Source organism: Lepidochelys kempii, chromosome 11, assembly GCF_965140285.1.
Source record: "Lepidochelys kempii isolate rLepKem1 chromosome 11, rLepKem1.hap1, whole genome shotgun sequence".
Classification (NCBI taxonomy): Eukaryota; Metazoa; Chordata; order Testudines; family Cheloniidae; genus Lepidochelys; species Lepidochelys kempii.
The window spans coordinates 52515842-52656847 of NC_136390.1; the positions used below are offsets into that span (position 1 = coordinate 52515842).

The 141006-nt window shown below is 41.7% G+C and overlaps 3 protein-coding genes across 6 annotated transcripts; 2 read left to right on the plus strand and 1 right to left on the minus strand.

Annotated features, from left to right (window-relative positions):
* Window positions 1-7613: 7613 nt before the first annotated feature.
* On the plus strand, window positions 7614-13428 carry INPP1 (inositol polyphosphate-1-phosphatase). The gene is given in 6 exon segments (XM_073306952.1): window positions 7614-7631; window positions 8680-8740; window positions 10623-10787; window positions 12109-12283; window positions 13076-13247; window positions 13249-13428. Coding segments are annotated over 6 exon segments (771 nt in total).
* A 15104-nt stretch (window positions 13429-28532) lies between these two features.
* On the plus strand, window positions 28533-69238 carry MFSD6 (major facilitator superfamily domain containing 6). 4 transcript variants are annotated; one of them, XM_073306193.2, is made up of 8 exons: window positions 28533-28624; window positions 42621-44195; window positions 52176-52273; window positions 59379-59540; window positions 60216-60314; window positions 63308-63588; window positions 66695-66713; window positions 66909-66996. In XM_073306193.2, the coding sequence occupies exons 2-8, from the start codon at window positions 42676-42678 to the stop codon at window positions 66917-66919; spliced, it is 2190 nt and encodes a 729-aa protein (XP_073162294.1). In that variant the 5' UTR covers window positions 28533-28624; window positions 42621-42675; the 3' UTR covers window positions 66920-66996. The 4 variants fall into 4 exon arrangements, with proteins under 4 accessions (XP_073162294.1, XP_073162290.1, XP_073162293.1 ...); XM_073306189.2 differs by lacking the exon at window positions 66695-66713 and having other exon boundaries at window positions 66909-69238; XM_073306192.2 differs by lacking the exons at window positions 28533-28624; window positions 66695-66713 and adding an exon at window positions 28871-29016 and having other exon boundaries at window positions 66909-69238.
* A 1144-nt stretch (window positions 69239-70382) lies between these two features.
* NEMP2 (nuclear envelope integral membrane protein 2) lies at window positions 70383-101032 on the minus strand. The gene is made up of 9 exons (XM_073306183.2): window positions 100819-101032; window positions 86140-86255; window positions 84452-84680; window positions 84193-84265; window positions 82656-82749; window positions 81797-81911; window positions 79924-80149; window positions 77392-77568; window positions 70383-74221 (listed from the first exon to the last, which is right to left on the minus strand). The coding sequence occupies exons 1-9, from the start codon at window positions 100895-100897 to the stop codon at window positions 73990-73992; spliced, it is 1341 nt and encodes a 446-aa protein (XP_073162284.1). The 5' UTR covers window positions 100898-101032; the 3' UTR covers window positions 70383-73989.
* Window positions 101033-141006: the final 39974 nt, after the last annotated feature.

Genomic DNA, 141006 nt, shown 5'->3' on the forward strand with positions numbered 1-141006 from the left:
TGCTTTTCCCCTCATAGCTCTAGTGGGGCACTTTGGCAGCCCAGCAGCTATCACTTAGGTTTGTATGCATGACCACTTATGTTGGTATAACATTCAGAGGTGTGAATAAGCCACTCCCCGATCAAGGACCTAAGCACCAGTGTGGACAGGAGAGCTTCTCCCACTGACATAGCTACCGCTTCTCGCGGAGGTGGTTGTATTATGCCAATGGGAGAGCATAGAGCCTCTTCACCAGACATGCTACAGTTGCGCAGCTCCGCCACTGTACTGCTTCAATAGACTAGCCCTTAGAGAAGCTTATCCTTAAGAGGGGCCTTCAGGAATCTAGATAGAAAAATACTGAGTTTATTTTGGAGAGTCTGGGTGAGACAAAATGTATCCCTTTATGTCACCTTTATGTATCCCTTTATGTGATCCGTTGTCACTGTGTGAGATTCAGGGTGATCTCCATATGTGCATATGGAAGGGGAGAAGGTTGCTTGTTTTTGATATATTGTGGATTGGTTATTTATATTACAGAATATCAGTCCTGACATTCTCCTTCACGTATGCCCACTTTACACTTATGTAACTCCACTGGCTTCAGATTTACTGCTGATTTACACTGGCATATGAGAGGTGGAAATCCAGTTCATCAGCTTTACATAGGCTGTTGCCCAAGATTTTGTTGTTGTTGTTTTCCCTAGGATGGAAATGTTTATGCAGTATTGGTATGTGCAAGTAGAATCTGTAAAACTAACAACCAGATTCATGCTGTGAAGTAATATCACAAGACCTTCACCACTTCACAGATAGCACTTCAAAGTCAAAGGGGAAATAGTCTGAGGTAGACTAGACTAGATCTTTTAAAATATCCCAGATGTTGGAATATGTGTGAGCTCAGTTAGGTCCTGATCCAAACCCACTGAAGACAAAGGGAGTTGACTTTAATGAATTTTGGATTAGGTCCTCTGCACCTTCTGGGTCCTCGAGACTTTATAAAGAGTATTAGAGTGTATAGAACAGCATAAGTACATAGTTAATCCTGCTAAGTTCAGCAAATGTTTAGCTTAACACTGAGCAGTTAAATAGAAATACATTTTTTTAAATCTTAGATTAAAGTTTGTACCAAATTGTGAAAAATGTAAGGCACTATTTTACTCTGAAGAAATACCTTTAAAAGATTATATTATTTTTATCACTTATTATAGTTTTTGTTCTTAAAAGACTGATACAAAAAAGAATGCTTTTAGAAACTGATATATTTAAAGCAGTAGAACCGATAGTGTGGATGTGATTATACTGGAATAAAGGTTACTTTATTAGTATAGTTTATTTCTGCATATTTATAGAAATAAACTATACCGATAAGGAACATTTACACGGCATAGCTGCATCCAGACTAAGGGGGTTGTGCTGCTTAAATTATATTGTTTTCTAAACCAATATAGTTAAATCCTCCTACAAAACCCTCCTTAAAATTCTCATTTTCCATGATGCTGACAAATAACTTGACAATGGTTAGGCTGCTAGTGTGCTGAGACCATTGCCTGTCATGCTGACCAGTATAGTCTCATTGTTTTTTAATACTTCCATATCAGTCTGTCTGAATCTATTTGTTGTTTTAGTCTTGGATTGTAAACTCTTTGGGGCAGGGACTGTCTTTTGTTTGCTGTTTATAGAACATGGAGTCCTGGCCCATTACTCGAGCTCCCAAGCTCTACATGAATACAAATACTATATAATAATAAAATGATATGAAAGCTATGTAAACAGCACAAAAATACCTTAAAGCCAGTGTAGCCAGCTATTGGAAGATTCCTCAATGCTAGAGGAATCTTTAGGTGGCATAAAGACTCTGTAATAGCTCCTGTGCCATCTCTTCTTGGCCAATGGAATGTGACCATATCACTTTAGGAGCTGTCAGAAAATATTAAAGAGACACAGTAGGGGGCAAGGCAACAGGTTTATTAAGTGTGTTCATCCCCTTCAGGGGAGTCATTGCCTGCAGCAGTCCCAGTCAGACCAGAAGCAGGTTCTAGATAGAACAGTAAACACAATAACCCTGGGTCAAAAATGGACCACAATAGCCCGGGGTAACAAAGTAAACACAATAGTGGTAGGCCAGACCTACTTTCCTTCAGGGTGGCTCTGGCATCTAGCAGTACTGGTTGTACCGCAACCCCAACCAGGCTATCCTTGAGGAGGCTAACACTAGAGAACTTCTCTTCCTCCTCACTGAGATGGACCTTTTCTTTTAACCATTCCCTCCAAGCCTGACAGCACATGCAGGTGAACCAGGGTGGGACTGATTGAGCTCACAGCAACTCATTACAAGAAGGGATGGCCACGGCTCTCTTATGCCCTGCTGATTTGTGACTGCCATAATGGCTTCTTGGTGCTTTTGGCAACCAGCATACAATAGAGTTGTCTTCAGATTGCTTTAATTTACCCTGGGGACCGCACCAGTACTAACATGGCTCTAGAATAAGGAATGTAAAGCTGTCTTAAAACCCCTCTTTTGCATCCTCCACTCTTGTGCTGCACCAAGCACTCTTCAGGATATATCCCACAACTTAGTTTTGTATGATTTAGACTATAGGGCTGGCAATTCAAATTTTTGTACAAAAAGTGTTTGCAGCCATTGTGATCCATGAAAAAAATGTGTGCAAAGCAGAGAATGTTATCTAGGTTTTCATGAAGCAGCAAATAATTGATAATACACAAGCTTTCAGACATGGATGCTTATGAATTACAAATGATTTGCTGATCCATGAACATCACAGAATACCTTTTGTATACCTTATTTTCTAACAAAGGGCTCCGTTCTGGAAGGTGCTGAGTGCCTTATGCAAGACACTGAGCATCTTCTGTGAGATCTGATGGTGCACACCAGCTTGCAGAATCAGGCGCAATTTAATTTTATCTATATGGGATATATGGCAATCTACAAAATTTTATAATATAAATTTACAATAATGCCTTGAATTTGGTGCACCTCAAATTACTGAGTTCAGTGCATCCCTCTGAACCCAGAATTCAATCAATATTTATATTGTTTGCATACTTTCAAATTATTTTGTCATCTCAGTTTAAGACATTGCATTAACAACATTTTAGGAACAGTGCTTATTTGGAGCAAACACCAAAAGTAACATAACAGGCAAATATTGAGTTCTGGGGCATTTGGCTCTGATAAAGCATACAAAATCTAATGATTAAAAATCTTGTTAAGCTTTATTCTCCATTGCCTTGTACTTTGTGCAGTGATTTATGAAGATGGAAAAATTAGTGGAAAGTGGGTTTTAAATGCTACCAAATTGCAGTGGTTTACACCCACAATAGTAGTATTTTATATCCACTTTGCACAGGTCTTAAAGGCAGTGGAGAATCATGTTCATTAACTTCAATAGGAGCAATATCTGACCCTGCTTTACCACTGTCTGCCTATATTAACGTGAATCGTCTTAAAGGAGGAATGGGAAGAATGAGAGATTTGGAGCAGAATCCTCATAATGCTTATCTGTGATTAATTCCTTCCATTGACTAGCCCAGAAACAAAGGAAATGATGTATAAATCTAATTAACATGTTTGCGTATAATGCAGCAGAAGTATCAATGGATGGGATTCCATTAGCAAAAGTTAAACAAAGAAAGTAGAAACAAGATCTGAAAAGAAACTAATTGCCTTAAGACTTAAAAAAAATCTTTTGAATGACTTTAGTGTTTAATATTTTAAATATATGCCTCTTATAACTATCCATTAATTCACATGTAACTCATAATTATAATCTGCTGGAGTTACAGGCCCACACTGAGGAAAGAGAAATATTCCTAATGTTAAACACATGTAAGTTGACTGACTTCCTTTAGACTATTGCAGATATTTCCCTTTGTCAGTTGTTTTTCTGCAGTATTAAAGGTCTTACTTGTAATTCCATACCACATTTACCACTGGATTAATTCATTTTAAAGGTGTTGTTCATGGCAATCTTTACATACAGAATTTTCAAGCTAAAATTAATCTTACAATATAGCCTTCTCTTGCCAACTACTGTCATTCTGAACTTTTCTTCATATAAAATGAACCAGGACAGGATTGGATGGCTCTGGGGATATATAATGAGCTCCGCAAGCCCAAGTCAGCTGGCATGAACCAGCCATGTGTTTTTCTTTGCTGTATAGACATGCCCTTAGATGCCTAAGGTGCGTGACTCCAGAAGGTTTCCAGCTGTGGATTGCAAGCCGAGCTAAGTACCTCCCTGCAGCCTGGACTTAGGCCTTGCCTACACTACAAAATTAAGTTGACCTAAGTTAGGTCGACATACAGCCATGGCAGTAATTACTGCAGTGGTTCATATAAACACTACGCCCCCTCTGCTGGCAGTGCGCATCCCCACTAGGAGCTCTTCCATCGACTTAACTGTGTTGGGCATTGTGGGGCACTGACAGCTAGAGTCCCCGAACCGCCTCCGACCTGGGGCTGAAAGCCCGAGCTGCCAGCCCCACACAAAGCTCACAGCAACAGGCAATATAAGAAAAGCAGTGTCTATGCTGACACTATGTTGCCCTAACTACATCAACCTCCATAGAGGTGGAGTTATTAGGTCAGTGTAGTGGGCGACTTACACCGGCGGGAGCAATGTTGTAATGTAGATACTTACAGAGTTAGGTTGATGTAAGCTACCTTATGTCAACCTAACTCTGTAGTGAGACCAAGCCTGTGGAACCTAACAGTGAGAGGGGACACTTAGGACACATCCCTCTCCTCAGCATCTCCCATGGGCTAGCTTAAGGGGCTCCCTGTCTAGCATGATGTCTTTTTTTGCAGATCATATTCTTAGATGTCTATCTCTCCCCATGGATTGTATAGGAAATCTAGGCATCTAAATGAGGGTTTGTGGAGCCCAATTATTTTTCTAGGCACCTGGAAGTTAGGCATTGCGACCCTGAGTATTGCAATATCTAAGTCCCTTTGTGGCTCCATGCTGATGTTTTTACTTCAATTGGAGTTCCATGCACCCAGGTGTTAAAAGATTTGGCCCTAGATTATTATTACCTGAAAGCTTTTTCAATTTGATGGTTGTTCGTCGGTGAAATTAGTGGGTGTTCTCAGTCTAGTTCCTAATGAACTGATCACAAAAGTACTGGCAGTAATTAGTATCCTTTTTGATGGTTTCAACAGGTCAAGGATGTAATTAACATAGAAATGGAACAATCCTCTCAGCCCAAGAGATGGTCCTTCTAGATATGGCATGGCAGTTTGGCTAAATTTGGCAATTAACCTTGTAAAGAGAAATTTTCTATATATGTTCAAAATAGGCATTATAAATTTGGCACATTACACAGGTACTAATGTCACTTAAAATATTTCCATTTGGATTAAACAGGAGTCAGTGCTTGGATCTTTTTCAAAGTCTCTTTGCTTTGCTTTTTTCAATTTTAGAGTACAACTGGAACTGTTTCTTCAAAGAATGTTGCTTAAGGGGAAATATCTTGCTAAATGCCACAAATGATGCAAAGGGCAGGGCAGAACAAATTGAAGAATTTAAAAATGATGAAGAAAATAGGTCAGCAGAATAAATAGCACAGTAGAAGCCATTAGAAAGTAAATCTTTACCATCCTTTATCACAGATATCTTCTGTTGTAAGCATAGGGATCAACTGTAGTCATCTCAGCTGTGTGGTAAAAGTAGACAAATGTTGACTTTTTAATGGCAACCACTCCATTTACCAACTGTCCACAACTATGTGTAACATGTAACTAGTAACCTTACGGAAAGGATATTTAATGAATTTTGTTACAGAGGAAAAAGCATTCTGTTTAAGCAACACAACCCCTATAGACCAAATCATAACTTCCTACAATCAAACTAATAGGAGGAGGACAGCTTTGAGAGTTTCTGTTGTATATACTATTCAGGGAGGACAGACTTGGGAGCCATTGAAGAGACAAATAATAAATAAATAGAGGAAGGAACACACGTCTGAGAGTTATGAACACCTGTGTTCTAAGATCAGCTCTGCTGGCCATTCACTGCCTGTGCATAGGAATGTCACTTTACCCCTGTCTTTAGTTTCCACATTTACGATATGGGGAGAAGGATTTCTATCTACATAACAGGGGTGTTGTAAGAATTAATAAGCATTGGTTGAAAGTGTAATGTGCTATGTAAGTGGTTCCAGTTGTCAATTTCATCATGCAAAGTAGGTACCATATTTATTATTGAACTAAAAAGTGAAGTATTGTTATAACACGTACGTTCACAATGGACACAAAGAAAATGTCTATTTCAGTAGATAGTTTCTTTACAGGTGTGACTGGTAACCCCATCTATTATTAAGGTTGCCTAACATTTCCCATTATAAGACTGTTTTCAGTTTTTATAACTGCCAAACTAATAGTTTGGGATGAAATTTCCATGATAGGTATCTGCCTCAGGCTGAGCTGTTTTTTTGCAATTTCAACCAAAACAGTTCAGTCATTTCTTAGAATAAGGCTAAGGGGAAATACATTGTTTTTCAATGTAAAAAAAAAAGAATTCTGTCAATTTTTTTTTTTTGAAAGCTCGTGTGCTCCCATACTTTGGTGCCGGGACTTGAAATTTGGTAGGAAGTTGGTGTTTATGTCAAGGATGTGCCTTTTGCTGTCCCTATGAACATCTGCCCAGATTTGGTCAAATTACGAGCCTCTGAAAAGTCACAGTTTGTACATGCTCAGTAGAGACTTGCTGGACATTCTAGCAGCTAAAATCTCCAAAGATTCCATCCTCACTGAGCATGCTCAAGTGTCAGAGCTCCTTGTGCTGAGCAGACATTTTGAACATGCTCCATCCCATCAAAACTCCTATGTGTGACAGAACTGCATGTATGCTATCCCCACAGAGCAATGGAGCATACACCAGCACAGGCTACAAGGATGAAGCTGTCTTTTTTCCTGTAATGACTGCTCCAAGGCGGGGTAAGGTCAGACACTAGAACTGAGAACAGGGAGCCTGTCTCACCTGTGCCGTCAGTGACACCCTCCCTTTCTCTCTCTCTCCTCCCACTCCACAACGGCACCCAGGCAGCGTGGAGGAGGAAGTCATCCGATTAAAATGCAGAGGGGACAAGTGCCAGACCTAGGCATCGTGGTGGAGGCCTGGGAGTTGACTGGGCCAAGAAGCCTGGGAGGTGGAGACTGGGACTCAAGTCTGGCACGGGGGTGTAGACTTGGATGCGGACTAGCTGGACAAAGAGACTGGGACAAGGAGCCAGAAAAAATGAGGAAACTGAGACTGAATGAGAAGTCCAAGGAACCTTAATTCTGGCATTTTCTAACTTTTAAGTGCTTCACTTTTAACATAGTTTTTTTAGACGTGGTTGGATGTTGGGTTCCAGAGAAGGTGTAAAAACCACATGATGTAGACCTTTACACTATACTGTGATACACTGGGGAAATAGTTTGACCAAACCTAGTATATAAATAATTACAAAACAAACATGTACATAACACTGTTGGGTCATGAGAATGTTTCAAAGGATCATGTGGCAGCTCCGTAGCTCCTGTCTCACAGGGCTGGTTGGGCTTACCTGCCTGCTCCAGGCAATGCAACCTGTGGAGTCCCAGTGCCACTCAGTTTGGCCCAGCCGTCATGATGATGGGAGTCCGAGTAGGCCAGACTTGAGTGAGTAGCACTGCAATCCCATGAGCCAGGCCACAACTCCACTCTCACAAATTTGTCCAGTCAGGAGGGTGGGGCCAAACTTCAGCGGTGCTACAGTCCTGGAGGTTGCAATGCCCAGCCAGACCTGAGAGGTCAGTGCAGCGAGCCCCACAGCACAGGAGTTGCAGGAGCTGCCATTGTGGCTGCCCAGCACTACGTGTGCTGGGCAGGACCCAACTCCTTCGAGGAAGGAGTGGGGCAGGTTCAGGTTCAGACCAAAACAACCCCAGGGCTTCCAACCCCAGACTATTTACTGGGTCACGACAGGCCATAAATATTTTCAAATGGATCCTGAGCCCAGAAAGGTTGAGAACTGCTGGTTTAGATTATTCAGCATTGCTCTTATCTCCTGGACCTCCAGTTCCACTGCAGTGACTATCAGGATGAATGGAACTGGACGGTCTGGTAAACAGACAAAACCAGAAGAGAGGGGGGAAATGGAGGGAACACCCTCTCTGGGTTCTGCTCTTAGATGTTATTAATCACCTACATCTTCTCTCTGAATAGTTGACAGGTGTGTATGACTATCAGCCTGATTCAAAGCCCGTTGAAGTCAATGCCAAGACTTCCACTGATTTCAGTGGACTTTGGATTTTAAACTGTTATCATTCCTAGGACAAGAAACTAATTCTCTGATATGACTAATCACCAACCAAGTTTATGCTTTGTTGGCAAAGTCTGGAGAAGAAAGTTCTGTGGCAGAAAAAAAAGTGGTTACTTTGCTTCCTGATTCATTTTGGTCCCATGGTTCTTTGTCTTGGGAGCCATGAGAAGCAAGTACAGTATAAACCATGAATCTCTGAATTTCTGCAGAGTACAGTACTACATTATTAGTTTTGGACCTGGTCTTCTAAGGTGCTCTGTGTTCTCAGTTCCCACGGGCTTCAATAGAAGTTGAGGACATTTAGCACTTTGCAGAATTGGGCCCTTCAAAGCTAAATTAAAATTTTGTTCAAAACTAAACATATGTTGTTTTTCTTCACACTCAATTTAGTTTCCAGGTTTGGAAAAAAACATTGCTGGGGAGGAATCCAATGAATTCACTAATGAGCTGGGTAAGTATGGGGTTATTATTATCTTCTTCTTGTAACTTTATTCCTGTGTTATTTTGATCCTCATCTTGACACTCTGAAACAAACAGATGTTTTGAAGCTTTCCACTGTAAATACTACAATATGTTAAGTCCCATTACAAATACCTTGTGAACATGGTATATTTTAGGAAACAGGAATGTCAGTGATACAAAATTGCTTTAGAAATGCTGCACACATGAATAATTGATCTCAGATTGGACTGATAGCACTAAAAAGCAAGTATCTCAGGTTTATCATCTATTATTAGTGAATTTAATTTCCAGCTGAAAATGTGAGTAGAGACAAAAATAGTATGGTAAACGTATATTGTAGTATTTATATCAATTATACATAGACTTTCACATTATCAACTCTTGTTATGACTGGCATATGATAGTCTATACATTCTAAGTGTATAGAAATCTTTAATGAGAATAATTAAATATTAATGTTTCTATCCATCTTCAAAGGTTATATAAGCATCGCAATCTGTCCTTACATCTTTACCTGGGATGTTTCTTTAAAACTTGAAGAATAACATGGTGTATTTGGGCCTGATTCTATGCTGATTGAAATTAATGGCAATGCTCCTATTGACTATAATGGTGTAGGATCAAGACAGTATTTCCTAATACAGAGCATGGGGTAGTCTAGGCATGCCCTCATGAGAATGTGTTTCATCAGCGCATCAATGACTTGCCTATTATTTTAATACTAAAATGAAAACTGAATTCAACTTCTAGCGTTGTCCAGATTCTAAAATATTAACACACACAAAATATAGATTACATTAAGGTTAAGATGCTCGCTGCAAAATAAAAGCAAATAAACTCAGGGCTAACTGTTAAAGCTCTGACTTACACTATCTGACTCACTTTTCTGTGTTGAGGAATTATAGGGTCCTAACATCACTGCATGCTGTCATGTATAATGGGGCAAATTCAGCCCTGGTGTAAGGGGGGCATGGCCAAAAAATGAAAAATTTCAGTGCGTATACGTAAGCACCTAAATCCATGTTTGGGCACCTAAATGGCCTGACTTTCAAAGATGCTGAACACCTGCAACTCTTATTCAAGTCACAGAGTTCAGTGAATTCCTATGGAAATCACTCTAAAAAAATGGCTGGGACCAAGATTTTCAAAAGTAGGAGTCTAAAGTTAAGTTCCAAACTCCATATTTAGTCATGTAAGAAACTGGCCTGACTTTCAAAAGTGCTGAGTTCTTAGAAGCTCTGAATGACTTCAGGGAGAGCTACTTGAAAATCAAGCAACACTTTTAAGTATTTGGTGCCTAACGTTAGACTTTCTAATTTGCAAATATTGGTCATTCTTTTTCTTTCACTTTGGTGTTGTCGAATTTCTTTTCAATATTGAATAAAACTGTATTTATTTATCCTCTGACAACAGATGTTAAATTGTGTAAATATGTAATTCTGGACTAATGAAAAGTACTATCTTGTAAGAAATATGCACTTACATGCACAGTAACCTATTGTTTAAACCAAATAACTCAATCTTTTATTTATTTTTTTACGGTGATTTCAGTGGCATTTTGCCTGAGTAAGGAATCTAGGATTTAGACTCCTTTCTTACCGAGGGTCTCCATGGTATGCATGGGGGACATGATCTTCCATACCTTGCATATCCAACTGTCAGTGAAATTGAGTTTGTGAAGTGGACAGGGGAGGGAAATCTAATTAGTATTGAAAGTAAAGAAGCAGAAAGAAGAATCTAGCATTGTTAAAAAATGATTTCTGAGAAGCATTGTTTTATAAGTTTTCCTCTGGTGACAGAAATTCTGTAAACAGTCTCCTTTTATGTTAGTTTTTTGAAGAAAAGATCGAAGTTACAGTTTGCTCAATGAGAGAAAACTGCATAGTTTCTTAGTAAAGTTCTTGCTGGTAACATTCTAGCATCAAAGTTACTAGCTGAAGTAGTTCATTAGGATGTTGCATTTACAGACCCACTGGATACAGTAAAGGAGATAAATATTCCACAAGATATTATGGGTATCTGGGTGGATACTATAGGTAGGGTAACAAAAGGGAAGAACAAATATAACTGAGGAATTTGTACCCTTGCTAGTATACTGTATCACCATGAACACAATCAATTTTTTCCTGTGTAAATAATTGGTATACACTGGACACGCCAGCCTTTTTCCTATTTAATTGATAAAAACCTTCTATTACCCTTGTGCCCCAATGTATGACTAGATTCACCCCTTTTGTTACTACAGGTATAATTGAACCTATACCATTGTGCCAATGGGAGCCACTGTGCCTCAGGGGGATTCACCCCCTGTGAGAGTAGGCAATGGTGACACCACTAATCTCCCAGGGGACTCACCCAGGGAAGGATAGCTTTAATTTCTATCTGGGACTCCATAGAAGTTTTCAGCAGCAGAGGATGCCCCAAACAGCACATATCCTGGATGCTCTAGCCCAGTGTTTCTCAAATGTGGCCTCTGTGGCCACATGCGGCCACCAAGGGATTTTCCTGCAGCCACAACAGCCTCTTGTGTAGAGATGGGGGAGGGGGCAAAGCAGTGGCCCCTCCCTGCAGCACTCAGGGGTGGGCTTCAGCCTCCCCCGCCCAGTTCAGCCAGAGGCGGCTATAGTCCCCCCATCACCTGACTGCAGCCGCAGGACTCTGGCACAGGGCTTCAGCTGTGGGCCTCCTGAGGTGGGCCTCAGCCCCCCCCCCACCACCACCCACTTTCAGGGCTTTGGGTTTCAGTCCCCACATAGTAGCAGGGCTCTGCCTGTGGGCTTGGGGCTTCAGCCCACCCCTGGCTCCAGCCATGGGGCTCTGGCTCTGGGCTTCTGCAAGGCCAGTTTTACCAGGCGCTGTGGTCCAGAAGCAAGAAGTGGGGTGAGCCTGGGGTCCGAGGCCATGGAAGGGAGCCCGAGGCAATGGGGGAGAAGCAATGGGGCCCGGGGAGGTAGTGGAGGTCGGGGCACCAAAATATAACTGTACGTTATTTTTACTATTGAGTTTTTCTAAAGTTAATTAAGTATTTTAGGGAAACAATTGTCAGAGCGGCCACCAGCCAGAGTTGGTGGCCACACTGAGGCTGCCAAAAAATTTGTTGTGAGAACCCTGTTCTAGCCATGCCCCATCGTTGGCCAGTACCACTCCTTTTTGAGGATCCACTGGCTGTCACCATGCCAACAGTGGGGCAGTGGTTGCAGGAGGCCACCTCATGCCACTGCAGCATTCTTCCAGCTGGACTTTCCATCCTTGGGGCCAGAAGTCAGTGTATTCACTACTGATGCAGACCCTTTGTATATATACTTAATCATGATTCTAATTGTGTCTTTAATTGTTATAAAATTATTCCATTTTTAGATTCCACTTCCCAGTAAATAAAAGGTTCTACAGATATCTAGCCAAATCAAGGAGTTTTCCCATCTGGGCTTCAGTGTGTAACTATTTTAACTGGAGCATATGACATACAAACTGAGATGCCTTTGATGTTAGTCATCAATCAACTATTTGCAGCACAAGATCCAAGGACATTCAGGTGAAAAGGAGAAATATTTTTGTGTTAGTTTTTATTCATCTTGCATTTACAGTTCATAACACACAAATTTCAGTTAAGTATAGCCTAAAACACAAAATATGCTTTTATATTTATGAAGTAAACATGTGCTCAATGCTTATTCAGTCCTCACGCTAGCAAAAAATCCTAGTGCAGTCAATAGGAAGTTAGTATGAGAAAACTGATGGTCTGATTCTGATCTTCCATCAGTTTTACAGTGGTTTAACTCACTTGATTTCAGTTGAGTTATTCCTGCACAAGAATAAGTGATACCAGAACCAAGCACTGAGTGAATTCAGCAGGATTTGACCCCATGTAAATTCCATAGAGGTTAAAAATTTTGCTACTCACTAGTGCCACTGTTCTCTTTAAGTCAAATGGAGTTTATTAAACAAAACATATACAAAGATAATACTTCTCTCTGTGTTGTTAGAATGGCTGTGGATGTCAAGGCATTAGATCCATTAGCTTGGCAGTAATGCTGTGTATTGGAGCATGGAAGCTTGGGTGTGAGAGTAACCTTGAATCTCTCTCTTCTTGGCTCAGGAGTACTTGGTACAATGTAGAAGAGATATATACCGGCTTCTGGGGCAGAGAGGTAAAATGATGCTTTTCCATATTCCATGGTTTTATCACCCATTTATAGAGCTGTACTAGTGTGTGGCTCAAAAAGAACTGTTTGCCTAAATTCTCGAGGAAGAGACCCAAGATTGGTCCCATCAGAATAAATCTTAGAAATTAAAATTATAGGGTGAAATGCTGGCCCCACTGAAGTCAATGGGCGTTTTCCCTGGGAAAAGGATTTCACCCATGGTCTCAACATGCAACTGGTTACAAAAGCCTTTGAGTTATACAAGGTTTTATTGATATTTACCTCATTTCAGAAGATTCCATGTTCAAGTGGAACTGCTATGCCCTGCATGCCATGCTGAGATCCTTAGGAGGAGGGAAAAGTAGACTTGAAAGAATGCTTAATGAGAAGACAACAAATAGTGCATGATGTGCCACATTTACTATATAATGTAGAAGTTTAAGGGGCCCCTGAAACAGAAAAATGAGCCAATAAAGGTGGGGTTGCAGCTTACAGATCTGAGAAACATTTGGAAAGCTTTAAGTCTTCTGATTAAAAACCTCTGTTTGATCAATGTGTTACCATAAATGGCAAATCAACCTACTGTAGATGGTAGAGGACTTTTTCTTATTTCATTTGTTTTAAAGAATGAATTAAATTTAGTTTTATGAATAATTGCCTATGTAGCTTCTAAGGCAAAACCAGATCTCTGTATGATACACAGCTGTAGTGAAACTTGCCCCCAAACCAGTTGCTCAGTAGAGGTGGCCTACTAATAAAGGGAAAGCTGAATAGCCCATAGTACACATGAGAATGCTTTGAGGTAACCCTTTAAGACCAGAGGTTGCCTAATATGCATGGTCTCATACAGATTTCACTGCATTCTAATCACATAGTTCTTGCTTTAAAGACCCGATTAATAAAACTTCCATTGATTCGTAGTGGGAGCAATATCAGACACATTAGCTGTGACTCTTTCACCTTGTCTGTTGAACAGAGGAAAATAGAGGAGGAGTTGGTTCCAAAATATCTTGCAATATCTACACACAACAGATCTTGCTTTACAAAGCCAAAATGACTAACAATGATGGGGCATGACTTTGTGAGGGGACAGATCACTTCTGGGGCATATGTAAGAGGTGCTGAGTGCCTCCTGCAAGATGACTAGTTCCCTCACCTGCCCCTGAAGTTAATGGGAGTTGAAGGGGCCAAGCGCCTGGCACAGTGGCTTCCTTCCCTTACTCTTCAGTCATGCCCAACCCTCACACGCCAGTCCTGAGATATGAACAGCTATCAAACATATCCTGAATGGTACAGACAAAAACAAAAAATAATGAACTAAAGAGATGCACCAAAAAACTATTTAATGTGAAATATATCATTCTTACTACATTACCTCTTCAAGAATGTTTGTTTTCTTGAAAAATAAATTTATTAAGTGAAGAACTACTACATCTGAAGAAGTGGTTTTTTACCCATGAAAGCTTATGCCCAAATAAATCTGTTAGTCTTTAAGGTGCCACCGGACTCCTTGTTGTTTTTGTGGATACAGACTAACACGGCTACCCCCTGATACTTTACAATCAAGTGCCCACTCTGGACTTAAAGTACATTTCCCATTAACAAAAACACAAATAATAGACCCAGTGCTACAGTGAATTTCACCCCTAAAGCACAAATAATAGAAAACGTCATCTTAGGCCCTTATCCTGCAATGAATTCTTTATGGGCAGAGACTTGTACCCACGTGGAGCTCCACTGAAGTCAGAGTCTGCCTTCATGAAGCTCATTGCAGGTTCAGGGCCTTAATGCTTTTACAAACAAACAGTAGCTCCTGTCTTAGTGTTCACCCAGTGATACATAAAAGTGCATATGTAAAAATGAAAGGCATATATCCTGTAGTTAGTATTTGTTTTTACACATTGCTTTTCTTTCCCTTTACCAAATGAATTTAATTCTTGTAAAGGTGCCAGATTAAAAGCCTGCTTCTCCACAGAATAGTCACATCAAGGGTAGTGGCATTGTAGGGTTATCTGATTGCCTTATCAGTAGGGAATAATAATTGTCACTCCACTGAGCTGCATTTGACATTGTTTTTGACTCCTCTGTTATTCACCCATGAGGATGTAAACAGCAGAAACCTGCTTATTCATCATATGACTCTTTTTCAGTTCTCGGCCAGGATTTTTCTCTTATTGGTATCAATGTCTTTGTTTCGCTCTTGGAAACATAGTAATTGCATTATGGACCACACTGTCAAATGATCAGAGGAGTAACTGCACATGCAAAATTTATATACACAATTATCTGATTTGTGTGCCTAAAGTAGGCATGCATTTACATTTCTGACATGTTCGAAAATCTGGGCCAATGCTTATAGTACATACTGCACATCTGTGTATTTATTATATCCACACACTTCCAATTTGTACAAAAGACACGTACAGTAAATTTGTAGCAATACAGTAATATTTTCCTCAATAAAATTTACTTTCTCCTGTCCAATGAGTTTATTTTTAAATTAATAATTCATTGTCATGCTAAGTATGTGATATACTCTTATTCTATTTTTTTTAATACTTGTTTTGCATTGTATTGGCCCCAAACAGGAATCAAAACCCTTTGTGGCTAACTACTGAATACGCACATAATGGAAGAGCCCTGCCCTGAAGAGCGTACAATCAAAGTATACAGCAAAAGACAACAGTTGGATGCAACAGATAGACAGGAAGCACAAAGAAACAGTGAGAGGACTATGATTCGTGTAATAAGCATCAGCCCTTGCACTCCTATCCTCTGACTTCATACCCTTCTCCTCTTCACCTAATTAGGGGTTGCTTTTTTCATTTATGTTGCTATATTAATAAGAAACTCTCTTCCAGTTCCTGACAGCCATTTTTTCCTTATTTCTTTCAATGTCTTGAATGCCCTCCAGATTAACACTGGAAACTATGCAAGTTTTGTGTGCTGTGTAGAACACTCTTTGAACATGAGGTATGAGAGCCCTGTTTATGCTGCTTCATACATCAAGAGATAAACCATGTTTCGTAGAATCATAAAAATGTAGAGCTGGAAGGAACCTCAGGAAGTCATCAAGACCCCTGTGCTGAGGCAGGACCAAATAAACCTAGACCAGTGCTTTTCAACCTTTTTTCATTTGCAAACCCCTAAAAAATTTTGAATGGAGGTGCAGATCCCTTTGGACATCTTAGACATAGTCTGTGGATCCCCAGGGGCCCACAGACCGCAGGTTGAAAACCATTGACCTAGACTATCCCTGGCAGACATTTGTCCAACTTGTTCTTTAAACCTCCAGTGATGAGGATTTTAGCATTTTTTTTCTAATATTTAACTTTAATCTCCTTTGCAGCAGATTAAGCCCATTGCTTCTTGTCCTACCTCTAGTGGACATGGATAACAATTGTACATACTCTTCTCTCTTTATAACAGCCCTTAACATATTTGAAAACTGTGTTAACATGTCTCTCCTCAGTCTTCTTTTCTCAAGACTAAATATGCTCAAATTTTTAAAATCTTTTTTCATAAATCAGGTTTTCTAAACCTTTTATCAATGTTGTTGCTCTCCTCTAGACTCTCTCCAATTTGTTCCCCTCTTTCCTAAAGTCTGACATCCAGAACTGGACACAGTACTCCAGCTGAAGTCTTACCAGTGATGAGTAGACCAGGACAATTATCTCCCATATCTTACATTCAACACTTCTGTCAATCCAATATAATTCTGGGGGTGATTTTTCGCAGCTGCATTACATTGTTGACTCATATTTAATTTGTTGTTCACTCTCACAGCCAAATCCTCTTCAGCAGTACTACCACCTAGCCATTTCCCCCCAATTTGTAGTTGTGCATTTAATTTTTCCTTCCTAAGTGAAGTACTTTGCACTTGTCTATATTCAATTTCATCTTGTCAATTTCAGACCAATTTTCCGATTTGTCAAGGTTCTTTTGAATTTAAAGCCTGTCCTCTAAAGTGCTTGCAATTCCTCCTATGTTGGTGTCACCTGCAAATTGTATAAGTATATTCTCCACTACATTATCCAAGTCATTAATAAAAATACTGAATAGAACCGGACACAGGACTGACCCTGTGGAATCCCACTACATAAGTCCCTTTAAATTTAACAATGACCAATTAACAACCACTCTTTGAACTACACCTGCTATCCTTCAACCTGTTGTGCCCCACTTCGAAGTCATTTCATCTAGACCACATTGCCCTGGTTTGTTTATAAGAATATCATGTGGGACTGTCAAAAGCCTTACTAAAATCAAAATATCACATCTGCTGCTCCTCCCCCCCAGCTTACTAGGCCAGTAACTCTGTCAAAGAAGAAAATTAGGTTGGTTTGGCATGATTTATTCATGATAAATCCATGCTGGCTATTCTTTAAAACCCTATTATCTTCTAAGTCCTTACAAATTGATAGTTTAATCATTTATTCCAGTATCTTTCAAGGTATCAAAATTAGTGTGACTGGTGTATAATTCCTCAGGTTCTCTTTGTTCCCCTTTTTAAATATAGGTACTATGTTTGCCCTTCTGTAGTCCTCTGGGACCTCATCCATCCTCCATGAGTTCTCAAAGATAATTGCAACAGTTCTGAGATTCTTTCAGCTAGTTCCCTAAGTACCCTAGGATGAATTTCACTGGACTCTGCTGATTTGAATACATCTAACTTATCTCAATATTCTTTAATCTGTTCTTTCCCTGTTTTGCTTTGCTCTTCTTCCCCCTTGTTGATAATATTAATTGTGTTGAGGATCTGGTCACTATTAAGTTTCTTAATGAAGACAAACACAATATGCAGTAAACTCCTCAGCCTTCTTGATATTGTCAGTTTGCAGAATCCTTTATGTATATAATCAGAACAAGTCACATAGGAGTTACTCAAACTAGTGATACAGTTATCTAAGTTTTCTGTGGAACATACTCAGGGCCGGACTGAAACAGGAGTCTTTCCTTTGATGACCGTATTTTTTGGAGCAGGCCATAATGGCACAAATCTCTCCTTGAACTTTTCTTTCCTATTTGACTGATGTAGTAAGGGCTCTGGTGACTCAGAGTACTGAAGCCACTATATGAAAATAGACTATATTGTATCAGCTGAGAATTTTTGCCTTCAAAGTACAATCTTACAATGTGGAAGCACTGTCAGATAAGGTGGATGTAAGGGAAATTAAGCTGTTTAACTAAGAATCCTGCCACTAGGTGTCTCTCAGCTCTCTTGAAAAATAATCGCAAAGGCAAAGTATAAAAAGTGCATATCATGTATATAATGCCCAATATTTCTTTCCAGAGCAAATGTTGCTCGTATTCCACTAAATGACTTATGGTTTATGTTCAAATTTTTATCCAACTTCTATTCTAGCTAGATGGGGCAGCAGACTCCACTGAGCTCTTTCCCAGCAGGAGCCACATCTTTTAGCACAGTGGGGTGTTCTAGGCAGGCACATACTGCCAGAGCAATAACAGTTTTTTCAAATACCTATCATTATTTTAATATCTGCATTTGGTTACAGTGTATTGAGGATTTTTAAACAGTGAGGGATATGTAGCTATTTATAGGCTACTGGGTAACTTAAAGATGTTGAACACAGCTAATGTTCTTTCTACAATATTTTACTTAGTGATATAGCTGGGAAAATAGTAGGATAATTTAAATCTCTGTAAGTCAAGATGGGCATATCTCCAGCAATCACTCAAAATGTAGTATTGCCATTCCCTAAAATTCTGATTAATAAGTCCACCATCCGTGAAGTAACACTACAATTATAATAATACGGCATTGTATTTCTCAGCAGGATGTCCAGCCCTTGATGTGCAGCAGGACTGAAAGTATTCAGTTCCCAATTTATAGCAATGAAAATGTGTTGCGGTTCAAATACAAGACAGAACAAGGCTTTAAGCAAGCAAGTAGGCTGGTCTGCCAACGGGCTGGTCTGCCTGTCAGCTTTCCACCCTCTCTTTTATTTCTCTCCCTCCTCCTGCGCATTACATACTCCAACAGATAAAAGGAATACACTGGCTTTGTTTAATATTCTTATTTACCAATTTCTATCTACCGCATTCCTTGCTCTTGGGCCTTGAGCCTAGTCCTGGGAGGCTTCCCACGGTTCATGTCATCTGGGCGAGTTTCCAAGATTCATGCCCTTGAGAGGAGCCGTGTGTGCACTGCTCCTACACAACACTCCGGGTGTGCCCTGAAAGTTGCCAAGTGCATGAACCTTGCATGAATGCTACAAAAATGTCAAAGTTGTTTTAAGCACTAGACATTTTTATAAATAAAAAATGGTTAATGTCACAATTCGTTCAAGCACTGCTAAAATTAATCAAACATTTATATATGTAAGAACTTTACAGCTACTTTGAAATGCCCTGATTTCCATTGGCTTCAAGTGGGAGCTTCTCAGTCTTACTCCACATACTCATTGACAAAACAGGGTCTTCCTCTTGGGTTGTTGTTTTTTGTTTATTATATTTCAGATACTAAATTTTGTAGTGATTTAGTGCCTGATCCAAAGCCCATTGAAGTCAATGTGCCACTGATTTCAATGTGCTTTGGATCAAACCCGTACCCATTTCAGGAACAGTGATGAGAATATCTTTTATATTGTCTTAGAGTTTTCGTTAAAAATACTGCAAATGGAATAATTGTAACCATATTCTCTCTTTTTAGAGCTTTTATTTGACTGTAAGTACATAGCTTTCCTGGCATTGCTAATCCTCAGTTCCATGTCTGAAAGAATGGAGGGATCTGCACTCTCAAGGAGGGTGAGGATTTTCAGACATGGGCCATGATCCAGATACTTATTTGTAATATTGCCGAATCCTGCTACCTTTGCTTATGTAAGTAGTCCTTACTGGCTGAAGTCAACAGGATGACTCTATCAGGGCTCAATCTAACTGTCATTGAAGTCAATGGAAATCTTTGCCAAATTCAGTCAGTACTGGTCCAGGTCCTCATGGATGCTATGTAGATTTACTAAGAACCATTCTTTTATATACAGGAAAATAAATCAATATAAATTACTACCTGCTGATCAACATCAACACTCAGTATTCTTCAGCTGTAATTCCACATTCCCATCACAAGCTGTAGCAAACCTCTATATTCACTCTGGCTAACAGATGTTATACAGTTATATAGTTTGCCAAAATTCCTCCATTCACAGAGTGGAGAATATATCCTTTAAGAAATATTCCAGGGATGTCAAAAGAAAGCCATAAAAGAGAGGGATGGTTAAGCCCATCTATTCAAAACCACAGCTCTGAGGAATGGCGTAGCTGGGTCTGCCAGGCGAGGCAGCATGTCAGCATTCTATTTCCACCCTCGGTGGGACTTCCTGCGTTTGCAGTACTGAGCTAATCGAACTACAGTGACAGCTTGGTCTGACAGCTTCAGCCAGTGGAGTCTGAGACGGCAAAGATCAAATTTTTCTTTGTGACCCACGACCACTGACTACAAATGCTTACTGGCCCTGAAAACGTTAGTATAGTCTGACACATGTATCCAGCGCTGGCAGACTGTAAGACAGAGCATTTTAAAACGTACGGCGTTTCCATTATTAAAATAATTTTCAGTCTTTTTTTTTTGCTGTTGAATGTTAATGTCAGAGTTTATAATTGTCCTGTGAAGCCTGTGAGGCCGTAGGAGCCCCATGCTCCTGCTCTCATCTTATATAATTCCTGTGTCCATATCTGAGGAGTTGAAATGGACAGGGGAGGGAGATTTTGAAAGGCAAAAAGAGGAGTGCCCAACTCCATTTGGACATTTGAAAATATTCCACATAGACCAGCAGTTTCATAGGCGTGGGAATAAGGCGTGCGGGGGGTGCTGCAGCACCCCCCGGCTCCCAACTGCCAGCCCCGTGCCCATGGTCTCGGTTGCCAGCTTGTGCCCGGGATCCCGGCTGCTCGCCTCAGCGGGGGCATGGACAGGGGCAAGGGGGCTGGCTTTCAGCACCCCCACTATTAAAAATGTTCCAGTGCCACTGAGCAGTTCTCAACCTATTTACCATTGTGGGCCACATATGCAGCACCCTGTGTGTTATGTGGGGCTCATCCACTCAATATATATACATGCTACCTGTATGGCCCTGAGGATGTCACATGGGCTGCAGCTGTGTGCTGACTGGGCTGCGGGTTGAGAATCACTGCCATTGACAAATGTTAGGTGAGTCCTTCACTGTGTTAAGACATCTCCTTTCTGGAGTTCAGGTTTTGGCCCTTTGCTCTTTAGGGTATGTCTTCACTGCAGAGGTAGCCAGGACTCTTACCTGACGTTGCCCCTAAACCCCGCCTGTTCACACACAAAAATCTCTCACTTGAGTTTAGTAGTGCTTGCAACTCAGCCCAGGCTAGCCGGCCCAGCTGTGGGGTAGAGCCCACGTTCTGCTTTCATTCAGGCTGGTAACCCACCCACTTTGCAGTCAGCACTCGGACTAAATCACTCAAGCTTTGATAGTCCTCCAGTGTGTTCACACAGTTCCACCCTGTGTGCGAAAGGATAGACAGGTTCTCCCACATTTCACTGGAAAAGAATCATCAAGTGGCTCAGCTTACTGCAGCACAAATGTAAGCGGGGAAATTGTTGGGAATTTCCTGGCTTATACGCTACCCTGGTGGAATGGGCTAGTGAAAGGATCTGAGTCCTACTCCGACTCCCTTTACACAGTGGCCTGCCTGACCTTGAGGACTCCCCTTCCACCCTCCTGTGTGGCAGAGTCCTCATGACCCTGAAAAGGGTGGGCTTAGGATTCTTGGGGGGCTTGATCCCCTATGTTGTTGTGGTCCTTTATGACAGAGCTACATTGTCCCCATTCTGGGGTACTCGCTCTGCTCTGGACGCTTCCCTGACCCTCTGATCATTGCATATTGTTCAAGCAAATACAATTTATTAAACAGCAATCAATTGAAAAAAAATAAGGAAAAAATGGGAAAGGTTAAAGGGAAACATGTAACCCCGCTCTGTGGCATGGGGACATCATAAATAGCTGTCACTGGAATGTAAGGGACATTCATAGACTGTTCCTCACATGTGCCAAGTCAGGGATGCCGCAGGTCAGACACTTGCTCTGGCAGTGGCCACATGCTTTCAGGCTCTAGGTGGCAGGACTCTTCTTCCCAGCATCATCTCCCTCCCTGTCAGGCTTGAAAGGCCTCTTGGCTGGAGGCATCTCCCTGTGCTGGGCCCACTGCCCAGGGTTCCCCCCATGCTTCCCAGCCACTCACTGCACCTGGTTCCAGACAGCTCCGGCCCCTGTTCAACTCTGCCTCAGCTCTCCTGCTGCTCCTCAGCCTCCAGCGCAGCTCCCTGGGCTGCTTCTCTGGTCCTTCTGGTTCTGGTTGCTGCAGCTCTGCTCTCAGCACAGCTCTCTGGGCTGCTTCTCTGGCCCCACTGCCTGCTGCTCCTCTGCTCTGCTCAGCTCAGCTCAGCTCAGCTCGGGCTGCTTCTCTGGTTCACTCAGGCTCTGTTCAGCGCAGCTCAGCTCCCTGGCGCAGCTCAGGCTCCGGCTCTCTCCTTAGCTCGGCCCCACTCTGGTAAGGCAGCTTCACCTCACAGGGAGGACAGGACCCTGGCTTCCTGACTCCCTCAGTAGCCTGCCTGCCCTGTCAGTCAGGCTGACCTGGAATGTTGGCTTCTCCCCATTGCCCCTGGGGACTGTCAGTCTCAGGGTCCTGGTTTCCCATTGACCCTTCCGCTTTCTTTGGTACTGGGAAATGGCCAACCAAAACCCCTCACTAAGTTTTAGTAAAGGGCAACCATCCCCTTACATTAAGAACCTTTGGCTGTGCCCACAGAAGCCCTGAGGATGCAGTCAGTGAGTGCACCATAACTCGGGTAGGATTTTGCAGTGTGATTGCTCACACGGGGCAAAGCTAACCCCTGGTGCCAATCATCTGGCTAACTGCAGTAAAGACATACTCTTTGTTCTCTCTCCAATTTATTATTTTTACCGATAACCCTAGTTATCATCTTTACAGTGAGGATACTCTAGTGCACATATGGTGTTAAAACTTTAAATGATTCCACCCTCTCTGTCTACTTTGACTCTGTAAATGTGTAGCTTTCTCTCAACTTCCTTCCTTAATAGGGTGACCATATTTCCCAAAGGGAAAAAGGGACACTGCATGGGGCGGGCCCGAGCCCTCCCCCACACTACAGGGCTGGACCAAGCCACTCGTCAGAGCCCCCGTTCCCTCCCACGGGGCAGGCAGGGCTCAAATGAGCAGCAATGCACATACAAGATAGGGTGACCATATTTCCAAAAGACTGGGGCTGGCATCACAGCTCTCCCAAGTCCTGCCTGTCCCCCATGTGGAGCTGGGACTAGCATCACTGCTCGCTCAAGCCCTGCCTGCCCCCTACCAGAGCCCTGCCCCGCCTTGCGGGGCTAGCATCACTGCTGTCCCCCTGCACGTTCCTCTGCACCCCACTTTTTGGCAAAAGTGGACATTTGTCCTGTTTTCTCTTGGCAACTGATCAAGGAGGACAGTGGAGATGCAACAGTGGTTTAATTTCAGCGTTTTAATAAAAGTGGTATAACTTGTGGCACAGAAACTTGCCAGTATAGTCATACCCTTAGTTTCATTAACTTCCTGTTCCATTCAGGATGTTCTCCCTCAGTCCTGCCTACTACATGAAATCTTATCTTCTCCTGATTGTTTCTTTCCTTTCATCTAGCACTGATCACCTTTCTAGCATTTCAGACAGACTTGCCACTGTTGGAGCCAAGAGCCATCTCCTTTGTAGGTCGTGCCAGGATTCTGATATCTCTTTGCCGCATTGACTTTTGTACTATTTTCAGATCTCGTCTAAAAACTGAGTGTTTCTTCCCTTCCCATGTTTCTTAACTCTTTTGTCTCTGCTTTTATGTATGTCTGTAACAATACTAATTAAAGCAAAATTACGCATTGTAGCATGTAGTTGATAGTACTTACTTCCAAACAGCAGGAAATGCTGTAAAAGTGAGAGAGGTCTGAGGCTTTGGGCTGTCTTGGGCTTTCCGAAGCATTCCAAGAGCATTTCTTTAAACCTAAAAGGCTCAAAATGACAATCCTTGTGGAGGGAAATTTCCCATTGGCTTCAGTGGAATTTTTCTTGAAAATGGACTGCAAGATTGGACTCCAAATTAATTTAATTCTGCATACTGCCATATTCCAGAAAAAAGTATACACACACACACACTGCATTTATTTTCCTGTAATTTCTGATTACTATAAGTTTTGTGCATGGAAAATTTGCCTTTTCTATTCAGCCACGCCATCCAAGTTTGGTTGAGTCATGCTATGATATAATCAACTGTTTGTGACAGCCCAATTGCTACCATGGTGATGAACTGTGATATGCCAGAATAACTCAGGTAAAATCAGATTGAACTTTTGCCAAAAGCTCTTCCCCTTCTGACAGTTAAAGTGGTGCAGCAGCAATGCATATTGTTGCTCCTTAAAAAGTACTGCCCTAGTATTTCCTGATCCTGACTGCGTCCAGCACTTTTCTTAGAACTCCATAGCATTTTATTGTTTTCTTATTTGTATGCCTACTGGCAGAAAGCAGCAGCCTCTGGGCAGAGCTAATTATTTTATTCGGTCAGACCTGTAGCCAAGACTAGCTAGCACAGGTTGTATCAGGTACAGATAGAACCAAAATCCTGAAGACAGAGTATCTGGAGACACACATCATGGAGGCTGGAGAGTCAGGATAACACTTGCAATCTAAAAGATATGGCCAAGACTAAAAGATGCTTAATTTAAGCATAAATGATAGTGAGAGTAAACATTTATTTTGAAGCTCTTATTTCCTTTACTGTCAAAATAGCACAATATAGGTGCCAACTCTGGTCAATTTTTGCTGAACATGGCATACTGGCAGTCCTGAATGATTTGTGGTAGAAAATGTGTGTGAGTGCCAGTAATGGCTAATTAGTGATGAAATGCTATCTGGATGTCACTATTGACTGATTTGTGGAGGATATTATGGCGTTCCCAGTACTGATTTGTGGCAGATTTTGGACAGATGCTGCTACTCGTTGATTAGTGGTTGGATATTACTAGGGCTGTCAATTAATCACAGTTAACTCACGGGATTAACTCAAAAACAAAACAATGTAAAACTTCAGAGCCTACCAGTCCACTCGGTCCTACTTCTTGTTCTGTCAATTGCTAAGACAAACAAGTTTGTTTACATTTACAGCAGATAATGCTGCTCTCTTCTTATTTAAAATGTCACCAGAAAGTGAGAACAGGCATTTGCATGGCACTTTTTTAGCTGGCATTGCAAGGTATTTACATGCCAGATATGCTAAACATTTGTATGCTTCTTCATGCTTCGGCCACCATTCCAGAGGACATGCTTCCATGCTGATGACACTCGTTAAAAAAATAACGTGTTAATTAAATTTGTGACTGGGGTAGAACTCCTTGGGGGAGAATTTTATGTCCCCTGCTCTGTTTTACCTGCATTCTGCCATATATTTCATGTTATAGCAGTCTTGGATGATGACCCAGTACATGTTGTTTGTTTTAAGAACACTTTCATTGCAGATTTGACAAAACACAAAGAAGATACCAATGTGAGATTTCTAAAAATAGCTACAGCACTCAACCCAAGGTTTAAGAATCTGAAGTGCCTTCCAAAATCTGAGAGGGATGAGGTGTGGAGCATGCTTTCAGAAGTCTTACAAGAGCAACACTCCAATGCGGAAACTACAGAACCCAAACCACCAAAAAAGAAAATCAATCTTCTGCTGGTGGCATCTGACTCAGATAGTGAAAATGAACATGCATCGGTCCATACCACTTCGGATTGTTATCAAGCAGAATCCGTCATCAGTGTGGAAGCATGTCCTCTGGAATGGTGGTTGAAGCATGAAGGGACATATGAATGTTTAGCGTATCTGGCATGTAAATATCTTGCAATGCCAGCTACAACAGTGCCATGAGAACACCTGTCCTCACTTTCAGGTGACATTGTAAACAAGAAGTGGGCAGCATTATCTCCTGTAAATGTAAACAAACTTGTCTGTCTGAGCGATTGGCTGAACAAGAAGTAGAACTGAGTGGACTTGCAGGCTCTAAAATTTTACATTGTTTTATTTTTGAATGCAGTTTTTTTGTACATAATTCTACATTTGTAAGTTCAACTTTCATGATAAAGAGATTGCACTAGGGTACTTGTATTAGGTGAATTGAAAAATATTATTTCTTTTGTTTCTTTACAGTGCAAATACTTGTAATCAAAAATAAATATAAAGTGAGCATTGTACACTTTGTATTCTATTTTGTAATTAAAATAAATATATTTGAAAATGTAGAAAACATCCAAAATATTTAAATAAATGGTATTCTATTATTAACAGTGCGATTAATCACATGATTAATCACGATTAAAAAAATTAATCGTGTGATTAAGCGTGATTAATTTTTTTAATCGCTGGACACCCCTAGATATTACATAATGTGCGGGGAACTAGCTGATTAGTTCAACCACTACGGATTGCATGGGGTCCTGGTACTGGCTAATCTGTGGAGGGTATCACACAGGCATCAGTACTAGTTAATACGTGGAGAAGATCACACAGGGTGTTGGTACTGGATGATCAGTGGCCAGAGGTGAAAGTAAGCTGGTACGCCCTGGTGCAGCCCGGCTTCCCCAGGGGGCAATTTAAAGGGCCTGGGGCTCCAGCTGCCACTGCCGCCCCAGTCCTTTAAATAGCCACTGGAGCCCCGTCGCTTTCCCAGGGCTCTGGCGGCTATTTAAAGGACCGGGGCAGTAGAAGCAGGGGAGCCCCGGGCCCTTTAAATAGCCCCCGGGTCCCCAGGCTGCTGCTGCTACCCCGGTGGGGGAGGAAGAGAAGGAAAAGGACGGGGGTCACTTACCTTACAGGGTGGGCAGGGGCTGGCTCTGACCCCCTCAGACCCACCCTTTCCACCCTAGGCCCCGCCCCTTCCAGGGGCCGGAGCTGGCCCCAGTGTACGGGTAAGTCACTTGACTTACTTTCACCCCTGTCAATGGCTGATATCACATTGGTTTAGGGTGACCTGATGTCTTTCACAGGCAGAAAAAGTGTCCCAATTTTTCACACTTATCTGGTCACCTTACATGAATTGTTGGTATTGGATGATCAGTGACACTGGCAGATATCACCTGGGGTATTAGTACAAGGTGATTAAGGGTGGATATCAAGCGGGGTATTGGTACTAGGTGATTGGGGCAGATATCACGTGGAATAATGGTATGGGGTGATCCATGCATGGTATGTTGGTACTGGATAATCCTAGTTAGATATCATATAGGGAGTTGGCACTGTCTGATATGGGCAGATATCCCCCGAGTGTCAGTACTGAGGGATGGGGGCAGATATTACAGTGCCTGTCAGTTCTGGGTGATCAAGGGTGGATATCACATGGGGGTGTCAGTATTGAATGATCAGGGTGGAGATCACTCAGGGTGTTGATATGGGGTGATGAGAGTGGATACACAGGGGGTGTTGGTAGGTAGTGATGAAGGGCATATACCACAGGGAATGTCGGTAGCAATGATGAGGGGCAGAAACCACAGGGTATGTTGGTAGGAGGAGATGAGGGGCAGACACCACAGGGGCTGTCGGTACCAGATGATGAGAGTGGATACCACAGGGGGTGTCGGTAGGGGGTGATGAGGGGCAGATACCACAGGGGGTGTTGGTACCAGATGATGAGGGGCGGACACTACAGGGGCTGTTGGTACCAGATGATGACGGATACCACAGGGGGTGTCGGTACCAGATGATGAGGACGGATACCACAGGGGGTGTCGGTTGAACACCACAGGGGCTGTCAGTACCAAATGATGAGGATGGATACTACAAGGGATGTCGGTACCAGATGATGAGGGTGGATACCACAGGGGGTGTCGGTAGGGGGTGATGAGGGGCAGATACCACAGGGGGTGTTGGTACCAGATGATGAGGGGCGGACACTACAGGGGCTGTCGGTACCAGATGATGAGGATGGCTACTACAAGGGATGTCGGTACCAGATGATGAGGGTGGATACCACAGGGGGTGCTGGGGGTAGGGGATGATGAGGGTGGATACCACAGAGGGTGCTGGGGGTAGGGGATGATGAGGGTGGATACCACAGGGGGTGCTGGGGGTAGGGGATGATGAGGGTGGATACCACAGGGGGTGCTGGTCGGGGATGAGGAGGGACAGATATCACAGGGGGTGTCAGTACCAGATGGTGAGGGCAGACACCACAGGAGGTGTCGGTAGGGGGTGATGAGGGTGGATACCCCAAGGGGTGTCGGTAGGGGGTGATGAAGGCGGAGATCCGAGGCTTTCACCTATACCCCCGCGCCTGGCCGGACCGGGGCAGGGTTAAGGCGGCCCCCGGGCAGGCTGTTACAGGGCAGATGTGCCCAGCTCGCTGCTCCGTGCCCCGGCCCACGCCGCGGGAGGGCGCTCCACGCTGTGCCAGGCCTGCCCCCTGGCGTGCGGGGCGCGGAGCGCCGGGAGGGCGGAGTCCCGGCTGACTCTGGGTCGGGCCCTGCCCTCCGCGCTGTGGCTCCAGCCGGCACCGTGCAGCAGCAGCCGCTGGAGGTCGGGTCGGCTGCTGAGCTCCGCAGCGCTCGTGCGCAGAGGAGCTGGCGGCGGCGGCGGCGGGGGATGGTGCATGGTGCGCGGCCCCCTGCAGCAGCAGCAGCAGCAGCGCGAGGGAAGAGGCTGTGAGGACCCCCCCCCCCCCCGCACGAGGTGAGTCATTGCCCGTCGCCTTCACACGCACTCGGGGGAAAGCAGGGAAATCTGCCCCGGCTTGCTGCGCCTGCCGCTGGCTGAGAACTGGAGGCCCTGGGCAGGCTGGGTGGGGTGCCCGGGGGGGGCTGGCGGGGGGTGCCCGGGGGGGGGCTGGGGGGGGTGCCCGGGGGGGGGCTGGCGGGGGGTGCCCGGGGGGGGCTGGCAGTGACTTGTTTCTGGTGTGACTCCGTTGGTTCCCAGACTCGTGCCGGCAGCTGCTGTTGCCTTATTCCAGAGGATGGTTCGTTTACGTGCGTTTGACCCCATCCCTTTCTCTCCCCGCCCTGGCTGTGGCGGACACGGGGCTTTGCGTGCTGCCCGGTCCACCATTGGAGCCACAGCTCGGGGAGGTGAGACGGAGTAACCCGGTTCGTATTTGTTTTGTAATGTGGAAGCTGCCGCACCGCCCGGGCATGGACTTCCGCAAACGTAACTGCCCTTGCAAACAAAGGCGCTGCGGAGCAGGGTGCCCGGGGGCGGCGTGCGGAGGAGCCATCGTTCCCCCGACCTGCACCTGCCCCTCGGCATGAAAGCCCCCTGCCCAGTCAGCCAGCTCTTGTCTTTGTACATCGACAGAAGTCATCTCTGCACCACTGCCAAGCTGGGTCCGTTTGATGAGCGATACCCCAAACTGAATGAATTACCTAGCAAAATGGAGTGAGATTTACATGTCTCTTTGGAGTATAGTGAAAAGCCTTTATCACAAGGAGGAGGCCTTTCAAATAACCAGAAATGAAGGTGTGGCCCTTCAAATGGGTAAACTGGAAGAAGGGGAGGAGCAGGCATAACTGCTAGGACTAAATGTTTTTGTTAGCAGGCTTTTCTGTGGTGCTGGGCTACTGTAGTATCTGAGTAGTACATCACAAACATTAGTGTGTGTATATATATCCTCACACCCTGTGAGGTAGGGAGGTAAGGCTTTGAGAGAGAATAAGGGTCTTGCCCAAGGTCACTCAGGATGTCTGTGGCTGAGCTAGGAACAAACCCCTCTTTCCTGAGAACTAGTCCAGTTTCTTAAACTCCATTCCATTTCTCTTCTCTGAGGGCCGCAGTGGTGGGATGAAAGATTTTTGATGTCAGGAAGATGGCTCAGGGCTCTTGGATGGAAGGAACAGGGTTTGGAAATTAAGAGGGGTGATAGGGTATTTCCATATAGGGATTGGGTAATTTGGGGGTTCAGTTGAAGTGTTTTTCAGCGGTGTGTGTGTGCAAATTCTTTTTAATTGTACAGGAGGATTTAGTAGTTACAGGGATTGCCTTGAGAGTGTTTCTCACTGTGATAATGGGGACTTGCTTTGCTTCCTTTTTCTGAACACACACCAGTCTTCCAGCCTGCTCTTCCTGCATGTGGGGACCAGTCAGATTTTCTTTCTGTCTAAAAGTATTAAGAGGGTGATAATCATCATACTAGACAAGCTTCTCTCCTAGCTAGTGCAGCCCTCTCTTCTCCCCCTCCCCATAACCTGCAGTGCCTCCCATCTACTTTGAAGACTATCTATATCTGCCACCCCTGTTACTCCAAGTATTTGCTCCCTTCCCTTACACCAGTGGTTCCCAAACTTAACAACCTGTGAACCCCTTTCACTGAAATGTCAAGTCTCGCGAACCCCCTCCTAAAAATTAATATTTCCAGGGATTTTTCTCCTTTACCTGAGTATAAATGATAAAAGCAGTGATTGTGGAAATATAAAATTTGTTTTTATGACATGCTTATTACACGCTATTTATTACTAATTATTATTTATATTACAGTATTTTTTTATATTATGAAAACGGCAACACTCTTCCAAGATCTCACTTTTGTAGCTTGTATCACTTTGAATAAGCCTGTTATAAGACAAGGCTCTTCCGTTTCATCAAGGAGTATCAGATATGAAACAGCATGAAGGTATTTAAAAAGTCAACTCAAAGAGTTCCTCCTACACAAGAATTCAGGTCTTGAGCAGTCCAGGCAAACAACACACGTTACAACAAAGCTTAAACTTGGTCTTCATAATCATTTTAAAAACAATAGTAGCTGCCTATTTAATTTTAAAAACAGCAAAAAATATCCACCTCCCTTTCTATTTATTATAAAGAGTCTTGAAGTTTAAATCTTCTCAGTGTGATAGATATGCTTGCTCTGATCTACTTAGCTCTTGGAAGTCCAGGGGCTCCAGGCTGCTGGCTCCATGCTGCCCAGAGTCCCTAGGGACAGCTCTGTCCACCATTAGGGAATTTTTTCCCGAGAACCCCCTGTAACATTTTGTGAAACCCCAGGGGTTCACAAACCCCAGTTTGGGAACCACTGCCTTACACTGTAGTTGGTATTCTCCTCAGGTTGAATCCTTTCTCATAGCACTTTCCTGGTATCTCTGAGATCTATTCTTCAAATATGTGTGACCTTTCTGATTGACAAACAGGTTTCTGTTTAGCCGATTTTCCCAGGTCCTTTATAAGAACATGAGTGTTTGGGTGGATCGGCGCACATGCTGTTTTTTGAGGAAACTGGTCACATCCAATCTTTCCTCTCAGTTCAAATCTTTGGCATGTGCTGTGGTTAGACTATAACCTCCATAGGACGCTAACCTCGTTCTCTAGAAATTGTAGCAACATAGTATTCAGTGTTGTGGGTGAGGCCTAATTCTCTGTAATTGAGTCATTCCATTCCAAATTAACCAGTGCTTCCCAGTTGAACATCCAGGTTTTGATGGAATATACTGTGTTAATAGTTCACATTTCACTGGAGGCGCTGATCAAATGCCAAGTTTTCTCTAAAACATCTTCAGGAGCATGGTCACTTTTTCTCTTGTGCTGGGGGTGCCTACACATGACACTCCCTCGGGCAGATATTCAATGTATATTTAAAAAAAATTAAGATCTTAGTGAACTAACCACATTCTCAGTAGGAACTTTTTATTTACTACTTTGTTCATACTCTTGCATGCTTCGTTTATCAGCATAGCTATTGGCATATGTAGTATATGAGCTTACCTCACAAATCCAGCAGAAGTTTAATATTTATCTGTGAATAGTGTTTGCTGCCATGTATAGAGTTGAAGACTTAGTTTTGTGTTAGCATCTCATAAGATGTAGCTACTGATAGTTTTAAAATAAAAACTACATATTTAAAATCCATCTGATTTTCACTATCAGATTATAACCTATTAAAGATTGGTTCAATCTTGGATATAAACTGCTTAGTAAAAACCCTTCCATTCTCAGTTGTGTCAAAACAATACTCTTAAGTAAGTGAGTGGAGAAAATTCTAGCAGTAAAAAATCATATTATAGCTGAATAAACTATAATGTCGTTTGGCAAATATTTTTCTGCAGTACTTTGAAATAAGGATAAATAAATATTTCCTAATTAAGCAGATAGTGTAAATAAATGTCGTGTTCCAGAGGAGCTGATAAAGGCTGTGTCTGTTGGAAATACCAGCCTCTCCTGAACTGAGTCTAGTCTGTACTAGGGGTTCTCAAACTTCATTGCACAGCAACCCCTTTCTGACAACAAAAATTACTACATGACCCCAGGAGGGGGGGACTGAAGCCTGAGCCCACCCGAGCCCTACTGTCCCAGGGGTGAGTGGAGGAAAGCCGAAACACAAAGTCTTCATCCTCACGTGGGGGTGGGACCTGTAACCTGAGCTCCACCATCCAGGGAGTGGGGCTCGGGCTTCAGTGCTGGGCGATGGGGTTTGGGCTTTGGCCCTGGGCCCCAGTAAGTCTGTCATCAGCTCTGGTGACCCCATTAATACGGGTTCATGACTCACAGTTTGAGAACCGCTGGTCTATACATATAATAAATGCAGGGTCTGACTGCCCACTATTTTGCATCTTGTATTGTCATTTACATGGGCAAAGTGGGTGTAAAATGTTACCAAACCAGAAGGGTAGCATTTACATCCATTTCGTTTAGGTGTAAATAAATACACAAAGTGCTAGGCAGTGGAGAATTTACTGTTATTTCTTTGTTGTATTGCCTTAATCCCTACAAAGGGATTAGAGGATTTGAACAAATAACAGAGCCAGCCCCTGATCCAGAGGGCTAACAATCACATTCTCTAAATACTAAACAGGTGAATCAACAGAGATGGAGAAGAGGGAGGATAAGACAAGAGCAGAGATTTGGGTGTTTGCATAAGTAAGTAGTCATAGAGGTGTTGGAAGTTTCAGGTGGTCACCAGTGTAACCAATGGTAGTGATTTGTAGGCATCACACCAAAGGACCTTTTAAAATGGATATAAAGGAGGATAAAGTGATGACTTTTGAAGTTCTGATAGTACAGTACTGTGGGCCTGACTCTGTACTCTATAGCAGTGCTTTTGGAATGAAAACTGATGCCAAAGCAATCAGGTTCTGATGGGTATACTCCTAAAAGGCTATATGAAAGGTCCTGCACATCCTGTTTTTGTTTGTAGTGTTAAAACAACAAAGCATAATACAGATATAGAGCACAATCTTATGAAGACTCGCATATGTAATTTTGTTAAAGGGGGTAGTCCCATTGTAGTCAATATGGGACTGCTTGTTAGTTGCTGCAGATTCAGCCCTGTTCTGCTGGTGTTTCAATGGCAAAATATGCAATGGCTTTAGTAGAAACCCCATTTATCCAATAATTCTGCATTTTCTAATATTCTTCTATTCACCCATTCTTTGAAACAGATTGTCTTGTCAGGATGTTTGTGGAGGAAAGTTAGCTCTGTTACCTCTATAGCTCAACACTAGAAACAGAAACACCACTTCCGATGCCTTACATAAGTTCATGCGCTGTTTATTGGCTCTGATGGCTAGCAACGAATGTAAAAAGAAGTGCACAACTTGTAAGCATTGACACAGAAACATCTTCAACTGTAGCACAGGGGTATTTCTAAATTAAACAGTGATTAGCAAGATATCAAGTAAATTTTGTGAAGTATTATTTTAGAGGAATGAGTGGCTGAACACTTGAAAATCTGCTAATAGAAATTTTCTTGTGAAATTTCTCTTGTTTATTGCAAACCTGCTCTACTGGCCAAGTTTAACGAAAATCTGAGAGGGTTAAACAGGAACTTGATACCATATCGGTATGTTGACATGGAAGGCCTCACTGATAAACTCGCATCTGATTTATCAATGCCATGCAGACTACAATCCAATCTGCTTTTTTTGATACAGCTATGGATTTGAAGGCTTTCGTTAATGCTTCCTGTTTTGGATGCTCTCTGATGTATTTGTTTTCTGTGAAATGTAAATATAATTTTGTGCACATATTGTTGAAGATACTTAACTCATCAAAGTCCTTCTGTAAGTGTCTACACTATGTGTATAACAAATTATGGCTTTTGCACTTAATATGCTCATTTTTTGAGGCTCTCTAACTTTATATTGCTTTTTGATTCTTAACTATGCTCAATTTCTTGTTTAAAATCAAATATTTATGCTATATATTTAAGTATTAGCAGTTCCCCCTAAGGGTATCAAACCTAATTGCCTGTTGGTTTCTAGATGGAATTTAAGGTGCTGGTTTTGGCCTATAAAGCCCTACGTGTATGTCTACACTGCAATTAAGCACCCATGGCTGGCAAATAGCTCAGGTCAGCTGGCCTGTATCAGCTGACTCGGGCTCACAGTACTGTAAAATTGCAGTGTAGACACTTGGACTTGGGCTGGAGCCCGAACTCTAGGAACCGTACAAGGTGGGAAGGGTCCCAGAACCTGGGCTCCAACCTGAGCCGAACCATCTACGCTGCAATTTTATAGCCACAAGCCTGAGCCAGTTGACACGGGCCAGCTGACGTGGGCTAGCTGCAAGTATTTAATTGCAGTGTAGACATATCCCAAGTGGCCTGGGATCTGCCTCCCTGGGAGGCTGCTGCTGTGTCCCTGCTGTACTGCTGCACTTGCTGCATGGAGGCAGTTGAGTTGTGTACTCCTTGATTTAAAGGAGATGGGGCTAATGATAGGACGCTTCCTATGAAGGGGGGCCCCTCCATTCTGGCATTCATTCCCCTATCAGATTTGTTGACTTCACAGCAAGCTACAAAGTACACATATTTTCTCAGACTTTTGGGAAGGGTAAGTGCAGGGGGAGAACTGAGCTTTGACGTACTTGATCCTTTCCTTTGATTATAGGGATTGATTTGTAGTGCCAGGTTGGGCTGCCTGGAATAGATTGCCTCTGTGTTTTCCAATTCCTTGTATGATTGTGTTCTTTTAACTATGAGAATGCCTAGAGTCAGTGTGAATAATTACCTTTTGTGAAATTAAAAATAAATAGAAATAAGTGTTTTAATGAGATACTTTAATGTAATAATGTGAAGAGAAATTACTTTGTGTGCAACCTTCTTTATATTACTTTGAGTTTAAAAGCCTGCTATTCTCTGCTTGGCCTCTCCAAAAGATTCTGCCTGTTTCAGGCTTGTATGTGTTGTATGTCACTATATGCAACAGAAAAATTAAATTGTCTCAAGACAGTGGGGTGCCTCAAAAAACACACATAATTTCTATGATTTTTCTACCTGCTTTAGGAACAAATCAGATTGTTTTTTTCTCTTGTAAAGATTTTTATAAATTTATCTTCATTTGATTTTCTAAAATTCATTCTTTAATGTTAAGTATTAAAATAATCTACATAAGATGTCTGGTTAACATATAGTGGGAAATATTGTGACAGCTGGCTCCGGCCAGCCAATTGACTATAAGAAGTCACTGGGGTTTTCTCTTGAGGGTAATATTAGATATTAAAGCTAGCATGAGACACCCACTTCAGCTGTATTCGTTTCTCAGAGTAAAGGGTTGCCTCCCTTTTCTCCCTGCATTTAACAGTTACTGTGGAAGATCATTATTAAAGCTAGATGATCCTTTTGATGATATCTTGGCAAAAAATCAGCCACAAAATGAGTAAAATGGTGTAGATTTGAATGTTTGAAGTAAAACCTAACTAAATACAGCAGAGGTGAAAGAACAGGAACACTGACTTACAACAGAAGGAATTATTTATTTTTCAGATTTCAGAGCAGCAGCTGTGTTAGTCTGTATTCTCAAAAAGAAAAGGAGTACTTGTGACACCCTAGAGACTAACAAATTTATTTGAGCATATGCTTTCGTGAGCTACAGCTCACTTCATCAGATGCAGCAGTGCAGGTGGCTTCCTCTCTCTGCATCTGTAATATATATCCGATGAAGTGAGCTGTAGCTCACGAAAGCTTATGCTCAAATAAATTTGTTAGTCTCTAAGGTGCCACAATTACTCCTTTTATTTTTCAGAGTTTTTCTTGCATATAGCTGATTTCTTTTTAGTTGTGGATAAGGAACGATACACACTCACAAAAGAGAGAGGAAGGATAGGCTTGTAGTTAAAAGGAAGCCAGTGTAAGTTTATGTAAGTAGTCTTAGAGGAAGGGTGGTCTCATAAACTGAGTCTATGCATCTATACTTGGAACAGCCACAGACTTCCTGTGTGATTCTGGGCAGGTGGCTTCCTCTCTCTGCATCTGTAATATGGGAAGAATAATACCTCATAACGGAGAGGAAGTGTTATGAACTTCATGTCGGGGAGGTGTTCAGATATTGGGGACCTACATACATAGTTCTCCCTTATGTCTGTGTGAGTGATTTGGGCACTTTAACTTCTGGGAAGTTTGTTTATTTGCGCTGCATATTGGGGGACAAGATCCCTCTTGGTAGTATCACACAGGCGGATTTGTGCAACATGCTACACCTCACCTCTTTGCAAATGGTTTATTAGGCTGTTCAAAATCTCTCACAGGCAACACTTTAATCAATGCAACTAAATCGGAGCATGCATGATATTTGCTAGTGGCTACTCTTCAGTTTAACCTTGTCACTTAGGTAAATTGGTAAAAAGTGCCTTCAGAACGTATGTTCGTGATTTCTATGATGAGGTCAGAACTCAGTGTTCAGTAGCCCATGGCCAAAACTCCACGCTCCATCACCATGTTCTTCTAAGGCCTTGTCTTCACTAGAGTTTTTTTTTTTGGCTCCTGTAGAATGCCAGTTAACTCCAGATAGTTAATACATTGGTAAGGGATCTAGTCTGGACACTCTCAACATGTTTGTTCCTGGCTACAAATGTTTGTAGTTTGCCCAAGCTGATCCTTAGAACTATAGTCCACACACTGTCCCTTAGGACTACAATTTTGTAGATATGGAAAATGTTTTTACAAAGCAGTAACGTTCATAAAATTTCAGCAGTGATGTTGTAGTTAAACTAACCTTGGATTGGGGAAGTTATAGGCTATTCCTCTCATTTCAAATTATACATAACTTTATAAATATTTTTGCTGCTGCTTAGTTTGATTTCACTGTAGAGCTGCCTAATGTCCAAGCTGTGCTGCCTTTTTGTTATAAGTTGGAAAGCCATCGTTGGAACCATTGTAAGAAATTCCAAAGAATCTATTTGTTAGTTTGTTCATTTCCACTACTCCCCCCACCTTTTCTTTAATTAACACCACATATAAAAAAATGACTCTGCTCAAAATCTGAAAAGTAATCCTGTGAAATTTCTGCTAATGCTGCTACTGTGTCCGATTACTGAAGGGTATATAGTGTATTACTAATGGAAGTCAATGAAATATTTACTTTAAAATGTTTGTTTGATGAAATATTTTTCTATAACATTTTACTAAGAAGTTTATGGACAAAATACAGTGAAAATACAGGTGTTTCTATCACATTACACATATATAACAAATTTAGAAGAAAATGGATACAAGAGCAGATGTAAAAACATATGAGGAAAAGATCCAATAGCTTAATATTTTTAAACCCCAACAATAATAAGCAATTGTAAAATATTAGTTATCAATAAACCTAATAAAATTAACATACTCAAGGAAACATAAATCTGAAACCTATTCCAATTGGAAAGGAAACTGAAAATAAAAAGACAAATTAAGAATCATGTTTGTTGTGTTTAAAAATTCTTTGTACATTGCCACCCACGTATTTTTGGTGCTAAATCAGATAGTTTTGAATCCATATGCATAGGATTAGGAATATAGTGTATTTGTTTTTGTTTTTAATCAAGATTATTGTGGCTTCTCTTGACCTAAGAAGAGCTGATGTCAAACTGCACGACATTGTGCCACTTGATCTTGCAATGTAAGAGAGAACTTGTCTATAATCGAGAGAAACCAAACTCTGACACATTAACTCTTAGCAGCTAGAATTAGCGTGGAGATACTTTTATAGGTTCATAAGGTTAATATGAGGGTAGAGAGTAAGGCCATGGTCCTTCAATTGACTCCTATTAAAGTCAGCGGGGTTCCACCCATGTATAGGGGGCTGCCCACCCACCAGTTGCAGAACCAAGGCAGGCCTAAAAGAAAAAGTGAAGAACTCAAGGGCAAATCTAACGTGGTAATTAGTAGAATTTGTTTTGTGTGTTTTTCAACCAAAAATGAACAATAATAGAAAAAGTCCACTGTAAATGTGCAAAAGAACTTGTCTCAGTGATTCCACCAGTCTAATTAAATTGATTAGTAATAGTATTTAACATACCAGACCTAATGTATACTTCAAAAACTGGTTTTAAGAGATTATCTTGTGATATTAGTGAATAAGAGCAAGAAAAATGATTTTCAAATTTGACAACAGTGTGCATCAGTTATTTAGAAAGCTTCTGCAATTTGCAGTACTGCCAACTCCAAACATTTAAAAATCAAGTTTCAGGCCCCCAAAATTATGACATTGATTTAAAAATCATGAGTCTTAAGAACAAAAAGTCACTTTTTTTTTATTTGTCTTCTGGTTTTAGAGCCTTTAGGATTCTTGTTTTCAACCTTTTCAACTATGAGGGCTAGAACCTTTTTCTGAAATGAAAGAAGAGGTTCTCAGGTAATATTATTCATCAGCTGGGGTTGGTGAGAAAAACACCAAGTATTGCAACATTCATGGTAAAATCCCAGAATTGGCAACACTGAACTTGTTTAAAGATTTCAAATTCTCACAGACAATTTTGTAATAAAAAATGCCTGCAGATAAAATCAATCACAATGCTGGAGTCTAGAGAAGGAGATGAGCTTTCCAGACTAAAATTTAGATTACATTACTGGGCCACTGCAGCTCATTCCACAAACATTAAGAACATAAGAATGGCATACGGGGTCAGACCAATGCTTCATCTAGCCCAGTATCTGTCTTCCAACAGCAGCCAATGCCACCTGCTTCAGAGGGAATGAGCAGGGCAATTCACAAGTGATCCATCCCCTGTTGTCCAGTCCCAGCATCTGGCAGTCAGCGGGTTAGGGACACCCAGAGCATGGGGTTGCACTCCTGACCATCTTGGCTAATAGCTGTTGATGGCCCTATCCTCCATGAACTTACCTAATTCTTTTTTGAACTCTGTTATACTTTTGGCATTCACAACATAGAATCATAGAATATCAGGGTTGGAAGGCACCTCAGGAGGTCATCTAGTCCAACCCCCTGCTCAAAGCAGGACCAATCCCCAATTTTGCCCCAGAGCCCTAAATGGCCCCCTCAAGGATTGAACTCACAACCCTGTGTTTAGCAGGCCAATGCTCCAACCACTGAGCTATCCCTCCCACCAACATCCCATGGCAATGAGTCCCCTCCATTGAGTGTATGTTGTGTGAAGAAGTATTTCCTTTGTTTTAAACATGCTGCCTGTTAATTTCATTGGGTGACCCCTGGTTTTTGTGTTATGTGAAGAAGTAAATAACATTTCCTTATTCACTTTCTCCACACCAGTCAATATTTTACAGACCTCTACCATATCCTTCCTTAGTCATCTCTTTTCCAAGCTGAAAAGTCCCAGTTGTCTTAATCTCTCTTCATATGGAGGCTGTTCCATACCCTTAATCATTTTTGCTGCCCTTCTCTGTACCATTTCTATTTCTAATATACATACTCAAGGTATGGGCATACTGTGGATGTAGATAGTGGTTTTATATTTACTGTAGTCTTATCTGTCCTTTTCCCAATGGTGCCTAACATTCTTTTAGCATTTTTGACTGCTGCTATACATTGAGCAGATGTTTTCAGAGAACTATCCACAATGACTCAAATATTTCTCTTGTGAGTGATCGCAGCTAATTTAAACCCCATCATTTTATATGTATAGTTGGGATTGTGTTTTCCAATGTGTATTACTTTGCATTTATCAACATTGACTTTGATCTCCCATTTTGTTGCCCAGTCATCCAGTTTTGTGAGATTCCCTTTGTGACTCTTCACAGTCTGCTTTGGACTTAACTATCTTGAGTAATTTTGTGGCATCTGCAAATTTTGCCACCTCACAGTTTAACACTTTTTCCAGATTTATGGCTATGTTGAAAAAACACAGGTCCCAATACAGACCCCTGGGGGACACTGCAGTTTACCTCTCACCATTCTTAAAACAGACCATTTATTTCTACCCTTTGTTTCCTGTCTTTTTATCCAGTTACTGATCCATGAGAGGACCTTCCCTCTTATCTATGACCGCTTACTTTGCTTAAAAGCCTTTGGTGAGGCTCCTTGTCAAAAGCTTTCTGAAAATACAAGTACATTATATCTGCTGGGTCACCCTTATTCACATGTTTAATGACCCCCTCAAAGAATTCTAATAGATTGGTTGAAACTATAGTAAAGAACAGAATTATCAGGCACATAAATGAACATGATTTATTGGGGAAGAGTCAACATGGCTTTTGTAAAGGGAAATAATGCCAATTTGCCTAGTACTAAAGTTAGGCTTACCAGCCTTTAATTGCCAGGATCACCTCTTGAGCCTTTTAAAAAAATTGGCGGCATATTAGCTATCCTCCAGTCACCTGATACAGAAGCTGATTCAAATGATGGATTACATACCACATTTAGTAGTGCTATTTCATATTTGAGTTCCTTCGGAATTCTTTGGTGAATACCATGTGGTCCTGGTGACTTATTACTGTTTAATTTATTTGTTCCAAAAGCGCCTCTAATGACATTTCGATTTGGGACAGTTCCTCAGATTTGTCACCTAAAAAGAATGGCTCGGGCATGGGAATCTTCCTTTCGTCCTTTTCAATGAAGACTGATGCAAAGAATTAATTTAGCTTCTCCATAATGGCCTTATCTTCCTAGAGTGCTCCTTTAGCACCTCGATCGTCTGGTGGCCCCACTAATTTGATTGGCAGGCTTCCTACTTCTGATGGTTTTTTTTGTTTTTTTTTTTTTTAAATTAAGTACAACTACCTAATGCACATTGGTTTAATATGGAACAGAACTTAATAAACATCACTGAAATAGAATAATACCTGTGAATACTATTAGATTGGAAAGAAATCTTTTAAACTTACATCCCTGGTCAGTGCCCTTAATGTTTGGGAAAAAATTCTGAACTATAATCAGATTATTTAAAAGGATAATCTCTGCCTATCTCAATCAACAATGAATTAGTAAAAAGGCAAAACTAAGCTTCCAATCTGATTCTAAAATATTAGAAATTGGAATCTTATGAGGGCTTCTCAGCTTTTTGAGACTAGGAAGTTAAGTTCCTTATAGAATCTTAAAGGACTCACTGGAGAAACATGTTCTGTATTTCACAATTTAAATATTATGACATTAATAAATTTAAGTGGAACAGTTTATCAGCAATCCAAAAGAGTTTGAAACCACTATAATTAAAACTTAGACCTTAAAAAATTCTGCTTCGGAACGTAAGTTGATCCAGAGGGAAAAACACAAATATATTGCTTCAGGCAAGAGAGTATCTATTAAATATTTAAGTTAAATTGTTTTGTGGCATCTCTTGACTTATCCAGAAACATGCACTGAAATATTTATTTAGAGTGAAACCTATTTACATTATATAGTTTGTGAATCTAATTTTTTTTCCAGGTTGAGTTTACAAATATTAATGCCACAAAATCTCAAATTAATGCAATATGTCTCCAATCTGGTAGCCAAGAACTAATGGACTGCACTTCTGTGTGGGAGACCGATGTTTTGTTCCCCGTAAGGAAAATACTAATGGCTAACACTATTATTAAGATCTTTTATGAGCACCTTAAGTATGAAAGATGCTCTTAAAAGCAAAATCTAAATCCTGGTGGCTTTTAAAATTGGTTTTTAAATTCATTATTATTTGTAAAAAGGTACAGGACTGACCTTCCTAAAATCCACTGTTTCTCCACAGAATAAGTACAGGGCCTGCAGTGGCAATATGTTTTCTCCTCAGTCCCTCTTGTATTTCTGAACCTTGGAAGGGATAAAAGATCAGTTGAATCCCATGTCTGTTCGATCCTTGCCCCCTGCTACTGAGGCTTCCAACCTAATTGTGAGGATGATTTTTATGATGTAGGTACCTGCCCTCTAGGAACTAGGGGGCCTTACTTTTCTTTTTCCCAGAGATGCTGAGCAACCACAGTCCCACTGACTTCAACTGAAGTTGCAGATGCTCAGCATTTCTCAAAATTGGACTCCAGTTGGAGATCAAATAATTTTTCTTAGGCCTTTAGGTGTAATGGATATGACTGGTGAAGAAGAGCTTCATATCTCATGACTTGTGCCCTGAGTCACCTCATTTTCTGTCCTTCGGTTATTTAAGCAAAACTGTAAATACTGGAGTTAGATTCTTAGGAAAGTAGATGACTTGTAGGGGGAGATTTCAAAGGCACAAATTTCAGTTAGTTGCCTAGCTCCTATTTGTGCCTTTGAAAATCTCTCCTGTAATAAATGTAAAGAATGATTATTGCAAAGAGCTACAGAACTGCTGCTGGAAGATAAATTGCTATAGTAGTGGCAGTGTCAGTCACTAAATCCACTTTTTCATGATTGCCAGTATTGTCTGGCATTATCAAAGTGAATTAACCGTTGAATACGATGTTTTTCTTTCCTCAGCTCCTGAGATATTTATGGGCAGGGCATGTAAGTAATAAAAAGAGGCTCTCTTTCTTTTATTCCTCAGTGCCTGACCTTCCATGATTGCACCCTTCCTTCTCTCTGTTGTGCTTTAACTGTAGTCTATTTTATTTGCCCTACAGGATAGCTGCAGTCATTGTGGAGAGTGTGTTGAGTATCGGATGCTTGTGGTGAGCTATGGCGGCTGATGATAAAGTTGCCATTTTAACTGATGATGAAGAAGAGCAGAAGAGAAAGTATGTGCTTGCTGATCCTTTCAATGGAATTTCCAAGGAACAAGATCTCCAGCCCCAAAATGAAACCCCTTCAACGGAGACCACCACTGTCCCAGATGAGGAGCTAGACTGGTTAGAAAGGCACTGTGTCAAAATAAACAATGATCTTCTGATCTCCAAGGTCTTTTATTTTTTCTTTTATTCTGCATATGGCTCCCTTTACCCATTGCTTCCTGTGTATTATAAGCAGCTGGGCATGTCGCCCAGTCAGAGTGGACTTCTGGTGGGCATTAGGTACTTTATTGAGTTCTGCAGTGCTCCTTTCTGGGGAGTGGTGGCAGATCGCTTTAAAAAAGGGAAAGTTGTCCTTCTCTTTTCGCTTTTATGTTGGATTTTATTTAACCTGGGGATTGGATTTGTTAGACCAGCTACCTTAAGATGTGTACCAAAGGTCCCTCCACCACCACATCCTTCCAATGCCAGCCACCTTTTAACTTCGCTGCCCCAAAATGCCACGATTTCTTCTCTACTAACTACAGCTAGTGCTACATTACAGAAGGGTCGTGGGAAGCGGGGACTGTTAGCTAACAGTCCCCCAACTTTGGAATTGTTTCCATTTTCTGCTCAGACCAGAAATGGAGACCTTGCCTTGGATAACAACAATACAAATTTTATTTCAAAGAATACCACCACTAACCCAGGACTGCCAGAAAATATGACCCACCCTACGCCACCACCTGTTGTCACCACGAAGCCAGTATCTTTTGACCATGTCATGCTGGTTTATGATCATCAAGAAGTAGAAGCTATCTTTCTACTCATTCTCTTGGTTGTCATTATAGGAGAGTTTTTCAGTGCCTCATCTGTTACCATTGTGGACACCGTGACTCTCCAATATCTTGGCAAACACAGGGACCGCTATGGCTTGCAGCGAATGTGGGGCTCTCTGGGCTGGGGACTGGCCATGCTGTCGGTGGGAATTGGTATAGACTATACCCGAATAGAAGTGATCATCGAAGGTCTGGGGTGTAAAGCTCCTGAGTACAAGAATTACAGGATTGTTTTCATAGTCTTTGGTGTACTGATGTCAGTGGCACTTATTGTGGCCACCCAGTTCAGATTCCATTATAACCACTACAAAGAAGATGAAAACAAGAGGAAGGAAGTAGAGATCCCACAGGTGGATGGAAATGCCTCCACTGAATCCTCTGATGACACCCCCAGCAGCATAAGCCAGTCTCAGTCATTCAGTTTTTGGGACCTGATGAAGCTCCTTTGCGGCATACAGTATGGGTCTGTGCTGTTCGTGGCTTGGTTTATGGGGTTTGGGTATGGGTTTGTGTTCACCTTTCTCTACTGGCACTTGGAAGACCTGAATGGTACTACCACCCTCTTTGGAGTCTGTTCTGTCTTGAGCCACGTGTCTGAGCTGACTGCCTACTTCTTTAGCCACAAGTTGATTGAACTGATCGGTCACATCAGGTAAGCAAATGACAATCACTAAAGAACTGTGCACATGTTATTGGAGCTACGTGTCTAGAGTATTAAGTTGAGTTAGCCTCGTGTTTCTCTGTTTTAAATCGTCTCCTCCTGTGAATCTGTTTTTTTTTTTTAACTATATTTGTGCTGCTTATAAATGTGACTTCTTTTAAGTTATGCTCTTCCTGGCTGAGCTGGACCAAGAATGGTTCTGCCTGGAGATGAACAACCTCACTTATCTCTTCATTGTTGGAGAGCACCATCGGTGAAGATATCAGTATTTGCCAGCACCATCCCTAGAAGTATTTCAGGGAGTGATATTGTGTTGGTGCTAGAACACTGAACATCCAGAAATAGTGTAGTCTCTCTGATATACCAGGCAAGGTAGGAGTCCAGTGCAATAGAAACAGAAGAGGTAACATAAAGATCCCTGTAGCATTTACCCAATATTTAAAAAAGAAAAAAAAAGCTAGAAACTGGTGAAAGTTTATTATGAATTTTTTTCTAGCAAGCCTTATTTTTAATATGATCCTTTCCCCCAATTTCTGTCAAATTCCTAATGTGGCACAGTGAATTTGTAATATATTCCAGTGCTATAACTTTATATTACAAAAATATATATAAATACCGTGAATACATTCTCTAGACAATGGGACTAGGTTACAGTCTCTAAATTGGAGAACTCTGTTTACTGTGGATTTAAACAGTGAGGCAACACTTCTCCAAAACCACTCTTGCCCCTTGTTTTAAAGATCTCTGCCTGACCTGCGTACAGTCAGATACGTGACTGCCTGATGAAAGAAATGTCCATTTTAAACATGTATATGATGTAACTTACTCATAACACCCAAAATGTTTTCTCAGCACTTCAGTGATATTTGGCAGTGTAACCTTGAAAGGATTACTTTAAAGTGTATCCCCAATGATTTTGCTTCAAAACTCCATGATTTGTTTGAACAACAATCTATTCTGGGCTTGTTTATCTTGAAGTGTGTAATATTGTCACAACTTACGGTGGTCCCCTAAACAGAGGCAAAGCATATTTTCACAAAACTGTATATGTAGTCTTGTTCCCATACCCTCTCCCAATACACCTGAGGATCCGTTATCTAGATGTCAGTGCATTTTCAACCATATGGGTCGTGCAGTTTTTTCTGCATGTCCTGTTTGTTTTCAGTGAGTTGATCCCACTGTTGTCTCTCTTGACCTCAGCCAAAGGTATGTTTCAAGTGATCTCTCAAGTTACTGTGCCTGGCACTTGGGACATCAAATTTTATACCAAGTAGAGTCTTTAGGCTTTTAATTAATCTAGATCCATTATTTTAAGCAAACCAGTATACATTTTTCTGTGCTGATCACAAGATGTTCTCTCCCTTCCCTTCACTTGTTTTTATTGGTGAAGCAGGAGTTGTCATATTTTCATATCTTCCTTCCATGGAAGTGGATTGCATAATAAGGGTAAATAGCTTTCATAACTTTAAATTTTACACATAATTAGTTAACAAAATTTACTGGCACATCGCAGGCAAAGGAAAAAAGAAGAGTGTAATTTAATAGCAAAAGATACTTTTCATTTTCAGCTCATAGACCATGCTGAAACCTTGAGAAGGTCTCTACACCTGCAGCATGAAAATGTTTTGTTTTTGGCATGTTAAATTTGCTTTCCTCCTCTCATATGAAGTGTATTGAATATTAGCCTTATGTTATGTGACAGGCAGTAGATGGATTGCCGTCTAAAAAGATATGTATTTCTCCTCTGGCATTTAAAGTGTCTGTTGAAAAAGAAACATAAATAAACTGGTGGAGTTATGAGGCACTGTGTTTTGACAAGAGGTCTTGTGCCAGATGTGTGGATGTAGTACTTTCATTACTCTAGATCTAGATGCATTTGGATGGAAAAGGGAAGTGGAAGGAGTGATCATGGAAGGGAAAGCTTCCTTTTTAAGTAAAAGATTAGATTTAAGGATTATTTATTTGACAGTCCACGGCTAAATTCTATATATTGGAGGTTTTGGTAATGACATGGCCCAGGTAAGAGATACGTACGTGCCACCCGATGTCGCCAGAAAGTACCCCTTGATGGAGCTGAAGCCCTGGAATTTACATGTGTATATTGACTTTAAAGGTGTATAAATGAACAAGAGATAATTATTATATCTTGTCTGTTTGTTTGTATGCAATGTAATTGTGGAGATAATCTGGACCTGGGACTTGCTCATGTTAAATGCATAATTTTCTTTTAGGGCACAGTGACATTGAGAAATGTATAATACTCATGGAAAGAACAGTCATTAGCAAATCATAGTCAAAATGGTTTTAAATCTGGGTATGAAGCAATCGATGTTTTGCTGAACAGGAGACTGCCAGTTTTGAAGTATATCTCCTACATGCAAAATTCTTTGGAATCTACAGTTCCATAGCTCCTGGCTGCTTAGAGTACCTTTAAATACTGCTTTTTTTCATTAACCTTTGATGTTCCTAATCTTGATATCAATAGGCATTAGTTTACACAACACCAATTGTAAAGCTTTGTAGTATAATGCTCCTGTTCAACCTTGGGAGTTAAGGTCAACTCTTAATGTGAAACCTAATTTCCCCTCTTAATATTTTTCTTTATACTGCAGTAGAACCCACAATGTGCTAGATATTTTGTACGCACATATATAGGAAGAAATTCCCTGCCCTAAGAACCTTAAAGCCTCTAGAAACATGTACGGAGTGGAGGAGTTAAAATATACAAGCAAAGTGGTCAGGGCAGTCAGTCATAGGGCTACATCAAGATACTTCCATTTCCTGGTGTTTTCAAAATGTACTTGATTATAGTACAAAAACTTAGGTTTAGCCCGTTTTCTTTCATGTGTGGTTTAAGTAGGAAAGAGAAATGGCAGGACTGTGGAAGTAAGAGAGTAAAATAGACAAGAATGGGGTGTAGACCTTGCTGCTTTTTCTCTACATTTTCCATATTAAGGATTTCTTTTTAAAAAGAAATTCCATCTCTTCTAAACTTTGATAGATATTGGGCAGAGTGTATTGCTTCACTTGACCTAAATTGCTTAGATACTAACAGTAGCTAGTGTCAGTTTAACACACGTCCCTTTATAACCACAGCCAGAACAATGAATGTATATTAACTGTTTGTCCTATTCTTTTCATATTTTAGTATTATCTAATACTTATTTATATTTTAGTCATAGCAACTTGCAACTGTCCGCCCCAGATGCTATCTTTCTCCACTAGCTCTTTGAACTTTGCAAAATAACGTAGACTCTTGGTCCACTGCATTAAAGCCCCTCCTCCCAAAAAGTGAAAACTAACTGGCAACGGTGAGGAGTTAATGATCCTGTATGTCAGGGGTTCTCAAACTGGGGGTCGGGACGCCTCAGGGGATCATGAGGTTATTGTATGGGGGGTTGCAAACTGTCAGCCTCCACCCCAAACCCCGCTTCACCTCCAGCGTTTATAATGGTGTTAAATATATAAAAATGTGTTTTTAATTTATACGGGTGGGAGTCGCACTCAGAGGCTTGCTATGTGAAAGGGGTCACCAATACAAAAGTTTGAGAACCACTGCTGTATGTGATCCCCTTTGCATTGCTTTAAACACATTGACTGGTATGACTGCTTTATTTTATTTTACTTTATTTTAAGGTTACTCCACTTACTAATAAAATGAGTAGCATTAGCTTTAAACTACACTAATGCATTAGGGATGTTTAATGTATCTTATGGAAAACAGAGATAACCAGATGAGACCAGGGTTGTATGTTGTACAGCTGTATCCTTTTTTAATGGCCCAAAACAGAATATGAACATAGAGGATTAAGTGTCCTCAGAAACTGTGCTCTAAGGTCTCATATAATAGTGGGAGGGGAAAGGTTCCTCCCACTACACACCCAGCCCTGAAGACTTCCTAGGTCTGTTGTGAGGGAGATGCCTATGACTTTTCTATTATGGTGTAGAAAGGTCACAGCTGAAGTTGTTCTATCTTCCTTTAACCCCTACTACCAGCAAAGAAGTACACTGATGTCTACGTATTCTTCCTTCCATTCTAAAGAATAGAAGCTCTTGCTGTAATTTTTCTGATAGCTTAGCACTAGTTCCTTCACTATCCCTCCTGCCTGACAGGGTGGGGTTAGCAGTAATAAACTAGGAGAAGATGTACATGAATAGAGAGAGGAAGGGGCAGGGAAAAAGAGGTTAGGTGGAATGAAGGTATGGCATTCTTTGAACCGTCTCAATATTTTATGTCCAGATGTATCTAGAAAAGGGGTCCAAATTTCTTCAAATTGAGATAATTGCTCTCTGGCAGTGAGCACTTTTCTTTGGTTGCTAACTCAGACAGTTCTGAATACCACTGCTCTATTCTGGGCATAAGCCTACTCTTCCAGTTGCTTCCTAGTTTTTATATGCTGGCACTTAGCTATTTTGTCTGCATGTCATATGGAGGGTAGGAAGTTTAAAGCATCAGGGCCAGATTTTCAAAATAGCTCTCATTTAGGCACCTAAATTAAGTGGAAAGACTGTCAAAATTGTTTAGCACCCATTGTTCTCCTGGGGAACAGTTGGGTGATGACTAGAGCTGGGCAAAAAAATTCATGTGTATAGTGTATTGAAAAATGAAATTTTAGTTGATCAGAAACTATTAGTAAATTTGACACAAATTTGCCAAATAGTTTTGATCCCCATTTTGTTTTCCAGGCCTTAGATACCATTCACAAAATGGCAGGAGGAGGTGGTGGTGGTGGTGTACTATGAATTGTCACTGTGAATGACAATGAATAGTCATTGGGTCAGGGAAAAAGCATGAGAATGACTCTATAGACTGGTGATTAGGGTCCTCACCTAGGATGTGGGAGGACCCAAATCAAGCCCCTGCTCCACATCAGGCAGAGAGAGCAATTGAACGTGGATCTCCCACATTCCAGATGAGTGCCCTAACCACTGGACTGAAAGTTTTATAAGGAGGGCAGTGGTTTCTCCATGTGTTTTTTGTAAATCTAGCCCCTTACAAGTGCCCAAAATGGATTTTTTTCAATTTGTTGAAATTTTTCAATTTTGGTGAACCTGAACCTTCTTGGATTATTTTTTCATAACTGTCAATGAACAGAAAAATCAGTTATTCGCCCGGCTCTGCTAAACAGCTGTGTCCTAAGATATGAAAGATCATGGAAAGATGAGAAAAATTAAACAAGCAGTTGCTCAGAGATTATGATGAGGGCTCCCCAAGTACTTACTAGCTCCTGAATTCAATGGCTCAGCCCTTCTAAAAGCAGGCTACTTTTAATTGGGTGCTTAAACTTTTGACACTCAAATGTGATCATCTTGGCCATTTTGGGTTCGATTTATAAATATCTAGCTGAACGTTCTGAAAGACAAGTAAACAGGAGAACTCTGTCCGTATTCCTTACTTGATTTTTTGCTTCTGAGCTAATGGAGGCTGGCAGAAAGGAAGTGAAACTGGTGAGAAGGGACGTGAAAAGTGTGCTTACTGCATAGGGCCATTTTTCTCTTTGGGAGGAAGTTGGCAAGAAATTGATTGCACTGGAGTCAATCAAGAAAAATAGGTGAAGTTGTTGGACAGAAAGATGGTAGAGATGAATGGATGAAAGGAACAAATTCGTTGTAGCTCTCGTTCCCTACAGATTTAATCTCCCTACCCTACTTTGCCTGTTGATGTCCAGCCTTGCCATTGCTCCCCATTTTCTGCTCTAAGTGATGCTCCAGTGTTACTATCCTGGCGACACACATCAGCTATCGACCCCCTCTAACGCCATGCCATACCTGTGGAAGCATAGAGTCCGGAGCCAGCTTGTTGGGGTGTCTGGTAAGACTTTCTGCAACAATACATGAATTATTGTAAGGTATAAAATATTAAGAACTTTGCAAATCTGGGCATTATTGCAGAAAGCACAGGCTTACCTGATCCCAGTAGGCTGACTCCAGTGTAGTTACGTTTGAGTAGTGATATCATGAGCAAAGTGGCCTTTGTCTGAGTGGAAGCCAGTAAGACTGAACATCATGGGACCTCTTTAAAAAAAATTTTAAAAATACTGCATTTGTATTCGCACTTTCCATCTTAGATTTTTCAAAGTTTCTTAACATTGATTTAAGCTTCACAATACTTGAGTGAAATAGGAAATCATTAGCCCAGTTTTACACATGGTAAATTGAGGCACGAAGCAATTAAATGGCTTTGCTAAGAGTGCATAGTGAGCTTGAGGTTGTGGAAAAAATAAAGCCCTGATATTCAGAGACTCAGGCCTGTGCCTTAACCTCCAGACCAACTTTTCCTTTTTAATTTTCCTGTGTTTCAATCCTGAGTAGCCCTCATACCTTGGTTATTTAAGAGATGCAGTGCATCATTCTAAGATTAGGGTTTTTTTTAAATATCTGTGGGTCACCTTGAACGTTCTACAGTTGCTCCCACTTGGAACAGGTCCACTAGAAACCTGCAAGTTGAATAACAAGATCTTTTACAAAACACCTGAGTGCAGATCAGTAAATACTGCAGTCTCATCTTTGCCCTGTAGGGAGGTATAATAAGCAGAGTGCTAAAAGAGAGGTTGAAATAAAGAGCCAGAAATAACCTTTAAAAAAAAAAATCAGAAAAGTTATTGTAAAGTTAGGTGAACCTGGTACGTGTCAAATGCAAACCAGGGAGGAAGTTAATGTTGCCCCTCTATGTATGGACGGATGGTAAGGGGGGTTTAGTCACGTTCCTCTTCCTTTCTGATTTTACAGCTTGCATTTCCTGGCAGTAATGGACAACAAGGGAAAGTGACTTGTCGCTAATTTAAACTAATTTAGTCTGTTATCCAAATCTACCTCTTTCCCTGGTCCTGGAAAAGAGATGATTTATCTCCTCCTACTAGAATGTTTCCTTTTTAGAGCCACAGGAAAGATACGATGCATAACAAAGGCTGCTTCTAGGAATGCTAGTTTAGCTTGGTGAGGAAGAAGCAATTGGGTTGAAGCTTGAAGTCAGGAAAGGAGAGGGGATGTTTGGTTAAATAGTATGATGAGAAAATGAACTGGGAAAACTGGACTTGAGCTTTCTGGTCACCAGTTATTTTAAAACCTGACTCGTAACCTCTTGCTTCCAAACTGGATTGTCCTGTTGAAAACTAGACAAGTGACAACAGTAGCATTGTCACTACATGGAGTATGTATTGTTTTTTGTGGAAGAGTACATATTTCAGAGAAGTAGTGAACTGGATGCAACTTCTGGAATGCTAACTTTACATCAGCATGGATGAAATAAATTCCTATAATAATATGGACCTATACTCATCTTAAACTGTACAGCTCTGTTACTAATTATAGGTTTCAGAGGAACAGCCGTGTTAGTCTGTATTCGCAAAAAGAAAAGGAGTACTTGTGGCACCTTAGAGACTAACCAATTTATTTGAGCACGAAAGCTCATGCTCAAATAAATTGGTTAGTCTCTAAGGTGCCACAAGTACTCCTTTTCTTTTTACTAATTATAGGACATGATGATGTCTGAATCGTTGAGGCATTTAAAAAGGCTGGTGTGAGGTTTGATGGAAACCATATTCTCTCTAAAATATAATGCAGTAGGACAGTACATAAAATGAGAATAGACATTACCTAGTCAGAAGCTCAGAGGGTCTATTAACCCTAGACAGAAACATCCCTCTACTTAGGATTAATTTGTTTTCCATTAGTGGTTTGAAAAGAATTCTCCTGGGGTTTTGTTTAAATTTAATCAATCACATTTTTATTTTTAACTTGGAAGAAGGTTAACTGCAGGCCTGCAGAGTGGGAAGAGGTTGCGTTTAGGTGTGGGATCTTTGTAAAGGAAGATTTTTGAGTAAGAAATTGTTACATGTGAGCACACACTTCCTTGTGCTGCATTTCGCATTCTTATTAGGATTTAGAAAGCAATCCAGTATATTTATGGTACTATACAAGACATGGCAGCTGCAAACCTCTACAACTGTGTTTCTTCCTTCCTCCCTTTAGAGTGCTCTATATTGGCCTTGCCTGTAATACAGCTCGCTACATTTATATCTCCTATCTGGAAAATGCCTGGACTGTTCTCCCTATGGAAGTACTTCAAGGTAAGATGATGCAGTTATGATCTTATAGTATAAAGCGAGCCACTTAAATTATTCATGTTGCCATCTGAGCTGTGATTAAGAGAAAGTCCAGTAGCTCTTTGCTTCTGACTATAAATATCCCAAAACACTTTATGGTTTCATAAATTTTGACAGTGGTCGTCATGGAAAAGATTTGACGTCAGGAGGTTGGTTCTGCGGTTGATCTGCACACTGTTCTGTTTGTTGATCCAAACAGATCTGTTTGAGATCAACACGCCCTATAACTAAACAAAGAGACAGGAGCATGAGCTGAATGCACACCTGCATGTGCTGTTTGGTTCCTGGAGTCCTTAAGCTTCTTTATATCTATTACATGCAAAAAATCAACATGATTGAAAGACAACAGTTAAAAAGAATGGATTTATGTTTGTGCTAACCTTTTTTTTTTTTTAAATGCCCTAGCCACCAAAGAAAATGTTCTGGAACATCCTGTCTGTTCAATTTTTCTGCAATTGTTTTTCAGTGGTGTTCTGTGATTTATAGCTTAAGCTATTGTAACCTGACAGGAACTTAGGTTTCAACAAAGCTCTGTATGTGCTTGCAAGACCAGGCAAGCCTTTTAGTTTTACTTTTTATTCAAATCAATTACTTACAGGGCCATTATTTTAAATTAGAGATATTAATGATATATGTGGTCTGTGCAGAAGCATCATTTTGAGTCTTGCTGTCAGATGAAAAATCATATTTTTTAAAAAGACCTTAGCTGTGTTACTAAAAGCATATTAGATTACTGTAATTCAGATTTACTTTCTATATAGATTTACTTTCTACCATTTATACTCTTAATTTACTGTAGCATGCAACACCGTTCAAAAAAAGATCACACCTCACCATATTACCATTTTTGAGGTGGTTCTAATCTGAGATCTAGATTACTTGACTCTCCCATTCAAAGTGAGCAACATCCGATGAGTCACTACAAGTTGTGGTATTAATGAGCCTTCTGTTTTGATCTAGTGCTTCTGGTTTCCAAAAGTTTTTTTTCTAATTATATACATCACATGAGTGCATTTTAATGTAGTAATTCAAAATTTTTGATTTGGTAAGTGTCTTATCACAATATGCTCTAACAGTGTTTCCAATGCCTAATGACTTTTCTGTAGAATTACATATTTAGCAGAACTGATAGAGTAAAATATGGCAAACTTGTGCTGTTTATTACCTAGGGTGGGATTTGGAATTTGTGATTCCTGAAGTTCTCTACGTAAAACTGTTTCATTTATTGGTCTCTGATTGTCAAATCAAAGTAAATGAAATACTTGTATGTAATGGTGGATAAGTTAATTTTAAAGAAGATTAAATGTTTAATTATCATAAAATTAGAAATGTACAATTGAATTTCTAGATAAGAATTCAAGGCCACCACAGGGCATGGAGAGATTTCTAGAAGAGACTGTGCAAACTGCATCTATTGATTTGTAATTTTAACCATACAGCAGTTTTGTTGTTCTCAGTGTATTTCAAGTTCGTGAGAGCTGCTCAAGCACAGCATCTTAAGACAGAAAATGAGAGGAGTTTATTTTACACTTATTTCCTAATGAAAGAGTTTGGAAACCATAAGCCTTGTTTGTTCACAAATGCATGGTTATATGAAAATAAGGGGTTGGATTAACTTGGATTGCTAGAAGTTTCAAGGCTGCCTGCCAAATGAGTGTCTGTGGGGTGTAAATACAATGCTGCATGTTTTCATTCTCCAATCATGCAAAGACATGAATTAATGTAATCTGCCTCCAATTCTTGTCAGGTTACAGTAGAGCATTCAGTAGCTTAAATTATAAATTCAGAAAGTCATTGAAAAATATAACAAAGAAAGGATGTTCCAGAACATTTTCCTTGGTGGCTAGAGCATTTAAAAAAAAAAAAAAAGGTTAAAACAAGCATAAATCCACCCCCCCCTTAACTGTTGTCTTTCAAACGTGTTGACTTTTTGCATTTAATAGATATAAAGAAGCTTAAAAGCCCCATCAATCACTTTTCTGTCTCAATACAGTGACTGTAGTTTTAACACTAAAATACTCAGGCCATGTCGTTTTCAAAACAATGGGCTGAACTCTATTCTGGGAAAGAATTTTTCCCAGTATAAAATTTCCTCATCTGTCTAATAGCAGCCATTCTAAATTGACCAGCTGGGTGATGAGACTAATGACCTGAAAATATCAATTTTAAAGATATGGAGCTGTTACAAAGTGGCAACTGGCTAAAAAGCTCCAGAAATGAGTACCAGGACCAGTCTTGCTTTCCTTTTGCACGTGAAGCTCCAGTTTAAGTTAGCAAAGATGGTTACTTCTGTGGAGTAAATAATGTTGGAGAGGGAGGGATGGTTTATTCACCACAGTTCGATTAGACAGGCTATGATACTAAAATCTTTTCCTTTTACGCTATCAGAATTAGTTTGAAAGCTCTTTATATAGGCGCTGACCAGCTGGTTATATAAAGGTTATAATTTGATTGTGACTCTTCAAGGAGGAGCAATGGACAGTTACGATCTGAGAAACAATGCCAGATTTGTCCCAATAGAATAGTTAACGGACATAAAATGGTACAGTCCTCACAAAGACCAGCCAAGACAGAACAGGTCTCTTCTTGCCTGCTTCATTTGCCTTCTGCTGTAGAGCTTCCTTTGTATGTCAGGATTGTGTAACAGTGGAATGGGGTCCCAGAATCAATTTGTGGCTATTTTAAACAGCTAGGTAGGAGAGTCAGAGTATATGTATCTGAATCCCTAAGGGAGAGAGGGGTATGTGGGTAATTAATAAAATATTTTTCCTTTTTTGTTTGGATGAATTACATCCCATAAAATATCCATGCTCTAAAACTTAGTTTGCTAGAGGTTAGCATGAGTAGAAAACTTCAATGTAAATTGTTACTGTAGATCTTGTGTCCAAAGAGATGCCAGTGGCTAAAGCAAGACAGTGTATTTGATTTTTGATTTATATTTCACATGGACAGTCTCTCTTGAAACATTTAACTCGTTCTAATCCTATATAGATGCCCATCACAAAAAACAAAGCAAACTTCTTCCTATTTGGCTCTAAAGGGATTAAGTTCATTTTGAAGGGAATTAAAAACTCCAGACGCTTCTCTGGACCCTATTGTTCTAGACTTGTGGGGGGGGGGGGTGTGTGTTTAATATTGTAGCCTTTGTTTTCCTTACCAAATAGATGAGCATGGTACTCAAATTATTAAAAGTACACCAGAAATGTTTTGGATTTGCCACGTTTTAACTTGATGATTAATATTTTATTCTCTTTTGTAATTGACAGTCTGAGTGCATTACATAAGCTTTTAAGTGATTTCCTTAATCAGCATATGACATAGTTTTTGAAAAACTGAATCATCCTTGTTTGTTTACGCCTTTAAATTGGGGATCAAGAAGATGATAGTTACTTTCTACTTAAAATGAAATCAGTCGGGAATCTCATCAGTATGTACCCAGTAGGTTTTTCAAAATTATTACTTTTTAAATTTTTGGACCCATATATACTGTATAAAGTAGTCTGAAAATCATTCAGCATGTCTGGCATAAGTTGTCTTTCAATAAGCTTGATGCGTTATAAGTAAGGACAGACTCACAATTGAAAAATTATTTCTAGATATGTACTTAATCATGGTGTGTTCTGTAATCTGCTGACTAATCCTCTGTTACTAAATTTCCTGAAGCTCCCACATATTTTTGTTGTAACTTATCTAAATCAGACTTTTTGCAGAGAGTGAAAAATAAGCATAGAACTTTCTAGCCATCAAATAGGCTCCTAACCAGAAGATCAGTTCCAGTATATTGCCATTCATTAAATGAATACTATGTAATCTTGTATGTCAGTATGCCACCTACAGATTTATTACCCTTATCTTATTTAATTTAGTTTATGTGGCTGTTCAGTCTGTGCTGATCAGCAGTTGCAGAACCAGACTGTCTCTCCCTGATGCTGGTTAATAAATCAGGTACATAGGACTGATCCCTGTTGGTTAAATCATCCATTGTCCAAACCATTTTTCTAAGCTAGCAATTGGGCAAATGCTAGCAATGGCTAGTCAAGGGATGAGCTGTGACTATATTTAAATCCACCCAACCTTGAAAAAATATCAACAGCCAACCCATGAGGGTTGTTTGTTTTTTTTAAAGCAGAACCACATTAAAATAGCTTCAGGTGTGTTCACCATGTATCTCTCTACAAAATTGCCGTTTTATTCTTGCCTCCTGCCCCAAATTCAGGATTTCAAATTGAGGCTGCAGATAGCAACCTTCCCCTCTCCCTGCCTGCTGATAATTGGTGGGGTTTTTTGTTTTTTTCTTTGCTCCATGACATCTGACCACTATGTTCTGCCTTAGGCAAAATTGTCTCTGCATCTTCTGATTTTCCATGGTAAGAAAAAAAAAATAATAAAGGCAACCAAAATGTATTATAATTTGATTAGCCAAGAGTGCCTCAAATGCATATGCATTATTTAGATATGAAAGGACCTCTACCACTGTTAGCAATGGAAACTGGTGATGTCTGACTGCTGGTGGGAAAAAATGATTTGTCATGGCACACTTAGTGAGAGCAGACTTACAACAGTGGAAGAAATCCTGTTGTGTCCGATTCAAAACAGCATAAGCAAAGCTTAGTGTACCTTGCCAAACCCTGAGGAACCTCTGTGGTCTGTCAGCCAAGATCTCCCAAAGCCAAGTGCAAATGCAAAGTGAGTAGTGCCAAGAGTTTGGAAAGAATTGATTTTGAGGTGGTTCTTAGAATATGCTTTTATTTTATTTTTTTAAACAGTTTGATTTCCATAGTGGTATGTCTGTGTAGATGTAAGGATTAGTCTTTGAACTCCTTCAAATGCGGCAGTAATGTTAAGGTCTTTCTACATTTAAAACATATATCACCATAACTGTGTCAGTCATGAGGTGTGAAAAAACCACACTCCCTAAGAGAAGGGCCAGACTGACAACACCACTGGTGTAGATGCAGCTGTGCCAGCAGAAGAGTGCTTCTGCTGGCATAGCTATCGTTGTTTAGGGAGTTGGTGTTCCGACCCTAGCAGAACTCCTTGTACTGTAGGCGTACACTGTGCCTAAACTACAAGGCTGTGCTGGCAGCTATAGCTAGGCCAGCACAGGCTCAGTATTGCAAACCTAGCCTAAGAAACATTGACAATGAGCCAGTCTTAGGGTTTGTGAAGCCCCCAGCTACTCTCATGAGGAGGAGGAGCTATTGACAGAAAATGGGTTGTTGCTAGGACTGTCAAGCGATTGAAAAAATTAATTGTGATTAATCACACTGTTAAACAATAATAGAATACCATTTATTTAAATATTTTGGATATTACAACATAGAATCCAAAGTGTACAGTGCTCACTTTATATTTATTTTTTAATTACAAATGTTTGCACTGTAAAAAAGAAAATAAATAGTATTTTTCAGTTCACCTAATACAAGTACTGTACTGCAGTCCCTTTATCATGAGAGCTGAACTTACAAATGTGGAATTATGTACAAAAAATAACTGCACTCGAAAACAAAACTATGTAAAACTTTAGAGTCTACAAGTCCACTCGGTCCTACTTCTTGTTCAGCTAATCGCTCAGACAAACAAGTTTGGTTACAATTTGCAGGAGATAATGCTGCCCGCTTCTTGTTTACAATGTCACCTGAAAGTGAGAACAGGCATTTGCACGGCACTGTTATAGCCAGTGTCGCAAGCCTGTCCTTAGGATTTATGGGGTCCTACGCAGTATTATTAAACTGGTGCCCCTATGCCTGACCACAGCCTGGGCGGGGAGGGACAAGGCAGCAAAGGATACAGAGCTGCCCAGCCTGCCTCACGGTGATGGAGAGTCACCGTTCCCTTCAGAGACCCCTTTACCCTCTCCCTCATGCAGAATGCATGGTGCCGGCACATTCGGTTCAGTGAAGACGGCCTTTGCCTAAGGAGACTGTAGTGCGCATTGGAGCCGACCCGCTCTTATCTGCTGTCATGGGTGGTGGGTGAAGCTGCTCCTTGGGCAGGCTAGCTCCCCAGCCCACCTCTTCTGCCTGTGGCCCCACCATACTCTACCACTGTTCTGCCCCAGACCCCGCCTCACTCCACCCAGCCCTTGCCCTCTCCCCACTGTCTCCCTCTGCTCTTCCCTCCCCCACCTTGCTCACCTCCTTTCAGCCAAATCCCTGAACCCAAATGAAGTGAAATATATGGCAGAATGCGGATAAAACAGAACAAGAGACATACAGTTCTCCCCCAAGGAGTTCAGTCACAAATTTAATTAACGCATTATTTTTTAAGTAGTATAAGAATGGTGGCCAAAGCATAAAGGTACATATGAATGTTTAGCACATCTGGCATGTAAATACTTTGCAATGCCAGCTACAAAACTGCCATACGAATGCCTGTTCTCACTTTCAGGTGACGTGAACAAGAAGCGAGAAGCATTATCTCCTGCAAATTGTAACCATATTTGTTTGTCTGAACGATTGGCTGAACAAGAAGTAGGTCTGAGTGGACTTGTAGGCTCTAAAGTTTTGCATTGTTTTGAGTGCAGTTATGTAACCAAAAAAAAATCTACATTTATAAGTTACACTTTCACGATAATGAGATTGCACAACAGTACTTGTATGAGGTGAATTGAAAAATTCTTTTATCATTTTTACAGTGCAATTATTTGTAATAAAAATATAAAGTGAACACTGTACACTTGTATTCTGTGTTGTAATAAAAATCAATCTATTTGAAAATGTAGAAAAACATCAAAAATTAATAAATTTCAATTGGTACTCTTTTATTTAACAGTGCGATTAATCATGATTTTTAAAAAACGCTATTAATTTTTTTGAATTAATCGTGTGAGTTAACTGAGATTGACAGCCCTAGTTGTTGCATCTCTAGGCAGGTTGGGCATCACAGAAAAAATGGAAAGCTGTGTTATTTTATGAAAGACTGATTTATACTTTAGAGGAACATGGTTGACTTTAGTACTTTAATAAACACTTCCTTCCCAGGACATTTAACTGCTGCTGTCAACTAATAAATGAAAACAGATCATGATAGCATCCTTAGTGCTTTCTAAAATGTTTCCTCTCCATAGGTGTAACCCATGCAGCCATATGGGCAGCTTGTATTTCATATCTTAGTGCTGCAGTGCCTCCAGAATTAAGAACTTCAGCTCAGGGGATTCTACAAGGTCTCCACTTAGGTCTGGGCAGAGGCTGTGGGGCTATGATCGGTGGGGTTTTGGTCAACTATCTTGGTAAGCAAACATTTTATTTAAGTGTGATTGCAGTTTCTTAGTAGTGCAGCAAAACTGGACTAAAAGCACATGTACACTTAATGTATTGCTAATGATGCCATATTTGTTACTCTCAATCACATAAAAATCTATTTAGACACATGTAGATGTTGTACACTGATTATATGTGTATGTGTTTGTAATGTTATGCCTTGAATTTTTAGTACTATGTGAGCAAATCCACTCCTAAGCACTGCCCTGTCCTCAGCTAGACAGCAGGATGAATCCTTCATCAGATGACCAGTGACTGTTCACTACTCTGTGGTTGTCATGCAACCTCTGCACACTCAATTGAGAAGTGAAAGCATAATTTGTTTAGAGTCTGTGTAAAATAACCTGCTGCTGAAAGTGCTGCTGAAAGTGAGTGGAGTGAGTAAATAACCTAATGAGAGTTTGATCTTGGGTGGACTCTGATGTGGTATCCTGAGTAGATCAAGAGGACTGTTCATCCACAAAGAGATTGGCAGAAGATCATAGAGAATGGGCTGCCATGGTTGCAAACCTCCAGCAATGGAGATGCCATATAAAAAGAAAGAGAGTTTACATGGGATATTAAGCAGTGAATGAAGTCATCACAAATATCTGTCTTTTCCTGTATTACCTAAACAAATGCTCTAAAAATAATTCTCATTACAGGGGCTGCAGCAACATTCAGGGGGATAGGAATGGCCTGTTTAGTGATCCTACTACTCTTTGCATTAATCCAGTGGCTAGCTGTTCCTGATGAAAAAGAAGGTAAATAGTCAGGTCAACGAGACCAAGACTGTTCCTGTGTTCTGATGATAACTCGAGTTATCAGTGTGTGACATTTGAGATATGTGGTCATAATACAGGCAAACTAGCCCAGAATCATTCCCCAGGAGCTGTGACATTATTTTTTTCATTAACCCTATATATTATTATTTTTACAGACCAAAAATAAACCTGTTTCATAGAGATGAAAAATAATAAGCAAACATTTAGTGTCTTTTACCCAAATGTTATTTTTATTCCATACTAAAACCCAGGTAGATCTGAAGTTCATTTTTCTTTATCCTAAAAATACAAGGGTTGTCCTTTAGTAGTTCTTGAGTTGCCTGTGTTTAAGAATGTTCAAATATTTGTTTTGCCTTTATCACTTGAACACAGGTGGAAGAAATTATGGCACAAAAGAGAAACTTGGACGGGATAATCGCTGTTTCTATTGCATATGGAGTACATGTGTGAGCCTCCCAAATGGATTCATATTTTTCTCTTGGGCCATAGTTCTCTAGAATTTAATATTCCAGTTATTGTATTTCCTTCTGCATCTGTGTACTTGTTTGAAAATCTTAAACATAAATCTTGCATCCACTTAAACATAAGCCTAATTTTAAGCATTGTAATAGTCTCATTGATTTAAATGGGATTACTCACATGAGTAATCACATGAGTTTAGCTAAGCATGTGCTTAATGGTTTGCCATTTCAGTCCCTGAAGTATTTTACTTGTTAGTATTTTATTTAAGCTTTCTTTTGAAAATGTCTGAGGAAAAAATAGTATATTTTACCTCTAGACTGTTTTACATGGCACAGAGCTATTGCTCAAAAAATCTAGCCCACTTATTTTAATACTTGTTTATATATAGAAATGTCCTGCAGCAATCCAGAATCTTTAGGGCACAGTGTGTTAGGCAATAAATCACTGCATTGATCAGATATTTCTGCGTAAGCTGTCGGTCCTTCATCAGTTGAGACTGAGCCGATCACAACACGTCTTTCAATCTTCTCTCGCTCTGGCCATCCTTTGCCATGCTTGTCCATATCTCCTTGTTAAGAAATCATCCCACCTCTTTGGAGGCCGACCGCGTGGTCATTTCGGTTCTCATGGATACCACTCGGATGTAGCTGTGGTCCATCTGTTGTCGCTGAGTCGGGCCACATGTCCCACACACCACATTTTGCTGAGCCTGCTTTCAACAACGTCTCGCACTCCAGACTGCTGCATAATTATTTCATTGGGGATGTGATCGCCAAGCGAAATGCCCAAAAATGTTCGTTCCATCGCCCTCTGTGTGACAGACAGTTCATGTTCTTCGATCTTTGTCAGCGACCATGTTTCGCTGCCATATAACATCACTGGAAGCACGGTCAAGTTAAAAAGATTCGCACGAGTTGTTCTGCTAATCTGTCCTTGATGTCATTGAATGCGCACCATCCAGCTTTTTTTCTGTGCGACAGTTCGCCTTTCTGATGGTGGCGCATGTTGACTTCTTGGCCCAGATAAACGTATTTATCAACCTTTTGGATCTGCTCTCCTCCAAGAGTTATTTGGGTTCTTGGCAGAACATCTGATCTCATGTATTTCATTTTCGACTGGTTCATTTTTAATCCAACTTGACTACTTTTCACGTTCAGTTCTTTAAGCATTCTCTCAAGCTGGGCGGTATTTTCGGCTATCAGCACTATATCATCTGGGAACCTGAGATGGTTTAGCCGCTCGTCGTTGATATTAATCCTGCCTTTATAAGCTTCAAAAAACCCATCTAAAGAAAGGTGTCTCACTTAGGCATTTGCAGTGCTCGCCTAGCCACCTGATACTTGTCACTGAGGTTACAGGTGCGGCTCTTCTGTCTTTCTGACGGCTCGATTGAAAACAGTCCTTTTCAAATCAAAAGTAAAACTGTGATAGAGCCACAGTCTTAACTGTGTACATACAATAGAAGCGTGTGCAAGGGGGGAACAGCACAATCCTTACTGCCAAGGCTATGAGGCACCTCACCACCACCTGCCCTTAGCATGAGGGAGCTTTGCCTGTGCTGGCTGGGGCTCAGCTCCCTGAAGCCACCAGCCTCTGGCAACGCAAGCTCTCGCTTCCAGGCTCCGCAGGCCTCGCTGCCTCTGTACCTGTTAGAGATAAGTGCCCACCAATGCCCGAATCCTCCCTGTGGAGGGTGCAGCCCCTGTTCCACTGAGCACTCTCTGGACTTGTAGATCCTCTATTCCCAAAGGAACAATATGCTCCAGCTTGTAAAATTCAACCCAGGATCCCCACTTTGCTTAACACCTCAGCACTTAGGGATAGCTACATAGTGAACACACAAATACGTGTGTTATCAAAGAACAGAGATTCAAGTGACAGTGAGTAAGCATATTGAAAACAAATGGTTACATCTAAAATAAAATCATAACATGCCTTGTAGACATTGAACTTAACTAACAAGGCATTGCCTTGTCTTACCCCTAAACAGGATAACTCCTGCTGTTTGTTTTTTCCTCCAGCCCGTGTGATCTATTGATTAGCATTTTGCTCAGACTGCAAACAGGTGTTTATTGTGAAAGATACAATAGTCCGATTGCCTATGACAGGCCAGAGTGAGATAAGCATCTCTTCCCCCCTGCCTGCCAGGATTATGTGGATTACCTTTTGGTGGTCTGTCTTAACTCGCACACCTAAAGAACATAATTTTCAGTGTATATGCATAACTCCACATATTTTCCATACATACATCTCACAATGATTACTTAATGACCAGTGTGACCTGGGCTTTCATTAGAGACCTTACATGACATTGTTTTGGTGAGCCCAGAGGAATCCCTGTACCCACTGCCAGTTGGCATCAAGAGGTCCTTGAATCACAGTGAGGGAACAGAGCAATTCTTAGTTTATTGCAAAGCATGTTTGTGTATGTTCATATTCAGTGCTTTGATTCTCCATTTCCTTGTAATGATCATTGACTTCATTGATGATTATGTTGCCCTACACTTTAGAGAAGACAATGCTGGCAGAAAGGATCCCAGTGCCTTCCAGCCCTGTTCCTATAGCAACCATCGACCTCATACACCAACAGTCAGAAGATATCATGCCTCGAACTGAGCCCAGACTTCCTCCCAAGAAAACGAAGCATCAAGAAGAACAGGAAGACGTGAACAAGCCCGCGTGGGGGATCAGTTCTTCTCCCTGGGTTACTCTGGCTTACGCTGTCTATCAAATAAAGGAGATGGTAGAGCTGTCTAAAAGCAATCTGATGCCTGAAAACCAGCCTTTGCAGGTAACCCGCTCTTAATATGCAACATTCATATCACCATTAATGTTAACCTAAAAATGTACTGCTGAAGGTTTTAAGACCAAATGTAATCTACAGCACCATAAAATTGTTAATATCTGGCAAGCATTCTCCATCAGTGATCAGAAACTTGGAGTTGTGTAAAGCAGTAGTTGAACGATAGTAACAAATACAGTTGCTGCATGTTTTTGGTACAGGGGGGAGTGCTCAGTAAATCATTTGAGCAGATCTTTCTGCTTCTTATAGTCTAATTTCCACTTTCTCCTCTTCCGCTTTGTCATGACAAGCTGGGATCTACTGTAATTGCCTCTAAACTGACAGTGTTTTCATATTAGTTTGAATACATTTGTGTACTTACAGAACTTTTGTGGCTTGAGGGTGAGCATTAACAAAGTTGCATAATTATTAAGGTGTAACGTGCCTGTCTATCTTTTTTTTTTTTTTCCGTTTTAATTAAATGTTTCCTTTTAGAGATTAGCCTGGCGGCGTAGGGGGAATGCGAATTGCCAAACATCCAAAATATGGTGGAAATGGGCACCCCAGCAAATTAATAATGGAATATGAAGCCGTTCACCCCCTGGAGGTTGGCCTGGGCTTGTGGTGACTGAAAGTGACTACAACTTGAGAGCTGTTCTGTGGCCTGTGTGAAATGAGTTGTTGTTTTCCAGTGTTCACATTACAGAATCCCCCAGCACCCTTATTAGGAATCTTGGCAGAGGGGCCAAGGATTGGACGAACTCAGAGACTGGACTATCATCCGATCTTTTGGGGTGCTCCCTCCAGAACGAGGTTGGAGCCCAGTGGTGGTTGGTGAGGCAATGTAGGGAAACTTGGGCTGCTGCGGTCAATGCTGGTTTTTCAAACAGTGTGGGTAATAAACTTCCTGTTTCTCCTGTCTGCCTCGGGGAGGAGTGGTGCAGCTTCCCCCTTACATATTTGCCATACCATATGCACCCAAATATCATTTCTACCAGTCCTACTTCTGGAAGGTGATGATTTTGGACATGACTTTGCAGATGTGGCAAAGCAGCATTTGAAGAAATCCCAACTTCACCAGCTGTCTCCCTCCTCCCCCATTGGTCTATATTCTTGTAAATATCCCTACGCATATGTTCCCTTCTCAATATGCATGCTGAGTTTCCATTAGCTTTAATGAGACTAACTTGCATGCCTCAGGGAGAGTGAGCAACCATATTGAAATGACTCTTGAATGTCTGTTTATACAAGAAGAATTTCAGACACACACATCTCGGAAAAATCAAATGTCTCCTTTTGAATGACCATGAAATCCTCATTGACACAATGCTGTCGTGTTACACTCTCTACACATACCACTCTCCCAAGCAGTTTTCCATCAGTCTTCTCTTAAGCAATTATCAATATAAGCCCAGCCCTGTTGTTGGCATAAATTGGAGAATGGCAGTCACACACAATCTGCCATACCTCCCAGGGCAAGAAAGCTGGTTTATAGTTCATGGTAAGCTCTAGGAGAGAGAATCAACAAATGTTCATAGTGTTGGAGATAGTCTCAGTAAATGACTTGGGCAATTATGAAGTGCTCTCAAGTCTTTTATTGCCTCCGATAACTCTCTGCCATCTTCAGAAACATGTTCTCTTAATAACCTCTTTCCCTTTCTCATAACTTCATGCAGCCATTCATGGAGCCTTTTTATTAATACTATTGAATTTTGGGCATTGCATTATCTATTCCACATGTGACTGATAGAATTGAGAACCATTCCTTAGTAGATAGGATTCTTAGTATTTATGGGAACAACGAAAATTGGTTCCATGGGATAGTTTTATTAAGGCCCCAATCCTGCAGTTGGATCTGCACTGGTATATCTTTGCATCCATGCAATGCCCCTCTGTCTTTCATTAAGGCCTGTGTTTTTAGGGTCAAACATCAAAAACCCTATTTCTGCTCAACCAAATCCCAGATTTTAAAGTTAGGCTAAATATGACTCTTAATGTTTCCTCCCTCCCTGGCTGGTTGCACTTTTATCAAGGCAGTCTGCTGTTCTGCATCTGGCCAATGAGCATTCAACCCTACCACAACAAGAAAGCATAGCTTCTTTCCCCACTGCATTTGTATGTAAAAATTTGGTATTTAAAAACTAATGTTTTTAAACTAACCAGAATGAAGCAGTATTCCACACCCTCCATTTGAAGATGCACACATGATGCATCTCAGTTCCATGAAGCTAGAGATATATTTAATCATTTCAGCTCCTTGGAGAAATTGCCTGCTTTTGCAGAACACACCCACATTTTAATTCTAAAAATTAAAAAATGAACTCCCTATGCATTGCTGTTGCTTTATTTCACCTTGTTCTTTTAGCCTGAATTTAACAAAACACTAAACCCAGAAAAGGCTGCCTAGCTATCTTGTTAAACATTTTAAATAGCATTCCTAAAAGAATTCACATGAAACTTGGTCATTTGGAGGAGAAACTTTAAGAGCATAGAAGAGGGGATTAACGACAGAAAAACTTTGGTGCCTCCTCATTTCACATTACTGCTTGCTTATAGTAATCCTTCAGGGAAAGGAGCATGCTCACCATTCTAATTACTTGATACAAAACAAATCTTCCAAGATAAATCGTGAGGTTAGAAGATGTTGTAGTACTAATATTGTACAAGACTTGTTTTGTCTTTGGCCCTCAGGGAATGCAGCTAGCATATGTCTTTAAAATAAGATCACATAATCTGGGAAACAGCTTTTAAAAATTTGCACTGAGCCTTTCAGAAAATTGTTCTCAACTATTTTCTTCTTGCTTGAACCAGAGAATTGCCTGCTTGAATCGCTGACCTAGCTATTATTACTAAGAAAAAGCCTATTGCTAAGTAAATTGGATGAAATTTGTGTGCTTTTACTGCAAAAGTGCTGCCACTCAGTGGGACTGAGAAATATCTTAGAAAAAATGTTAAGGAAATATAGGTGGATTTGCAGAAGGGAGCATGAAGTATGTTTTAGTAAACAGTGCAGTCATGATGATGATTGTTGTCTGTATACAGTAGAATTCTATTGATAGTTTTTGTCTTAAAACATAGCAAGTTTGTTTTTTGCATGCTTCTTGTGGAAGTGCAGTTAGGAAAAGAAATGGAAGGTAAGTTGTTTTCTGCTTGTTACATTCATATGCAGATAACATTACTATTTTATTGCTTTCCTGCTTTATGTTCACTTGCTGTGTTGCATGCATTCAGTGTAAGAACACTTTCTGAATGTGTCTGAATGCATTTTCCCCTAGGGCAGTGTATTGAGAGTATACACTTACATTTGCATGTGTTTTCTCTCTCTTTAGAAAGCCAGTGAGAATCAGAGTGCTCCAGCAGCCAGTCCAACAGAACAGCCCCCAAATCTGAGAAACACTGATGAATCCAGAGATTGTTCAATACCTGCAGCGACACTCAACTCCCAAACTGACCCAGAGCCCCCTAGTGTTGGATCAGCTTCTCTTGGTCAGTAATGCTCTATCTGCTGCTGCAGGGCACAAAGATGACTTCATCTTATCAAATCCACTGCATGAAATCGTGCTGCTCTGCTGGGAAATGGTGGAACAAGAGCTCAAAAGAGCCCTTCACCTTAAGTGACTAGGAACTACAGGCGCTCAGCACATCTTGAAATCAGGCACGTCACATGATGCTGCACAAGCTTTTAAATATTTAAGACCATTCATGTGACAAAATACAGTAGCAACATTGCAGGGGAAGCTAAAGGTCTGGAAGGCTTGGCAGAGGAAATGGGACTGAATCTCGCTGCCTTAGAAATTCTCAGTTGCTTTGCTAAAGTTTGGTCAAATGTTATGAAATTCTTTGCAATCTGTAGAGAAAGGGGAGCTTATACTGATAGTTGTGTAATACGAAGAAAAAACACTGGGTCACTTGATGTGATTTCCCCTATTTAATCAATTAGTTTAAATTTAATTTTTTACCACAGAGAAACTAAACTGGAGAAGAAAACACTACTGTCTTTCTTTTTAGGAGAAAAATTGCATTTCCCTAAAGAAGTTAAACAACTAAGAGACACTAGACAAAGTAAATACATAAAGGTGCAGCTTAGTCTTTTGCAAAGACTTCTCAAAAACCTTGAATAGCTTCAGCAAGAATGTTTTTATAATGTGGTGATGGATTAACTGACCCAGAGCGGAATCTTTGAATAGTGAAGCTGCCATTAACGCTCTTCTGAGAGGTAGGTTTAGTTTAGCAAGGCATAAACTTTTGAAAAGGGCATTTTAGAAAGAAGCAAATGGAGGTGAGGTTAAATCAACTCAGTATGCTTACAGCCCTTCACTAAACAGGGTGTTTGCTAAGAGCATGTGTGTGTAATTTTAGGTTTGATATTATGCCCAAGTCCACAGACCTCGATCAAGATTGGGCAGTTTGAGATTGATTGAGAGTGTCCACTGGAAACATCTTTTTATTTTTTTTAATTTCATCACATTAAATATTGTTGAACTAAGTATTCCTACTATGGTTATGTATAGAAGATAAGAGCTTCAAGTGCCTGAGGAGGGAACTGCATATAAATCATAATGATTGGGTGTAGGGGGGGAGATACTGTTCACAGGAGTTTCAATGAGCAAAACCCTCCAAAATAAAGAAACATGATTAAATGACCATATCTTTAGAGACTTGTTTTACACAGGCAGTGTCAGACACTGGAAGATTTTGAGTTATGTCTAGTCACGCTTTTCAATGTTAACTGTAGCCAGCCCAGTGGCTGGTTCATAACACAGATTGCTGCTGAGAGGAAAACTTGAGTTCAAGGTTGAAATCAATGGGCTGGCATGGGGTATAAGTCAGGATAGTGTTTGGCCCAGTGTCTCATGTCAGTGAACTGATCCTGAGAGGAGCTGAGCCCATGTAGCTTCCATTGACGTGACTAGGAACTGCCGATGTTCAGCCTGTCGTGGAATCTGACACATGCTCAGCAGGCTTCCTTGTAGAAGGTGGATGCTGCCTCACTTGACTTCAGTGCACAGCCTGTGGCATGAGACAGCTGGGTGTGAGGGAGGAAGAGGAGAATGATGGTTTAGAATGAAGCGGTGGGTGGAAATTCCAGACCCTTGGATCCCCAGTTGGATGAACTGAGGCCTTCCCTGCTATCCTCGCATATCCCTTAGCAAGGCGTATGCGGCTGAGGGAGAGCGCACACATTGGTGCCTGGGACCAGCACCACAAAGAGATACAAATAAATGTTAATAACTAGCCACTAGTTACGTTTTGCACTTGAACTTAAATGTACTGTATTGTAAATTCTCATGACTCATTGAAGTGTCCTTTAAAATCAGAAATCTATTTATTGTATGTTTGTATAACATTTTGGGAATAGAGAACTGAACGGGTGACAGGCTAAAGGTGTTAAATCTTCTCAGCTAAGCGAAAACATTTATACGGAGAGTTAATGCAATATGGTGTTACCTCAACTTGTATTGAACAGCACCTCCATCATGAGGTGGAGATCTTACATATTGTGTTTACACTTCCAAATTGTTTTTCTGAAATGCCTGCTCTTTTGGAACTGTACATTCGTTCCCTGTTGCAAAATGAACTTGTGCACATGGGTTTTGATATTTGTGAAAATTGTAAAAGTGCAGTAAGAAAAATATAAAATATCTATAATGTGTTTAAAGTAACCTGTCTGAATTTTTTATTAAATTTCCCATTTTGTGTAATCACACATTGGCCACATACCTGATGATAATCTGAGTTAAAAAATCAATCCTAAACAGCTTTGGCAAGGTTCTCCCATGAAAGATTTTGTGTTGCCCTAATGTATATGAGGTGAAAGGTAAAGAAAGCAGTGTCTCAAATCAAAATCTGTTTGTGAGAGGGAGCAGAATGTAGGAGCAAATCACCCAAGTCTTATAATAATGAAGAGCTAATAGTGGGATGATCTATAAGGGGTCAGTGCATCCCAAACAGCCCAGTATAGATGGAGGGGTGAGGTTTGAGTTATGCAAGTTCTCACTGCAGGCCAAGAGATAAAGTAAAAAGTTACTCTGCTGCCACTAGTAACCACATTTTCATAACTTTCTGAATATTTGTATCTTGGCTGCTTAAATGGGTTTATTGGGGGTATCTTCAAAGTCTGGTTCTAGTCCTTTTAACTGCGAATTCCTAACTAATGAATATATTTGAGCCAGTGTGTCCAGTAGCAGTGTGTGTTGGCACAGTGAAGTTTATCTTGGCAGGACAAATTTAATTCGCTTTTTTCTTCTGATTGCTTAATTTTTGGGGCATGTGGGAGCAGCAGAAGGGGAAGACCTTGGGAATCTATAGCTCTTCCATACTCATTAAGGGGAAACCTCCTGCAAACCTCAACCAGAAGCTGGGAGTGGATGATGGGATGGATCACTCAATGATTGCCCTGTTCTGTATATTCCCTCTGAAGCACATGGCATTGGCTGCTGTCAGAAGTCAGGGTATTAGGCTAGATGGACCATTGGTCTGACCCGGTAAGGCCGTTCTTATGTTCCTCCTCTTCAACCGTATTTATCTTACTATCACCACACTGTGGTTCTGCTGAGGTTTGGCTCTTCTGTGGGCATGGAGAGGGCTGGGAAGATTTCACTCTATGCAAACACTTCTCTAGAGGTTGGGGGGAAAGAGAAGAACACCTCTTTGAAGCAGCTTGGTAATAATAGTGGGGAACTGCACCCTTTAGACCAAAGGACCTCAACCTCCCCCTGAAGAACAGGTGCACCCACCTGTCTGTTTTTTTGTGACATGTACTGTTTTCATAAAGTGGTTAAAATGAACCAAACAAACATTGCTAGCTGAAAAATATTTTTATTTAAAAGCTTGGCACAGCATAGTATGTCGAGTGCACTGTACACGAAATTCATATATTTCCAAAACCTGAAATTGTTGAAAAAAATAAATGAAACAGAGGATAAAATAGTATACAAGCCTTTGTTAAGGGAGGAAGGATGCTCTAGTAGCAAAGCACAGGCCTGGGGCTTAGGAGATCTGGGTTCTACTCCCAGCTCTCACAAAGACTGAGTGTGTGACCTTGAGATGTCCCTTTCAACTCCGTCACAGTGCTCCTCTAAAATGGGGATAGTACTGACCTATCTCACAGGAGAGCCATGAGGATAAATTCCAGTGTTTTGTAAAGTGCTCAGAAACCAAGTGGCTAATGGGGGTTATAAGTACCTAGATAAACATTCATAAATTCTCAAGTTCATGATCTTAGCGATATTTGGAGGCTTTAAAGGTTTGTTTTAATGTTCTTTTTGAGCTAGTCATTAAAACATTCATGTGTATCTCAGGATGTTGTTGCTCTTCTCTCCTGGGGGTGCAGGGGAAGGTGTTTGAAGCAGCCACCCTACTTGATCTACTGAAAAATATCAAGAAAACAGGTAAAGTGCAGGAAAAATTCAACTGTACTGAATTGTATGTTTTTCCCCCAGTGAACGTATTAATGTTCACAGTGAGCTATGTGACTATATCATTGTGGAGGTGCAGGCAGTCCCTGTACATCACCTTGTGGCTCAGTTTGGCACTGCAGCAGTGCCCCCCTTAATTTCCCCTGATTGGCGGGGGGGGGAGTCAATAGGTTTGTTTTAACACCCAGAGGGGAGCTAACACACACTAACAAAAAAAAGTTCTTTTATCAAGGCTTCAGGATGGGAGTAATTCAATTAAAACCTGCCCATAAGGTCCTCACCTCAGAACCTGCTTCAGCTCCTAAACTTAAATCCATAAACAAAGCCTTTAGTTAGGTTCCAGGACACTGACGTGCCTGAGAGGAGAAAACAAACACCTGCTATCATCTGCACAGTTTCTACTTCCCTCTCTCTTGCTCAGTTTTTCTGTTTATATAGCCCAGCCCTAGGGTGGAGCAGGGTCTCCTTGATTACACCCCAGGCTGTCCCTTAAAGGAGTAGTACATTCCTTCACAAGGATAATCTACTCACGTGTGGGGCATCATCACCAATCTATTAGCTGCTTTGTTTCATAAAGCCCAAGAGGGTTACATGGGTTTAAGTTGCGACAAGATATGTCCCTTTAATTAAAAAAAAAAAAAAAGAGAGAGCGAGATTGTGAACCTTCAGCTACCTGAGCACTGTGGCTGAAAATCCTCTACTTGCTTCAGTATGGTGCAGAGAGCCTGAAATGTGTCATACTATGTTGCCTTTCCTTGATGGTCTAGATATTTACAACGATACATTTCAAGTACTTAGCTTCAACTATGCAGGTGTAACATAAACCTCCTCCAGCCATGTAAGTCCATTGTGCTAAAGGGGAGATCCACCCCTCTACAAGGCAGCCAAAGACCTTGGACTTTATCCACCTCTCCCGTGGCTCTGACCACTGTTTTGTGAATGTATCTACTAATGTGTTGGGTTTATCTTGCTAGTAGCAAAAAGCACCAAAGCAAGCCCAATATGAGGCTGGGACTGAGATGGAGAGATGTGGCTGGGAATCTAGCAGAATCCTCCCCCTGTATTTTATTGGTGACAATTAGAGACTTGCTCAGTAGAGCCCTCTTAGTGCTAACATAATCCTGGTCCCAGTTTGGTTTATAAGTTTAATAGGCATGGCTCATCTTCTCTCTCTCTAGGATGAGTTTGTCTTCCTGAATGAGCAAGATGGCCTAATGGTATTTAATTAGGTGTTAGGCTTCTCTTTATTGAAAAACAGAAACATTCTCATTTTAAAATTTAATTTACACTCTAGAGCCTCCTGGAGTCTCCCTATAATTCTGTCTGGGAAGTGCTGATTTAAAGGCAAGCTCTGATGACTTTTCAGTGTAAGGTGGCAGCTGTGCATATGGTAAGCTGTTTCTTTTTAGCACTGTTCTATGCTATTTGGGTTTCCCCCCTGGAGACTAGCAACTGAGAAATCTCCAAGCATGTTCACCAGCAAAGGGGAACTTTCCTTTTGAGTGCACCCACTGAGTCAGCCTGGCTTCAAACACAGTGCAGCCTGTTCTTCAGAGCGACACCTTTTAGAAAGAGGTGAATGTTGGAATGGAACAGTTCCTGGAGGGTTTGGAGTAGAAGTTGGGGGGGAGAAATTACTGGCCTCTGCTCTCCTACAAGGAGATACTTAGTGGGGTTAATGGGAAGCAGAGTGTGTACAAAAGTGAGGAGTAAGGGACACAGTCTGAAGGACAACAGAGAGGGAGATCCCATTTGTACAGGGGAAAGAGGAAGATAGATACCCATAGAAGGAATCTCCTATTCTCGTATGGATGTTGACAGCTGACTGTAATTATTTTCTTGCCACGGTCAGATCCCCACCTCCTGAGGTAAACCCTGGAGAACGCCACACTGTCAGGAGATCTCCAGGAGGATCCATCCAGCACTTCCTCCCTGCTTGTGGTCCTGGAGGCCAGGTTTCTTCCCAGTCATGAAATGAGCTGCAGGACCCACTACTGCCAAACCCGGTGGATTCCCAGGACACTAGGGCCACTTATGGGTGCTCTGTGCTGGATAGCTTCAGCTTCTCCCTGGCTATCCTTACACCAGGTACCCGCACCAACAGAGATTCCTTGGAGCAGCTAATACAGTTCCAGGCTACATGGCCTTTACTGAGCACACTTGTGGGGCTGGAATGGTGGGGTTTTGTATTTTTGTTTTGGTTTGGGGTTTTGTTAGTTGTGGGGGAAGATTGAGGCTGAAAAGAAGAAGAAGAATACACGGGAAAACACATTCCCAGAGAAGGATACATTTGGAGGAGGAGATGGAGAACTGGATCAGGTGGAGGGCCCTCGGCACAGGGGGCCACAGTGAAGAGGGCAGAGATGGGTGGGAGTGGAAACAAAGATGGTGGTGGCTAGGTGTGTGGCTTGGCTAGGATAGAAAGGCTAAGGGAAGAGCAATGAAAGCAGAGGCACACAGTTGTGCAGGACTCTCAGAGAGAGAGTGAGGAACTTAAAACTGATGTGGAAGGTCAGATCCCATGGAGGGATCAGAGGGGTAAGCAAGGCACCTTAGGAAAGGAGTTCAAAGGAATTTATTAGCAGATAGAGCACTTAGTAAAAGTGCATCATAAATGACTTCCTCTTCATCTGGCACTCCCAGCACTGAAGGCATGGAGAGAGATCACACCTCTGTAGAGGCAGTCTCTTCAAGGGAGTTGAGGCACAGTGGTGGAGCAAGTTTGTACTGCTGCTGCCTGGTACCTGCCCTGTAAATAAACAGGTGAGGTAACAAAATACCAACTACATGAACATAACATTCACTTAAGAAACCCAGCAACTTACTACTGTTTTGAACAGTGAAGCAGGAATAAATCCTTCAATGAATCTTGGTTGCCCTCTACAGCCAAGTCGGAAGTAGGGCTCTCCGAGACAGCACGCACTCAGCCAAGGTAGCCTTCCTTTCCAACTTGATTTAATTTTCTTCCCGTACAGGGGATTTTCCAAAGGGTTCAGAATAATCCAATATTGTTGGAGTGTGAAACATTTTCACTTTCGTTTTGTTCCTGCATTTCATCATCATCATAATCATCCTCCTGAATGGAATTAGCTAGTAGGTTCGGCTCTGGCTCTGGGCTAAAGAGCTGCTGTTCCAAGAAGGAGCCTCCAATGCCATATTGCTCATCATATGCATTCACTTCTGCAGGTGACACGTGGGGAGATCCCAAAATAAAGTTTGCAAATCTGCCGGATTTAAAAAAGGGAAAAGATCAAGCAGGAAGAAAACCAAATGCACAGAATGCTGCCAATTAAACCTGACTTGGAGGAGAGACCTGCATGTATAGACAGCATTCAGAGCAGGAATCATGCCCCCAAGGCAGCTGGAGTTTAAGCCTGAGCTAAGGATTCACACACACAAGAGGGAAAATCATCTAGGGGAGTATCTGAACTTTGTCTACTGAACTTTGTCACCTCAGTTAGCTGTTTTCCTTCATCATCCTCCTTTCAAATGTTTTCAGTCTTTGCTTCATGCTTTAATTAAGTAATTTTGGTTCCTTAGAGAACAAGGAGGGCATAGTGACTGAGCCAGGCACATCTGACTTGTGTTTCCAGCTCTTACTGCTCACGGTGTAGGCCTAAGTAGGTCACTTGCCTTCTCCCAGCTTCAGTTTCTCAATTAGCAAAGTGGGGATGATAATACTTTTTCCCAAGAATATTATGAGGATTCATTAATGTCTGTGGAGAACTTGAGAGATAAAGGGCTATGTAAGTTACAGGTGTTATTTGAAGTCAAGAAGTGCTGATACTCTATTCCTGAGAGAAACAAGGGCAAGAGCTCAACACTCATGAGTTCCTGCACTACAGCATCGAATACTCTGCAGCAACTGGGCCTAAACTCCGCAGCAGGATCCCTGCTCTCTATGGCGCTCATGTGTGACAGGCTGGAATTTCTGCAGCAGCTCCAGGTAAACTCCAAAATGGAGGATTCATTGAATAAAACATGAAAACAAATAGTACAGTAATATTCTGTGTACTACTTGAGAGCTGATACTCCATTTATTTGACACTGGCCCAGGCATTTTGACATGCTGCCAATCTTACTTTGACAAAGGACAGCTGCAGTGCAGAAGTTAGAGGGGCGGCTGGAGTTTTTTTGGAACGTGGGGGGACATTTGGTGCTTTTGGTGCCTGAACGGTATGAATGGTAGTGAGGGGTTGTAAGAAAAGCACATTCAAGAAACAGCTCTGTTACAGTGATCACCAGTAAACAGTTAAGGTTAATATTCATACTATTGTCATTAGTTTCTGAGCTAAAACTTCACTGAGCTGAACAGGGCTGTTCATTCTTCTTAGAAATGTACTTCAGACTCAGGCAGACATCATTGCTTTGGTTTCATTTGGTAGGTTTTCTTTGGTATCGTAAGGGGAAGAAATATAATTATTCTTTAATGAAAGCTTAGAGACATGGTCAACTTAAGAATCAGACTTCTGCCAGACTCTTTTTTTTACATACTATTGTTACAAATAATTCCTGAGAATAACTAAAAGTGATTGGAGAAAAAAATCTCTCTTCTCACTTTGTTTACTTTGTGCATTTGGCAGCATGTTGCATATAACCAGTTAGTTTCCCTCTGCTTGGTATGAGTTTTTCCATGGTAACAAGTGAGACAGATTATTTTTGAAAACTACAAATACCTGACTACAGAAAGTGTCATAGGAGGACAAGTGCAGGTGCAGTTCCCATTCTCGAAACTCCCTTGAACTCAGTTTTGATAACAGATTCCAAGGTGAGGGCGCTTTAAATTCTCAAGAACAATTCAGGGGCGAGGGTGAGTTCTGTGGCTGCATAATAGCTGGAGCCCTACTGCTAACATTTTATGGTTATTATTTCGGTTTTCAGATAAGCATGTTGAAATTCTGATGATTCTTATGTCCCTAACACTTCTGGCTGCCAGCCCCCATTTTATATGGCCTTTCCTTTCTAGCCCACCATCATTCTTCTTCTTTGCCAGCGGTGTCTCTGTTGAACTGTTCCAGACAGTCTCTCCATCCACTCAGATTCCCAGGGGCAGAGCATGCTATTTTCATGGCACTCCTAGTCCTATTTCAGGGCATGTCTACACTAAATACTATATTAGATCCTCACTCCTACTCTGCCCCCTTTATAGCCACTGCAGTCATTACTGTGGTGGTTCATGTCCACACAACCCTCCTTCAGTCTGTGGTGTGCATCCTCACCAGGAGTGCTTCCACTGACCTAAGAGGGGCAGTGTGGGGAGCTGAAAGCCTGGTCTCTCAGCTCCACTTGCTGCTCCCCTCCAGGAGCCCAGCTGCCCCACAGGCTCCTGCTCCCTGCCAGCTCCCTCCCCGCTCTCCATTCCCTGCTCACTGCTGGGAGCCCAGCTGCCCCCACAGCCCCGCTACCTGCTCCTCGCTAGAAGCCTGGTGGCCCCCCCGGGCTCCTACTCTCGGCTCCACGCTGGGAATAGGGCAGCTGCACGGGTTCCCAGCATGGAGCTGGAAGCCTCGGAACAGCCAGGCTCCCAGCCAGGAGCCCTGGGGCAGATCAGCTCCGAGCAGGGAGCCCAGAGAATGACAGCCAACAGCCAATGCAAGTTACACAGTGTCTACATGGACACTGCATCACCCTAACTACACCGACATAAGCCGTCCTATGCCTCTCATGGAGGTGGAGTTGTTATATTGGTGTAGTAGGGCACTTACATCGGCAGGAGCAAGGCTGTAGTGTGTACACTGACAGAGGTCGACATAAGCTGCCTTATGTCGACCTAACTGTTGCGTAGATCAGTGCTCAGCCTATGGAAAAAGATACATGGACTGACACTCCAATGGGTTTATGTTTGGTAATGCAGAACCTTATGATTATAGGGCCAGATCCTGCCAGCATTTGGGGTGAGATCCTCACTCCCACCCTGCCCCCTTTACACCATGTACAAGACTGGGAAGCAGTGTAGAAGGGTCCTAAGAGCTCCATACCCAACCAGGGGATGATTCCAACCAAAGCAGGCACTGTGGGGACAGCCATCTGGCTGCTTTCTGAGGACCCCTTTGCAAGCCCCAGTGTAGGAGGCATACCAGGAGCAGCAATGGGAGGGAACTATCAGGGACAGGGCTGCAGGCATCACTGCAGAGATTCTGGCTGCCATAATTTAGAGAGGCTCCCAGGTCTGTCTAAGTTAGCTGAGAGGACCCTTGCATCCCTTCAAGCCACCTTAGCCATTTAAGCTGCAAGATCTGTGCCCAGGACTATTCACATGAACAAAGTTACATGTTTGATTGAGTGTTGGCAGGATTAGGCCTATAAATTATGCTGCTTTAAGGAGTATTTGGCTCTTCTATGTAACAGTGCCTATAAAATACATTCAATTTTAAGAGATGAGAGTCTTTCTTACTTTTTAGGGGACTGGAGTTTGGACACAGCTAACCATGATGAGAAATCTGGACTCCTACAGAATGAGCGTAGCTCCTCCAAGGCTTTCACAGTCTCTGTTTCCTGCTGCTCCCTGTATTCCTCTTCAGTAAGGAGCCGAAACACTCGTTTTTTTGATTTTAAAGAATTCTTGATTTTTCTAAAACAAAAAGAAACACAATTCATATTTCCAAATCTATCGCACATGGAATTCACATACGTTACAAATACATTGACCTTTTCTTTCTTTCTGGCATCTACTATTAAGGGAACAGCATAACAGCATCCTGCCTTGGCATGAGGGAGAGGCAAGTAGCTACTTTAGAAGTCCAACCTAATAAGCCTGATTTTCATTCCCAAGGCCCATGTGCATTTGCCTGCTTCGTTCGGGTCCAAAGCCACTGAAGTCAGTGCAAAGTCCCACTGACTTTCAAAAGGTCCTTTATATGCACAGAGAAGCCTGAGGGAAACTAATAAACGGACGCTTATCTAGCCATTTGCAGGTGCAACAGGGATTTGCACATGCAAAATAGGCACACCGGGACGATGGCGCTGAAAATCAGGCCCCGTGTGCCCTTGGAACTTTGTAGCTAAACTGTGCTCTTAAAATCTGTTGCAAATTGTTCATGTTGTTTACTTGCACCTTAACCTTACACAGTTGAGTTGTTTGAGACAAAAATATTTATAATCTGTAGCTATATGTTCCCGTCTATTGACTGCTTTCAATTTTTGTTGGTGTGGTAACTTTGGAGTTAAGACAAGTGAGGGCTGGATGCCCATAAACAGAGTTAAACTCTATATAAATGTACCTGCATTAGCCAGCTGTGTTTGACTTACTCCCTCTCCCCTCGAGACAATGGAAAATGGATCGAGGCTCTTGTTTGTCATTGTTTGTGTGGTAAGGGTCAAATCCTGATGCCACTGAAGTCAGTGACAAAGCTCCCAGTGGGCTCAATGGGACCAGGTTCTAGAGCTTACTAGGAGATCAGATTATCAGCAGTATTACAGATGCCTACTAAACTGCATTATGCATCCTCTGTGATCATTTTTATCAAACCCTCAAGGTTTGGGTTTGTTCTGTAGAATTAAGTAACAAACAAATAACTTTAAAATGTACTGTTTGTAAAATCAAAAACTTCCTTTCTGAAAGAGATTTTTCATATTATATTGTATGTCCTACAACTCTCTTGGCTCTGCAGGAGCAGTCAAAACAAAAACTGAATTCATGCCGGGGTCAGTACAGAAACAAAGACACTTTGACATGTCAGAGTATATACTTATGGTAAGGTATATTCTGGTTACATTCAGCACTGGCTTAAACTGGTGCTTCTCCCATTGACTTCAGAGGGAGCTGAGCACTGCTTACATCAGATAAATGTTGTTCTTACATGATGCTGTTTAAAGTAGTTTGTTCTTTTCAGCTGGGGTGGAAAAATCAGTGTTTGTCAAATGACAAGTTGTGCTAAAATCCCCAAAACCCAGCACTTATCTAGGGGAAGGTAAAGAAATATTAAAATGGTTTTTAAAAACTGAGTGGTGGTAAAGCATAAAAAATATAAGTAATAATTTTAAAAGTTGCTGCTGTTTGTTGTAAAGCCAGCTTCAGCCTTTGACTTCCTGTAGGCTCCTTAGTTCAGTGTAACAGGTTGGGACTGCCTTTAAAGTCATTTGTATGTTACTGCTGACATGATAAAACACATTTTAAATTCACAGGATGATAGCAAACAGAAGCTTGTTCCCATGTGGCTACACACCATATACAGGAAAGCCAAAATCAGGATTGAAAAGTGTTCCAAACTACTGTCTCCATCCTGCAAGCAGCTCCATATGGGTGGACCCCAGCTCCAGCACACAGCCACACTTCTATAGAGTGGGATCCATGCAGGTCCAGGTTTCTCCCCCTATTGAGGTCAGTGTAGTGTTGGGGCCTGGTAAGAGTAAATAAGGACATCTGGGGTGAAAACCTGGATCTATTGAAGTCACTAGCAAACTCCCATCGACTTTAATGGGGTAGGAGTTCACCCCTGAACTCTACCCTTGACAGTGATGACCAGCTAACCTAGTTTTATCGGAGTATCCTAATGTCAATATCTCACGTCATCTTGTGGTAAGTGTTTTGTCCTATAGGAATCTGCAGGTAACTCTTGTTAAAAATCAAATTCCTGTCACACCTATGAAACCATGATGTAGTCACTGCAGTCTAACCAATCAATCAAATGAAAAGCCATTAGTTACCGGATGCTGCAGAAAAGCTGTTCAGTTTGTATTTATGAAGGTTATAGTCACAGTTCTCTATACAGCAAGATCCATGCTTAAAACTCCTGCATTGAGAATTATTAAATTCTTATGCCTTGGGATTTCAAGCCTTGTCTCTAATGTAAGTATTCATTAGGTAAGAATATGTACTAGGATTAGTAACTGACAGATAATTGTCATTTTATGTGGGTTTTATTATGAACCTCTTAATATTACCTTATGATACAGTGACTTACATGTTCAGAAAATGGATACCAACCTGCCCACGAAACAGACCATGCCAAGGGGATAGCACAGGCCTCTTGAACAGAGGATGATAGCTATTACTGCATATGCAACCTGTGGAATGGTGACACCAAAATAAATCAAGACAAAGGCTATTAATTGTAATGTCCACGTTAAGAGGGTTATGCTTCGCTCATTGGTAAGTGGTCCATGCTTGTAACAAACCACAAAGCTGATAAATCCAACAGTCAGAAGATAGCCTGTGAAAGCAGAAAAAAATGCCATATATATAATGACACAAAGGATTAACTTTAATGGTAGACTGAAAGCTTAAAACTGCCACGCAGCAAATCCCACTTCTGCTCCTCATGCTGTCTGACATGTATTTTGGGAATATGAAGGGCCTGATATTTAAAATACATATGCAAAAAAATGCATGCAGTGGCACACTAGACTTGCATATGTAATTACGATGACTGCATATGCAAACTGTGTAGTTGCATGTGCAGATGGCAAGTTAAAGGCATAACTGGCTATCTGTGTGCGGAAATATCCTGTATATTTATTTATTTAGATTTAAATCGTAACTTAAAATGCTTATCCAAGGTGGTAGGCATTCTAAAACGCCATTAGCAATACAATTACATGTCAGAATTTAATTGCCATTAAAATGATCAGTTTAATTCATCTGTATGTGCAATTGCAAGAATGGTGTCCAGCTGCATTGTTGAAAGGTCCTAATTATACCTCAATACTGGTGTAAACGTATGCATGGATTAGGCTCTGTACTAACAATAAGTCAGTATTTATTTTCAAATAAAATATTGTAAATGAAGCTGATAGGCATGCAGATACAGTATGTGTATCACATTAATCTCACTCATGCTAAAAGCACATGGTCAAGCCATGCTTCCCCTCCTAACTGGTGAAGAGTGAATGCTGAAAGGTTTGGAGCTTCGGTTTGGATAAGCATCCAAAGGAGTCCATGCTTATTCAGCACTGTACTTTTTGGTTTCAGCCATCCTGGCAATTCTGCAAGAACAAGTTTTCTCTCTGTACTTTTCTCTGTGTGCTTTGGGGTGCCACCAAAGCAAAGGTGAGTGAACATAAAACAAAACAAAAAAAAACCCCAATATCTTATTCAACTGGGTCGAAAGCAGTTTGTGACTATTAACAGGCACAGAGCATAAGGGGCTGGCATAGTGGCCTAAGAACAGCGCTCTGTGCTGCTGCAGCAAGTGGGGAAAACCAAGTTACAAGCCTGTATCCCAATCTCTCTCCCCCTAGGCCAGCAGGGAGCACGGGAATTCCTTATGATTCCTATATTAGTAAATGCTTTAACAGTAAGTGCACCCCAGCTGAACCTCCCGGTGCCAGAGATGCCTGCTCTGCTCAGGGAAGATAGCACTGTTTCCACCATTACCACTGTCGGATAGGGCTAACTCCAGGGAGGATGGCTTTAGGTGATAATAGAGGCTGCACAGTGGTTTTGACAAAGGAGGATGCCGAGGAAATGTGCTGAAGCAATAGGTTCCCCAGCCCCCTTGGCCACTCCCCCTTTCCAGAAAGCACAACCCCCACTCCAGGCTCCAGCCAGAGAAGAGATTGTAGCTGTCTTCTCCCACCACCACCTCCCTCTTTGCTTCCACGGTAGGTGTGAAATAATGGAAACCAAAGATGGGCAAAACGTTCCCTCTTCTTCATGCCTCTACAAACCAACATCAAACTCCCTATTTAAGAATCTAACGAGAATAAATTCTCATTTGAATGGATTAGGAGCCTTCAGAATCCTCCCACACCTCACATTCATGGGAGAAAAATATTAATCAGATGCAATTCTTACAAACTGTTCGTTCTGACCTCTTAACAAAAACCTGTCTGCTGTACATTTCTACTCATTCTCTTACCCAGTAAGTAGTTTCTATATTCAGACCACAGCCACTTCATTTCCCCTTTCAAACAGTAAATAAAGTAGAGAGAGGACATCCAGCAGCCACTCATTAAAATCCCGAAGGTGCTGTGCTGGGAGTAAAAAAAAACCAAAACAGTTAGTGAACCAGCTCGGTTATGATTTATTATTTATATGATGGTAGCATCCACAGGTCCCAATCAGGATTGGGCCACAGTGGGCTAGGGATTTCACAAACATAGGCACTATCTGTTCTGAAGAACTTTTGAGCTGATTCACTCGTTAACCCTGCTGTATCATGCTCTGAAGTCTCAAGATAAGTGAGATGAAGTGGGGCCACTGCATGGGATTTTTGACCAAACTTCTTGAAGCTGTATCATGTCTTGGTATTACAATAATAATAATTAATACTTAACTCCGACATGTTTTATAGAGACCAAAGCATTTTTGGGGGGAAAGGGGTGGCATAAGATTCAGCCCTGCCTGTGTGAGATAATTTTGCTACTGGATATGAAAAATAAAGTCAAGGTTACAACTGCCACAAAAATTGTTTCATTTCAACTGATTTGTTGTCTCACAACATAAGCAAATTGAGTTGAGAGACTAAAATCACATCCCTGTAATTATGGTTTCAGAATAAATGCTCGTCATTGTACATCAGCAAACGTAACTGTTTATTTCAGACTTTGGAGGGCCATCTATCTAGGGCCTGATTCTGATCTTAGGTACATTGGTTTTACACTGAAGTAAACCCCCATCAAAGTCAATGAAGTTACTCTGTCATAAAACCAATGAGAGATCAGAATCTGGCCCTAGACTTGCTATTTGCTATTTTGTTTTCCACATGGTACACCTACCTTTGGAATAAATCTTTTAAGTGTCAACAGGAGAAAGACTAGCGTAGCAAGAACACCCAGTGCCACTCCAGCAGAGTAATAGAACATAGCACTCCTGTTAGGGAACAGCAAGGTTGGGGACACTGTAAAAACCTTTTACTGAGTTGCAACTGGTTTGGAAGTACCAAAAAGTGTAATGCTGTACTTAATCAGACACTGAATACAGATTTTCAGCTCTGGCTTCATCTGCTTTGCACTGTGGAGGCAGAAAGAGGCAGCCAGAAAACTCCCATAAAGAGGCAGCTGAGAATTCCCTGACAGAGAGGAATCTCTGGGTGGCACAGATGGCTGTAGGTTGCCTGCTCGTCTCCAACCCCTGTGTTGGGGCGGAAAGAGGTTGGGTGGGGGGCAGTGCATGGCATTCCAGCTGGTCCCTGAATGGTGCCCAGATGACCTTGTGGGATAGGGGAGCTGGCAGAACTTAGAGCTCCTCTGAAATTACACAAGGGTCACATTAGGCCCCTGCCAGCTCCTATGCTGGGCTGAGTGTGAACTCAAGGGAGCTGAGGATCTAGTACTTTTTAAAAAACAAAGAGCATTAGATTACTAGAGTTGTGAGAATTAAAAATAATCTCATTGCCTTTTCCTTATTTCAGCTTTTATTTACTTTTCCATGTCTCAAAATCTCAACAGCGAAAACATCTCCTCAGTTTCACTTTTGTTTATCATGTTTCTAGTCAATTTCATTTCCTTGTCCACAATGCTGTAATTTTTGGATTGCAAGAATATTTTTATTTTACTTTTTAAAAAACGTTTTGATGGAAATAAGAAAATTTAGAAACTCTCGTTTTTGTAAACTTATTTTTACAAAATCCAAAGGTTTGATAAAATTTGACCTAATACTGTTTAAAATTTGGTGATTTGCAAATTTTGAAGTGGAACAGAACTTTTGAGATGAGTCACAAATTAACTCACTGTACAATGCCAAACTCCAGCATGAAACAAAGTGACTGCAAAAATCTTTCCTTCTACACTACACAAAATATGAGGACTAGCTTGTGCTCTTTAATGTGCAGCCATGAGTATGGGGTGAGGTGGAGGGAGGAGGCAGTGAGGCCCAGATGACCTCATTTTACACACAGTTCCTCCCTAAGATTCCCACACTCTGGGAATGGGAAATTTGCAACCTCCTTTTATGCAGCATCCCCCAGGCTTCATTGGAAGGGAGGTGATGGCTCTGCATACTCCTTGCCCACTTGCTCATGGGGAGAATCCCAGGTGCAGTCCTTGTACACCTACAAGTGCTAGAAGCCATGATCTTGGAAGCCCTACCACAGCCACACAAGTGAAAAATCTTTACATCACATCTCTCCTCTGCATGGCTACATTATTATGATAGTTTACATACATTTTTTCTTATTTCATTTCTTAAAAAACAAACAGTTGCTTGGGATCATTGAGCTATACAAATAAACAGAGAAGACAATACATGAATAGGAACACACCAAGAATGCAATGACTCTGGAAAGAATACCAAGATAAAGGGGCTAATACTTACCTACTCAAGGCATTTGCAAAATGGAACAGAAAAACACCAGCTATAAACAAAAGGACGAGTTTCCTATCCACCACTGAAAATGCAAAAAACGAGATTTTAGGCTAATTCATCTGGGTGGTTTTAATTGTACCAACATTATCAGACAAGTCTCAGCTGTTCCATTAAGGTAACTTACAACTCAGAATGCACTATTCAGATAATGTTTGCAATATTATCCCAGCCCATTCATTGGATGAATGGAAAGCATCACCCTACTTACTGTTTCGTTGTACACTCACAGTGTAGGGTACCTTCTTGTACGGTTGGACTCTGAAACACATATTCTCTCCATATTGGTTTATGTTTATGACCATTTCTTTAGATACCTCTGATTGCCAAATGATTTGAACAACACACTTGAAAAATGCAAAAACAGTTTCTGAATTATGACAATTGCTTTCAGCTGAGATAGGCACAAACTTGAACATTTCTGTGCTGTTAATTTTCACCTGTAAACAGAGCAAAACAAAACATACATAGTAGGAACTCAGATCAATAGGTATCTTTCAAAAACACACCCAGTATTTGAACATAACATAGGGAGAAATAACAGAGCAGAAGCCTAAGGAATAATAATCCCACTGCAGTCCCTTAAATCAGGTACCTAGTCCTACTGTACTTAATGATTCACATACAGCCTCACTGAAGTCAGTGGGCCCCCATGTGGGTGCATGGATCCATTTGAAGAACCAGATCCTAAGGTTACAATTCCATCATGAGCACTGTGATGCTACAGATGTTTGACACACTACTAACATTGACTGCCCACAATTTCTTTGGCAGACACCCAGGCTCACTTTCCTCATAAGCTATGAACCCACTGTTCCTGAATCTTCTTGTAGATAAGGATGCTAACTGCACATTAGATGTTATGGGAGAACAAAAATGGAAGTTGTCAGAAAGCAGAAGAGAGCGCAACAAAAACCGGAATAAAAAATCCAGCCCTCTTCTCTTCAAGAAGGACTGAGCTGTAACACTGATCTTCTCTACCTTCTGAACAGGAAAAGTCCTCCTGATGCTTAAATTGTGAGCTAATGAACCTGGGCATCTGAAATAATGGATGCCCAATGACAAGGAGAAGCATTATCTCATCTAATAAGATAGGCTTCTTTATTGAAATGCAAGAAGAGAGTGATCTGCTGGGGAAAATCTTAGCTGCCTACTTTTAAGCATTTACGTTAAGAAACTTTCCCAGTTGCTGGATGTGATCACTGCCTAAAGTTTGCCACCGCTCATAAAGATGACCATACACATTGTATCTGCCTGGAGAAAAATGTTCTGGGCAGAGATGAAGAGGAATCTCCAGTTCCTTATACCTGGGAGCCCCTTCCTACAGCAGAGGTGAGGTGAAACTGTTTCTTTCCCCACCCAGGGAGTCAACTCCTCAGAAGAAGAGCCAAGGAGAAGATCCTGAACTTGCTCCTTAGCACAGGGGTTAAAGAGGTGCTCTAAGCTTCTGGTGCTTTCAATGGTAGTTGAGACTTAGTACTTTGCAGCCCAGGCCCAAGGTGCATATCTTAAAAGGTGCACCCCTGCCACTCCTGTCAGCATGGGAAATATACATCTGATATTATGTAGCCTTGTTCTTGTTTTTGCTGTCAAAAAGTCACCATATAACATCCAGTACACACAACACAGTTGAGTTGACATTTCTTTGTCCTCTCAGCAAAGAAATAAGGCCCCGCATCTGTGCAACAAATAAGAGACATCAAACTCCCAAGTCAGCCACGCTAGAAGTGAAAGCAGCATGACACTAAAAGATGCTTCTTTCTAGGCTCCGCCTACGCAACCCTCGGACTGATTTCATACTGAGATGCACCTGTGATCTCATATCTTGATCAGATTGGTTGCTGGGAAAACATGTAACATATTAAAAATCTGAAGCAAGCTCCAAACACAGAGACTTACCTGAAGAGCTGACCAAACATATTTTAAGTGCTTTGTTCCATTTTGCATAAAACAGTAACAATCTGCATCTGGTTTTTGGATGATGTCCATTTCCTTCAAATGGCTACAGTTTTTATCTAAAGAAAGAAGAACACTAAATGAAGTGGATTTCAAAGTGTGGGCATATGTGCACTTCCTCCATTCATGCTTTTGTTGAATTGTAGGTTTGATATTCCGGGGGCCAGAAGCAATTTGCAGAAAGTCTGACACAAAACCCTGCTCCAGGTTAATATTTTCAGAAGCTCAGAAGTGACTTAGGAGCCCAAGCTGAAAATTCAGACATGACTTAGGCACTTAGAAGCTTAAGTCCCAATGATTTTCAATGGGATTTAGGTGCCTACATCACTTTGGCACTTTGGAACATTCTGTCTCTAGCCCGTTTTGGCTTTTTACTACATTTAGAAAAAAATGACTTTTGTGCTAGTATTTTGATAGCATTTGGATAAGGCCCATGGGCCAAATTCACTCTTGGCATAAGTGGGTGTAACTCCAGTGCTTAAACCAATGGTGAATTTGACTGTAGACGTCTAATGAGGAAAACAGGCTTTTCATGTTAAAATAGTCATTTACCACATGATATTGCTGCCAATTGAAGAAGTTTTAACATCAGAACCAATTTGAAGTGGAGAAATAGTGTAATTTTGTTATTTTTAAGTAGTATATTAAAATATGTAATCAAATTATTTCTCCTACTTGTTCTGAATGTTAACATAATTTTCAGTGATAACACCTTCTGGTGAGGGTAATTAGCTGTCTCTAGCACTCCTAATGGCATTGGCAACTTGTCTAATCAATCATTTCCATTGTCTTGCTTCATGGAAATTTTAGATACTCCCTATTGCTTTCAGGATTAGATACAAATCTCACAGTATAAATATCCCTAACTGATTTGTGGGGTGAATTTTCAAGAGTGTACATGCAAACCTGCACACACACAAAAACTGCCCTACAGTGTATCACCTCAAGATTCCGGTAACATAATTAAAGAGCAGAATAAAGAAACATTATACAGCTGTTAACTCAGGAAAGAATTTGGTCCACTGAAGAGAAAACTAGGTGTGAATGTAACAACTATCTGAATAATACAGGACAGAATATTGTCAAACACTGAGGATAGCAAAAGGAGCTCCTGTGCAGACTAGATTTAGTCAACTCAAAGAAATGCTGTTTGTAGGTAAAAATCGATCTTTTTCTATATGAGAAACTTGCACCAGTTTAATTTTAATTCTGTTTTAAATTGATTTAGTTAAAATGATGCAAATCCCTGTCTGGACACACTTATCTCAGTTTAATAAGCCACTCTAAAACCTAACTAAGACTGTCCACCCAAGGGTTTGCACTGGTTTAACTAAATCGGTTTAAATTCACACTTTACATTAAACTGGTGAAACTTTCTTCTGCAGGCAAGCCCTTTGACTAGTTATCTCTCACCCACATTGAAGCCAACAGAAGTGGGAAACTTGCAGACCAGGACTGAATATAGTCTGTGGATTAACTGGCAATCCCAATCCTTGAGTACAACATCTTCACGCCTCACTCATCAAGCTATCAGCACCAACAGATTGAAATGTACTCCTTCAGCACAGAAGAACAGCCATACTGGGTCAGACCAAAGGTCCATCTAGCCCAGTATCCTGTCTTCCAACAGTAGCCAATGCCAGGTGCCCAGAGGGAATGAACAGAACAGGTAATCATCAAGTGACCCAATAGAGGCTAGAAACATCATCCCTGCCCATCCTGGATAATAGCCATTGATGAACCTATCCTCCATGAATTTATCTAGTTCTTTTTGAACCCTGTTATAGTCTTGGCCTGCACAACATTCTCTGGCAAGGAGTTCCACAGGTTGACTGTGCGTTGTGTGAAAAAATACTTCCTTTTGTTTTAAACCTGCTGCCTATTAATTTCATTTGGTGACCCCTAGTTCTTGTGTTACGAGAAGGAATAAATAACACTTATTTTCTTTCTCCACACCCGTCATGATTTTATAGACCTGTATCATATCCACCCTTGGTCATCTCTTTTCCAAGCTGAAAAATTCCAGTTTTATTAATCTCTCCTCATATGGAAGCTGTTCATCAGCTAATCATTTTTGTTGCCTTTTTCTGAACCTTTTCTAATTCCAATATATCTTTTTTGAGATGGGACGACCACATCTGCATGCAGTATTCAAGATGTGGGTGTACCATGGATTTATATAGAGGCAATATGATATTTTCTGTCTTATTATCTATCCCTTTCACCAGCACTCTGCTGTTCATAAGTGTCTGGAGTCTGATGCTGTCAAGGCTCTATACTGAACCTGTGATCCCTCTAAATTTCTGGAGGTGATTGCCAGCTGGAGCCCAGGAAGTAAAATTGCTGTGCCACATGCATGGATTCTATGGGAATGCAAGCAACCCCCTGGCCCTGCAGCATCGCTACCAGTTCTACGCTGTCAGCAACTCCTCGGGTTGCCCCTGGGCAAGTGTTGCTAATTGCACACAGAGTGCCCCGGGGAGTCACTCAAGTTTTGTTATGAAACTAAGACCACGCCAGACTCCGTCCCATTCTTCTGTAAGCCATTATGGTCTCAAAAGGGATGTACACCATCAGATGCAACCAGTAACAGCCTCCCAGGTGGCGGATAGTCCCGGTTTCCTCCGCTGTTTGGGTAGCAACCATGCCCCTTCATGACGTCATCGTCATCAGAACCCAGACACCTCCGTTACCCAGAGATGAACTGCAGCTGTCTCCGATCACGCCAGCAGGCAAGACTATCACACAGTTCCTCATAAACTGGGAACCTCTGAAATGGACTTTAGCTGGACATTACTTGATTGAGCAAGGTCCCCCAGACTGGGTAGTTCCGGTACCATGGAGAAAGAATGTGATGGGGATACTCGCTTGTCGCAAGCATCCCATCAACGAGGGGACTTGTTATCTAGCAGCTTTGTGTTCTTGGGGAACCAGGGCACAGTACATGAAAGACACCCCCTCTACCCCAGCCTCTGCTTGAACCAAATCTGCAACAGAAGAAAGACTTACAAAAAGCAATGAAAAGGCAGTGGGAGACATACCTTGGGATAAGGAAGACAGAATTAAGGAAACTCCCCTAGCCTCATTTGCATTGAAGATGGGACAAGGAGGAATCTCCATTAGCATACAGAATGGAGAACAGAGATTCCAAGGCAAGAACCGCACAGAACTCTGGGACCAGAAAAACAGGGGAGCACTGCATAATGGGAGATCTCTGCTCCAGATGTTAATGAACCCACACATGCACACACCTAGCTCAGTAGTTTTCAGACCAATTCTAGTAATAAATCCTTTATTGGTATGCAAAATAGTGAAGCTCCCTAGATGCATTGTGAGCTCCCTCCAAGGAACACTGCCCAAAGCCAGGAATGATCAGCTCCCATGTCTAGCCTGAATAAAACAACTTTGGTATTCTCCCTTGTTTATACATAAACAAATCTAGTGTCCTCCCTTGAACTATTGTTTTTTCTCTTCAAAAACCCCTGTCCATGCTCAAGTAAGCGTTCTGATGCCTGGAGCCAAAATCTGCATCAGTTCCATTGGGACTTCATCTTCTCCTGACTGATCATGCTGGGGGCTCTGCTTGTCTCCAGCACTCCAGGCCCTCAGCTACCACCACCACCTGGGACCCCTGATCAATTCAAGCTTCATAGAATGGTGAGAACCCAGCTCTGTCTCTCTCTATGTATAGCCTTCTGACCCTGACTTGTGTGATCAGTTATAGTTTTCTAAACCTGACTTTTATAATCAAGTTTAAGTTAGATTTAATATTATAACTGTTTTGTTTGTTTAGCTCCCCTATGGTTATTACCTGGCAATAACTAACTTTCATGATTAAGCTGGTTGCTTCTCTCTCTCTCTTCCCTTCCACCCCCACCCCTACCCCCCTGTGGGTGTTTTTTGGTTCCCTCATTCGCTCTGCAGCAACGCTCCTCGTACCTAAGCTAAAAGATCCCTGCAGCGCCCAAAAATCCTGTGGGGTTTGCTCATCAAGTAGGTTACTACAAGAACAACTGTAATGTGAAAGTGTGGAGAGAGACATTGCCAGGGTTCCCTCCCCACTCTGAACTCTAGGGTACAAATGTGGGGACCCGCATGAAAGACGCCCTAAGCTTATTTCTACCAGCTTAGGTTAAAACTTCCCCAAGGCACAAATTCTTTGCCCCTGGAGGGTACGCTGCCATCACCAAGTGATTTAACAAAGAATCAGGGAAAGGACCCCTTGGAGTTCCTATTCCCCAAAATAGCCCCCCCAAGCCCTTACACCCCCTTTCCTGGGGAGCCTTGAGAATAATATCCTAACCAGTTGGTTACAAAGTGATCACAAACCCAAACCCCTGGGTCTTAGGACAACAGAGAAATCAGTCAGGTTCTTAAAAGAAGGATTTTATTTTAAAAAAAGGTAAAAATCACCGCTGTAAAATCAAGATGGAAAATAACTTTACAGGGTAACAAAAGATTCAAAAACACAGCAGAACTTCCTCTTGGCTTAGTTTCAAAGTTACAAAAAACAGGAATAAACTTCCCTCCAGCAAAGGAAAAATTCACAAGCAAAACAAAAGATAATCTAACACGCCTTGCATGGCTTTTACTTACAATTTTTGTAATATGAGAGACTTTTAGGATGGTTTATAGGAGGAGTTTTCTGACCTGATGCTTCTCTGCTTCCCAAGAGAACACACAAAAACAAAGCCTTCCCCCCCACAATATTTTAAAGTATCTTCCCCATTGGTCCTTTTGGTCAGATGCCAACCAGGTTATTTGAGCTTCTTAACCCCTTACAGGTAAGGAGGAATTCCAGGCTACCCTTAGCTGTGTGGTTATGACACGCCCCCTGTCATAACTATAAAGGGAAGGGGAAGAACACCTTTAAAATCCCTCCTGGCCAGAGGAAAAACCCTTTCACCTGTAGAGGGTTAAGGAGCTAGGATTACCTCGCTGGCACCTGACCAAAATGACCAATGAGACGACAAGATACTTTCAAAAGCTGAGGGGAGGGAGAAACAAAGGGTCTCAGTCTGTCTGTGTGATGCTTTTGCCGGGGACAGAACAGGAATGGAGTCTTAGAACTTAGTAAGTAATCTAGCTAGATATGCGTTAGATTATGATTTCTTTAAATGGCTGAGAAAATAAACTGTGCTGAATAGAATGGATATTCCTGTCTTTGTGTCTTTTTGTAACTTAAGGTTTTGCCCAGAGGGATTCTCTGTGTTTTGAATCTAATTACCCTGTAAGGTACTTACCATCCTGATTTTACAGAGGTGATTCTTTTTCTTCTATTAAAATTCTTCTTGTAAGAAACTGAACGCTTTTTTTTCATTGTTCTTAAGATCCAAGGGTTTGGGTCTGTGGTCACCTATGCAAATTGGTGAGGATTTTTATCAAACCTTCCCCAGGAAGGGGGGTGCAAGGTTTTGATGAGGATTTTGGGGGGAAAGACGTTTCCAAACAACTCTTTCCCAATAATAAACCCGGTTATGGTGGTGGCAGCGAAAATCCAAGGGCAAAAGGTAAAATAGTTTGTACCTTGGGGAAATTTTAACCTAAGCTGGTAAAAGTAAGCTTAGGAGGTTTTCATGCATGTCCCCAAGCCTGTACCCTTGAGTTCAGAGTGGGAAAGGAACCTTGACACTCCCCAAATCACAGATGGTGCTGGACAGCCTGTACCACACTGGATGTGATTTCTTCCTGGAGCTCTAGGAGAAAACAAAGTTAATAAGACACATGCACCTCTAGATATACTACTGATTATATAAAGATGAACAATATTTTCCACATTTCAAGGACTATTTTAACCAGTTGATTCTGGGAAACCTTCACGGGAGAGTGCATCAGTCACTTTGTTAGAAGCTCCTGAAATGTGTTGTATTTCAAAATCAAAATCTTGGAGAGCTAAACTCCACCGAAGAAGATTTTTGTTATTGTTCTTGATGGTATGAAGCTACTTCTTTGCAGCATGGTCTGTTTGCAGGTGGAAACACCATCCCCAAACGTATGGGCGTAGCTTTTCCAGAGCGTGCACAATGGCGTAACATTCTTTTTCACTGACTGACCAGTTGCTTTCCCTCTCAGACAGCTTCTTGCTGAGAAACACTACAGGATGGAATTCTTAATCCGGTCCTTCCTGCATTAAAACTGCTCCCACACCACGCTCAGACGCATCTGTGGTTACTAGGAACGGTTTGTCAAAGTCTGGGGCACTTAGCACAGGGTCAGACAGCGTGTCGCTTTAAGCTGATTAAAAGCCTTCTGACACTCTTCAGTCCACTGAACTGCATTTGGCTGTTTCTTTTTGATTAGGTTTGTCAGTGGGGCGGCAATTTGTCTGAAGTGCAGTACAAATCGCCTGTAATATCCGGCCAAGCCTAAGAAGGATTGGACCTGCTTCTTTGACTGTGGGACAGGCCACTTTTGGATAGCATTCACTTTGGCCTGTAGGAGGTTGATAGTTCCTTGACCCACCCGGTGTCCAAGGTAAGTCACTCTGCTTAGGCCCATTTGACACTTTTTAACCTTAAGTTAGCCCTGCCGCCATTATGCGCTCGAAGACTTTTTGCAGATGCTCCAGGTGTTCTCCCATGAATCAGAAAAGATGGCCACATCATCAAGGTAGGCGACTGCAGATTCTGCCAATCCTGCTCGGAGACTATCTACAAGTTTTTGGAAAGTGGTGGGTGCATTTCGCAGCCCGAAAAGGAGAACATTAAATTCATACAGCCCCACATGTGTGATGAAGGCCGAGCTTTTCTCAGTGGATTCATCCAGTGGTACTTGCCAGTACCCCTTGGTTAAGTCTAAGGTAGAGATGAACTGGGCACGTCCCAGTTTCTCCAATAGCGCATCTGTGTGTGGTATTGGATAGTTGTCTGGGCGAGTTACAGCATTTAGCTTATGTAGTCCACGAAAAAGCGTATCTCCCCATCTGGTTTGGGAACTAGAACCACTGGAGATGCCCATGCTCTGTTAGAGGGGCGGATTACACCCATCTGTAGCATGTCCTGGATCTCCCGTTCTATAGCAGTTTTGGCTTGAGGAGACACCCGGTACGGTTGGGCTCTAATTGGGTGAGCATTACCTGTGTCAATGGAGTGAGTGGCATGCCCGTTCGGTCCATCCTGGGGTGGCTGAGAACATCGGCGCGAAGCTAGTGCACAGCTCCTTGATCTGCTGGTGCTGCATACGTCCAAGGGTCATTGAGAGGTTCACTGTCACTTTTTCCTTCGTAGTAGATACCTTCAGGCCACTCAGTGTCATCTGTTTCCTGGGCTGTAAACTGACAAACCTTTAATTCTCTGGAATAAAAGGGCTTTAGAGAATTAACATGGTACACTGTAGACTTTAGGTTTGAGGTGGGGGATGCTATGAGATAGTTAACAGCTCCCAGGTGCTCCTGGACCATAAATGGCCCTTCCCAAGGCACTTCCATTTTATGGGCCTGGAGCACCTGCAAGACCATGACCAAGACCCCTACTTTAAAGGAACGTTCTCTGGCATGTTTATAATACTAGGCCTTTTGCTCTTCCTGAGCATCTTTTAGGTTTTCTCTAGCAAGGGATAAAGAGGTTCAGAGGGTGTTTTGGAGGGTGTTTACAAAGTCCAGAATGTTAGTTTCTGGAGAAGGTGTAAATCCCTCCCATTGCTGTTTCACCAACTGTAATGGCCTCTTAACCTCATGGCCATGCAAAAGTTCAAATGGTGAAAACCCTAAACTGGGATATGGTACAGCCCTGTAGGCAAAGAGCAACTGCTGCAACACTAGGTCCCAATTGTTTACGAATTTACCTATCATGGCTCTCAAAGTTCCATTAAACTTCACCAGGCCATTTGTTTGATGATGGTAAGGGGTGGCAACCAAATGGTTCACCCCATGAGCTTCCCAAAGGCTTTTCATGGTTCCTGCCAGGAAATTAGTTCCCGAATCTGTAAGGATGTCAGAGGTCCAACCTATCCTCGCAAAAATTTCTGTTAATGCCTGGCACTCACTTTTAGCCCTGGTGTTGCTTAGAGCTACTGCTTCTGGCCATCGGGTGGCAAAATCCATGAAAGTCAGTATGTACTGCTTTCCTCTGGGTGTCTTTTTCGGAAAAGGACCCAGAATATCCACAGCTACTCGCTGAAATGGGACCTCAATTATGAGGAGTGGCTGGAGAGGGGCTTTGACCCGGTCTTGGGGTTTTCCCACTCTTTGGTACACCTCACAAGACTGGACATAAGTAGAAACACCCTTGCCCATTCCCTCCCAGTGGAAGGACCTCCCCAAACGGTCTTTGGTCCGGTTCACCCCAGCATGGCCCCAGGGAAGATGGTGGGCTAAGCTCAAGAGCTTTCCCCGGTACTTAGTTGGAACTACCAACTGTCTCTGAGGATGCCGATCTTACTGGTGCCCACCAAAAAGAGGTTCCTTGTATAAAAGTCCTCTTTCTACAACAAACTGGGATCAATTAGAAGAGCTGAGAGGCGGTGGGTTGCTTTGTGCCGCTGTCCAAGCTCCCTGGAGGCTTTCATCTGCTTCCTGTTTGGCCTGGAACTCTTCCCTTGATGCTGGAGACATCAGTTCCTCACTGGATTGTGGACCTGGGCTTGGTCCCTCTGGAAGCGATGAAGGTGATGGGGCTGTTTCCGTTGACTGTGAACCGCTCTCCACTGGTGAACTATGTGGTATTTCAGGCTCTGGCTGAGCCTCTTGTGTAGGGTTATCTGCTGCTGCTGCTGCCAGTGCAGGCTCAGTGGTGTCCTCTGGTATTGGAGCTGTAGATGGGGTTGCAAACGCTGAACTCAGTGCTGGCAATGGTTCTGGTACTGGTTGCTCCACCACTTCCAGTTTTGGGACTGGCTCTGGCTGGGTCTCTGCGACTGGATCCACTACTGCTGTCGCAGACGTTGGCATGGTGTCCGGTTCCACCACCTCAGTCTGGGTCTCTGGTAACACAGACTAGGCCCTTGTTGAAGGCTCAGGAACAGAACTAGGTGTGACAGCTCGCTTAGCCTGGCTGCGGGTAACCATTCCCACCCTCTTGGCTAGCTTCATATGGTTGGCCAAGTCTTCCCCCAGCAGCATGGGAATATAGGCTACCCTTAGCTGTACGGTTATGACAGATGTGCTGAACCTGGGACATATGAGGGTGGCAGCTTGGAAGTACTGATTAACCCGGTCCTCTCAGATGCGCTCTGTGTGTGTTTATCTAATTCTGGGGCTGGAAAAACCCATTTGGGGAACCTAGGTCCTGCAGGATAACTCCACTGGGAGGGAACTTTCAGTAGGGAGAAGCAGAGCTCTGTATGAGAACACAAGTGACACAAGCAGTACATAGATAGAAGTACAGAATCCTCCCGCACCCCAGAAGAGTAACCCTAATAAATGAGCATACCCCAAAGTAATGGGCAAAGCTGGTAACAGATTTGGGGTCTGGAGAGAATGGTCACTAACTGTCCATATACAAACCCGTAAACCAAACCCTCCTGGATCATTAAAGAGTGAATATGGCTCTTTAGTCGGGCCAGAACATTTGAACTATTTTATGAAGCACGAGTCCTTTATTGACGAATAAAGGACAACCGTGGAAAAGGGAATCACAAAGGAATCCAACTGGCTCAGCAGAGGATCCTGGTACTTGCTATATTATCTGCGGAATTTGTTACTTGCTGGTGTCAAAAACAGATTCATGAATTCATGACCACCACTGGCTAAAAGTGAGGTGAACCCAGTAGTAAGGGAACTCCATTCTCTCCTTAGACTGTCTGCAGGTAATTTATCTTCCCTGCCAGGCAACAGGTTCTTAGGGCAGGGAGATTTCTGCCTGCCCAGGCAAAAGGTAGTTTGGATTCCTTCCAGAAGCAAGAGCTGAGGGTGCTGCCCTATTTGTTAAGTGATTACAATAAACTTTCTATTCAGATTAGAACTGGTTTCCCTGCTAGTTATTCCCAGAGAGCTAGTAGATGTTTTCTTATCAGTGCCACCCTAAGCATTAACATATCAATATCCATGTTCTCTCTGAAGAAAACCACCTTACCAAGCCATCTTCCACTTTGAGTATGCCCTCAACTCCATGAGAGTGACATCTGGGGTAACTATAAACCAACTGAGTTCCAAGAGGAAGATCCCTTTGAACAAGTGACTTCACCATTAGGAGAAAGAGGACTGAACCTGAGGCAAGGAAGGGAATGGAACTGTCCAAATGTGAGAGATTACGATCTGTGGAGAGAATCAGGATCAACTGTAGAAACCTAAAACAGAACCAAGGGCAGAGACCTTCAGTGCAAGAAATAAGGAAACAAGCTGGTAAAACGCCTCTTGAACTATACATCAGTGCTGCAACTGGAATCTCAATAGTCCCTCTCACTATCATAGTCCTCTTTGATGAAAGATACACTCTGCCTCAGCTATCATGAACCAGACAACAGGGAGAACGGAAGGACATCACCTTAAAAATCACACTTCTGTGTAAACTGGTTTTATCTACTATTACAAGAAAGACCTTGGATTATTGTAACTGTAAAAAGATGAGGAGGGGGCAAATATTTTTCTTTTTTCCAGGGTGTTTACCTTGTGCATTTGACAGCACTTTATTTACAGGAATTTTCATGGTTTTCCCTGTTCCATCAGTTAATAGTCAGCTGCCCATTGCGTTTAAGTGGGCGCACACAGCAACAAGGGAGCGAAAGTATTATTAAATATAGGAAAGTGTGATTGCAAAATCACAAAAATAGACATGGAACTCTGGGACAGGTGTGGTACCGGCAACTGTTTTAACTCTTTTTTTTAATTGGCTAGATTTCAAGTAGACAGTTTCCCTTGAAATCCTGTCTCAGGAATAATAGGCTCTTTGATTTGTTCACTACAGGTTCCAAAAAGTTCCAGTGTCATAGAATCATAGAATATCAGGTTTGGAAGGGACCTCAGGAGATCATCTAGTCCAACCCCCTGCTCAAAGCAGGACCAATCCCCAACTAAATCATCCCATCCCATTGTCAAGCATGACCTTAAAAACCTCAAAGGAAGGAGATTCCATCACCTCCCTACGTAACGCATTCCAGTGCTTCACCACCTCCTAGTGAAAAAGTTTTTCCTAATATCCAACCTAAACTGCCTCCACTGCAACTTGAGACCATTACTCCTTGTTCTGTCGTCTGCTACCACTGAGAGCAGTCTAGATCCATCCTCTTTGGAACCCCCTTTCAGGGAGTTGAAAGCAGCTATCAAATCCCCCCTCAGTCTTCTCTTCCGCAGACTAAACAATCCCAGTTCCCTCAGCCTCTCCTCATAAGTCATGTGTTCCAGTCCCCTAATCATTTTTAAAAAGTGGACTGAATGCATCTAATGAAGTGAGCTGTAGTTCACAAAAGCTTATGTTCAAATAAATTTGTTAGTCTCTAAGATGCCACAAGTACTCCTTTTCTTTTTCCAAATACAAACTAACACGGCTGCTACTCTGAAACTAATCATTTTTGTTGCCCTCCACTGGACGCTTTCCGATTTTTCACATCCTTCTTGTAGTGTAGGGCCCAAAACTGGACACAGTACTCCAGATGAGGCCTCACCAATGTCGAATAGAGGGGAACGATAATGTCCCTCGATCTGCTGGCAATGCCCCTACTTATACAGTCCAAAATGCTGTTAGCCTTCTTGGCAACAAGGGCACACTGTTGACTCAAATCCAGCTTCTCGTCCACTGTAACCCCTAGGTCCTTTGCTGCAGAACTGCTGCCTAGCCATTCAGTCCCTAGGCTGTAGCAGTGCATGGGATTCTTCCGTCCTAAGTGCAGGACTCTGCACTTGTCCTTGCTGAACCTCATCAGATTTCTTTTGGCCCAGTCCTCTAATTTGTCTAGGTCCCTCTGTATCCTATCCCTACCCTCCAGCATATCTACCACTCCTCCCAGTTTAATGTCATCTGCAAACTTGCTGAGGGTGCAGTCCACACCATTCTCCAGATCATTAATGAAGATATTGAACAAAACCGGCCCCAGGATCGACCCTTGGGGCACTCCGCTTGATACCGGCTGCAAACTAGACATGGAGCCATTGATCACTACCCGCTGAGCCCGACGATCTAGCCAGCTTTCTATCCACCTTATAGTCCATTCATCCAACCCGTACTTCTTTAACTTGCTGGCAAGAATACTGTGGGAGACCGTATCAGCAGCTTTGCTAAAGTCAAGGAATAACATGTCCACTGCTTTCCCCTCATCCACAGAGCCAGTTATCTCATCATAGAAGGCAACAGATTAGTCAGGCATGACTTGCCCTTGGTGAATCCATGCTGACTGTTCCTGATCACTTTCCTCTCCTCTAAGTGCTTCAGAATTGATTCCTTGAGGGCCTGCTCCATGATTTTTCGAGAGACTGAGGTGAGGCTGACTGGCCTGAAGTTCCCCGGATCCTCCTCCTTCCCTTTTTAAAAGATGGGCACTACATTAGCCTTTCTAGTCGTTCAGGACCTCCCCCAATCTCCATGAGTTTTCAAAGATAATGGCCAATGGCTCTGCTATCACATCTGCCATCTCCTTTAGCACTCTCAGATGCAGCGCAACAAGTGTCTTGTGTATAGCAAACTGACTGTTCAGAAAGGAGGAGCCAGGAATGAGTCAAGTAAGGAAGTACTGCATTTTCCTGTTTCTTTAAATGCTGCCACTATCAGCACCCATTGTATGGGAGCTATTGTATGAAGAGTGGCAGTGTACCATGGAGCTCACCTAGGCAGAATCAAATAGATTCAGAGATTCCCAGGCCAGAAGGCACCACTGTTATCATCTAACCTGACCTCCTGTACAACACAAGCCAGAAAACTTCCCCCAAATAATTCCTACGCAGATCTTATAGTAAAACACCCAATCTTGATTTTAAAATTGTCAATGATGGAGAATCCACCACAACCCTTGGGAAATGGTTCCAGTGGTTAAGTACTTTCATTGTCAAAAATGTATGCCTTATTTTCAGTTTGAATTTGTCTAGCTTCAACTTCCAGCTTTAATGGTGTCCAGTTTGAAAATTAATTCCAATTCTGCAGTTTCTCGTTGGAGTCTGTTTTTGAAATTTTTTTGTTGGAGAATTGCAACTTTTAGGTCTGAAATTGAGTGACCAGGGAGGTTGAAGTGTTCTCCAACTGGTTTTTGAATGTTATAATTCCTGACGTCTGATTTGTGTCCATTTATTCTTTTGCATAGAGATTGTCCGCTTTGGCCAATGGATACCATTAAATTAGACTTGAATAAAGACTGGGAGTGGACGGGTCATTACACAAAGTAAAAACTATTTCCCCATGCTAGTTTTTCCCCTACTGTTACTCACACCTTCTTGTTAGTCTCTAAGGTGCCACAAGTACTCCTATTCTTTTTGCAGATACAGACTAACATGGCTGCTACTCTGAAACCTGTTTGAAATGGGCCATCCTGATTATCGCTACAAAAGGTTTTTTTTTCTCCTGCTGATAATAGCTCACCTTAATTGATTAGTCTCCTTACAATTTTTTCATGTTCTCTGTGTATATATATCTTGCTACTGTATTTTCCACTGCATGCATCTGATGAAGTGGGTTTTGGCCCACGAAAGCTTATGCCCAAATAAATTTGTTAGTCTCTGAGGTGCCACAAGTACTCCTTGGGTTTTTGTTTGGTTTTTTCCCCCGATACAGAGTAACACGGCTACCACTCTGAAACCTGTAAACCAAAAGGCTCTGTGACAATGACAATATCCGTCGCTAAAAGGCTGAATAAATCTTGGGTCACTTTGTGAAAATAGGTGGGAGAGATCAAGAACAAACAAGTGGAAAGTCTGCAGAAGTTAGAAGACAGACAATTCTCCTGGGGCCTTTAATGAGTCAAAGGCCAGGACTCCTGCCCAACTGAGTCCGTGTGTCTTTTTACAGTTAGACTGGTTTGGTCAAAACTGTGTAATTGGTTCAGTGGTGAAAATGGAAATCAGTTGCCTAGGGTACATCTAAGGGCAGATTAAAAAAAAGTGTAATGCTCAAAGAGCTAAGAGTGGAGAGGAGACTCCATTATTACATTTTATTTACAGAACTGCCCATTTTTCCTTTCCAACAATGCATGTCTTTTTACCTTTGAAGAATGACTACCCCACGAAGTGAGCTGTAGCTCACGAAAGCTTATGCTCAAATAAATTGGTTAATCTCTAAGGTGCCACAAGTCCTCCTTTTCTTTTTGCGAATACAGACTAACAGGGCTGCTACTCTGAAACCTATATTGACTAAGTGACTCAGGGAGCGCGGGTTGTGTTTCGTTTCATAAAACTCTTGTGGACTGAAAAAAAAAGAGGGGGAAATCGCCAAAACCCTGCTTCACAGACATCTGTATACAGAAACTAAAAGTTTCTCTCGCAGCTTTTGTCCTTGGGTACGTCCCAGCCACCTTTGCAGAATCCCTGAGCTCAAACCCCGTGGATGCCCAGTACCCCTGCTCCACGGATCAGGAAATAACATAAAGCGGCCAAACGACCAGCTGCCGCCTTCTGGCCGCCTCAGCCAGCTCCGCGGCGCTGCTCCCGGGTTCGCGCGCCAGGCGGATCGCGCGCCCTGGAGAGGGGCCTCATCGGCCCAGGGGCGGCTCCGCGGGAAAGCCTGAAGACACCCCGCACGGCCACGGGGCGGCCGCCCCAGGCGTTACCTGTTCCCGCCGCCGCCCCGCTTGCCTTGGCCAGCGAGAGGAGGAGGAGGAGCCGCAGCGGGGAGCCCGCGGGCTGCATCGTTTGAAGGGGCGCGTCGGAACTGGAGCCGGCAGCCGAGACGCCACGAGCCCGGGCCGATGGATGGGCCGGCGCCGCGGGGCCTGACTCTCCGTCTGGCTGCGGAGAATGGCGGCAGCCGAAGGCCGGGCCGAGGCGATCGGCTGGCTGGGTCTGGAGGGGGCGGCCCCGCCTCTGGGGCAGGGCGAGGGGGGGGGGAGGCGCGGGGCGAGGAGTCGGGCGGCTGCTGGGACTCCCCCTCCCCAGATTGCGCTCCCCTGTTCGGCGCGCGGGGACCCAGCGTGCCCGGGGCGCCTCTGAGGGGAGAGGTGTCTGCAGCTGCTGCGGGTGGGAAACGTTTAAAGCTTTGCGCCTCACAGTAGTGGCCCAGGCGCTGTTTGAGGTCCCTCCAGAGCAGGCGCAGACTGGGGCTAGGGTGTGAATCATGTGGCCGGGCTGAATTCTCCCCTGCGGCTCACCTGAGGTTTTGGTCACAGCCGAGGGAGAAAATAGGGCCCTGTTGGCTTTGGATCTGGCTGGGGTTGCCATTTTTGGTTGGATGTATTCCTGGAGGTTTCATCCCATGACAGTCTTTAATTAAAAATTAATCTTTAATTCCTGGAGACTCCAGGACAGTTCTGAAGGGCTGACGACCCTAGATCTGTGTTCAAAACAGATCCCAATACCCTGGAGTTGGAAGGGGTTGAATGTGATGTTCTGGGTTTGATCCATCTCAACTTTGTTCAACAGAAGATCTATATGTGTCTGCTGAATTTCCTGGTTTGCTCCAGTCCACAGCTTCCTATTTATTTCAGGATCTAGTTTAAAATTCCTTCCTTATGTTTAAAATCATCTAACAAGTTGCTCCTGCCTTTCTCAACCTGGGCTACACTCAGAAATTAGATGGACCTAGTTACATTGCTCAGGCTGTATAAGATGTTGTGCCCCGTCTGCCATAGTTAGGTTGACCTAACTCCTGGTGTAGACTGGGCTAGGTCAGTGGGAGAATTCTTCGGTCAACCTAGTTACCACCTCGTGGAGCGGTTGATTAACTGCAACAATGGACAAACCCCTTCCATCAATGTCGGAAGTGTCTATGCTATGGTACTATAGCAACACATGGACCTTGTCTATCTTCTTCCCTTTTTCCACAGTTTTAGCACTGGCTTCCTCTTTGTCTTTTTTGAGAGAGTCTCATCACTGTTGAAATGAGACCCACTTTCTTTGCAGCTATTATCGTCTGGAACAGGCTTTGTCTCCTCAACTGTCCGTTTACTTCAGTCTCACCCAATTACATATCTTTTCTTGTCTTAATCTTTTAATATTTCTGTCCCACTGTTTGTTATTTAACTCTAGTTTTGTTATTTAACTTTGTTTTGATACATTGGGAAACAGTTGGATTTGAATTGGAATAATTTGCAAGAAGTATCTAGCTAAATGTATTTTAAACTTTAGACAATGTAGTAATAAGGAGGTTAAAGAGCAGATGATACTTTAGGGAAAACTTTGAAAAACATTCTGTTTAGGGGCTATTCTGTTTTCTACGTCATAGTTTGAATTTCTTCCTCTTTTTTTTTTTTTCAAGATAGCGACACTTGCATGAACAAATAGAATAGCTATTTCTCAGGAGTCTTCTCTACCTGCTGGCTAGTCTTCAGATAGGGCCTGATGCTGCTCCCAGTGAAGCCAATGGCAAAACTCGTTTTGACTTTAGTGTAGGGTTGCCAACTTTCTAATCACACAAAGCCGAACACCCTAGACCTGCCCCTTCCCTGAGGCCCTGGCCCCCACTCACTACATTCCGCCTCCCTCGGTGGCTCGCTCTTCCCCACCTTCACTCACTTTCACTGGGCTGGGGAAGGGGGTAGGGTGCAGGAGCGGGTGAGGGCTCTAACTGTGTCTGTGGGATCTGGGGTGGGGCCAGAAATGAGGGGTTCAGGGTGTGGGGGGGTTCCAGGCTGGGGCAGGGAGTTGGGGTGCTGGAGGGGGTGAGGGCTCCTGCTGGGGGTGCAGGCTCTGGGATGGGGTTGGGGGTGAGGGGTTTAGGAAGCAGGAGGGGGCTCCAAGCTGGGGGGTAGGGCCGAGGGATTCAGAGTGTGGGAGGGGGCTGCAGGTTGAGGCACAGGATTGGGGTGAAGGAGGGGGTACCGACTCTGGGCTGGGGGTGCGGGCTCTGGGGTGGGGCTGGGGATGAGGGGTTTGGGGTGGAGGAGTGGGCTTCGGGTTTGGGGGGGTTCGGGCAGCATGCGGAGCCCCGTGCAACCCCTCCTCCCCCCCCTTCCCCCCCGCCTAGGAGCTGGACCTGCTGGTCGCTTCCTGGAGCGCATCACTGTGCCAGGACAGGTAGGGACTAGCCTGCCTTAGCTCTACAGCGCTGCTCACTGGACTTTTAATGGCCTGGTCAGCAGTGCTGACCAGAGCCACCAGGGTCCCTTTTTGACCAGGTGTTCTGGTCAAAAAACGGACACCTGGCAACCCTACTTTAGTGGAGCAGAATCAGGTGCATACATGATCCTGTAGTTAAAGCACAGGACAGGGCATCAACAGGATTTGGTTCTATCTCTGTATCTCAGTTTCCCTATGTGTTAAATGCATTTTTAAAAAAAGAAATATGGGGTATTCATTATTTATCATTGATAATGTATTAGTACCAAAAAGCCCTATTCAGCTATCTGTTTCATTAGGTGCTTTTAAAACGTATACGAAAGAATCAAAGAATTTGTACCAAAGGTTTTACACTGTAAGGCCCTGCACTCATGCTTAACTACTCTCATGAGTAATCCCATTGAAGTTGTGAAGAGTTCACATGTTAGCTCCCATTAAAGTGTGTAAGTATTTACAGGATTGGGTCATTTGCTTCTATGTTATGTTCTATTTCCCTCCCCTCATCTGTGTTTGGTCTTCTTAGAGCCTGATTCTGCAAATTCTTAACATTACTCATGTTAAAAACAGATCACATATTGGGTAATAATGGACCACATGGTCAATGTCAAATACAAAAGCTTCCTGGAGGCACGTCACCACCACTCTGTCCTCCCCAAAGAAATGTTCACAATCTTCACCAACAGTGGACTCAGTTCTTCTCAATTGGTCTTCAAGAGCCAAAATAGGATTAGGCTTGGGTCCAAAGCACAGGAGCTGGCATGAGGTGCTTCCACCATTTTAGCACCTCAGATTGAGAAACTAGCCAAAACTCAAGCATAGAGGATTTAGTATTTGTCTTCTCAATCTGTTACTCTGCACACTCTCTCCTTTCCTCTCCAGACGCAAAAGTTTGGTCTGGTTCCACACAACTCTCTTTGGAAAGGAACAAACTGAGACAGCACAGATTAAACAGGCCCTCTGTCCCCCAGAAGCAATCTCCTATGTGAGATTTCGCAGATGCTATGGTGTAGACAAAGAAACTTTTCTTTGCCTCCTTCACAGCCACAGCAGAATCATAGAATATCAGGGTTGGAAGGGACCTCAGGAGGTCATCTAGTCTAACCCCCTGCTCAAAGCAGGACCAATCCCCAATTTTTGCCCCAGATCCCTATATGGCCCCTTCAAGGATTGAACTCATAACCCTGGGTTTAGCAGGCCAATGCTCAAACCCCCTTCCCCCTGTTCTAGCACCATAGCACTCTCTGGTGGGCAAAAGGCAGGACTGAAGCAACTTTCCGGCCGAAGCTTTTTTTCTACGCAAAAAATTAAAAATGTCTGGCTCATTAATTATGCACGTGCGCAGTGGTGCAGAATTCCCCCTGGAATGGTGAGTGGTACCAACATATACAGCAATGAGATAACACGTGTTTGTTATTTGAGATTAACACACCGAGATCTGATAGCCTGTGTTCTTACATAATAGTTTGATTAGCAGCACCGTGTCATCTTGTCATGAACTACACACCAATTACTAATTTGTAACATTTCAGGCAAAGAAATGGTTTAAACATCACAACAACAGATTCATAAGCATACTCTCCACTCTATCAAAGTCGTTAATGAAAATACTGAACAGTGTGGACCCAAGAGAAACATATATCCCCCAGTTTGACAGAAAGCCATTGATATCTACTCTTTGGAAATAGCCTTTGAACCAGTTATGCACCTATCTTATAATATTTCCATCTAAATTTCATTTCCTAATTTGTTTATGAGACTGTCATATGGGACAGGGTCAAATGCCTTACTAAAGACTGTATTTGTCCTATTTATTGCTTCCTCTCTATCCACTAGGTCAGTTAATTTATCAAAGAAGAAAATAAGTTTGGTTTGACATTATTTGTTCTTGATAAATCCATGTTGACTACTACTCATCTCCTTATTACCCTTTAGGTTACAATAAACTGATTGTCCCAGTATCTTTCTGGGTATCAAAGTTAAGCTGATGTGTCTATAATTACCCAGCTCTGGTTTTCCCCCTTTTTGAAGTTAGCTACTATGTTTGCCGTTCTCTGGCCCTCTAGTACCTCACCCTTCCTCCATTCACTCCCAAAGACAATTGCTAAAAGTACAGAGATTGCTTTGGCTAGTTTCTTAAGTACTCAAAGGTGAATTTCATCTGGCTCTGTCAATTTACATACATTTAACTTATCTAAATATTCTTTAAACTTGTTCTTTCCCTATTTTGATCTGAGATCCTTCCCACATTGTTAAGTATCTGGTCACAATCAAGATTTTCAGTGAAGACTGAAGCCTCAAAAAAACACACTGAACAACTCAGCATTCTGTGTGTCATTCATTATTTCCTCTCCTTCCCCATTAAGTAAATGGATCTAGGCTTTCCTTTTCCTCCTAATATATTTATACAGCCTCTTCTTGCCTTATTTTCCCTTACTCATTCAGTGCCTTAGCCTTTTGGATTTTGCCTCCAATACGCTTTTCTTTTCTTTTGTATTTAATGTACTCTTTTGTACAGCAATGGCGTTGCTCAGTTTCTGAATTCACAAATTGTAAACTATGGGATCACAACAATGCAAAATTGACCTGACAGGATTCAAATAAAACATCTATGCACCATGACAAATAAAAGCTTACTCAATAAATAAAAGTGACCTAGAAATTCACACAGACACGGATCTTGTGCTCCTTTTAAGAGATTTGTAGGGCACTTCAAATGGTCATGGGTGTGATACAAGAACCAAACACCAATTAACTATATGGGTAGTCTGTAGGAATTGGCCTGTTCCAGCCCCCACGATAACTTGATCAATTGAATAGCTTCATAACAGTATATTCATATTACATAATCTTAAAGGACTCCTCGGATTATGATACTGCAAACACCCCTGAATGTTCTATTACCATTTTTAAGACTAACAAAGAAAAGGGGGGAAAAAAAGAAAATAAATGTATATCTGTACCCAAGAAATGAAACTTCACACTTCCTTCTAACCTATATGGGATTCTCTTCAATTTAAAGTATTATACAGCAAAGAAAAAAAAAAAAGAGTTTTGTCCCCCATTGTTAATTTACTCTTACGATACTAAAGGCTCGATTGGTAAATTACAAAGCAAAATTAACACAGAGCTTCTCTGAATACAACTAGTAAATACCACTAAAAAAGCCTGGCATGTTTCTAGGTTGCCAGGGTTATCCCCAGCCCTGCCTACCCCTTCTGGCCCACACCCCTTAGACACCTTTACCTCAGATTTCCCATGTTCAAAGTCTGCTGTTTCTCCTTATAGGATTTTAATTGGGGTAGTGAGATAGAGAGAACAGAGATGGTTCAGAGTGCTAGAACAGGGAAGTGTGTGGATGTCTTGGGAGACAAAGGGGGACCATTCTCTCACCTGACTGGACTCCAGGGACTTCTAAAAAATGTTTAGTCTGACTTATCAAAACCTTTGCTAGGTCAGATGCAGCCTGAGTTCTCCACCACAAGTGTGCTAGTCTTCTCTCTTGCTTTGCAAGTCATCCACAAATAAGGGCAAGCTGTGAGGATGTGGTTGGAGAACAAGAAGGATGTTTGAGGATTTATTTATGTGTCTGTAAAGTGTTTTCTTTTATCATATACTGTGAAAATCAATAAGTATGAATATGTCAAGACTTTTTGGCATTACTAATGTCTAATTTTATAGCCGATCCTTTATTTGTCCTTTACATTCTGCTTTGTCAGGCTTCATACTCTTTTTTGTCACTGCACAATTAATATGTGTGCCAGATGGTCATCTTTTTTTTTAAAATCTAGATTATTTAGCGCCTGATCCAATTCCCAGTGGAGTCACTGTGGGAAGTCCATTGCATTCAATGAGAATTGGATCCGACCCTTGAATAGCGAACCCTTTTCCTTCATGGACAATATTGTTTTTCATCTTGGCTTTTTTTAACATGTACAAGGCCTGCCCACTGCCTTGCACCTTGTCTAGTCATTTACACCTGTGCCAAGTGGGTGGCTAAGCACTGTCATTCTGATTTGGTAGCCTTTTACACCCACTTTGCACTCACTCAGCACAGATATAAATGTGGATTATACCTTGCAAGCTGCAAGGCAGTGGTGAATATGGCCCAAAATATTTTACATTAGATACAATGTGCAATATCTTTGATTTACTAAGCATGAACTTCAGACTGTAAAGAAAGGAGCCACCAACAATTTTGTTTCTTCAGTGGTCTTTATCCAATTTGGATACTTGTAAGATTGCCTTTACCAGCCTCTCTGTTGCAACTGAAGTCATGGCTGAAATGTTGGACATGTTAGTTATGTTTATTCATGTAATGAATCAGTTCCTATAAATATGTCACCTCTCAGTTATATTTATTAACAGAACTGGTTTGTTAATAGCAACATTTATTAAAGGAATCATTCTCAGATTTTTTATCTGAGATATTCTATGTTAACCTTTTAGACTTTTTTTTTTCTTTTTGATCTGTGTTCAATTTTCTGCCTTTGCATGTTCATTCCTAGAGCTCTTTACACTTCACTGCTAGTTCTCTTTCAATAACTGCCTTAGGGTTACAGTCAGTCAGTATGAAACGGAAGTAAAATGTAGCTTTAGGGGACCACACTCTGTTTGAAACTATTAGAAACCTTTCCAAGGAGAACATATTCAATCAAGCAAGGTACAATATCTATTAGACAGTGTTCTACCACACTAAGTATTCCTTGATAAAAGAGGTTATAATTTCTGTTGTTATGGTGGTGCCTGCTAGTGTTGTTACAGTTAAGGATGTCACTATTTCCAACTCTTATTTTCAGGGTGTTTGACCTCAGTTGTAATGTTGCCGTAGCTCAGGGGAGGGCAAACTACAGCCTGCGGGCCGGATCCAGCCCATCAGGGCTTTCAGTCTGGCCTGCGGGATTGCCAGCCCCATGGCACAGCGGGCTAAGGCAGGCTCCCTGCCTGATCTGGCCCCGCGCCACTCCCGGAAGCACCCGGCACCACGTCCCTGCGGCCCCTTGGGGAGTGGGGGCAGAGGGCTCCATGCGCTACCCTCGCTGGCAGTCACCGCCTCCCGCAGCTCCCATTGGCCAGGAACGGGGAACCAGGGCCAATGGGAGCTTCTGGGGTGGTCCCCACAGGCGAGGACAGCGCGCGGTGGAGCTGTCTGTCCCACCCCACCCACAGGAGCCACTACCGGACATGCTGGCCGCTTCCGGGAGCAGCATGGGGCCAGAGCAGGGCAGGGAGCCTGCCTTAGCCCCTCTGTGCACCACTGCCACCCCGGAGCCGCTCGAGGTAAGCAGCACCAGGCCAGAGCCCGTGCCCCGAACTCCAGCCCTGAGCCCCCTAACCGCCTCCTTTGCACCCCCTTTCACACCCCAGCCCCCTGCCCTGAGCCCCATCCCCCACTCCGCACCCCTCCTGCACCCCAACTCCTTGCCCTGAGCCCCTTCTGCACACCGCATCCCCTCCCACACCCTGCACTCCCTCCCGCAACCCAACCCCCTGCCCCAGCCCTACATTCATGGCCCTGCATACAATTTCCCCACCCATATGCAGCCCTCATTTATTTACAAATATGATATGAAAAAAAGGGGGGAAATTATTTACTGGTTTCAGCCATACTAGCTGAAGATGTTCCCTCACCATACCATATAAGGTAAGTAGGACTGAGCAGGATTAGTATTTGGTTGGGATACAGCTAGAGAAAATCTATATGTTGCAGGCAATGATGTTAATGATTCGGTAGACTCTTGGCCAGTACTGAGCCAAATACTGCATCAGTGTAGGAAGACCTTGTGCTCTCTTTTTGATGAGATATAAAATTAAAGTCAAGGCTGTGGCATCAGGGGCTCAGATACCACAGTGATAGGCATGGTAAAAGAAACTAGAAAGTTAGACTATCTGTGGTGACTAAAATTTCTGTGGTACATTTTGCAGTATTGTTAACACTGGTATCTTGGACACATTCCAATTTGGACCATTCTGTTGTGATTCAATACACTCCCTATACAATTCTAGTTAGATACACTTCCAGTCCTTAACTGTGTGCGGTGTGCTGTTAAATAGTAGCAGAAGACTGCCCTTCAGTGGTGGGTAGAGAGGATCCTAAGGTGTGGCATAAAAAACCTAAGATGCCATGGTGAGTTGGAAGATTTCCAAGGTGAGAACCATCAACTTCTTCAGCATCTAAGCTTTTATTATGAAAAAAGTGAGTTTTATCTCTTATGGTTGACAAAGAGAACCTTCCAACTGGGAACCAAATATAAACCAGTGCAGTGCTGTCCCATGATGTCTCCTGAGTCGTGGTTGCTTCTCATGGCTTTCCCAAGCTGCAGCAGGGTGAAAACTCCCCAGAAACCACACAATCCATTGTCTACAGCCAAGCTCTACAATACAACTGCATTTGCTCCAACCCCTCAGACAGAGACAAACACGTACAAGATCTCTATCAAGCATTCTTACAACTACAATATTCACCTGCTGAAGTGAAGAAACAGATTGACAGAGCCAGAAGAGTGCCCAGAAGTCACCTACTACAGGACAGGCCCAACAAAGAAAATAACAGAACGCCACTAGCCGTCACCTTCAGCCCCCAACTAAAACCTTTCCAATGCATTATCAAGGATCTACAACCTATCCTGAAGGACGACCCATCACTCTCACAAATCTTGGGAGACAGGCCAGTCCTTGCCTACAGACAGCCCCCAAACCTGAAGCAAATACTCACCAGCAATCACACACCACACAACAGAACCACTAACCTAGGAACCTATCCTTGCAACAAAGCCCATTGCCAACTGTGCCCACATATCTATTCAGGGGACACCATCATAGGGCCTAATCACATCAGCCACACTATCAGAGGCTCGTTCACCTGCACATCTACCTATGTGATAGATGCCATCATGTGCCAGCAATGCCCCTCTGCCATGTACATTGGTCAAACTAGACAGTCTCTACGTAAAAGAATAAATGGACACAAATCAGATGTCAAGAATTATAACGTTCATAAACCAGTCGGAGAACACTTCAATCTCTCTGGTCACTCGATTTCTGATCTCAAAGTGACTATCGTTCAACAAAAAAACTTCGAAAACAGACTCCAACGAGAGACTGCTGAATTGGAATTAATTTGCAAATTGGATACAATTAACTTAGGCTTGAATAGAGACTGGGAGTGGTTGAGTCATTATACTAAGTGAAACTATTTCACCTTGAAGAAAGAAAAGGAGTACTTGTGGCACCTTAGAGACTAACCAATTTATTTGAGCATGAGCTTGTTTATTCCTTGTTTATTCCTCCCCCCCCACTGTTCCTCAGACGTTCTTGTTAACTCCTGGAAATGTGCTGGAAATGGCCCACCTTAATTATCACTTCAAAAGGTTTTCTCTCCCCCCACCCCACTCTCCTGCTGGTAATAGCTCATCTTAAGTGATCACTCTCCTTACCATGTATCTTTTTTCATGGTCTGTGTGTATATAAAATCTCCTCACTGTACTTTCCACTTTATGCATCGGATGAAGAGAGCTGTAGCTCATGAAAGCTTATGCTCAAATAAATTGGTTAGTCTCTACAAGTACTCCTTTTCTTTTTAGTTTTCACTGTTGCTTTTCAGAATCCTCTGGACCAGATGAAGATAAGATTAAGTTACCCTGGACACACTGCTGTTATATGATCCTCTGAAGCAACTGGGGATCCCACAATAATCCCTGTTGGGAAACTCAAGTAACAAACAGCGGGCACGTACCCAATAAAATGTAGCATCAGTTTTAGTGTCTGGTTCATCCTCTATCAGGGACCTGCAGCAGTTGGACACAATGAGGTTTTTTTTCCCCATCTGAAACTTCCATAATGCTGTGTTACACCACCCAATATTGAAACTCCCTGTTTGAAAAATTAATACAATTTTTGGTATAACACTGAATTCCCTTTTAACTCTTCCTCAAAGACCCCAGCCATTCCGCCAGCGTCTCTTCTTCTTGACCTTTCGGTTAAGATCCTTAATTTGGGATATTGGAGATTATGAACTATATGCATTTTATGACTTTTAAAACGAAACTTGCTACTTTTGGATAATTTAAGCGTTATACCCAGATGAATAGAAACTTTTTCATTAATCCGTGTTTTAGATAATTTTAATATAAGCTTTAATAAAATTTTAAAATCTGAAACGTTCTCTGTTGTGGGGCTGATGACGAGTATAAACTGCCTTTGCAGGGTGGATTTGATAAATCTGTCCATTCCCAACTACTATGATGCCATGATTTGTTAAAATATAGCCTATTGCATAGCTCTTAAAAGCTAGTAGAGGATTCTAATCTCAACACTCAGTTGAAATCTCTACACGAAGTCAAGATGACTAAGGGCTCTTTGGTCATTTCCTCTTTTTTTCACTTTCCTCCACCTTTTCTCTTTTGACATCAGTGAATGATATAATTTGTTTGCATTTACAGAATGTTTTATCTTTTTGGCTGGAGCCAGTTGTGCAGGTTTGTTAGATCTACAGCTATTCTTTTTTTCTCAGGGCTGGCAGGTGGGTGTTGGATTGTGTGTCATTCGTAGGAGGTGAATGTCAAAGGAAGTGGGATTGACTGTGAGAGGAGATTTGTAACCCAAGTACTTAATATTTGGCTTTGTAGAAAAGCAAGAGAAAATGGCAAAACAGACAGCCTTTCTCTTTTAGCTTGCCCCATGTAATCAAAATAGCACAGTATCTGTATGTGCTTAAGCACACTTTTGTCTTTGCCTTTATTAATTTGGAATTGAGAGCTACTTTATTTCCCTTTCAACAGCATCACATGCTTTGGTGTATTCTGTTGAATGTTTATTCTGACAATACAAATCATTCACGCTTGGTAAGTGCCCTTGCACATAATACAGTTTATAACCAAGTACACTATGGTGTCTTTTTATATTTGATCTAAATGAGTTCTCAGAGTTGAAAATAGGCAGAAGAGCCATTTCACAGTATTTTGTTAATCTCTAACTGCCTTTTCAGAAGTGCATTAGTTTGAAATATTTTTCAGACAAAAAATGGTGGGTTTTTTTGTGGGAGAAAAAATGATCTACAAGAAAATAGGTAGAGCTACTTGTTATAGTAGTTTTATGCTAATTTCTATGCTTGACATTTAATAGATACAGGGCCAGATTCTGCATTGTTAGGAATATTTACTACTTCAAAAATGTAAGTACTCTAGATATCTTTCATAATGCATGGTGTGGTTCAGTTTGGAACTGAACAATAGAAATGATTTTTGAAAGGCTAGTAAAGTGTCGCTTTTTACTGATTAGGCAAATGGATCATGTTCTTTGCACTCTCTTATGCCCTGTGGTTTTTTTCTTAACTCTTTGCATATTTAACCTAAGTGCCAAATACTTATGTTCAGGCCAACTGCACATTTGAAAAACGATGTGTCAAAATGTCTGGTTTCTAATTATATCATAGGTATGAGGTGAGGAGTGTTTGGTTGTCATCTCTTAGCATGTATCCAAGTGAAAGGGGGAAGCAATCTGAAGTTTCTTTAAGTAGGCTGGTGTGGATAATACGGCCCCTTTTATTTTGCTTGGCTTCTGATTTTTGTAGATCCCTGAGACCTGATCCCACATTCATAGAACACCCACATTTTTTATTGACCTCAGTGGGAAGTTTGGGTCATAAGCAATACAGGATCAGGCCTATGGTGTAAAAATATTCTGCAGGTGGATATGCTCATGCTCATGCTGGGAACATGCTGAGTCTGATTCTGATCTCATTATATATTCTCCTGTAACTTAATTGGAATTATTCCTGATTTAAATAGTAATGATTAAGGTCAGAATTAGGCCAATGTTTTCTAAAGCATCTTATTAGTAGTGGGCCATTAAAATATATCTAGTTTATTCTTAGTACGTCAAATTTAGCTTTTTCTGTGACATGCAAGCAGTATTCTAAATCTTACTGGATTCCATCTCTGCTTCAGATGTAGATCTGAGGCAGAATGTTTTGACCCAGAACGCTACTATTTACCATGTTCATCTTTCACTGATGAAAATATCAGAGTCTTCATTCTATCAAAGTCATTATAGGGAAGCCCTAACGGGACCCAAGTGAGTTTCTTGAGGTCCCCATCAAAAGGTAAGAGAGCCTGTTTCTCCTTCAAAGAATACTACCTAAGGAGACAAGACAGCCATGAAAGTCCATCAGCCACTTTACATGAGAGCCCTCAAGGCAGTTGCAGATCATTCAGACATAATACCCTGGAAATTCATTGATTACCTCTCAAAAAAATATTCTTTCACAGTTTGGTATCCACTTCCAATATGTGCCCACACAAGACAAAGTGGCGGAAGTGCACTGACCTGATGATTAATAGGTCAGCTCTATTAATACAGGACATTTTAAACGGTAAACAAACACTTGGAAAAAATGTCTGAAAGTCCTTCAAAGTCTCTTTTAACAAGAGTGCACATAAGATAACTAATTTCTTTCTCTGCACTTTGAATGGATTGATTTATGAAGTGCCCAACCCATCCACTTTATCTGAGGCACTGTGCAATCTCTACACAGAGTTAAACAAGAACTTGGCTCAGTACCTAGAAAAAAAAATCATTCCCGCCAATAAAACAAGGCAAAGGAAACAGTGCAAAAAGGAAGAGCTGCTGAATACAAGGAGATCAGAATGGTCAGAAGAATCTATCTGAATAGAGAAGTTTTGCACTGGGCCTTGAAAACAACTAGGACTCCAGGGAGTTTCCTCCAGAGACAGGGTTCCTGAACCCTCAAGATGAAGAGTAAGGACAACTTGGAAACCTCAGTTACTTTGGATGGACATTGTGGGAGAAGTGGTCCCTCAAGCATGCAGGGCTGCATATTTTTTTCAGGAACAGTTACAGCAGAGATTTTAAGACTGTAATACTTTCTTTGTATTTCAAATATTTTGTCATTTTTGAATATAATTTCATAAGTTAAATTAGGAGCAGGGTGTAAGTGAGAGCAGTATTGGTCAGAAAGTGGATTGGATCTCAACAGAGGCTATGATCCTTCACAGAGCTAATGAAGAAGTCCTCACATTGATATCCTCCTTCCTTAATGTCACATACTGCAACCGCCAGAATGAACCTCTGGGATATTTCCTGGTAAGTGATCCATTTGATACTGAAGCTATAGTCAGATTGTATTGCACTCATGTGCTGGATACATATACCTTGCATGGATCCATTCCACATAGGTACTTCTCAAATATAGCGTATGTTGTGTTATCTTTTCTCTTTAAGCTTCATAAGCCCAGAGGAGGAGGATGTCTATGTGTCCCAATCCCAACTTTTTTGCCTTGGGGTGCGCATTGTCCCATGGAGAGGTTTCTGCAGGGTATAGGAGAAGAAGATTGTATCATGGATATGAGTGATCCCCCTTCCATGCAGGAGTATAATGGAGAAGAGAGATCCGTATATGGAGTGACCCTCAACTTCATGGGAGACAAACTGGGCTAATGCATGGGGATGCTATAAATTGACACAAGATGAGACAAGATGACTCAGAGAATTGTCAGTGTGCTATTATATAGCCTTTCGCCCCAAGGCTAATGGTTTCAATCCAGGCCAAACCAGTAGTTACTAAAATCCGTTACTATCTGATGGTTTTTGATGGTCTGTGTGAATTGGTGCTTTAGCTGATAAGTAACCACATCACACTCCACCACCCTGGTTGGCACCCTTGTTGGCAGTCTCAGAAGAGTGGCCAACACTTGAATAGAAATGGGAATTGAAGGCCTTCACCCTTAGAGGTGTTCCCTCTTGTTTATGATTGAGTTAAAAAGGCTAGGCAATGGCTTGCAGGGCCACTGATCATGCTGTGTCTGTTCTGGGAATAAACAGAGGATTTCATCTCCAGACCTGTCAATCAAACAGCTTTCAGGAGCACTACATTCACAGGATGTTTATTTTTAAACATTGTCTAAAACAAGAACAAAGACCTAACAGAAAAACTAAACCCACCCTGGCTTCCATTAGAATTCACATCACACATAGTCTGGCTTTGTTAAGAGACAATAGGAACAATGTTTGTCTTGTTTATGGACGTATTTGTATGGCTCGCTGCCTTGCATTTTCAGATTTGCATTCATATAAACTGATTTGCTTATTATTATATCAATATATAGTAGAACCTCAGAGTTACAAACACCTTGGGAATGGAGGTTGTTCGTAACTCTGAAATGTTCGTAACTGTGAACAAAATGTTATGGTTCTTTCAAAAGTTTACAGCTGAAATTGACTTAATATAGCTTTGAAACTTTACTATGCAGAAGAAAAACGCTACTTTCCCTTAATTTTTTTTTAGTCGTTTACGTTTAACACAGAACTGTACGATATTTGCTTTTTTTTTTGCCTTGTCTCTGCTACTGCGTGATTGTGTATTTCCGGTTCCAAATGAGGTGTGTGGTTGACTGGTCAGTTCATAACTCTGGTGTTCGTAACTCTGAGGTTCTACTGTAGTAGCTTTTATTAATTATTCTGGAGCCTGACATTACATGCTTGGAAAAATGATTTGCTAACAATATTTAAAAATGTGAAAAGAATTACAGACGCCCCCTGACTTATGCAATTGTTCCATTCTGGAAAGCCTTACGTAACACAAATTTTGCGTAAGTTGAAAACGTATACTTGTACATTACACAAAAATTTCCGCAACTCGAAAATCCTATTTCTGGCTGATGGAACTTTTTCCGTAAGTGCGAATTTGCATAAGTTGGGTCTTGCGTAACCTGGGGAGCATTTGTAGTGTCTTTCAAATATCCCTTATTTCCTGGGATTATATTTTAGCTCAAGTGTGTTAGACTACATTAATGATTAATCTTTGCATTATCAAAGAAGGCTGTCAGATATTTTTAGATCAAAGGAGGTTGTTTTGAAGTAAAGAGGTTCTTGAAAAGAGCATCTCTTATTTTGAAATAATACATTATAATTATCATTGGGGTTGTGTTGGTTGATTAAGATACATTTTTGGAAAAGTCATGAAGGAGTAATGGTAACCATGTCATAAATCATGGAAACCACAGCAAAAGTTCTGGAAAGCCATGAATGTGTTTGGCAGACACCAAAGCACTTTTTATCCAACCAAGACTCTGTGAACCCTCCCCCACACCCCCAGGACTACAACAATTTCTACCAGGATCTGGCCTGTATGTTAAAGGTTCTAGGGACATCTTATTCTCTCCTGGGTACTTAATTACTGATCTTTCCTGTTTTATGCAGTCCTGCTTGAAGGTCTAAGGTTTTTAAAAATATTCTCATAGAAATCTTAGGGCTGGATTGTACCCTGTGCTTGCATAGTTGTTCAGGAGGGGAAGAGAGACAAGAAGCTATCGTGTACCCCCCAGCACATCCTAGTCAAGCACTGGGTATAATCACAGGCCCTGCATTCAAGGGAGTGCTGGGAGGAATTTCATGGACATGAACACTCCTTGAGGTGATGGGCCATGGCCTCTGCCCGAGAAAGCAGCCATTGGATTTAGCCAAGCAGATGGTGGGAGAGATGTGGGGGAGAAAATTATATCATTATAAGGGATGGTTCTTGCACTGAGGAGATCTAGTAGGAGTTGTGCATCCTACAACAACTCCTGGAGTAGTACAGCTCTGCCTCAACCCACAGGAGACCTGTGACTTTCTGCTATATTCTGGCCCTTACAGTTTGTGGGGGCTTTTCTGAAACTTTTTTTTTTAAACCTGCATGTGCTTGTGACTTCATGTTACTAATCCACCAGTAATCTATCCGCAGTCTGTGTAGTGTTGCTGCCTATTCCTAGCCCTTGGCTGTTCTCTTAAGACTTCTAATAAAGTTTGTACCGATTTTCACTCACTCCTTTCCCATTCATACTTGTGCAGTATGGCAGTGTGGGACTCAAAAGTCATGGATGTTTTGAGATGATAGAATTTCCGCCTTTCTTGTTGTGACAGACACTTTATGGTTAATTAGCAAGTTTATAGCCATCATATATCCCTTAACAATTAGTGCATAAGTATCTGTGAAAGGTACAGTTCATTTTCTTCAAGTGTTTTAAAATAATGGGCTTATTGTCTTCCATGCTATCAAGCAGATTCTTTCTAAAGGTTGTAGCTATACTCAAATATTTCTTTCCTAGCCTATTCTGAATGTTTTCACTGCTGCATTCTTCTGTAACTAAATGTACACCTGGGTGAGACTCTGAGAAACTAATACTATGAATAACTTGTAGTAGTGGTATAGATGTGTGAATGGCTGTTAGAACCCATAAAGTAATTGATGGGTTTAATCAGCCACACATTATGTTGGAATCTTTCCAGTGCCTGTCTCTGAAATAAGGTAATTTGCTTAAAGGGACCACCATGTAAAACACAGATAAATAAAATATGAATATTTGTACATGCATCAAGTATAGAGTTATGGAGAGCCAGGATGTACAGTCATTTTGTCCATTTTGCTGATAATTGCAGTTCTTGCAGTTGCTTGAGGTATGCAGGACATGCCTCACATAGGCTTTTATAACCGTTTGCAGTTATTCAAGCCTTTTATATTATCAACATTAGCTTTAACTGGCTTAATAAGATAATGTAATTACAACTGAGGATTTTCAGGAGTCTGAGTGCAGCAGTGTACAACTGCTGATGTCCCTGCATTTCTTTCATACCAGGCAAAAGTGGGTCTTTTCAATTCTGGCATGTATCCCATGGAGACCAGAAAGAATAAAGTACAGTGGTCAGGGATGGGTTATTTTCTATAAATTAAAATTTTCTAAAATTTTCACTTTTTAGAGATGTCCCCATGTGCAACAAACAATGGGCAGCCACATCCCCAGCCACACAATTTGTCCTTTGTCTTGAGCATATTACACAGATGTGGGTGGGATTTTCAAAAGTGCTCAGCACCTACCTAACTCTGCTTCTGTTGATGTCAGTGTTTTTACTGTTGCTGAAATGAGAGCAGAGTTAGGTCAATGCGGAGCACTTTGAAAATTTCACCCTTACTGACTATGGGCTAAATCTCTGATGGGCAACCTACTGAAGTCAGCATCACAAGCAGCTGGGATCCACAGTTCTTTAAAGGCATAATTATTGGACATTTTGGCCTTAGGGGTCCAGCTTGCCAGATCATGTATTCACTTATTGCATATAAAATGCATAAGGTATAGTTAGATGGTGGAGAACAGTAATGACTCTATAATTAAAGCTGTACCTCTTTGCATTATAAACCTGATTTTTAAACTCCATCTAAATTTTCTCCTCAACTCCTCTCTTCATGTATTTTGGCTTGTGTTGATCTTAGTACTAAGGCAGATTTTATCTGTGTATGTATTTTTTTTTGTTGTCAAAATTTTCATGTTAACCAGATGACGAGTTTCTGACATATGGGACTTTGAACATGATGTCTTATCATTTTTTAAAGAGGCTCTTAATGTTTGTTAAGTGAAATCTTAAAAGTGACATGGCGTAGAAATTTCATGTGTTGATTTTTTTATTATGCCCTAATTTCTAGTGCATAGGATGATTTTTCCAAAAGTACGGTGCCAATTTCAGGAGTGATTAGCCAAGTGATCTGCACTTTCCATACTTCGTGATTCCCCTGAGGGAGCTTACAAACTGTGCAGACACCCTACAGAGCTTTTAAGCTTCCAAAGGAAATTCTCTGCTTCAAAGATCTTAGAAGTGGAGGACCTTGTCAGCTCCATAAGCCAAACAGCTCCATACAGACACCTGGCAATAGTTGGAAACTATGAGCCTAATAGTTGTTGCTCCAAGTGTTCAGAAGCTCTGCAAATGCTGTAGCAGTGTTTGTAAAATATTTAAGCCGGACAGATGTGGCTCAGGCAGCTTAGACGCTGAAAGAAATTCAGTAATCTTCTAAGTTCCTTGATGGAATAGCTGCTTATTCTGTAAAGATAGTAGAATTTCAATTTCTATGTTTTCTCCTACATCTGTCTTTGTGCCTGTCAAGGTTCCTTCCCCACTCTGAACTCTAGGGTACAGATGCGGGGACCTGCATGAAAAACCCCCTAAGCTTATTTTTACCAGCTTAGGTTAAAACTTCCCCAAGGTACAAACTATTTTACCTTTTGTCCCTGGGCCTTATTGCTGCCACCACCAAGAGTCTAACAAATATAATAGGGAAAAAGCCCACTTGGAAACATCTTTCCCCCCAAAATCCCCCCAAGCCCTACACTCCCTTTCCTGGGGAAGGCTTGATAAAAATCCTCACCAGTTTGCATAGGTGACCACGGACCCAAACCCTTGGATCTTAAGAACAACGAAAAAGCAATCAGGTTCTTAAAAGAAGAATTTTAATTAAAGAAAAAGTAAAAGAATCACCTCTGTAAAATCAGGATGGTAAATACCTTACAGAGTAATCAGATTCAAAACATAGAGAATCCCTCTAGGCAAAACCTTAAGTTACAAAAAGACACAAAGCCAGGAATATACATTCCATTCAGCACAACTTATTTTATCAGCCATTTAAACAAAACAGAATCTAACGCATATCTAACTAGATTGCTTATTAACTCTTTACAGGAGTTCTGACCTACATTTCTGCTCTGGTCCCGGCAAAAGACAACACAGACAGAGAGAACCCTTTGTTTGCCCCCCCCCTCCAACTTTGAAAGTATCTTGTCTCCTCATTGGTCATTTTGGTTAGGTGCCAGTGAGGTTGTCTTAGCTTCTTAACCCTTTACAGGTGAAAGGGTTTTTCCTCTGGCCAGGAGGGATTTAAAGGTGTTTACCCTTCCCTTTATATTTATGACAGTGCCCCTAGTGTGAAGAGAACCAAGCAGGAGCGCCAATCTTCTGGCTGTAGGAAGAACAGGAAGAAGAACATCTCGTGGTCATGCTGGTAGGTGAAGATGACTTCCGGCATCAGGCCAGGATCTGCTCAGGAGCAGGTACTTCCCTTGCTCCCTAGTGCAGGTCTTCTAAACAGGTGCCCAACTCCCTGCAGCACTGATCCCTGCTTCTACTTTCTCACCCACCTTGCTCCCCAGTCAGTGATAACTTCCAGTCTCAATGGCCTAAATTTTCCAAAGGAATTAGTGATTCTGGATGTCCATTGTGAGATATCTTAAAGAAACCTGAGCTTCAGAGGGTGGGTTCTTGGCTCTTTCCGAAAATCAGGCACTTTGAAAGTGTTACATTTAAACCCAAACTAGAGGTGCTCAGGATTACTAGTCACTCTCATAGAGACATACATTTTCCTTTATTCTTCTGCCATTCTGTGTAGTGTTATTATGGCTACCAACTTACTATTTGGTTTCAACACGGAGTTACATTAGTTCCTTCCACCATGAGTCACAGAACCACAACTCTGAGAGGAACCATAGTCAGGTCTACAGAAAATGGAGGATAGAAGCATCTGAGAGGAAATGAGAGTAGCATGAGGGATTTCAGTCATATGCAAGGAGAAAATCTATAAAGGGATAAACAAACCTTTCAACTTACAGAATCATTTGGTTTTTACAACTGCAGATACAACACAGGCCAGAGAACCTGGGAGGGACAATCTTTGAGAATCTGCATGCCTTTGGTTCTTCAGTTAGGGAGAAAATGAAGAGGTAGAATTGGATCAGGAAGGAGAGATGCATCTGAAAACTGAAACTCACATCCAGTGGGATAGAAAGTGTCGAGCTTCCCCTTGCTGCGGGAAAGTAGGATGAAGGGTGCCAGCACTATGGTGTTCATAGCTCTCCAGAGTCTTCCTTACTGAAATCTCTGTCACCCTGATACCCACTCTTCTTGGGCAAACTAAGGTGACTATTATGCCTGTTTAAGGTAAGATGCATGAATCCACAAAAAGCAGTGTGAACTTCTGAGGAGAAGAGTAGCCAGGGGATTGACATGGGGTTGTTGTGGAGGTTGCTCCTGTACCTGCCTCAGCAGAGTCACAGATCAGACCCACAGACTGGATCTGTCAAGAACAATTAGAATAGCCTGGAGGTGAGTTGCATATCATGAGTATTTATGAGGTAAGAAAGCTTTCACAGTCTGTTTCCTGGGCAAATGGCCAACTTGCAATGAAGATGCTCAGAAAAGGAATATGAACAGTTAAAGTGACAGGTATTTGCACTCTGTCACCACCTTCCTTTTAGGGTGTCCACCACTGCACCTTTGATTACTACCTAACCCAAGCTGCGTTGGAACATGCTCCCAATGGGAATCCACCCCAGACCAGCACTCCTCTCTGAGTATGTATTGAGTGTTGTAAGTATTCTAAGTAGAATCTTCTGTCGCTTATGTGAAATATTTGACTGGTTTTGCAATGCTTCAATTTTATTTACTTACTTTTTGTGATTTTATTTTAATTGTTCGTGCAGAGGCTTGTCAAGAAGCAGAGTGGTGGCATTATGAATAACAGGCTTTTGTTGTTCATGGTAGTAGTGTTCATTTTCAGGATCACCTACAGCTAGGTGGGTGCAAGCCTTGCAATGCAGTGTTTAATGGTGCACGAGGCGTGTTCGTGCAGGGAGCATCATACTCCCCCCTCTTGTTCCAACACATTGTGTTCTCTTCAGTGCAAACACAGCATGAGTCTCGTTATCTGTTTGTTTTATAACAGTCTTTCCCAGGGTTGACATATGTATATTTTCAGCTCTAGGCTGAATAAGTTGCACTAGGACCTCTGCGTTTTCAACCTGTACCCCAGAGAATCCTGATCGTCCTTTCACTTGCACTAAGGTAAACCCAATGACTTCAGTGGACTTACTCCTGATGTACACCAGTGTACAGTCAGATCAGAATCAGGCCCTAAGTTCATATTGGCTTCACTTATTTATGTGAAAAGACCATGTGTAGTCATTAATACTAATCACAAGTTTCTAACACCTCCTTGTGAACTGTAGGGAAACTAAATACACTGTGAATGAGTTTGAATTGATGCAGTACCCCATCATTTCATATTGAAGAATTATTCAGTTGCAACCTTTTGCTCTGTGGTAGTCATACTCTGAACATGAACCTCTTGGTATTGCGACAGTTATCATGTACACCCCCACAGGAATGATGTTTTTTGATCTTTGCTGTTGCTTGGTTCTGTCTGTAATTATAGGAACATCAGCTTTCATAAACTGAATAAGATGATGCTTATAACAAAGAAAAGCAAGCCTGGATTTGGATTTCTTTGTACGAGTAGGAGTGGTGCTGGCATCAGTAAGCATTCTGGCATAGTTTATTCTGCTGTCTCCTAGTCCAAAGTCAAGGAAACACTGAATTTCATTTTCTGCTGCTGCCATACTCTGAGTGTCCGGAGGATGACTGTTTATAGCAAGTGTACCCATGATCTCTGCCTTAATGCTGATACAGTTCATGCAATAGAGACAATAACAACTACTGTAGTTTCAGTTAGTAAATCAAATCCTGGCTGCTAAATTGGATTTGTGTTGAGAGCATAAATGTTTTACAGTTTTGTAGGGAAAGCTTTTGTGTGTGTGTGTGTTTGCTGTTGTAAGACCAGTTCCATGAGGGGTGATTCTGTTCAACAAGTTCCCAGTGCCACTGGGATAATGTCAGACTATACTGTATGTGCACATTGCTTTTCAAAGACATTTTATACAATGCATAGTTCTCAGTGTTTGAAGGAAGAGGAGTTCTTGGGTTTTAGTGAGGAAAGCTTTTCTGCTTAACATAACAGAAATTCTCTCAAAAGCCTGTCATCTTACTATGGAGAAATAATAGCCTTTCTCTAGAGAAATGTGGAGCTATTTTTCCAGTATAAATCCAATTTTGACCCCTACCCACATATCTAACTTTGCCAAAAGTAAATCAGTCGATCTACAGTTTTCTATGTTTGATTTGAAGCCAGGGTGCGGTTTTTTGTTGTTGAAAGTTTGAGGCAAACTGGAGGAGGCATTTCATAGATAAGTGAGTTTAAAAAATGAGGTGATTTTCTTTTTTCTTTTGGAAAGTTACTTAGTTTTTATGTGGTTTGTTTCTCAAATAATTTGAGCTAGACTTAGAATTGGACTCACTGGTTTTTCCCTCTGCTGGTTTTGATGAGGACGTGTTTGATTAGGAGAGTCTTGTAGGTTAATAATGTTATGCTGGGGTTGGTGAATCATCCTTGCAGCTGGTGGGTGTAACAGCAGCCCTTCCTTCAGAATACGTGTAAAAAAACAATCAAGCTGAAACAATAAGAACTAATACCCAATATATAAGCCACATGCAAGGCTGGAGTAGGGTTGCAGGGAGGGGGGGGGGTGTGAGAGAGAGAGAGAGATTCAGACAAAAGGCAACAGAAAGCCAAGGATAGCCAGAGAAAGACTTGCAGTGTGACCTTGAAAAAAAGCTGCTTTGGGGTAAAGTACTGGCTAAAAAGAGGCTTGGAACTGTGAGCAAGAAATTGTCTCCTGCTGGTTAGTTCTTAGTGTGTTCAGGGATACCAGACTTCATACATTCTTTGTAAATAAATAGGGTTGCATCAAAGAAATATGTCACTTCAATGTCAGTTTTTTTCCCTTGTAACTGAAACAATTCACAAGAACACAAATTTTGGCTCACCATTTGCATCAATAATTTACAGCTCCACCCTGGGCCTCCAGCTGCCCAGGAGCAGGGTGTGGCCCCTCCCCTCGGGTCTCCTCCTCCTTGGGGGGGGGGGCAGGGAAGATGGGGGGGCCCCCCAATTGCCATAGTGCACAGAGCGTCAAAATTGTTTAATCTGGCACTAGTTCTGCCCCTGCCTGCAGGCCAGTGGAGCTAACTGAGGCAAAGCAAGGAGTATGCTACATTGTGTAACGGTTGATAGAGCATATTCCGCACACATACCCCAGGACTATGAAGGAACAGAAACTCACAGGGGTGCCTCTAAGGTATAGTTTTTTCCTGGTGCTTCCCCTGCAGCTGTGTGCAAACTTAGAACTCAGGACTGAGCCTAAAATCTCAGTGTTGCCCTTAGTTATTACATGGAATTTTCCTTAACATACTTAGCCCCGCGTAACCAAGTGCAGGCCTTATTAACCCTTTATGGAATCCTGTCACAGAGCAATAATTTAAAAAAATACTTACAAATGCCAAATTAAATTCCAAAGCAAAAAACCTCATTATGCTAGGCTTATGGTTAAAGATATGTAACAGTAGCTTCAGAAAAAAAAAAGGGGGGTGGAGTTCCCATGTTTATTGTTTCTCAACGATTTCCAGGTCAACTCTGTTCCATTTACACATAAAATGATTGTTATTCTATCTGCCAGCCCTGCAAACTCAATCTACGCTCCAATAGCTAAGCTGAGTTCTTTCTAACTGACATATCACCATCAATAAAGTTTCCACAGTCAAACTTAATTAACAACCCTCTTGATGATACGTGAGCCAGAACTGAATCTTGCTTACTTTCCTGGAGCTGTATTGGGCCTGCTGTGCTGACAGGAGTAAATAGAGTAAAAAGTTGCGTTAGCTACTGAGGGAAGCAGTTATGTCACTGAATACACACAAGGGACTGTTCAGCTGAGTCTGAAAGTGCCATTTTTACAGGCTGTTTTCAGAGGAGAACCACACTTTAATATCAGAGGAATACAGGGGCAGATTCATCCATTGTATGACCGGATTGCACTGGAGATGAATTTGGCCCATAATATAAATGATCCCATTGGGTTTTTTTAAAGTGACAGTGCAGTTTTCTGTTTGATGGCAGTTCAGATATTAAATGCCATGTCAGCCTAATGATTTCATTCTTAACTGTGACAAGTTTTCCCAGCCCTTCTAAAACAGAACTGAGTCATGATAGTCTATCCAGTTGAACGAGATTCAGAAACAAAAAGTGTTCTGAAACCCTTTATATTTTTGTTCTGAGTAATATATATCTATCTATACATATACTCCAAAATGGGAAAGGTCAGGATTTTTGGATATCCCAAACTGCCAAATATAATACATTAGTTCAAGTTTCACTAGCAGTTTTTTTTTCTATTATGCTCCATCACCTTCAGTATTCCATCTGCTGCTTTGGAGAGGTGGCATTGTGGGGTATCGTTTTTTAGCTATGGTTAAGAACATTTTCCAGTGAGCATCCTTTGGGTGGAAGATCATAAGAAGAGAGGTTTCAGAGTAGCAGCCGTGTTAGTCTGTATTCGCAAAAAGAAAAGGAGTATTTGTGGCACCTTAGCGACTAACCAATTTATTTGAGCATAAGCATCCGATGAAGTGAGCTGTAGCTCACGAAAGCTTATGCTCAAATAAATTGGTTAGTCTCTAAGGTGCCACAAGTCCTCCTTTTCTTCATAAGAAGAGAGAAAGCTGTTGAATCCCTGTATGGGGCTGGCTATGCAGTAAACAACACAGTCATCTGAAAGCTACAGAGAGCTAACTAGACATTCTTGTGACCAAACAGAGATGGAGGGAAAGAAGGTAAAGGAGTGGGGGTGGGCTGCAGATACAGTGCTTCAAAGGGCTATATTGTAATATGGCATGAAAAGAAACCAAAGTGCCTAGGAACCTACGAACATTCAGTAACATTTAGATGGAGCATCTGTATTACAAAAACTAGCTTGAAAGGCACAAATTACTTAGAAGCTTGCAATTATGCTTAGCCTGCCCCTCCCTGTGGAAATCACCGCAAATTATATATCATTTTGATATGAGTACTAAAGATGCAAGGAAGTGAGAAAAAGCACCAACACCACCATCCTCAAACACATATGTGCAAAAATGCCGTAAGGTAGTCAGTTGCTAAAAGTGAATATTGTGGTAGATCTCTTGATAGCAGACTCATAATGGAACTACACTGATTTATGCCAGCTGAGAACCTAGCCAACAGAGTCTAAGTGGGAAAGCAGAGTAACCGTACACACAAGTGTCAGATAATACTTCTTGTGGGTTGAGTAAATGCAGAACAGCAGATATTTATTGTGCATTGAAAACCTGGCCCTACTGTTAAAGTTGCCTGCATGTTGTGCATGTATTTATGTGTGCACATAAGAAACCAAACTTGCATGTGGAAACTTTTGTGGGTCCAAACCAGTTAGATGTCTGCCAGGTTTCCAGGAGCAAAACCATAGTTTAGCGAGCACAAAAGCTTCCTTACTGAAGCCCAGGATCTGGTCCACTATTTGGTATCCAGATATGCCCCTCTCTTCCATCCAGTCATGAAGTCCAAAAAATAAGCCATTTTATAGACACAGTATTGCACAGTAACAATGACTCACATTTTTCTTGCATAGGATCATAGAAATTAGGACTAGCAAAAGGCATATTCAATCATGGATAAAGAATGTCGCATGGTGGGTCGACAGTCTAATTTTCACCCGGCCTCAATCTAGCCTCTAATTCTGTGTGCACAATTACAATGGGTAAGCATGAGACTTTATAGTTCACCCGCAGTAGGGAGTGGCATGTAGCTACATCTCTCAGACAGGCACTATTCTTTTCCGGGTTTTCCAATGGCTCCAGGCGGTGAGGAAGGAAAGGATGTTCTGTTTCTCCTTTACCAAGCATAGTTAACTTCTTCACCCCATCCCAGCTCAGATCTACAGGTTGCTGTGTTAGGGGAGGGTGGACCCCAACCTCTGCCCACTCACACCTCCTTCTCCCACCAAAATGGGCACGTATGCATGGGGGTAGATAGTGCCTCATGGACAGCTATCCCTATGCACAGAAAGCGATCTGGGTAGCCCGTTTATGTCCCTTTATTCCATTCTTTATTCTTTATATCCCTTTATTCCACTGTGTGGGAAACAAGGGCAAGTTTCTTACAATCTTGCCCTGTAGCTGCAAGTTCAATAGAGGATTTACATTTAAAAATCAATTCATTACAGGCCCAGCTACCTGATTTATACAGGCAAGTGTGATAATTGTGCATTCAAATGGTGGGTGTACAATTTTTTATATGCAAAATCAGAGGCCGGTTTTGAAATCTGGTCCAGATGATGTTTGAAGCTAAAGCAGACTATTGCATACCATATACTGAATAAAATCTCTGTGCATTTCTATATATCCAGTACAAACTTTTTTATTTTATTTTTTATGTTTTAGTTGTTGTTGTTAAAGTAATGATGGGTATTAGATATTTGAGTGAATAATGTATTGAACTTTGGCTTCAACAGCTGAGCCAAATATGTTGTTAAGAGAAATGAGTTGGTGATTTCGTATAAACAATTTGTTGATTTCAGTTAAGGCAATAGGTGCTTTATTGAGGTCTGCTCCTCTTTCAGTTATGTAGGAAGAGGCAATGGATCTAAAATTCATCCAGGTCAAATATTGGGGTGGGGTGGATTGGTTGAGTCTGTTGACCTGAATATGATGGGTTAGTTATTATGGCTCGCCACTGATCGCATCTGACCAGAAGATTTATAGGTCTTATCCAATTCAGACTACAGAGTTTAAGAACTCAGAGAGTTCTATATTGGGAGAGGATTCTCAGGGTGCTTGGCAAGAACAAGTACACTGAGGACAATACCAAATTGATAAAACCCTTATTGAAATTAACAAAAAAATAAGAAATGCAATGAAACTTATAACTGCAAAACAGTAAAAGAATTCCAAAACTCCTGGTGGTACCATCTCTATTATAAGTACCTTAACCTAACATACTCACACCTTTCCTTGAGGACCTGGTAATAGGAGGTGAAGGACCAGCCTCACTCCTGGCATGCCCGATAATGCGATGGTGCTGTCTTCTCCAATGGTTAGGAATGTTGAGTAGTTATACTATACTGCATAAGTTGAGCTGATAGCGTGATAGAAGATCGAATAGATAGCTAGAGTTTAGAACTTAGAAGAGCTGAACTTATCCCTAAAGCTATCCCTAAAGACTGACCCTTGAATCTCTCTTACAGGGTATTTTATAGTATCCTGACCTATGTAATTCAGGCCCAACCTACTATACACAAATCTTACCCTAAGAAATTTATGGGTACCCTTCTCCTATAGGTTAGTGGATTATGACACTTGCTTTATAATATATTAATAAGAATTATCTCATTCCAAAACTGCCAACCTAAGCTCTCTTGATGACCCCAAGTTGTGATGTACCGTGCGGTTACCAACTGGTTGTAGAAGCCGAATAAACCTGTGATGTGTTGTGGATAGTTCCTCCTTTTGGTTCCCCAAAGTTCAGGGACCATTCTTATCTGTGCCAAAGGTTGCCAACATTTATGATGGTATATTTATAACTGATTATACTTTTTGCTATATAACAGATCTTACCGGATCTTAATGGCTGGTAGGCTTCTTGCATTTCAGCAAAACTTATTATTAGGAAATACATGCCTCAACACATCCTAAATTCCAAGGAATTAATACTGATAAAATATAAGAATAAAATGGATTAATTTCAGAAAAAGAAACATATTAATTTATACTGCTGGCTGGATTAGTAGGATATAATAGCTAGCAAAGTAATCCTGTGGGCTACAAGTCTAGCTCCCTCTAACTGTTTTCAAATTGAGCACTTGTTTAAGTCTCTGGTGATTCTTACTGCTATTATTAGGCCTGCCCACCACCACTGTTCCCCTACATTCTCCCCTGACTCCTAGTAGAACAGCTGGACACTAATCTTTTGTTTCATATTTATTTCTTATTCCATTGTAATTGTGAAAATCCTGCCTCTTGCATACTCCCGCCTGAATATACTCAAAATAATTCATCAAAGAGCAAAAGTCACTTGATAACTTCAAAAAAAGAAAAAGAGTACTTGTGGCACCTTAGAGACTAACAAATTTATTTGAGCATAAGCTTTTGTGAGCTACAGCTCACTTCATTGAGCTTATACTCAAATAAATTTGTTAGTCTCTAAGGTGCCACAAGTACTCCTTTTCTTTTTGCAAATACAGACTAACACAGCTGCTACTCTGAAACTTGATAACTTCAGTGCTCTGTCAAACCGTAGTTTTAGCTTTTTGGATATACACTGGAGCTCAGTGCTGACTTTCAGCAGAAATAGAAATGAGTGAAATATTAGATGAAGAATTTACAATCAGACACTATGAAACATTAGAAAAATCAGAGGAAAGGATTGTCTGTCATTGCCCAAATGCTCCAGACACTACATATCTATATCTATGTAACCTTTGCTTACCAGAGGTTTGCTAGCTATGGGAAAGCAGTGGGGACTATGAACTTCTCTTGTTGAACAGAGAGGGATGTTTATGTTTCTCAGACAATTTTAAACTGTTAAATGCAGTTTTTAATTATTCATCATTGACATTTTTTCTGTATTTCCCTTTTTACACATTTTTCTATCTTCTCTATAATTCCCCCCCTTCTCCCAGAAAACTGGAAATCATTCAATTAAAATCTTGGTAAATATTGCATAGTGGCACACAGCGTTATCTATTTTATTAAATTGTGGCATTTTGCCACAGGCCTGGGCTGGGGCAGTGTGGAGCCAGGAGCTATACTGTCTCAGAGGAGCACTGGAAAGAATTCTGCTGCCTGGTTACTGGGGAGAGAAAGTATTATGTGATGCCACTCCAAGTGGTATAGCATACTCATGCTGCACATGGTGGCTAGCTCCACTGTGTGGTGAGCAGTGGGGGTTGAGCCAGAGCTCTGCCTATTCTTTGTCCTACTTCCATGTGGGGGAGCAACTTGGTAGCTATTCTGATGGGACCTTGGGCTTCTGTCTTGCTTCTCCACCAAGATGTGGACATATGAGGGGGTCTGCAATCTGGCCCTTATTGATTAGTACATTTGAAAGGTGTACAACACCCCCTCAAATGTAAAATTAAATACATTCCACTCTACGATAGTTGCACAGTTTCATACACTGGATATCCATTATAATGAACCAGGATACTAGTGAATCTAAAAATATCACTCACATCTGACCAACTTAATGAGCTGGGTCTTCCAATGCCAAACATAACTGTGTATTTAAGATTTAAATAATAATGTATTTAGGATTTAAAGGAGGACGTGGGGCAAAAAAATATATAGATGCCCCCAAAGAGTTTTCATTTATAGGCAGAGAAGAGATGATCAGTCTTCTGCATCACATTTCCCAGCTCCCACTTTCTTGTAGGAAAACCAGTTCTCCTTATTCAGCTCAAGAGTGCAGGGGATGCAAGGAAGGGTTGCAGATTGCAATATCTCATCAGGTAAGTGCACCCATTTTGAGACTTTTGCAAATGGGTACTGACAAATATTGAAAAGTTCACAGGGAAGTTTCTGAAATTAAAAAGGTTTTCCACTTAGGGTAGAGGATCAGAAAGCCCAAATGATTCAACTTCTGTGTTACTGTTTCAGGATGACAAAACCCCTGTAAGGGAGATGGGGCCAGCTTCACCTGGGCCTTAATTAATTAGCTGCTTCCCAGCCTGAGGGGTTGGGAGTAAGGGGGTCTTAATGGACACCTGAGCCTCATAAAAGCAATAAGAAAGATCACTCTGGGGTGTGAAATTTTTGACTAGGCTAGTACAAGCTTGATTCTAGAACAGAGGAAAAGCTCAAAGTTAGTCCAGAAAGGGGATGAGAATAGGGTCCGGAGGGTAGGCTGAAGAGAAGCCCATGCAGAGTGGAAGGGCCTTTGTGGTTGTTAGGACTTGGCAGGAGGGCCAAGCCACATTTCCAGAACTGATCTGTGTGTGCAAAGCTGAGGAAACCCATCTTGGAGAAGGAAACTGAGGCAGGGGTGCTGACAGTACCATACTTGAGCAGAAGAGTGTGCTGTGGGGTGGCTATGCCTACAGCAGTCATATTATATACAAACATGCTACATTATGAGAACATTAAGGTTGCAAAGTCAAGAACTCAAAAGCTAGGAAATGCCTGATTTAAGGTTGTCCATCCATCCTCAATTTGTCCCTTTGTGTGTATGCATTATGATACAGTCTTTAATTACATGATCCCATACTATTTTTCCACAGGACCTTGCCTCATTTAGTGTACAGGATGGATGGTGCTCACTTTGAGCCGCTATTCTATATTTTGTTCTTTCCTTGCTGTTCAGTGGGTGACCCCAGGCCCTATTTACTGCACACTATTCAACCCTGCTCTGAACACACATTATTAATTTCTTTAAGGGCTTTTCTGTGGCACTCATCACTATAGCATGAGTGCTTCACAAACATTAATTCATTTATTTTCACAGCAACCATGGGAGGTGAGACAGGTTTCCCTTTCCCACCTGCCAGGTTCCTCATTCCAGTCTGTCCCCCTACATCTCCTAGGTTCTTGTCCCTTCTGCATTCAGATCAGACAGTTTCCTCCTTCACTCTGCCTGCGCCCAGCACGGGGGCATTGGAAGCACAGGAAACAGGCTACCTGCACCCAGACGAAGACCAGGACTTGGTCCCAGCCTGCAGCAGCCCTGACTGCAATTGTAAGGAAAGTCATGCTCAGTTCCAAGCTGGAGCATGCTCAGTGAAGATGGAATCTCTGGGGAATTAAACTGCAACGCTTTAACAAGTCTCACAAAAGCTTATGCTCAAATAAATTTGTTAGTCTCTAAGGTGCCACAAGCACTCCTTTTCTTTTTGCAGATACAGACTAACATGGCTGCTACTCTGAATACTGAGCATATGTGACTTGTGATTTTTCAAAGTCTTGTAACTTGGCCAAATGTGGGTGGATTGTCACAGGGCTAGCAAAAAGTACATCCTTGACACAAAGGCCACTCCCTGGCCAAATTACAAGCACCTGCTCCAAAGTCTGGGGTACTAATGTTTCTCTAAGAAGAGGTAGCCATAATTTTTCAATTTAGGCAACACAACATATTTTCCCTAGTCTTGTTCTTGGAAATGGTGACCCATTTTAGCTAGAATTTTTACCTCCACCATGTAAAATTTCAGCCCAAATGAAATTTCTGCCCTGCCATAGGATTGCCACCTATCCAGATTTTCTCAGGATCATCCCTCTTTTGTGGGAGCTTTCCAGGGAAATCTGCAAGGGTGCTCAGTACACACTTCCAGCTTTCCAGTTTTCTGGGCTCAGGATCATCCTCAATGTCCTGGACTTTTGTACCTCACAGGTGGCAACCTTACCCTGTCTACAGTAATCACCTGTGACATGGTATAAATCCTGCACCAGGCAGGAAGGTGTTAAGAAATTGCTCTGGGATGGAGTGGCTCCATACTACTGCACTTGCAAATCATGTCAAGAATGGAGAAGAGGTCAAGGGCTGGGGGGAAGCTCAGCTCAATAGTGGGCAGCTCTGGGAGGGGAGCTTCCCAGCTCCCAGAGAGAGGCTTGGCAGAGCAAAACTAAAAGAAGGTCCAAGCTCCCTGTGGCAAAGAGGGCTGTAATGGAATGCTAAACTGTATTATACCGTTCAGTCACTAGTGGCACTGTGTGTAAAATACTTTATTTAAATAAACCTCACCAATACGTGACAGTGCATTAAAGGATCTTATGCTGAACACATCTGGTATGTATAAGCAAGCTTTGTTCATATCTGATACATAGTGTCAGGAGTAAACTAAAAGCAGAAACTGAAAGGAAACAGCAACAAAAGTTGCAGGATCTCATCCACATGCCACTTTTCAATGCCCCAGAGAACTTAAACTTTGGCAAATCTTCACAATGGATGGACTAGAAGCAGTATTTTGTAAGATTGTGAACTTCAAACAAACTCCACAAAGAAACTGGAGATATACAGGTATCTTCTTTAGTTTATGCTACGGGGAAGCAAGTGGATCATATATTTAAATCTGTTGACTTTACTGGTAACCGTCACAAAGATGACTATGAAAGCATTCTGGCTATGTTTGATGCATACCTCAGAGAAATGTGGTTTATGAAAGAACATGTTTTCATTTGAAAATACAAGAAGCAGGGGAGAATACTGAATGTTTTATAAGAGCTCTGCATACATTGGCTGAAAACTGCAATTTTGGGACTGTAAAACATGAAGATACCAGAGACAGGCTGGCCATTGGGTGAATAGATAACAGCCTTTACAGCAGCTACAATGGAAGAGAGATTTAACCTTAGCCACAGCTACACAGAAAGCAAAGCAGTCTGGGCTGGTGAAACAGCAAAATCTAGAGCAATCTGACAAACTTGAAAACGCTGAAACAAGCTTAGAAACTGTAAACAGACATTTGAGTGTTAAAAGTCATTATCATAAAACCCCTGAGGCAAGAAGAGAGAACTGCCAGGCTAAGAGGGACAAATTCCAGCTTATGTGCACAAGGTGTGAAAAAAGTCATATTCCAAGATATGACGCACGTCCAGAAGCATGCTGTGTAATAAATGCAAGAAATATGGACATTTTGCAGCTGTTTGTGACACCAAAGCACTCAGGAAATTGACTCTATTACTGACAATCAAGAGCCATTGAGATGCCAATGTCTGTTGCTAAAGTTAATGCAATTTAAACACATTGCTAGATATGTTCCTGGGAAAAATCTGGTAGTAGCAAACACGGTGTCATGGAGTCCAGCATCACACTCAACTATTTGTGAGCTCGAAGATGACATAAAGGCATATGTGGATGCTGTGGACACATACAACCAGTGTGAGAAAAGAGACTATTCCAGCTACAAAAAGCAACCTTGACAAACACGCAACTTCAGGAAGCTCTAAGTTACATAAGGGATGCTAGCTCCAGTATCTAATAAAGGACACTAAGGAAGTTACAAGATACTACTTTGCAGTGCTTGGACAAGTAAGTGAGTCAAAGGACTTATGATGAAAGGTAATTACATCATAATTCCAAACAAAATAAGAGGAGAAAACCTAAACCTCATCCATGAAGGACATCAAGGATTAACTAAATGTTGTGAATGGGCCAACCGGTCAGTGTGGTGGCTGGGCAGCAGCAAGGACATAAAGAATAAAGTCTCTGCATGTGGACACTGCAGAACTAACAGACCAAGATAACACAAAGAACTTTTAACAACAAAACCTCTACCAGACAGACCTTGGAGAAGCCTAGCTGCAGATTTATGCAAATTCAGAGGATATCATTATCTGGTTGTCGTTGACTATTTTTCCAGGTATATAGAAATAATTACTTAAAAGACATAACATTTGCAGTGTTATCGAGAAACTGAAGTGCACTTTTCCTCACTTTAGTATTCCAGAACAATTACGGATAGACAACAGACCACAATTCACTGCAGCAGAATTTAAGTCATTTCAAATGAAATATATTTTGATCATATTATTAGTAGCCCACATTACCCACAAGAGAATAGAGAGGCTGAGAGCTGTAAGACAGCCAAGACAATCCTACAGCAGGAAGATCCATTCCTTGCTCTACTGAGATACAGATCAACACCAATAGCAGCTCCTGGATATAGTCCAGCACAACTCCTGATGGGAAGACAACTCAGAACTACTGTTCCAGCTTCGGAAAAGAACCTGTCTCCAGAGTAGCCAAACATGAAGAGAGTAGCTAAATCAGATAAAAAGACTAAAAGAGCTTATGAACATTTTTACAACAGACATCACGCAGAGAACTGTCGGGTCTAGAACCTGGTGGCCATGTTTATGTCAAATTGGATGGAGAAAAAGGATGGACAGCTCCAGCAGTCATGAAGAAAAAAAATTCAGCGCCCCGATTATATATGATCAAGACCAACAGTGGACAGTTCAACAGAAACCGTCTATGTCTTGTGTTCCTCAGAAAGAACAATCAACAAAGCAAACTCTACAGATGGCCCATGAAGAACACAAAGAAGACTCAAAGATTCCAAACCACAGCCAGTTACTGCAACTAATGGGCAGCCAGATGATCAAGTTGTTACACGTTTGGGTCGTGTAATTTGAAAACCAGTACAATTTAGAGACACTTAACAGACTGATCTGTACTGAACTTCGAAGACAGCATGATAGTGTAAATATTGTAAATGGCAGGAAAGTAGAACTTAGAGGGAGATGTAATGGAATGCAAAACCGTATGATACTATTCAGTGTATACAGTGGCACTGTGTGTAAAATACCTTATTTAAATGTACCTCAGCCATACCTAGCAGTACATTAAAGGATCTTGTACTGAACACATTTGGTATGCATAAGCAAGCTCTGTAGCCACTCCTTATCTGGTACAGAGGAACATGACAGGACTGTACCATTTTGCTCTGCCGGCAAAGCACCAGATTTTGAGCTGGACTGTGGCCTATCCAAGGCCCTTCAGAAGAAAGAGATGCCAGCAGCCTGGCTGGGACTGACTGTATATTTCCTTTCCCTTCGTTTATTTTCTTGCTCCTAAGTTATCTACCCCTGGGAACCCAGAAGGGGTGAGCATCCAGAGGGACTCGACTGGAGGGCTGATACCAGAGACTCTGGCCCCTTCAGAGTGCTATGGAGCGCCCTCACTCAAGCGACCTGACCCAGAGTGAGTATGCAACCCCAACAACACCCAAAGGGGGTGCTGGTGCAGGACTTAGAACCCTGACCTCACCATCTGCTTGAAATCCAAGCATCAAGTACCTTAAGAAGTTCAAATGTTTTGTGGTCTTTAGAAAGCTGGCTACTAATTTCCAGAACAAAAGGACATTGTGTAAGGAGCAATGGAATAATACATGAGACTACCTGAAGAGGCATGAAGGGGATCATGGTGCAGTTGTGATTATGTACAGATTTCCCTGTTCTTTGAAGAAGCCCTTTGAGTAGGTTTTAGGTGTATTTTATTTATAGTTATCGACCTGCTTGTGAACTTTCACTCTGATAAAAAAAAAATCACATGTAGGGAAGTGGTCAGCTGAGACTTTTGCTTTTTTGCTAATTTCTGTTTTTTTTATTGTAACCTCATCCCCCTTTCCCTCAACCCACGCCGAGCCTCATTTGTCTGTATTGCCCACCTGTTGCCTTTTGTCTGGAATGTTGGTTGTGACTATCTGGGGCAGGGACTGTCTTCTTTGTTATTTGTCTGTACAGCACGGCACAATGGGTCCAACATCCTTGATGGGGGTTCTGAGGCTCTACTGTAATAATAATAATAATGTTCTGTACCATAAACTTGCATGGTGCTTTACAAACATAGGCCAAAACATATTCCTTGCCTGAAAGTGCTTACAGGGTAAGGTCCTGATTCAGTAAGGTACTTACACATGTCAGTAGCAATATTCATATAAATTACACATATGCTTAATTATTTTGCTGAATTGGGGTCTGTGGCCCAGATCTTCAAAGGAATTTAGGCGCCTAAATCAATGGGAGTTAGATGCATAAATATTTTTGAAAATCTGAAGTAACTGTTCTGCCGCTGCTGAGTTGTGGGAGCTCTATGCTTGCAGAATCAGGCCTGTAGTCAGACAAGTCAAACACTGTTACGTTATAGCTGTCAGCTCTAGAAACTGTTTACATTCTGTATGTTCGAGGCTGCACACTGAGTAAAAGTTAAAAAGGGAAGGGGGGACAGTGGAGGGCCTGGTGGAAGTTTGCATGCACTAGAAACTGAGATGAAGTATACCCCTAAATCTGTATCAAATTAAAGTATAGCTGAGACATGGTTCAGATCTCTCTTTTCCTTCTATTCCAGTGTCACTCAGCCCCTTTGCCTAGCTTGGCCGCTCCTAAGAAAGTGTGTTATAGGAGTCTCATTGCACAACAACAGATGGTTGCAACCTCAAGGTGAGTTACCAGCTGGATGTTTTTATGAAACCACAAGGGTACTGCCTATCCCAGCCTCATTTATTCCATCTGAGGTCTCAACAAAGGGGATGACAAGACAGGACAACAAATTGACCCCTGCTCCAAGAAGCCAGGTAGGGTGGAGAGAAAGCGGAGGCCTCTATTCTAAATCCTCGAGAGAAGAAGACAAGACAGTGGGTAAAATTGCCAGGAGTCTTTTGAGTTGCTGATGGAACTGGTGTCTCATTTCAGGTGCCTCAGGAACAGGCATTATGACACTAGGATATGAAGCCACAGGAGAAAGAGTGGCTGAATTTTGGCGATGCAGCAAGAAAAGTGTTGTTGTTATTAATGTCTAGTATTACTGTAGTGCCTAGGGACCCCAATCAAGGACAGGACCCCATTGTCCTAGCTGCTGCACAGTTAAGTAACAAAGCTCCTGCCCCATATAACTTAGAATCTGTTTGGTCAGACAGGACACTGTAGGTGGATTTAACAGACAAATCGGGTTGAAATAGGTTGGAAGGATGCAACAGCAATAAAACAAACAGAGTTGAACAGAAAAGCAGAGTCACAACTTGTCACTTGCCTAACCAGTGCCAGATGGGAATGATCTGCAGGCATCATCGCAGAGGTAGGTTTTACAGAAGGATTTGAAAGAAAAGAGGGTGGCAGCTTTACAAATTTTGACAGAGAGATTTTCCCATGTGAGGTGGGAAAAAATGTTGAGTGTCTCTTTGGAATTTTAGATATGCGTGTTTGTCAGTCTTTGTATGCTGGCTTGTCAGTCACTCATATGCTTGTTTGTCACTACTGCATTCAACTGAAAAAAAACCCCAAACACTAAAGATCAAAAAGTTTATAGATTCGTGAGGCTGAACAGTTTCTTCTTTTCTTTGTTTATTTAAAAAAAAATCTGAATTGGAAGATGAGAACCTGCCCACTACAAATTCATACCCAGATAATTATAGGATCAGACAACAGGAATGTACTTTTTCAAACAGAGACTAGTAAATGCTTGCTGTAGCCAAATGGGCCAGTTCAGCAAAATCCATGGCAAAAAGAATAAAGGTTATCCAAGAAACAGCTTTGAGGTTATACTGGGTGTGGGAAATGAAATAGCAGACAGGCATTAAAAAGGGGGAAACACTGATGAAGCAGATTGCTTTATCCAGTGTCAGAAAGTGTTTTTGTTTTTTATTCTAATCCTTTTGTCCTCTCCCCATGTATGTTTTTTAGAATGAAAATAACTAGTTAAAATACTTTCAAGTGGGACCATAATTGCAATTACAAGATTCTAGCTGCATATCAATTGTCACAGTAGGTATTGCCCTTCTCATGGTACTAGGAGAGGCTGAAATTGTATTTGTAACAACAGTGGTTGTTTTGAGGTTTGGGTTGATCTGAATTTGAATTCTGATAGGATTGAATAGGTTTTTGTTTCATAACAACTGTCAGACCTGTTCAGTGATGAATTTGATATCTGTCCCGAGACACTGTCTGGCAGGTGGGGATTTAAAGATAAAGGTCCAGTTGGTAAATGAACTGGAGGGGAAGGGGTCACTCGTGGGACCTGTTGTTGGCCTCTTGGAATTGCAAATGCAAAACACAGATCAGCCTGTGGTAAGGGTCTCTGGCTGGCCAGGCTTCTAACTCTTCTGAGGTTTGAGGGTTTTCTAGCCACTCTGGCTCCTTTTTCGGCCAACAAACTTTCATTCCAGGTTCAAGAGTTGATGCACGAACTTTTGACTTTAACTAACTTTCTATGCAATATCTTATCAAAAGCCTCACTGAACCCACAGTAGACAAATTACAGCCACAGCCCTCTCTTTCCTTTCTTTTTCTGATTCACTTCCTCCTAGAATTCTCTCCAAAGCATTCACCTGACCCAGTCTGTTATTGGTGAACCACTTGGTCATTTTCCCACCTATCTCTAAATTCAGGACCATTTCCCCCCACATAAACAAGATCCTAAATGCATCAATCAGATTCCTGGCCACAAGTAAATTGCCTGGTCATAGGGCTCCTGAGACATGGCCTTACTCTGTCTCCCAGTCTGTCAGTGCAGAATAATTTTTTATCCTTATTCACGATCAGTCATTCAAGGTCTTGCACCACCTCATTTATCATATTTCCTTATAACTTAGTTTCTGAAGGTGTCTCAGATCCTACAGCTCTAGATTGATGTCTGCTCCCCAAGTGCCACCTTTGCATAGCTGATATAAGTGAGCACATTTTGGCTAAATTATGCACATTATAAATATTATGATTCTAAATTAGCTGTATCTCCTCCACAAAGGGAGCTAGGCATCACTGTAGATAACTCAGTGAAAATCTCTGCTCGGTTTGCAGCTGCGGTCAACAAAGCTAACAAATTGTTAGGATGCATAAAGAATATAAATCTTTATATAAATCAATGGGGCAGTCTTATCTGGAATACCATGGGCAGTACTGGTCACCCCCTCTCAAAAAAGATATTGCAGAACTAGAGGAGGTTTAGAGAAGGGTAATGAGACTGATGAAGGGCCTGAAACAACTCTGCTGTGAAGAGAGATTGAAAAGATTGGGATTGTTTACCTTAAAAAGACAAAAAGGGACATGATAAAATAATGAATGATTTAGAGAAGTAGATCTGGAGCTTCTGTTCCCCCATCTCATAGCACATTCAAAGAAATAAAAAGTGGGAAATTCAAAAGTGATAAAAGGAAATACTTTTCCACACAACATATAATTAGACTGTAGAACTCACTGTCACCGGATGGCATTGAGGCAAGAATTTAGCAAGATTCAAAAGGGATTGGACATTTATCAAGAATATCCAAAGTTTTAATTAATGATAACAATATTCTGGAAGGAACATTAAAACTCATGCATCAGGGTTTAAACCAATATCTAACAATTAGAGACCAAGATGGAGGGGAAGGGGAGATTTACTCTCCATCTGCCTATGATGAGGTTTTTACATCTTCCTCTGACACATTTGGTAGTAGCCATTGGCAGAAACAGGATACTGGGCTAGGTGGACCTCAGCTGTGATCCAGTCTGGCAATTCCTATGCTCTTATGGCCAAAATTATAGAAGGTATGCACTAATTTTTTGGGTGTCCAGCCTACGCATCTGAAGTCTGATCATTCAGAGGAGCTGAGTACCCACAACTCCTGATGAAGTCAGTAGAAGGTGCAGGTAGTCAGTAAATCTGAAAATCAGACCTTAAGTGACAGATCCAGCACCACTGAAATCAATGGGATTTTTATCACTGATGTCACTTGGAGCAGAATTTGGACCCTAATGTATGCGTCTCAGCTTGAATACCTGGAACAGAATTAATTAAGTCAGAATTAATTAGCACTTTTAAAAATGTTCTTCTCTGTTCATTCTGTCTGGACTATCTCACTTTGGAATTCTTGGAAGGTCCTTGCTAAATACATAACAAGTCAGGAGCTAGACTTTCCTTGTTAGTATTGGTTTCCCCAGAAGAACTCATGTATGATTCTTTCTAAAGAACACATTACCTTGAGTTTCTGGTTCCCCAAGTGAGATTAGGTTACAGTATCCTGTACAGAGCCAGGAGATATATTAAAATATTAAATAAATAAATAAAATAAATAAAAAGTCATCCTAGAGGTTCCAGGAATCATTTCAACTAGCACTGAAGTGCAGGTCTAGAGTTGACTGCAGTAGCTGTTTAACAGTGCACAGCAATACTGCACACTAGGAAGCAGTCAATAAGATTGCCATATCCAATTAAAACTATAGAGGATTTAGGTAGGCAGAAGGCAGTGACCTCAAATTGCAATGTCTAGGACATGGGGTCCAATACTCCTAGTCTTGTGAAAAGTGCCACAGGCTATTTAATTATAATAAGTAATCAAGCCTAGACCTGGTTGAATACCTTATTTTTTCAATTTGCTGGCAAGTATTGAATAATCAAAAACAAAAAGTCATTTTGGAGTTACTCAAAATTGAATTTTTTTTAATTCTTCAGTGACTCAAAAAGTTTTAAAGAATAAATTTTGTGTCAACCTAACCTAAATGTTTTGTTTCGATTTTGAGTGGGATTTTTAGGGGGTTATTTCCCCTATAAAATGGAAGGAATTTTCAAAAGGAAAAGGCAATTTGAATTGAAAAATCAAAAAGTTTCATTTAAAAAATGTCAAACTGAAACATTTTGACTTTTTCTGAATTCCCCCCTCCCCCAAAGAACAATTCAGCAAAAGCATCACAAATTAATGAATTATTTTGGTGTTGCTGAATCAGCATTTTTTTGCTGAAAAAGGTTTCCGCAAAAAGTTTTCGCCCAGTTCTAGTCAAGACTTCTA

What these genes read in the sequence shown, in the direction of transcription:
- NEMP2 (XM_073306183.2), bottom strand. Translation starts at nt 100,897, where the DNA reads ATGCAGCCCGCGGGCTCCCCGCTGCGGCTCCTCCTCCTCCTCTCGCTG. An exon ending in TTTGCAAATGCCTTGAGTAG is followed by an intron (nt 82,750 to 84,192) that starts GTAAGTATTAGC and finishes GTTCCCTAACAG; the next exon opens with GAGTGCTATGTTCTATTACT. An exon ending in TTAAAAGATTTATTCCAAAG is followed by an intron (nt 81,912 to 82,655) that starts GTAGGTGTACCA and finishes TTTTACTCCCAG; the next exon opens with CACAGCACCTTCGGGATTTT.
- MFSD6 (XM_073306189.2), top strand. Translation starts at nt 42,676, where the DNA reads ATGGCGGCTGATGATAAAGTTGCCATTTTAACTGATGATGAAGAAGAG. An exon ending in GAACTGATCGGTCACATCAG is followed by an intron (nt 44,196 to 52,175) that starts GTAAGCAAATGA and finishes TCCTCCCTTTAG; the next exon opens with AGTGCTCTATATTGGCCTTG. An exon ending in CCCTATGGAAGTACTTCAAG is followed by an intron (nt 52,274 to 59,378) that starts GTAAGATGATGC and finishes TCCTCTCCATAG; the next exon opens with GTGTAACCCATGCAGCCATA.